Here is a 136605-nt window from a genome sequence, read left to right as displayed (position 1 = left end):
TTTTTCTTCACGAACTAGACTTTCTTGGTCACAGAACAAAAAAACTTTCTAAAAGTTACAGATTTGTGAAATACAACGGTAAGGTTCAAGACACAAAGGGTATGTTTATACTGGCAAGTTGCAGGAAAGATCAGTCTCCTAGAATTAGCAAAGCAGAGGGAGGTGCTTGGCCTACTTCTGCTCATGACCACCAGGACATGGTCTCATGTGAACCCATTTGGGTCAGGAAATAGGGTATCCTGATTGAGCAGGCAGCAGAGAAGAGACAAGGGTGTAAATCCCAGCCTCTGTTGCCAAGTGGGCAGCAGACTTGTTGCAGAACTTCTAGTGTCCACAGCTAGTGGATGTGCCCTTCCATACCCCCTGCCCTTCCCAAGGAGCAAATACAATTTGCTCACAGGAGAAACACCAACTTTCAGTTGCTCCCTCTAATCTGAGATGAGCAAGAACAACACTCCAGGTTTAGAGCATGTTTCACCAAATCATTACAAAGCGGGGAAAAAAAAAACAAACAAGTTTTTCAAGACAGTCAGATTCTTTTCTTTTAGCTGTTGTATGAACTCCCATACAGATGGGAGAGTGACATGCGGCAAGGTAGCACAAAATCTGGATGTTTTTTTATATTGATGGTGAAGACAGCACTTCAGAACAGGTTTCTGTTTCCCCAGCCCAGATGCATTTCTGATGACCCTGCAGAAGAAACAGTGGATTTTAGCACTGCTTCTCCCTTCCTACTCCTGCCCAGTGCTGGCACAGATTGACATGCCACCAAGGCTCTGTTCAAGTGTCTATAACTGATTCTCACAAACAAACCCTGGCAAAGGGATAGAGGGACACATTCCAGGTACATCCTGTCGTCTCTGCAACCATTTACTTGATATCAATGCTTTTATTTATGTTCAGTGTCATTATATTTCTGCACATGAATGCATCTCTAGAAAAGATGTGTCTGCAAGCCCATGCACACATACATACATCTTTGTTTCATGCTTTGTGATGCCAGGAGTATTTAAAGCCATTATTATAACCAAATCAAATATCTCTATAGAAGACAGCGGTTAAGATGCTTGCAATGCACAGTGTGGATTATCCTATGAGCAAATGCTTTGCTAGTTAATATCTGTTTTCGAGTCTCAAGGTAAATTTAAGATAAGCCTAATGTTTGCTTTGCAGCTAGCATGCTGACTTTGCATGCTTCTTCCACCCCCATGCCCTCTTGCTTGATTCTAAACTAGGAGATAAAACTCTGGGTAGACTCCACTGCACAGCTTAGTTTTCTTTTCGGCAGTACTGAAAAAGAGAAGCAGCATTTACATTTCATTAGCGCTTAGGACAAAGTTTTCAGGCTGGCTTCAACTTCTGTTTTTGCAGTCTCATCTGTTTGAGCTCCTTTGCCTTCAGGCTTTCTGTACCATGCTGCAGACTGGCCTGAATACCTGTATCTATCACATTCACTTGAATTAGATGTGCCATTACCAATATATACTGTGGCATGTATAATTAATGAATGAATTTGCCTTTTCTTGAGCAAGGACAGCTGAAGCCACAGCCAGTCCAGGGAAGTAATGAAACTACATCATCAGAAATTTCCTTTTCAAGGAGTCTGCATATGCCATTTCTGGGCAGCACAAGCTGCAGAGCTGTCAGCACAGCTGTACCAGTATAGCCACTCCTATAGAAGGGCTCTCAGTCCCCAGTTCTCACAGCAAGAACTCAAAACCACTGTTAATGGTCTGCACACCTGGGGTAGGAGCTCTTCTGAGTATGGGAGTCACAAACACATAGGAGAAATAACAGTTCCCACTGTAATAGATAGCAGTGGAAGCTGTCAGGTTTGCATGGCATCGCCTGTTGTAGCTTGGTAAAAAAAAAAAAAAACCCACAAGCAATAGCATTGGTTTCTAGTAAAGCATCCTTTTGAAAACCAATTCACTTTCCCATTTCAACTGCATGCACACAATTGAGGCTTAGTTTAAGGCAAGACAGATCCAGAATAGAAGCTATCTGAACAGAAATTTTTGCTCTGGTATAAGACAGCACATCAGTTGAGGAAGTTCAACTAAATTCATTTTTATTCTATTTATTCATGAATGAAAGTCCATACAAGGATTTAGAGTAACAGCATATTTCCATATAGTTCTGTATTTTTTTTTTAAATGTAAGCAGCCCTATATCAGCTAAACATTACTGATGCAATAATGAAACATGTCTACACTAAAGAAACCTGTTTCCTCTCTATTACTGAACTGTCGATGTCTTATAGACTTCTTTCTTCAGATGAAAAACAGTTGGTTCTCTATTTTGTATGTTCTCTATAGTGATTCTGCTGTGTCTGCTAGCAGACTCCTACCTTCTGTATCTTATCATGCTATACATTACCTGGGAAGAACAGTTTGATCTGGTAAATAATTCCAGGAGTATGAATGTCTGAGCTCATGGTCACAAATATGTACAAGTCTAAGGAGGAGTTTAGCCATCATCTGGAGGATATTGGAGCAAACATTGCAAGCTCATTTATCTATACAATCTGATTTGTATAGAACATAGACAAGGAGAAGTATCAGTGAGTCTGGCCTACAACAAACATTGAAGTAGGTTCGGTGTTTACATTCTCACTACAGAAAGGGACTGCAGAACTTTCCTGTGTCCAGATTTAGATCTTCCAATGCTTGTTATGGATATTACGCACCTAAGCTGCAAGATAGGTATGGTCATATAGATATAAGCTTGGGTTAAAGTTGCATGAACAAGAACGCTCACTGTTTTCAATTTCTCTGTTCTCTTAATACAGCTCTTGATTTCATGCTATTACTGCACTGGCATTCACAACAGCACTTGTTCTCCTGTTGGTCACAGAGAGTAAAGACTTGTTAAATATAGTCACCAAGTCAATAAAATATAATTGGAATATCATTTCTCCCTACACGTCTTTTCTAGTAAGCAGAAATGTGGTCAGACTTCTTGTCAGCCAATAAGTCATTTTTTACAGCGACGATGACTGGAACTTGAAGACACCACTGCTCAGTGAAGAATGAGGTGAATGGTAATTTAAGCCTCCTGTCAATGCAAATATCTCCATGCACATTACAATGCCAAAATGAAAAAATGGATACCCCTATGAAATGCAAAGTATACGGAATGAACATGAGATTTCTGCATCATAATCAGCTGTTGACCAAGGTAATAATTCTGTATGGAGGGAGCTTCTGTGGGTTCCAAATATTCATTATACAGGGAACAAAGTAGGTGCTTTGAATAAAAAAAAAAGTTAAGAAGAAATAATCTGAAGACATTATGAGAGACCTTCTGGAAGGTAGGAAGGATGCTGTGGATGTGTTCAATGACTTATTCTGACTGCGATCTGAAGTACTGGAGACACCATTCTCTTTAAAGAAATATATAATACAGGGTATCACTGGCTTTTAAACTCTGTCAAGATTTTCTGCAAATGACTGTAGGAGACTGGGAATCTCCTTGGATTGTGCTGCAAATGTTGCCTATGGCTGAAGCACAGAAAAGCAAGATATACATACTGCTGATTGTTCACAGGGGCCCTGATGGTGAAGATGGTTTACACTGGCCCATAGTCCATGTCCTCCAGGAGCACAACCTTCCACTCCAAATGAGTCAGTGCTCAAAGGGATTGCACTGCCAACAGCAGCAGTGTGGCAAAGTCCTATCACTAGCCAAGGAACAGACCTTTAAAAGCCAGACTTAAGATAGGATGGTTACTATTTATGATCTCAGTTCAGTGAAGTCTTTGCTTCCTGCTACCTTGTCTTACTGTTCTCCTCCCAGCTGTCTTTCACTTCCAGATGTAGATATACAAGAGAAGTTAAAGTAATGCTTTCTTAATTTAACATCAGAGGTAACAAAAGTTGAACCTTTCCAACAACAGTACATTCCATTTTGTTGCTGTGCAACAGATGGTAGAAGACATGCAGTCTGACAAAATGGCATCTGACATGGAAGGACTTTGAAGATCCTCTATTGACTAGCAAAGACAAGCATATACTTCTACAGCCTTCATGACTGGAAGAGATATCTCCGTCGCATAGAAAGTCATTCAGCTTTATGAATTTTGTAGACTTTCATTTGTTTAATCAAGTTAGATGCAGAGCATAATTCTGGGGGGTGATAGAGAAACGGAAAGAAAAAAAAAAAGAGTATAATCTCAGATTACATTCTAAAGCAAACAAATTGAAATATCACTGAGTTACATTCCAAAGCTGGAAGATACTTTAGCCAGAAAATATCAGGAACAGATTAGTAATCAAGTGCTATAGTGCTCTCTCTGATAGAAGCCTCTCAGAAGAATGAAAATTTTCAACTGGATGCCATCACATACACAGCAAAAGATGTTCATGCATAGATTACACAACCCAAGTATTTTTCAATCACATGTTATTCTCACTAGAAATCTATGTGCATCCATAAAGTATTCAATTTCAAAGATAAATAAGGTTGCTAAGTGATATTAGCACTTAAATCAAGGAAATGAATAATCAACACCTCACATCTGGCACTGCCCACGTATTAAATGCAATATTCTTATGAAACAAAGAAAGTCATATTTCAGTCCCTACAACGCTCATAGACAGGGATTGTTGTCCATTTGACTATTCCATTACCTAAATATTTCCCCTCATAGGAATAAAAAGTATGTAGTTACTATTTTTACCCCCCTTAACTGATAGACTTTTAATATACCAATTCTGTTTCTCAAAAGTTAGTATTATGCAAGTGATTGAGTGATAGATACAAACAGTACAATGTCTCTGGTCTGGCATTTGAGGCTGATCACTATAGATATCACATTTGTGTAATGTTTTGTGATTTATTATCCTTCAAGCTCAAACTCCCAAGAACTATGTTACTGCCATATGAAAACATCTTATTTGAAGGAATTTTCACATCATCCTAGGTATTTGTTCTTCCTCCCTTGCCTTATTTTTATTGTTTTCAGATGAATTCAGACATCATCATTAAAAAAAGTCTCAGGAGGAGTGGTCCCAGGATCAGGAAGCAGAAGTGAAGTGCTTTGATACTTGCTCATCTCACTGAAGCTCAGAATTTTAGAGTTCCTAAGCAGTTTGAAAAGACAATATTTCTTGAATGAAAATGAATCCCTGCTTAAATATTTCGTGGAAGCACAGCCAGTGCATTTCCAGGAAGAAAAGTTGCTTTAAATAACCATTCCATGCAGCCTACTGAGAGCCATGAGTACTAGTATCAGAACTGAAGCAGGTTACAGGATTTGATGTCTGTGTTTAAAAGGAAAACAAATAAGTAAGCAGTGCATGTAAGGAACTGTTCTTTGTCACTCTGAGTGGTGTAGCTAACATTAACTACACTTATTTGGTAGTTAGTGAGCCTAAGCATATTTCACAGGTGCAGGAGGGCATCTCTTGCTTGTCTTTTACAGAGGCCAAAGGACAGTGTAATGAAGAAATCTCTAGTTACTTCAGACCAGATAGTCAAAGACTGCAAGTCACAGGATCTCAATGTAATTATTGCAGCTGTAAAGGAGGTATTCACAGCGCACGTAAACATGAAATAGCAGGAAAATACATCATATCCCAAGTTCAGAAGATTGATATCAGTCAATGTCAATATTTTATATGACTTTCCGATGCAATAATGCCTTCTTTTTCTTTTCGCTAAACATGAAACCTGTTAGACCCTTTGTAATTTTCTGCCATTGATCCTTTCAGGAACCCAATGTAGAAAATGTATTTCACATCTCCTGGAGAAACTTTGAGACTACTTCCCAAGAGGACAGAAATACTTTAAAAAGAGAGTTAAGTTCATGGAACTTAAGCAGACAGGAGACACTTCATAATATAGACTTAGTAAGGCACCAAAAAGGATAGGTGTCCCAGTACACAAAATCATAGTTCTTCTGTCAAAGAAAAAAAGGTTCTGATGACATCTGCTGGTCCCATGGGGACTAGGCAAACACCTCCCATCCCTTACCATAGGTCTGATTCTTACATGTAAAAAAACACAAGTCAACTGAACTACTGAGAATAAAAACATTCCTCCTCTGTGAGTTATAGAATGACAGGAAGTTAAGGTAGGAATAACCTTTAGAGACATTAACTCAATCCCTAGAACAAACAGGATTCATGCTACTGCTGATAGTTGTTTGTTTTAACAAATAAAGAAAAATGATTTTACTTCTCTGCACACTATTCTCTCACTTTGTTTTCACATTCCCTATAAAGCTTTTCACAGTAATGTCTGATTTACAAGCAGTTACCATTTTGTGTATTCAAGAATAATTAGACCACATTTAAACATGAAGTTGAAAATATAAAGGAGATACTTTAGTTACAAAATCTTACAGCTTTACTGCTTCACATATCTGGTAATACTAGGCACAGAAACACACCCGGCCTACCCCAAATGTGATGCAGGAATACATACATTTTGAAGATGTTTTTACTACAGCAGTCACCACAATCTCTAGGAAAATGGTCAAGATAGGCTCCACAGGTATGGAGCCATCAGGGTACTCACATCCCACCATTTCAATTATACTGCACATTTAGTGGGGGAAAGCAACAGCCACCTTGATGAGTCATCTAGTTGACGAATTACATTTAGCAGACTGTATGAAGAACTGTTTCATAACTGTTGGAGTATATTAGTTTATGCATTATGAGTAATTTTACTGTGACTCTTCAGAATAAATACAGATCCTTGAAAACCACCACTGTGTTTCTACTACACTACTCCTGGTGTACAGACATTTGTTTACATCAAGAAACATGGTCAGATCACATTTAGCAAATTTAACAAGCTTACCTTAGTTCTTCTAAGAAAACTAAGAAAACTCCAACTCTAGGCTAAACGTCTGACTCACTTCTACCAGCTCCATCAAGACAAAAGAAAGTTTTGTGTACTTACCCCCAGGAAACGAAACCAGCAAATAGTTGAGGACAGAATTTCACAGTGAATGTTTTTACTTAGCTTCTAGCATAAAAGAGCCTTGAATAAGGTAAGAAACGCAGATCTAAAATCTCTTACTAAGACACTGATAAGTATATATTTAATTAAACAAGCAGCTTCCTTTCTGGAGCCTGATCTCTCAGGACTGTGATCAGGCATATTATGACACCATAATGCAATAGTTAAGTACAGCAGTAATAACAGGCACTGCAGCCAGCAAATGAGTACAAACTCAAACACAGCAACCATAGACACAGAAACAAAGAAAGAAAATCTACTTACCTTTGGAACCTTTGGAAGGCCCCAGGCAGGCAGAAGCCTTCAGCAAGAGATGCCCTCACCTCCACTGCCAACCCTTAAATGAGGTCTGGAAAGGTGTGGATCCTGACTCCACCCCTTCTGGTCACTCAGCTGCATTGCCTGCACCTGAGCTCCTCTGGGTTGGCCCTGCCTTCCCACCAGGTGCTCGATTATTGTTTCGAGCCATGACAGCATTTTTTCTACACCCATCATGTGGGCATTTGAGGTTCAGCTGTTGTCAAGTTATGGACCACTGCTGAAATGGAGAATGGCATGTGAAAAATGACACTGCCTAAGCAGGCACAGATGCTGTATCAAAGAGCTAGTAATTGAAAGGACCCAATAGTGAGCACGTGGGACCTAAGCCCAAAATAAAGCACAAAATAGGATGATTAATTTTTTCCCTGTAACCAAAGGTTTCCTAAACCAGACTGAGAACAGTAATATAATAAAGCAGCCACTGAAGAAGAGGAATTGCCAGCACAAGAAGTATTGCAAAGGATGAAAGGGACTTGTAGGACTTGTAAAAGAGATCACCTGCATATTTAGAACAAGCAGGTGAGACTTTTTCTGCAAAATCAGCGTCCAGGTAGCTAGGACAGGTGGGGTTTTTGCCAAATGTATTTGTGAGATCCTAGACTACTTAGCATTGCTGGGTTATACAGAGCTGTATATGCATCCAAGAAACTTGTCAGTTAGAGGAGATGGTCTTCAGCTCTACTGCTGACATCTCAGTTGCCAGCTGCCCTTTCTCAGTGCTGTGGCAGTGTTGTGCTGGACAAAACTCCTGGTAGAAATGCAACTGAGTGACAGTGTATTGCTATTGTTTGTTCTGGTCTCAGGGATGGTTATGTCATAAAACCCAAAAAAGTGGAATTGCAGAAAAGTACAATTTTGCCAGTGCAATACGCTGGCAATGCTCTTGCAGAAAATCACTCTTCAAATATGTATAGTTTGGCTGCTACCCATAAGTTGAGTGCTGTTTTACTGCTCAAAAACTCTGTTGAATCCAAGGGATGACTGACAATATAAATAGTACTTTGTGGGAGGAATATGCTACTCCCAGTTGTGTGTGGAAGATACTCTCAGCAAGGTGTTACACAGCTTGAAAAGCTAGCAATGGCTTCATGAGTAACTAGTGAACAATGCAGCTCTCTCAGAGCTCTGTGCAGAGCAAACACTTCTCATAGCAGTCTCCTTTTTCTTCCATTTAAAATAAGATTTATGACTTTTATGTACATTGCAGTGAAAAGATTTGAGAACTTTATGATCTCTTCATCACAACCACATCATCTATAGACAAGACTTCAGCTTTTGAATATCAGATATCAGATCTGCTATTCTCCAGTCTTAATTCAAGCAAGGCTTTCAGTGTTGACTGTGAATGCCAGGATCCTGGAATAAGGACTAGGAAGGCTTGGTTGCTATTATCATTGCTGATAACTATGCTAATTTTGCTAAGAACAAAAGCTGAGTGTTGTGCATATCAGTTTTTCCTTGTCTTGTCTTTTGCCACGCTAAGACTTATCACCACACTGTGGAAACACAGCCCTTTTTTGGCCATGTCAGATGCAAATTTCTTCCATGCAGAGGGAAGAAATTTGAGTCTTAAATACAACTGAATTAACCACAAATAAATATAGACTACAGAGGCAAAAAAAACATCAGTGCATCAGAGAACTGAAGTAGTAAAGTCACTGTGGCATTCACAGTGGAGATCTTGATGCTAAAGCAATGGGCCGAATGATGTTAACTCATTACTCATTCATGTGTTTTCTAAAACACTGTCTGTACTTCACACATAGTAGTAGAATTGTTTTTAAAAATAAAGCTATTTTAAAAGAACTTTATCATGTGAATAATGTTTACCAGCAACACACAACTCCTTTTTGCACTGAATCCTGCGTGCTCAGTTCCTTTATTGTCTTTCCAAAAAATCATCCTTTTATCTGGCTAAGCTCCCACTTAAACTGCAAGCAGTAGTGGTTTTTCGTTTGTTTGTTTTTCGTTCATTTGTTTCAGTTCAATGGACAAAAGGAAACAAATTCTGTTATGTCGAGTTTTACAGCCAAAATTTATTTTCTACAATCCAAATCAGAATGAAATGTTCTATTTCATTTAAGAGTGTTTTTTAAAAGTAGCTTAGGAGCATGAGGAATTCTGTGCTTACATTTTATTGGGAATTAAGCCACTGAGCAAAACAGGGAAGAGTTTAGATCATGTCTACACTACAGCAGTTAGTTACTGAGTAGAGTACCTGTGCCTTGCCCAATTAACTTGCTCAAGCTCCAAGAGCAACTTGTCAAATCTGTGCAGACAAGATCAAATTGGAAGTTCAAAGAGCACTCTGTACTCTTGTATCTCATAGCTCTGGAGAATTTATGCAGGAACACAGTGATAGTACAAGGGGGAGTGGTTTTAAGTTCAAGATGGGAAGGTTTAGATTGGATGTCAGAGGGAAGTTCTTCACAGAGAAAGCGGTGAGGTGCTAAAACAGGCTGCCCAGAGAGGCAGTGGATGCTTCATCTCTGGAGGTGTTCAAGGCCAGGTTGGATGGGGCCCTGGGCAGTCTGGTCTAATGCCAGATCTGGAGGTTGGTGGCCCTGCCTATGGCAGGGGAGTTGGAACATGATGATCCTTGGAGTCCCTTGCAACCCAAGCCATTCTACAATTCTCTGATTCTATGAATACTAGATTCCCCCATTTGGTCATTTATAGGAGGAAAATCACTTTGTGCTTACCGCTCAATTAATTTTGGCATACTCATAAATACTTTACTGAATAGCTGGTATGCTCTTGAAAAAGGAAGCAAAGCCCTGGCCTCTCCTCTAAAGGAAATGGCCACATTGGAAGGCTAGGGAGCTGCAACACCCCCTCAATGCTCTGCTCCCTCCCTTTCTTTTGTTTGGCTCAGCCCCAGTGAATACTGACGTATCCTTTTATGAAATGGCACATTTTGAACAGGGTTGGATACTGCTTCTGCTGCTGAGTAGCTTAGGTCCTGTCTATAAAATAATTCTCACAGGCAGTCCAATTCTCATTGGACATTTGGGGCCAAATCCCATTGGGCTGCTGACAGAGAGTTTACAGCTCACTTGCTTCCCATGAAAGATATAACATATTTACCGGAATATAACCCTCCCTCTTTATGCCATTTATGGGAAACACGTCACTCAGAGTTTATCAAGCAGTTAATTTATAACAGGCAAAACCAGAAGATCACTCTTTGGAAGAGCAAATATTTGTAGAAAATCTTCTATACGGGACAGTCACCTTCACATGGTTTTTAAACATAGTTGATTAAGTAACAGAGAAACTACCTAATAGGTAAGTCGTGGTTTATCTGAATGAATAGGATTGTAAAGAGGAGGATTATTTTATTACATATGTTAATATTATTAAGTATGTTATATACAGATAATATTTCTCATATATTCTCTAAATAGGATGATTCAAACGGTTCTAGATCTTGATCAGCATTATAATCTATTGGATGTTTCTCTTACTCCTTCTCTTACTATAACATCTTCAAAAGAAAAAAAAACTGAAAAAGTAACTTTTCTCTATCATGTTTTTATTAACTAAATTTCTACTCCTTTTGTAAAGGAAGCTCTCAAAACTAGCAATAATTCACTAATATCACTAGTAACTCTAATTCACTTTAGGAATGTAAAAATGTAAGCTTATAACGTGCAAAAATATCACATTATTGTTACCCAAACTGTTTTTTCCTAGTCCTAGAGGACATATTGTATTTCTAACTGTTACTGAATGACAAAGCTGATGCAATATTTATGGTACATTATTGCAATCTCAGTACTGCAATGACTGTTTAGCGAAATGTTGAGGTTCTTACTCCTGTGATGTGTGTAACACATGGGCATTTACATGCATGAGGAAGCAGGATTCTTTCCTTTAGTGCTGAATGGTTGTGGACATGCCTATACACAAGGGCTGGGTTTGCCCATCTTCTCAGTCTGAAATCCATTTGTGCTGGGACAGCAGAGCAACTTGGATGGCAACTCACGGCATTCCCTATTTGGTTTCCCCATCTCCCTGGGAAGACTTGGTGGCCTTTCTGAGCCAAGTATCAAGCAGTCCTTTCAGAACAAGATACAGCAGTGGCATCTGTCAAGGCCAGCGCTGTCAGGTGTTGCACAGAAATTGCACTGTGCACAGAAGAAAATCACGAATCAGGAGAAAATCACAGAATCGTAGAATAGGTTGGATTGCAAGTGACCTGAAAGCCTTCCCATTTCCAGCCCGCCACCATGGGCTGGTTGCACCCATCCAACCTGGCCCTCAATGCTTCCAGGGATGGGTGGCATCCACAGCTTCACTGGATAGCCTGTGCCAGTGCCTCACTGCCCTCTGTGATGGAATACTACCAGAAGATATGTTTTCCAGTCATTGTGTCAGATCTTGCAGCATCCAGGGTTACCCTTTTGGTGAAGGATTGTTTCCCTGAGGAAGCTTCACATGCTTTCAGGTCCGGAGAGGTCCTTTTTGTTGTCATAGCATTGAGGCAGGAGAAGCACCTTATGCCTATGTAACCTCCCACAGAAGAAGGTGACTACACAATGAATAGAAGTGCTTGGCAATTTAAGAGCTCTTAACAGCTTTGCATTATGTGATAGGTCAGGGAGAGTAAGTGTCCCAAATCTGAAGAAGCAGCTGGTGCACCTTTTGCCAAGGCAGGAGATGAACTCAAGGTAAACCCTTTCCTACATAAAGCTGAGAGCTGGGTTTTCATTTGACTTTTGGAGAAAAGATTAAACACAGATTAAACAAGCATGAAAGCATTCATGATCCGCATCTCACTGAAGATAAAGCAAGAGTTAATAGGAAAGAAAAAGGAAGAAAAAATATTCACAGCCACAGTAAGCTCCATATTTTAGTGTTCCCTGACTGCCATGCACTCAAGAGAAGGCACAAAATTCAAAGATCTCACTGCCTCCCCATTAAGTCATTACAGCCCATCTGTGTCACATCAAGTACAGAACGTGACCTATTATCTCTAAGAAAAATAGCATACCACCTGGCTGCCAAAAACACCCTGTGACTTGGCACCCAAATGTCCCTGTACTCACATCAACGTACCTTTCTGGGATTAACTCCCACAGCCTGAATCAGGCAACTGTGAAATTCAGTTGAACTCTGAATAAATGGCAATCAAATAAAACCAGCTTTCCCATATGCTAAATCACAAATTGTACAATGACTATTATAGACCTTTAAACAGCCATAGTTAATAGTTGCCATGTGTTTTCTAGATTGTTGAATTGCTTTAATGATGGGCCCTACAATCAATATTTTCCTCTCGGGTTGGACTTTAGGAAAAATTTCTTCACAGAAAGAGAGCCAAGATATTGGTACAGGCTGCTCAGTGAGGTGGTAGAGTCACTGTCCCTGGAGGTGATCAAGAAAAGGGTAAAGGTTGCACTGAGGGGTTCATGGGATGGTATTTGGACTAGATGACCTTGGAGGTCTTTCCAACCTTGTTAATTCTATGATTCTATCTCTTTTATCTATGATCATGCCACTGTAACACATGGATTCTGTGCAGGCTTAGTGGTCTTATACACTGTTCAGTCTGCAATGGGAAAATTCACCTCCATTCAAGACTTTTTCCATAAAGAGTAATTCAGTGCCACTTTATGGGAGCTAAATTTGCATATCACTTTAATGGAAAGATGAATGATGAGTGTATTTGCATTTCATGCTTGAAAAGCATATTTGCATGTTTGATACTAACGTTTGCCTGAAGCTTTTCTGGAAAATATGTCCAGATCTCTCCAAACATTTTGTTTGGTTATGAGAGAACCTCTGTTAAATTTGCTCAGAATTACAACATCTATAAATTTGTAACCATTGAACAACTGTTCCATCCTCATGCTATTTGACACTGAAACATGGTACTTTCAGGCAGGAGGCAGCACTGACGAACCTGCTCCAGTATTTGCTGGACAATGAAGCATAGAACAACAGGGAATCCTATGTCAAGTGATCAGGAGATTGATCTGAATGGAACAATAAGCAACCTGTATCGGAAGAGAAGTGAATTGAAATTATGAAATGCAATTATTCCTCGTAATGACATTGTATTTCCAGTGCTGAGCTTCATAATTCTTCTAGGGCTTCGTGACTATAAGCAGTAACACGAAATTTCATGCTGACCTACTAGAAATAACTGTACATACTGGGCTGTCAGCAGTACGTTAGCAGCTATGGCACCTTCCTCTACATGACATAGAGGTTTAGACTTCATCCTTGTTCTCTTGGTGAGATAGAGGTTGGCCTTCCTGATACAGCCACATACTGGAGGTTATCACCAGGGAGTTGAACACTGTAGCCACATTACTTTGAGTGCTGCCCTGTGTATTGCACATAAAGCCTAGAATGTCTTAACAATATTTATTTGGGCTTTCACAGAATTTTGACGTTTCTGATGCTTTTGGCAGTGGAGTGCCAATCATATTCACTGGCAAAAATTTCTTGCATAATTTGTTCCTGCTTCCCCACGGCCACATCAATACACTCCATAGTTACAGAAGTACTTAACCTATTGCTTGTATGTAAAGCTACAAGTGATTTAGTGATGCTGTAAAGGAACTAGATAGAAGCTTTTTAATTCTTGTTAAGAGTGTATCTGAAGCCTAGCTCTCCATGATGTATCCAAGGAAGAGCTGACCAGCAAGAGTTATGATTACAGATACCACTAAAATCTATACTCTCATTTTTAGCCCAAACGAATTTTTCTGCAAGTGAACCAAAGAACACGAGAAAGTAAAAAAGTACTCAACTTTTTTTTAGGATAATAATCTTTCAATAATAGTGTCCCTCAAATAATGTATTTGACAAAGAGCTGCTCGTGCTGCAGTATCATCAGGATCTTTGTTTTATTTCATACATGTGAAAGACAGCTCATCTTGACTACTATTACTGCTTAGTTCCCGACTGAACAATGGATACCTATTTCAAGACCATTTTTTGTACATGGTTAGATGAATGACTGGGTAAAAGTACCATATGCTCAGATTCTGTCTCACCTTAGATCAGCTTTGTGCAATTTATATGTCAGTGGAGTTAATCCTGATTTACTCTGATGAGTTTGGCTTAATATCTTCTCTCTTTTAAAGATATTTTTTTGCCTGATTTTAGTTTTCTACATTACTAGACAAATATATCCTTCCAAAATTTCTCCTGGAAAAACAAGGCATAAGTTAAAGGACAGAAGTCTGATTTTCAAAGTTTGCAAAGGTGAGCAGTGTGGAATTCCAGAATGCTCCAAGTAATTTAAAAAATGTTTAAAATTTACATAAGTATTTTTCTGATTGGTTCTTTGAATTCATCACTTCTGGAACAAAACCTAGTGGCTGTAACATGATTTAAGTGTCTGTTTTAATATAACAACATCTAACTATTAAGGGCATGTTTTCTGAATTGGCTTTTATCAGATCAGATGGTTTTTATGTTTCTCAGATGTTTTTTGTTTTGGTTTGGTTTTTGTTGTTGTTGTTTTGTTTGTTTGTTTGTTTTTGGTTTTCTTTTTCCTAAGGAGTTGAATCTTGTTGATGTAGCATGCCACTGATATAAAACACCTGAGGTAACAAATGAATGAGCAATGGAATGGTAACTCTCAGGTCACTACCAATAGATGGATCTCATAAGAATGGCAACCATGATTAAGACCCATATGTAAAAGGAGATTACAAGTCGCTTGTCAGTGGCAACGAAGAACAGGAAGTTACAGGTCTCATCTTCTCAGTAGATCACCCTTAGTCTTTGTCAGAACCATTCAGGGAAAATGCCATTTCTAACATTTGTTGCCTGGAGAGCTTGTACTCCCAGATGACATCAGTTTCTAAAGGAATTAGAAATTACAAGGGAAAATCAGTGAAATACTTCCAAATTGAACTGCCAATAGCAGATCATAGCATTCTGTCTGAATTCTTTTACTAAATTTAGAAATTTCTCTCTTCCACTGGTCTAAATTTGATCCTTCAGATAGGAACATATTAGGTTTACAGTATGTGCACTGAATATTTAGAAATATCACCTTGCTACATCCATGACCTTTGTGTTGTGAATCAAATAAACTAAAAAATCACTAAGCTGCTCTCTTTTTTCCCCATTCTTTTTTAATAGGGGGAAGAAAGAAAAAGGAGAAAAAAAAGAAAAAAGCTCATTATTGGATACCAACATGAAAATTGGAATTTATCTACTTCTTTTATGTGAAATCTGTTTTGAAATTAGCAAGGCTGACATCAAACCTAAATCTCCAAAGAAGGACAAGAGGCTGAATTTCTCAGGAAAAAATAAAAACCTCAGTATTTCTGAAGAATGGAATCAACATAAAAATGACTCTGAGCCTTTGCAAGAGAAAAGTTTTGAAGAGCTTACTCTTCACAATTTCACTGAAAAGACAGCAAATTTTGGATTTAATCTCTACCGAAAAATTGCAATGAAACTTGATAACAATATAATTATCTCTCCCCTTTCTGTATCAACCCTCATGGCTACATATTTGCTGGCAGCTGAAGGGGAAACACACAGACAAATAGCAAAAGCTCTAAACCTTCATCCTTTGGAGCATAGAGATCGCCATTATTTACCAGCACTGTTTAAGCAACTGAAAGATAACATCTCAATGAATGAAGAACTTCTCTTTGTGCAAGGTATTCTTTCTTTTATCCAAAAGGACTTTGTAGTCAGGGAAGATTTCCTCAACTTATCTAAGCAGTACTTTGATATGGAATTCCTGCGTGTAAACTTTCAAAACATCACACAAGCGAAGTTTGTTATAAATCAAAACATTAAACAAAGGACCAAAGGAAAAATATCAGAGCTTTTTGAAGAAGTTGACAGACATTCTAAACTGCTACTTTTGGATTACATTTTTTTTAAAGGTAACTATAGTTTTCATTCTGGAAAACTGCTATTTATTAGAATGAACAGAACTCTGACTTTACCAACATCAGGGGAAGCTTAAATTAATTAACATTTCCTGCTCTGCCTACATCTCTAAATAGATTTACTATCTTCTAATAAGTTTATTTAACAGGAAATTATTTTTCATGATAGGGAACCACTATTCTTCTATGTTTTCTTTCACACAACAAAGAGTCATAAAGAACAAAAGGCCCTGTATCAATTCCATGAACAATCCTTCTTCGTGATTAAGTTTTAATTTTTTACTCACCACTGAAATGAAATCCTAATCATAACAGCTTGTTAAATATAAGGTACTGGGCATAAAAAACAATTGTCTGACTTTCCATAGTGCACAAGTTAATGAGAACAGAAATTGCTTCTCTATTCCAATCAAGAACCTTTTTCCCTGAGAGAAACCAGAGACAAAGGGCTCCCTGATGGTGACAGAGGCCCACATTTGACTGCAAACAGCCGTATGAATGCCAGAGGTACCAGGTTAGGTAAAGGCAATGTTTTTAGGTAAAACCCATGCTTAAGCTTGCTGCAGTCTAAGGCACTCAGGAAAGAGAAAACCCCACTAAAATAAACATGTATGACAACAAATTAAATTACCTTGCAGCCATAAATCTATTTATTCTCTTAGATTCAAAAGATTGCAGTTTATCCAATGCTGAGTTTACTTTCCCTTGCAGAAAACCAGAGAAAAGAGATAAATGGCTGTGATACAGTTTGAGTGAGAGTGCAGAAATCAGAATCAATTGCCTAAAAGAGGTCACATTCCAAAGCACCTTCTTAGACAATGCACTGCTGAATTCCCATTAAAGAGATCGTATAATTACTTAAAAACAGGATGTTGAACAGCTGGTAGAAATTTTCAGAAAAGATGTCATATTAATAAAAGACAGATGCTCAGATGGCATTCTGAACTTGCTGGTTCTGAACACAGATGGGTTCTGAATTTGACTGGCAATTAAACCATCATAGAATAATATTTCCCTCCTTTCCCTACATCTGAAGCAGTTTATTTGGTGCATTTTCCTGCTGTAAAAATTTTTAAGAACATTCACTAAGTATACTGCAGTTATCATCCAGTTGTCCCAGACACAGATGACACCCACTTTAACTTGCTGCAGAAAGGATTCTACGTTTTTTTAAAAGGCTTCTGAAAATTTTGTTCAACCAGTCTGAATAATTATTTCATTTTTCTTTCTCCAGGAAAGTGGCTATATCCATTTAATTCAAAATTCACAGAAATTGAAACTTTCCACATAAACAAATACAGAAGTGTGCAAGTACCAATGATGTTCAAGTCAGATAAAGTAAATTCAATGTATGATGAGAATTTAAGGTGCAATGTGATAAAACTACCCTACAAAGGCAAAGCCTACATGCTAATTGTCATCCCAGAAAAGGGGGAAGATTATGTTTCACTTGAAGACCATTTGACAATGGAGCTTGTGGAATCCTGGCTTGCAAACATGAAGAGCAGGTACTGCTTTGACACATATCAGCCCTCGTGTTTTTTATTTCCACTGTAGCAAAACAAAAAAGCAGAGCAATGATTATCTGTTCTGAAAAAGCTTCAGCTCTGAGGTGATAAGTCTATTGGTCATCTCAGTTAGAAAAGCCTCTGAGGGCATTGCCAAATTTTGCCATATGCCTTCTCTCTTGAAATTCTGCACAGCCAGGCAATTTGCATCATAAATGTCTGTATTAATATTTATGAAATATATATAAAAATGTGTATATTTATGGAACTTTACTTATCAATGAAAAGAGTAATGGATAAATTTGTGTATGAAAATGTAAAAACAAATTACTCCTATTAAATGTAACTCCTGAAGTGACAGGCCTCTCCAGTGGTCAATAACTGAAAGTGTCATCCCAGCATTAGGGCACTAGAAGTGCTCATGAAAGTGTATAAATACTGAGAAGAAAATGATTTCTAGCATCTTTGACATTCAACAAAGTAAAAAAGATATTCTGGCAGCCTAAATTCCAGCTGAGAATCTTTAACCTTTGCGTCTTGTTTTTACTGTTTGTGTAAAGCTTAATTCCACATCTTTCAGCAATAACTTACTATATTTCTGAAGGTTTTTTTTTTTCTTTTTTTAAACAGAAATATGGATATTTCATTTCCAAAGTTCAAATTAGAACAAAAATATAAAATGAAGAAATGGCTTTATGCTCTTGGAATTAAAAATCTCTTTGCACGTTCAGCAGATCTTAGTCATCTCACAGATCAAAAATACATAACAGTCTCCCAGGTAAGCCTACTAAAATTATTTGCTATTTGAATTGTAGTAACAGAGGGTCCATGTACTATGTCATACAGACCCACTATTAGGAAAGAACCTCACCTGACAAGCATGTGGAATCTGCACATCCTATACAGCATGCATCCCTCTATAGAAGTATACAGCTTGTCATAGAGAAACAGAACCTGAAAGCATCATCACAACACAATTGTATTCCAACCCGTACCAAATGGACTGCTTCATACACTGTAATTTATAAAGATCAATACTGTAAACAGGTAAGTTTAAGTCCCAAAAACTCTAAAACAACAAGTACAGTTTTTCAAAACTGTGCTGGCCATGTCTTAAAAAACAACTGCAACAACAAAAAAGACTCACCTTTCTAAGAAAACCAATCACAGAAAAAATAAACATCCAATGAATAAAACTGCAGTGATGTTCAGTTTCAAATAAACTATTTAACATTTGTGAATTGCAATGGCAATTTGCAGCACTTTTCTCCTTTCCTTTTGATCTATAACTATTCCTTGTTGTTTTCAGCAGTTCACTTTGTGTTACCATGAAGTGATCTTGCTTGAAGAGTACTTGCTGATATTAGAAGCAATATATACATCACCTACAAAGTGCCAGTCAGACTAGCTATCTTCATTAATTAAGGATATTTAGCAGAGAGCTTGACACTAGCGAAGCCTTTCAACTACCTTGACATAAATCATTCCTAGAATTCCTGGACATCAATAATTCCTAGAGTCTGGGAGTTAGGAATGCACAAGTTGCCTAGGCAGGTCACCAATACAGACCCAAATAAAGGAGAAGTTCTCAGAGGTGCATGCAGGCTGAAAAAAAGAAAAGGGAAAAGAATCAGATCCTGCTGGGCTCTGTCTGCAGTCCTAAGACCAATCCAAGACCATAGTTCAGGGCTGTCCATATTTACTCTGTGCTAACAACTGCGAGAATTAGAAATACACAGGAGAAATACAGGACTGGTGCATTTGCCTAACCTCTCACAAAATCAACTGTGGATGACAATTCACAGCCAGCAATTAAGAATTTGCAAGAAATGAAATCACGCCTCCCACTTTTGTGAAAATTTTGTACAGTATCAAAGAGGAGCACTGTACAAATGCATCGGTTGTTTCACGCCACCAGCTTCAAGAACAAGATCTAGAAGTGAAGCCTCAGGATTGTGGAAAAGTGTAATGATCTGAACCCTAATTATTGCAGTCATGATGGCCACACTGACTCCTGTTTCTGAAGAAGACAGCATATGTAGTACCAGTAACACACAGTGCTAGATTGCAGACCTACTTGTTATAACCCTCAGGAGAGACCTATTTCAATTGAATCCCTGGCATTTTGAAATTTATTCTTCATGTTTCCATTTATTTCTGTCATCTATTTTATCTCTGCACTGCATTTCAGGTTGTCCAAAAGGCAGTCATTGAAGTGGATGAAAAAGGCACTGAGGCTGCAGCAGCTACTGGGTCTGAAATAATTGCATTCTCAGCACCTCCTGTCATTAAAGTGGACCGACCATTTCTTTTTATGATTTTTGAAGAAACTTTTAAAACTTTACTTTTCATTGGCAGGGTAGTTGATCCAACAGAAATGTGAATAAAAGTAATGGTTTTTATTGTGCACGTAAGAGGCTTTATTTTTATTTTCTTTAAACTATTATTTACATTAGAATAAAAGGCAAAGTATGAAAATGTGAAAACCTGTTTTGTCTCTCCACCTAGAAGTAGGTCATCCTAGTAATATTTCAATGTCTGTGTGACAAGATCAATGCATAAGGATATAAAATGACAAAAGTATTTCTTGCAAAAGCTATCAGGCAAATTAGAAAGAAACAAACAAAATGTACAGAACTAAACTTTCAAAATTCAAAATTTTAATGACAAATCTGAATGAAAATCAAAGATTCATATGCCAAGGTATTCAGAAAGATCATTCCCAAGCACTGCAGCTTGATATTTCTTAGTGCTATCTTCTGTTGTACTGAAGCGTAAGAGCCTTACATTGGTGTCAGCCATTTTTTGCCACTTATAACAACAGAAGCAGGAACAAGCCTGCTTCTCAAAAAGGATTTACAGCCCCTGTACAGAGATCTTTATTTCTATAGAAATCATCTATCATGAAGTCTGCATTGTCCAGGAGACTGACTTCTTCCAAAACATTTCAAATTACTTCATGATGTGCCTGCTTTTAAAATATTCTTTCTCCAAAAGACAAAATAATTCCGAATATTATTCAGGTATTCGTAACACTAATCTGGATCTCTCCTAAAAGCAGAATTTCTGTGTGTATTATCGTCTAGATATTAGAGAGAATGAGGACATGGCACTCTACACTTAAATGAAGACAGACTTTGGTAGGAAAAAACATACCTCCACAAAACTGGAATAAAACTGTTCACATAGCTTGGAAACACCTTTTGGATTTCAGGGTCAAATATTTCTGAAAACCATTGCAAATCACCTTACTCAAGTAGTGCAGTGACTCCAACAGAGCGTTTACAGAAAGAACAGCCAGATCATGAATATTTAGTAAATTTTAATTGAGTCCTATGTATAACTTTGAAACAATGCAAAAAAAAAAAAGCTACTCCTAACTATGTAACTAAAAGACCTAAGCTTACATATTTCCCAAAAAAAAGCTGTCCAAATCAGTACAAAAGAGTTTGGTGCAGATGACAGGGTAAAAATAGGGTAAAGCTGGCAAACAGCTCTAAAAATAAAAACTCAGAAACAATTAGTTGTCATTTACAGTAACTCAGACATTACTGTAAGCCACTCACAAAAGGAATTGCGGAGGAGACCCTGGTACCTGATTGCACTAATAAGGCATATCTAATCTAACTGCACACAGCGGGATGTATGTACCCAGAAATAAGAATCACTGCTTCCTGCCTCAGAACAATTAGCAGAATGAATGCTGCTATAGTCATCACTACACAGCTGAGCCGTGCTGGTGTTGTGAGCTGCAGGTAAAACAGTGCTGCAGACTGGGAAGTACTGGTGACATCCAACTGAAGTAACACAGGAAGGGCTGATGGAAGGATTTACAGGACACCAGGAGTACTATATAAGGAAGACACACAGTCTGAAAAAAAAGTCTTAAAAGAGCATTGAAATATTACACAGTGGGATTTTAATATGTGGTAGGGTTATTCAGTGGAGAATTAAATAAAGTTGTTAAAAAATGACAGACAAATGACAGTAACAAGAAATAGATGACAGACAAAGACTGTCATCTATTGTACTTATATATATATATACTTATACATATACTTATAGAGGGGAGAAATAGCTTGGGTTCAAATCTAGGAAGTCACTAACTGTTCTGATGTGTTTAATAAAGGTATCTGAGTGCCAAACAGTTACAGACCCTGTTCTACAGCTGAGTACTGCTGATTTGATCGCTGTCAGAAGACAAACTGAGAACACTGAGCAGTCTCTGGTGCCCAAGGATCACAGCTGTTGTGGCAACAAGCACTGGGAAAGTGTCTGTTTGCATCAGGGAAACAGAAGCCAAACCTGAGAAGAGCCAGCACATCTGCATCACCGAATGTCAAAAACATCACCATACTTGAGGCAGCTTTTAAAGGAATCTGATTAGCAGGAGCCTACATCAAGCTGCAGCACAAACTGAAACTTGAGTTTTTCCACAGAATCCAAACCATGTTTATGACCAGAAAAAGAGAAAACACTTAAATCCAACTGTGGACTAAGAGGCTGAAGTATTTAGATAATAAAACGCTGCTAAATAAAGCGTCTTGCACTTCACCCAGGACAGCATAAATCTAGCATTATTACTATGTTAAATAAATATTTTCCATAGGTAAATGCATTTATTTTAGTTATAAAAGATGCCCTGAGAAAAAATATTTATTTCAAGAACATGCATGTACAGCATTGTCCTAGTTTTATTTTGAATAAACTCATCATTCGTATTGTTACATTATAAAAAGTAACCACACACGCATATGCATTCACAAACTGGATCATCTTTATCATACACCAACAGAGTTAAAAAAGCAGTTATTTCTTATATTAATATATTTATGTTGCTTCCATTTTGAAATAGAGAAGCTGACAATAGCTTCATATGCTCTCTCTCAAGTATTACGTAAATAGAACTTTTTAAAATAGAATTGAATGTTTTTCCACAGACATATTTTGATAGAAACATTAGCATTAATGCAGATGACATCACTGAAGCATGATTGCTTGCAATAACAGCTAATTAAAAACTAGATTCATCATTATAAATTATTCAAGTGAAAATACAATTTGAAATACTAAAAATTAAAGCAAGTATTTATACAACAAAAGTTATGAAATAAAACGTTTTTTAAATATCATCTGGAGACATCTCCTTTTAGACTGCTACGAAACTTACACAGAATTTCTATGAACTTTACTTTGTACGTGTAAAAAACTTTACCTTCAAAATCACAGTACAATGCTACTGAAGTTTGTGTTTTATCTATAGAAAACTGATCAATGGGTCTGGATTTTGATCTTAAATTAGGTTTGAAAGATCTTTAAGATGCAGGATTGCTTTTTCATATTCATGACAATCCCTTCTATTTCTTGAATAAAATATGGATGTTAAGAATAAATAATATTGTGAATTGATCTGATTAAGTAATGGATATGTGCATTCTAAATCCAAGAATTTGAACTACAAAGGCATAACTGAAGAAATCAAAATCCTCTCTTTAGCTGCAGCAGTGAAAAGCACATAGCTGAAATTGCATTTCATTACATTTCACTACAACATTAGAAGTCTGCAACCATTACATCACTTATTTTACAACTTGGGATTTTGTTTAAAAGTTAAAAGGTCTTAACACTGCAAGATGCGTTTGGTCACCCCAGGCATTACAGTCCCATGTGCTGCTCCAGCGCTATCACTTGAAATTTCTGCTTCCAGCAGTCACCCATTCTCTTCTTAACCCGTCAGAAGATCTAGGAGTTTGACTTTCTGTTTTTTCTTCAAGCAAAAGAAAAAACACAATAAGTTGTTGCTATATTATAAAGTAAAGCAATACATGTTATTGTGTATTTTATTATAACTAATCAGTGGAAGAACTATGTAATCACATGCTCAACTTCCTGAAGCAATTATGACTGTGTGAAAGACATCACTTAAGGATATTTATGCTTAAAATTGTTATGCACCACTGTGGATGTCTTACAGATGAGTTGTAGAAATCTAATAAAATATTGATATTAGTTTATCATTAAGCAATTTATTTCAATGCAATAATAAATCTACTCCCACCTTTTAAAGGATGGAAAATCCATACTTCTCATTCTCAAAGTTAATTTCCACTGCTTTAATTGGAAGATTAATAAAATCCAAAGACTTACTGCGTGTCTATAGACAAGATGCAAAGTGATACTTATAAAGCTGGATGTTTTTATTGGTAAATCTATAAAGTACTGAAAAATACCAGCTTTTACCAAATGTATATTGAAATCAGTCCTGTAACAGTATTACAATTTCAAGCAGAACATCAGTTCTCATTCATCAACGAAAATATTTGAAAGAAAACAGTAAAGCAAAGCAGTATAACAACAAGAGATTAGAACTCTTTATGGACCTTGGTGCTTGCAAATCTTCTCAATTTCTGCTCCGAAATGACTTGTGTTCTAACTGGACACTCCTTAACAGAAAGTCAAATCAGTATATTGTGATTGCGAATTGGCTTACATAAGGTCTCTTGTGGGACAAAATACTCAACCAATGTCCTTTATGACTCTTTCTATTCCATAAGGTGCTTAAAATCAGGCACTCATCTCTTCTGTGGCTCCACCACTATTGTGTACAGGTATGTCCTTCAGCATAATTCTTTCATTTTCTGTTGCCTGCGTATTACTAAAGGTCTGGCAAACAACACCAAATCTAATGGCCATTTTCCTGCTACCTGCCTGTGAACACTAGAGCAGGCCTTATTAATTTCTTTTTCTTCCAATTATACTATTTTCAAAGAAGAGGGAACATATTAATCTGCATACAATTCTCTGAAGTAGAAGTAATATGGAAAGTAATGACCTCCATTCTGCACCAAATTAACTTTGCATTTTGAAAAGTTCCTATAACAGTATGAACACGTGAAATACAAGAAACGAGAAATTCTTCAACACTACAAGTACACTTGTCAGAAGTGAACCTTTGCAGATATCCGTTAGAACAGTTTCATGGAAAAAATGAAAAATAACGTTTTGCCCGAATATACATCCTTTTTACTAAGAATCACTACTTCTATTTGTTAGTATTTAATTATTCAACAACAGAATGTTGCCTGTTCTTCCATTCTTTACAGACACAAGTAATTAAGTAAAAAAGCACACATATTACAAAGTCCCTTATTCATTCAGAAGAGCCAATAAACTAAAAAATTAGGACTTGTCAGAATAAGATAATCAGTGCAATATTTAACGAGGACATGCGTAAGTTTACATCATGATACAGTATAAATATATGCTCAATTATTTGCACACAAGTTTTTTGCTTTAATAAGTGTATAGATGAGATGACACTCATTTACAAGCACCCCTTCAATTGAAACTCTTACATAATTGTCACATTGTTCTCTCAGTAAGAGTTATTTCTGTCAATAGAATATATATTTTCATATTCATTTCTTTCTTCATTTAACTTAGAAAACATTGAAGCAGACTCTTTTGGTTATTTTTTGGGTTTTTTTGTTTGTTTGTTTGTTCTTGAGGTTATACATATTTCAGAAAAACTTTTCCTAAGCAAAGCACCAGAACTGCTTTTCTGATCAAAAGAAATACAGAGGGACCTGGACAGACTGGATCGATGGGCTAAGGTTAACTATATGAGTTTCAATAGGGCCAAGTGTTGAGTCCTGCATTTTGGTCACAACAACCCCAGGCAACCCTACAGGCTTGGGGAAGAGTGGCTGGAAATCTGCCTGATGGAAAGGGACCTTGGTGTACTGATGGACAGTCAGCTGAATATGAACCAGCAGTGTGCCCAGGTGGCCAAGAAGGCCAATGGCATCCTGGCTTGTACCAGGAATGGAGTGGTGAGCAGGACTAGGGAAGCAATCCTGTCCCTGACTTGGCATTGGTGAGGCCTCACCTTGAGTACGGCGTTCAGTTTTGGGCAGTTCAGTACAGAAAGGACATTGGGGTGATGGAGCAGGTCCAAAGAAGGGCAACAAGGCTTGTGAAGGGCTTGGAGAATATGGCCTATGAGGAGAGACTGAAGGAACTGGGGCTGTTCAGTCTGGGGAAAAGCAGGCTGAGGGGAGACCTTATTGCTCTCTTCCAGTACCTGAAAGGTGTTTACCTTTATACCTGAAAGTAAGAAAGTAGTTGGTCTCTTCTCACTGGTGACAGGTGACAGGATGAAGGGAAATGGCCTCAAATTGCACTAAGGTAAATTTAGGTTGGATATCAGGAAAAACTTCTTTACAGAAAGGGTTGTTAAGCACTGGAATAAGCTCCCCAGGGAGGTGGTTGAGTCACCATCCCTGGATGTGTTTAAAAACCGTTTGGATGTGGTGCTCAGGGACATGATTTAGTGGGGTGTTGTTAGAGTTAGGGTAGTATGATTAGGTTGTAGTTGGACTCGATGATCTTTAAGGTCTTTTCCAACTTGAGTGATTCTATGATTTACCATTAACCACTCCGGAATTTGCACTTTTTACTATTTCCTTGTAGAACTGTCCCAATTTTTTTAATGGAAAGAATTAATTACTCAACCAGATTACAAAAGAGAAACTGACCCTACAGTGCAACAGACACTATGCTAACTTGAGAGATGCATTTTCCCATAAGAACATAGAAATTAACACTCATGTTCAGAACTAATGTAGGTCATCCTAAGCCCTCTCTTCTCTCTCTAAAAACTTTTTTCTTTCCCTGGTATATCCTCTTGCTTTCTGACACTAAGCATTTTTGGAACTTTCTGAATCAAAGAAAGCATTAGATCATTGTGCTTAACGAGATACCAACTTTCAAATAGTCTGTTAAGGTATTCATGTGAGTATAGCACACTGAGACTGGAAGCCAGGTATCCTATTTTTCAGTTTCCTGTCTGAAATCAAAGGAATCGGCTGCTCTCCATTGGCCTTTTTTTTCTTTCCCTTTTTATTCAAACAAAATATATCAGTTTTTATGTCAAGTTACAGATAGAAAAAAAACTTTGAAATAAGTGAGCACCTACTGATGACCTATGAAAAGCAAGTACTGTGGGAAGTATTTCAGAGAGTTCATTAAGCTTTGCCAAGGATGGGGATAGAGCGCAATTTGACTTGGCATTTCTGAAGATACTTTTGCTATGAAAGCAACATATCCTCAACATGCAGTACTCATTTTTATTTACTACTCACTTTCCAACTTTTTCTACAAAGAAAACACAGTTTTAGAAATATTTGGTGACTGCAAGCTTTTTCTTGTACATTTAAGGTGATAAAATTTCAGTTGAGAAAGCATCATAATATAATGCATACAAGTAGATGAACATTTTTGACATTTTTTAAACTTTTGAGGGTTTTATTTTACTACTTTGCAATTTTTTAAGTTCTCATCTGTGAGTAAAGTTAGGAGTATTGTTTTGACTTGTGTTTTTCTAAGGAAAACATTGAACTGAAAAAATATGAGTTCATACAGACGCTTATTTCTTATAATCATAGAATACTAAAGGCTAGAAATGACCTCTAAGATCATCAAGACCAACTATCAAACCATTACCACAACATCCACTAACCATGTCCTTCAGTACCATATCTACACATTCCTTAAGTCACCAGAAAGAGTGATATCACTATTGTTTCCCACTGACACTTGGAAAATGAGGTCTTTCCTCTTCCCTGTCTAGTGTAGCCTCCATATCTCAGCTCCATTATCTTTCCCCAGCAAGTCATAGTCTCAAATTTTGGACATTCCTTTCATTCTCAGTCTCTACTACCCTTCTACTTCTATCCTTCTTCTACTTTTAAGGCCCTTCCTTTTCCACTAGTTTTATTTTCTGTTATACTCAAATCTACTAGTCCCAAATAACTTCTCTTTATGTATCTGGCTCCTACACTTTCTCCACTGTGCTTTGGCAAAGCAAACACTTAGCAAAGAATAATCTCAGTTTGAGTCCAAAATTATAGCTAGTCCAATGACAGTAATACAGAACTACAAGCTATTTTGAAAAAGGAATCTGAAAAAAAGCTAGCTACTACATTCTACAGAGATTTGATTGAGTAAGTACCCAGAGATTTTCTAAGAAAATTGTTGCACTTCTATTACAGGAGCAAACAAATTTACTTTTCATTTTAATCTTGCAAAATGTTGAACTGTTTAGGCTGATGTTTACAGATAACCATCCTGAGAGAGATGCCTAAGATACGTTTTGTTTTTTTTAAATCTAAATGGTTAACATAAGGCAAAAATGGTACCCTTAGTAACAACTAGCATTACCAGTTCATTATAATTCTTAAAAATTCATCATTCAACACTTAGATAGTAATACATAAACACATGTAAACGGACAAAAAGAAGGAAAAGGAAAAATTAAATACACGCATTCTATTTCTCCAACTACAAGCAGCTAAATCACAGTGACTGTAATTATTACAAACCAAATGCATTATCCTTCACTTTGTCCCTTTTCACCTGCCCCATACTTTACCAGCTGAAAGTGGACACATGCAAAGCAAATGACGGGTAATACTAATCAAAAAGGGAAGGTAAAGCAATCTTAAAAGTACTTCTAATTGCATGCATCACATTTCTATCCCATTATTTTGCATTTGAAAACCTTGTTTAAAAAAAATCATAAATATAGGCTTTATTTTACAGCACTCTTCAGAGTCCCCATTGAAGTTGTTACCCATAAGTTTAATCGGACCTCTTGTATACCACTTACATGCTCATCTTTCGGGACTGGCTCTCTTTATTTCCATTGCTCTTTTGGTCAGCTGAGTTAAATGAGTTGCGAGAAGCTATGAGTGAGGAACTGGAAGAGAAGGTAGCATTCCCACTGTTACCAGTGGAACGAGTCCGAAATGAATCATCTGAAATAGAGTTGAAGTTTAGACAAAGGATTTTGTCTGAAAACAAACTAACGAAAAAAATAACAACCAGAGAACGAGCAGAATTAGCTGTTTTCACTATAGCAATAGTGGGATATTTCCTATAGGAATAATCCAAAAGATTAACTTGCTGTATGTGAATAGTTTCCACTTAACTTCTTAAGTAATTTTATGAAAAATCAGTTAATTATCTAATGTCTACTGGTAGTGAATGGAAAAAAGTTCCTCCTGAAAACAATTAATCTCATTCTCATCTCTAATCTAAACTAATCATCCAAACTCTTCAAAAGCAGAGAGAGCTTAAAGGCATTGACAGTGGTCTCTCTCAATTAATTCATTAGAGGTTGTACATGATATGTCTTTTTTTCACGTGAGACAGGCAGAGACAAATTGCAAAATCAGCTTTCTTACTTTAACTAAAATGCCAATCAAGAAATGCCAACTTCATGTCTAATTTTATTCTTTCTAACTATAACTTTAAATAATAGGAAGTAATGAAAAATAAATTAAAAAAAATAGTCCAACTACACTAAAACTTAACTGCTCAATCATGTGGGTACCTATTGTTTTATGTTGTTTAGGAATATAATTTCTGTTTGATGGTACCCACATACTCAACAACCTCACAAAAAATGAACGTATATATAACACAATAACCTACTTACCACTAAAGGATAACATACAACCCTTCCCCATTCCTGATAGTGAAGATGTATATCCTGTAGCAGAGCTTTTACTTAAAAAAACAAACAAAAGAAAATTTGTAATTACTCTTCTTGATATTATAATTTTCCATCCTGCTGTTTGATAATTGAATTTATTTCTAAGTTTACCTGTAAAAAATTAAATGAGAAAGTTATGCTGACATTTCCTAAACAATTTAGATCAAAAAATTAATATTGAAAACAAATTCATATATGATATGGTATACATTAACTTAAAAGGAATTCTGAAGAATTTGTAGTATGCGTTAGGATGCTATTTTCTCCCTCAATTCAAAATTGTATACTTTACCCAATTAAACAGAGAGCTGAAAATTTAGGTCACAATACAGTGAGCAGAACACACTGAGTTCTAGAGATTCAGGTGCATGTATTTCTTAACAGCTTCCTATCAGTTAAGCAATTAATATAAAAAAGATACTTAGAACACTTGTCTATGTTGCTGTATTTTGGATGCAGTGCTTGAGTACTGAAAGACTGGCTTCGAACCAGCTTGGATTTTTTGTCTTCTTTGCCTAAAATTATAAGTAATAAACAATTTTAGTGTAGAAATCATTGCATTTACTCTGTAAATAACACCTTTTATTAACATACTCTGTCAACCTATGTTAGCTGAAGAAACTGATTCAAATACCTTAACAACAGTAAGCAAGCATTATGTTGCCTATGACAGACCAAAGAATAAAATAAAACTAAAAGGCAGTAAATCCATTCCATTCTAAGAATGAATTATTTTCCTGACCCACAAAAATGACAGTTGGGTTTTAACCCCTTTCTAGGAGGATTTTTAAAGGACCCTCACCTGTTGAGGTACCAGAAGAGCTCCCAGAAGAAGAAAGAGTCATACTTTTTGCCAACATTGATGATGTTTTATTATCTCTTCCTAACAAATAAATAAATAAGTAAAAAGCCTAGTATTAATATTCCTCTGTGTTAAATAGCTTTACTTGAAATACAAAAAAAGGTCCACAGCATATTACAAGTACAGCAGTGTGCAGAAATAATGTTTAATCCAGTTCTACTAATATCACTGACAAGCTTTTAAATTATATCGTAAAATGAAAGATATCAGAGAAATGAAAGCTGTCAGATGTTTCATTAATAAACTCAAAAGCTTTCCCTTCTAGCACAACTAGGCCCATTTTCATAAATTTTCATAAATATCTTTAGAAGAATGTAGAAAAAACTTTAGTTTTTCTAAAGTTCTGGTATTAACATAAATAGCATCTCCTCTCTGCCTCCTTTTCTCCTACCTATGTAAAAGTAAGAGTAAAATACGTACAAACAACATGCACACTAATAAACTTACGCTTCTTTTCAAATATTTTATCATTAATATTTGCAGATCTTCCTTCGTTTTGCTGCTTCTCTTTTTCTAATTGTTCCTAAGAAATGAATAACTTACTTTAGTATTACTCATCCAACAATAATAATGGTAGTACTACTACTACTACTATTAAAAATAATTGTTTTACAACTAGGCTGGAAGTTTTCAAAAAAGGGCATGCTTCCATCTCATCAAAAAAAAAAACAATTAATTTCTGCTCTTTCCCACATAAAGGCTCTTTACTACAGAGCCTAATGAATGTCCAGAGAACAAATTAAATAGTACAGAGTGAAATCAGGGTACAATTACTATATAAATCACACCGAAAATGTTGATTTTAATTACAAAGGAGCCTCAGAGATAAAGTTCCCATTCAAAACTTTTCTTTGATAGTCAAACATGCACAAAATACTAGATGTGACTAAAGTATACAGAGATACTAATCCAACTGTAATTGAATATATTATTAATTCAAATATCAGTTAATATTTTTCTCAAACTGTGAAGTGCATCACATACTTTTTAAAGGTCTAAAAGAAACATCCAAAGTTGACATGTCTTTATGTAAAACAAAACTAAGTATTGGAATACTTCATTTTATGGAATATATTTGTTTTTCTGCAATATTACCTAGCCTTAGTATATCTCCCAAAAGCATGTCCACGTACGTATGGCATCAATACAACTCTACACACAATTTCAAGCCAATACTTGTCTCAGGATTCTTGGTCAATGAGTTTCAATCTAATCTCAGAAAGCTACAATATTAACTTATCTTCTTTACTACATTCAGAACAAAAATGCAAAGTGAACCAAAATTATTCTAATGACATTCTCTTTTTTTCACTTTAATTACCATCTAAGTGATTAAAAAAATGAAGTAAATCTCCACATACAAAAATGGGTAAGTAATTTAGGTCAAGGTTGCTGGAATACAGACTTTACTAAGTCACTTTAAAATTAAGGAAACTTATTAATAATCTCATTAAGCACTATTAAAATCTGTGGCTTCTCTTCTATTCAGGACTGTGACATGCCACAGTTCTCTGTGTACGCCACCAATTCTTCAAAAGTATGCCTCTCAGAATATGGCAAGTAAGATCTCTGTGATACAGAAGGTATGCCCATATCTATCTCACACATGACAGAAACACAGGCACTCTTCTGCAGTCTAGCTGTAGAAATAGGGTAAAAAAAAATAATGTTATCAAAGACTAAAGCGCAAAGCTCACTGGAAACTACTTTGCCAAAGCCCTCCAAATGCTTCCAGTATAAGAAACAGTAATTGTATCTGCCTCAAAAGTGCTAAAGCTAAGATCAAGATTTGAATGTGTGTACAGATGAGTATGTATCCTGAGAACAAAAGTTTGAATCTTGAATGCAAGGAGGCAGGATGCATGTGAGACACATATCACAAATTAAGAAAACTAGCATTGCAGAAGAAAGCCTATAGCACCTCTTGATATCAAAGTAGGCCACAAATGCAGGCTTTGTGACAACTCCGCTGAGGAAACACCAACAATTTCTTGACAGTCTTGAACTATTCCGGCTCACTGTAGAAAAGCTGTTCTGCAAGAAGTTAGAAGAACTGTGCTAATGAAACCTGGCCTTTTCTTAAGCCTGTCGGCTTCTTGGCTTCTCACACACTAGACTGCAGAGCAGGGCCACAGTCCTGGCAAGCCATCCAGCTCAGGTTCTGTGAAGATGTATGAAGTGCCTATTGTCTCTTTTGCTTACAGTCATAACTGATGATAATTAGGTTTGTAAGCAGGAGAAGTATTCTGCAGACTTCTCTTCCAAATCCTAAGCCTTTTATGTAAGACCTACACTCAGTCTCTCTCTGGTCAGGTTGCAGATGTCCTTTTCTGGCTAACAGGGAAGTCTTTAACATATACATCACCCCCTCCAGCATCCTTGTAGAAAAAAGATATTATGATTTGCTTATAGAGGCTGTGTATGAATTCTGACATGTTTCATTCGTTATTGAACTTATTACATCATACATACCTGACAAATCAGTAAGCTCCCTGAAGATTTCAAAGGTGCATTGTAGTTCTTGGGACTAAAGAACTACAGAGGCGTAATGTTTGAATATTTATTAAGTAATTCCAATTGACCTTTCTAATTGACATAGTGAAATTTTAGTAGCAAAGAAAAAAAAGTTGTGTGATATTTTGGAGGACTTACCCTTATTTTAAAATGTAAAATGAAATAACACACAGACTGTGAACCTACCGAGTTTCTCTGTAACATGTGCCTTCCCTACCTTAAAATTATTGCCTCAGTAATATTTAGCTACAAACTACTGAAAAAGATAAAGAAAAGACATCGTACTGATAAAATATACCATTTCCAAAAGGAGATGTTCTTGTCTTTCTTTTTCTTGGTCCAATAAATCATTTTCGTAAAATCTTTTCTGAAACTTCAAAATAGAATCAATAAAAATAAAAAATCACTATGTGAAAATGGGAATAAAAAGTAGTTAGTAAATACTAAAACTAGTAAGTACTTACAGCATCTAAAGAGATATCCATTCTGTCCAATTCTAACACTGTCTATAAAGAAAATCAAAATATTATTTATCCTTACTTAACAGCAACCCACACTTCCAACTCAGATCTGTGGAGATGAGAAAGCTTAGAATAGTGGTATTCAAAATTAAGCATGTCCTTTCTTCCTAAACATTTGAAGCTTATGCTTCAATATTTGTGCTACAAATGCTTCATTTCAAGAAATGTCAGAGTATTTTGAGAGCACCGCTAAGCCTCACACTAAAGGACTAATAGACCACCAAAACGCAACTCAAAATACACTGAAGGGGAGCTTGGAGCAGAGGCCTAAGAAGTAAGACTGAAAGAATAACGGAGGCACAGCAGGCAGGTGTTCATCCACTCCCTCCTGCAGACTGGCCCCATGAGAGAACTACTTATTTTAGCTACTCCACATCTTCTTTGAGACTGAGCACAAACATGACTTAATGTTTTGTGAGAATTTTACTTTATAAAGGTATTGTAACATTTGAAAGTCCTGCAAATGCTTTCTCTATTTTTGTAAGATAAAATGACTAGCTCAACACATTTACCATGAAGGCTCTTGATGATTTTTTACTACGTCATCCTAGTCCTGTCTTGAGCCATATCTATTTTTTAACTGACATACAATCTTTAATTCAAGTCACTAGAAAATAACTGCAATGTATGTAACCAAGAAAACACCACCTCTCTTAAATTTGACAGAACGCATTACATCTTCTCTTAATTGTCCAAAATTACAAATAGTCATTAGAGGTCTTTAGTCTCCTGTTCTTACATTAAGAGACAGAAAGGAAAACTTTGATCATCTTTGCCTTTTAACAGTAACCCCAATACAAAATGTTGCTTACTCTTTTTACAATAGTCAGGACATCTTTGTCTTTCTCTTGGCACAAAAGTTTCCGTATACATAACTCCAACTGCTGAAGCAAATGTTTATCAGTGGGAATCTTCAGAGTAGATTTAACTTTTGGCAACAAATAGCACAGCTTGATTCTGACAAAGGAAAAGAAAATCACCTTTTGATACAGATAGTTTAATAAACATTAATTTTTGATTTGCATGCTACCATTTGGCTCTAAAAACCTCAACTCTGAAGACAAGGCATATAATTATTAGGCGTTATTATTCAGAAGCAATTTCTGCTTACACACTCTTCCCAGATATGCTAAAATATTTTCAAAAAACTTGTTCATAGATTGGGACCACAGTCACATATTTGTAGTTGAACAGGTTTTTTTTACTATTTTTTTAAACCTCACAAGATAAGCTGATCTCTAGGTTTTCAAAAGGATCTACATACCCAGTAGAAGTTGTGAGTTGCTATATGGAGTGAAGATGCAATTCTAGAAGGCAGTAAATGCAGGGAGAAAAATTATTTATACAAATTAACCCAGAACAAAATTCAAAGTTAAGAGCCTTTCTGGTCTGACAACCTGGCGGTGCACTTTCATTTGTCATTACTGTGCCTCTGTATAACTCAAGTGTGGGTGCTTTCAAACCAAATTCCATGAGGACTGAAGTAATTGATCCGCCTTAATCCCCAGATACTGCTTCTGAACAGGTTATATGGAAAATGTATGTATTGCTTTTTATAAATATAAAATTGAAAGGCACTGGGAATTAAATAAAAAGAATTTCATACATTTAAGAGAAACAAAATACTCTGCATTTGACCTGACTGCAACTGCATTGCAAACTGTTTTAATCTAGACGAATTAAACGTAAAAAAATGAAAGACAATACGGTGATAATCTCTGCCGTTCTCAGATTGTACTGTCTGTGCTCAGAGACAGTCCTGTGTCAGGGAGGATAGCTTTGTGATGAACAATATTCAAAGATCTTTCTCATACAATTTTTTCCTGTTTTTTATACCTTCAAAATACTTCAACCTTCACAAAGAATTATGGTAGAACACAGGTAAAGGACTATAAGTCAATTAAAGTTTCCATTAGATATTAATAATGTGTCAGTAGAGCTTTCAGCTGAACTGCTTTTAAAAGCCATAAGCTACTTATGATGACAAAAAATTAGGGATTTTTTTGTTTGTTTTGTTTTTTTCTGTTATCTTAACACAAGAACATGAAATTGCATGTAAATAACCAATACTTTTTTTCAACCCTGTTGAATTAAGATGTGGTAGCTATAATAAATACAAGATCTACTTGAACATTAATTGAGTTTAGTGAACTTTACTGAATGCACACATGTATGCTTACATAGGTCATCATTATTAAATATCTAGACATGTTAAGGATGACAACATGAATTACATCAGAAACAAAAGTGCAAAATCACACAAAATACATGACAAAAGAACACCAAAATAAAATTTCCTTCTGGTCTCAGAACTGCCTGGTCTCAAGCTATTTAGGGAACAAAAAACAAAAAACAAAAAAACAAAAAAAAACAAAAAAAAAAAGTCACTATGAAATTAAAGAAAAAATACAGCATAAAAATGAAAAATGTACTAAATCCTCTTATATCTTCCTGTTCTTTTTCAATTAACTTTAACAATGAAGTAGAAAACTTCCACATAAGATAAAGCCTATGTTCACTATTAAACTATGACCACTGAAATAATTCCTTGTGTGTTTATCTTTATATATCAGTATGTTGAAATTGATGGAAATTAATGGAAAATGAAGTTAAGTTTGTTTCCTCAGACCCATGAAATAGTTTATTTTTTTCTTCTTACTTAGTGCTGTCTCCTTTAGCTCAGCACTTTTGATCAGCGCCCCAGACACTCAGACTGACCTGCTTCTGTGGTTTAATGTCATGCCCATACGTTTCTCCACAACTTTAGAACTGGTCACACATAAGGCACTGTACATTCTTATTTAGGCACAGTTATTTAAAACAAGCCATAAAGAAACATAATATTTGTTAATGTATTATTTAGGTTTTTTTTCCTGTACATTGTCACATACTTTTAGTACAGTACCTCACATTTGCCACTGGGTCGTGTGTAAGCTCAAGCACAGGTAGAAAGAAGTATTTACAGAAGAATGATTTTGAAAAGAGTTCCATAATGAATTCACAAGTATCTAAAAAACGAAGTCTGTTCCAATAACTTTTTCCTTGGCCCAGCTCTGAAAAATAACAATCCACAAATATTATCTGTAAAACATTTTTATTGTCAGCTAGAACATGCTTCAAAGGCTAGCATTTGACTCAAAGATGACATTCTTCAATGAAAGCCTAGGCTCTGAACTCAGTAACCATTTCTGCCAGTGAGCAATTTTTTCAGATATCCAATCTGCTCCTTTAATCACTTGAAAAAATGAAAAATAGCAAATGAGCTAGTTTCTTTGTTGAACAAAGCCTGGTATGCCTTTCAGATGATGTCACACACATTAAAATTACCCGACAAACATTAAAAATTGTTAATGAGCATAATTGAACCTTCTAATCTATCTTTAAAACACATAACATTGGCCAGAAATTCCACTTACATCAGCCAGAAATTCCACTTACTCATCTGACCAACCTATTCAAAAATTAATTTCTGGGATGTTTTATTCAGCACTTCTTATGTTGAAGCCTTCAGAGAATTATAATTCTATGGAGAAACTCGGTTATGCACTGCAGTACCCCTTGCAAAAAGATTTGGATTCAAGAGGTAGGGTTGGAGGGGCACTGGTACATTATCAGTTCCCACATTGCCTCTTCCCAGTTCTTTCACGCAAACATACTCCTCACATATCCAAATTTTGTTCTCAGTGGTGAAAGAGTGAGCAACCAAATATCTTCTAAGTGCAATCCCACCAATGATGGCAGGATATTACACTGAAAGCATATAACCATAAACTGATCTTCAGCCAATACTAACTTGCATCTCTAAGCAAACAAGGAAAAATTGTCTTACGTTCAATCAGTTTCTGAATAACCTCATGCCTCTGTTCTTGTTTGCGATTATAACGTAAATAAACGCACAGAGTTCGAGCAGCTGCTTTTTGGACTGGGAGGACATTCTTAAGAGAAATAAAGGAAACACGGTCAAGATTAACAGGCATTCAAAATTTCATGTTTCTTCAGTGCAATTTTAACTACAAATGCAGTCTTTTCAGATTTCTATTACTTTTTATAACCCAAACTCTTCTCAAGTTGAATAGATTTATAGTTGCCATAACAGACTCCTTTGTAAGTGCAACTATTTGCACTTATTTTTTTACTGGGAAATTTGGTCCTGAAATTTTAATCTTCCATATGTTTCAATCAAGTACAATTTATGTTGTACCATTTTATCTTCACTTCCCACAAGGCTTTCTCCCTGAGAATAAAGCCTAGGACTTAGCTAAGAAAAGAGCAGCCTATCAAGGAGAATGGAAGAATAGGAACACAAGCCAACTCAAATACAATTCCTGTGAAGCCTGTCAATATACAGAGTTGTTATGGAAAAACTTAAGTTATTTGGTATCTATTAGCAATCAAGTTATGTTTGTTATGCAAAATCAGATTGGTGAAGATTATGCCAATACAGGTTATTAACTATACATGTTTTAATTCAAATATCAGTAGCAAAACCAAAGAAATAAAAGCTTTATTCATTGATTTTAGTGAAGTTATAATTGATTTACTTGAACTTTCACCTCCTACTTCTGTTGCTAAATAAGAAATCCTGATTCAATCTCCATTTCACCTTTACAAAAATAAATATAAAGCATTTAAGCATTGCAGTAATACAAGGGCTGATCCAAAAGTCTTGCCTCCTATTTTATGATGTTGGACCACAGCACCAGAGGCAGATGGTGGTGGTATGGTAGAAGTTGAACCTTCCCACCAATATTCCATAACATTTTGTTGCCGTGAGACAGATGGCAGCAGAGAGGCACTGTGACAAAATGGCACCTGACATGGGAGTGCGGATAAAGCAAAGGTGCAGAATTCAATTCATCCACATGGAAAGAATGGTACTCACTGACATTTATTGATGCTTGCTGAACATTTATGGAGACCAAACAGTGGATGTGAAAGAAACGAAATAGTGGGTGGTGTGTTTCAGCAGTGGTAGCCATAACCTGAAACACAAACTGCATCTAGCAGGCTGTATACAGCTGTCACACAACAAAATGAACCATAGAATGCTCAGGGTTTGGGATCGTCGAGGTTCCAGTCTCCAAGCAGAGCAACTCAATCAGCTCATCCATGCAAATCAGAGAATTACAACCAGGGAACTGCATATGGAACTGAATATCAGCTTTAATGTCTTAATGTGGGTCCAGTGAAGGCTCATGCAGAAACAGAAAGAACATCATAAGTTTGTCAGGACCCACTGAACCATTAGGAGGCTGCAGGTGGCAGTTTCCTGGACCACATCATTACCAGTGACAAGAACTGGTGTCACCACTGCAAGCTGGAGTCAATACGGCATTCCATGGAGCGATGATGTGAATTCCCCATCAGAGAAGAAGTTCAAGACAAGTGCACTGTCTTTTTGTATAGGAAAGCTGTGATCCTCCTGGATTTCCTGGAACTCAGGACCATCAATTCTGACCACTGCATCACAATACTGACTAAGCTGAAGGAACTCTGGAACTTCCAGCATCAAACCAGAAAAGATAGTCTTTCTCTCGCAGCATAATAACTCCAGACCCCACACCATTTTAAAGACCATGGAGCAGAGGGCCAATCTTGGCTGGAGTATCCTACCACACCCACTGTACAGTCTGGATTTGTCACCTTCTGATTTCCATCTGTTTGGGCTGATGAAAGATGGACTGCATGGACAACATTTTCCTAACAATGACACCACCATAGCAGCTGTAAAAAACTGGGTCACCTCCAATGGTACAGATATTTATGAGCATGGCATGCCAGCTCAGAATGCACAGCTAATGGTGGTAACTATACTGAAAAACAGTGCTTTGTAGCTGAGACTTTGCTCAATCAAAGTGTTATTATTCTCTATGTACCTGTTTGTTGTTCCAACGGATATAAATAGGAGGCATTACTTTTGGAGCAGCCTATATACATCTTAGAATAAAATAGGCATAACATTAGTGAGAAAAAGGAATTTTAGCCAACTTATGAGACATTTCTTTATTCTTTCTAACTTGTTTATTTATCTGATTCTTAAATTATTCCATGTTTGGAAGCCATCTGCTATATTGTGGGCGTTAGAAAACATAACTTACAACATCTCTTAGAACAATTTCACTCTTGAATCAATTCACTACAATTTCAGATCAGTAGCTCTAAATGATTACTCACTTTTAGACTTAAAGTGTTCTTGCTAAGAATGGAACATGATGCAAAGTAATCAGTGAAACTAGGAAAAAGATTTTCAATTTACTAGAAGCAAACTGATAATGAGCACAAAGCAAGGAAAGAAGAGTGTCAGGAAAGGAACACAATAACTTGTCAATACAAATTTTGCTTCTCAAATTAGGGGAAAGAAGTTCTCAGCATTTTTTCAGCTTTATATGAAATAAAACAGTCTGATATCACATATGCAGTGAGAAATATTACTTTAAGATAAATTTAAACATAATGCTAAAAATACCTAGCGGTAAGTGCTCTAAATACTTTAAAAAAATGAAGAACCAGAAAGAGGCAGGCTCACATTTGTCAAAATGATTGTCAACATTCTGTGAAGAAAACGGTAATAAATCTGATCACTTGATATGATTTGAGGGAGACACGCATATTTTTGTAGTAACTTCTCATGAGTTCTCCACTTTAAGGAAGTTGCTGCTCTCTGTTCTGCTGTTGTCAATGCAGGAATCAAGTCAGGAATAGACAGTAACTAGAAATAAAAATATAAACATAATTTTACACCTTCTACCTGCATGGCACATTACTAAGCTTTAAAAACAATGCACAACAATGTAAGGAAGGAAAGATTTTAAGTGGCCAACTACTTCTTCTACTCAGCCAGAATCAGCTACACTGTGACCATTTCCAGTAGGACTCATTTCTTTTAATAAAACCTGACCAGGATTACACAGCCTCTCATACACAGTAAATTCTACTGGTAACTACTCAAAAATCTGTTCTGGCACTTAAATAAACACACCTTCACTTCCAGCCCCTTCATCTCACAAAGAGAAACAACTGATCAGTGCTCCCTTTGAAATATCCTTTACAGCTATGAAGACAAAAACAGTCCTCCTGTCTTCTCATTCTCAAGCCAAATAAATCCCTTTTTTCTCCTCAGCTCTCAAACTTTGCAATTATTCTTCTCAGCTTCTCACTTCATTCTGAAAGGAATTGCACACCTTTTCTCATCAGGAGGCAATGATTTTATAATAGTCAAGATAAATTGTCTTTTGAACTAAGCTAAGTGAAATATGCACTAACACATTTGACATGCACTTGTCACATATATAACATGTTTACAGTTATAATCATCTGACAAATCCACATTTTAAAATACATCTTCAACTTGTGTCCAAATAAGAAAAAAATACATTCAGTTCTTGGTCTGCTGGAATATTTCAGTTTTTCTGTATGTTTGGGAAGTATGTTTAAAACAGCATTTTGAAACAAGACGTGATATTTTATATTCCATTTTACATGTTAGGAGTTCCTGAATAAACCATCATCCAGAACCAAATAAAATTAAATCAGCAAAGTTGAGAACTGAATTCAGATCTCTGAAGTCCTAGTTCAGTACCTTTACCTCAGGAAATATGCCACCTCCTGCCAGCAACTGTGTCTGAAAAGGCAACTGTAGGTAGATGCCACATCAATATGCAAAATAAACAAATAATAACTGGTATTAACAGTCACTCATTTCACGTGAATCCATTCTCTTTAAATATTGCTAATTTTGATTCAACTTAATGACTCTGTTGCAAAATCTGATGTATTTCAGCTAATTTGTGTTTAATTGGAAAAAGAGCATAGATAGGCTGTTCATCATTACACTAAATCCAATCTTTCAAAAAAAAAAATTATATTAAATTTTATAAGAAAAAAATATTTTAAAAAAAAGCTCTGTTTTTCCCCAAAGCAGAAAATGATCAAGAATGATCCTCACACACCTGAAACAACTTTCCTACTACCTTCCATTTACATTTAGAAAGTAAATTATGAAACATGAGAATACCCACCTTGCTTTCTGATCCACTGTTTTCTCCTCCATTAATCATTAGCTCAAGGATTTCAGGAAGGTGACCTACCAGAGCATCTAAAACCTATTTAAAGAAAGGCTGCATGAATGAGGTTTATAAATTAACTTGTGCCAATTTATGTCTCTCACCAGTAATATCCCTGCTGACATCTCCTATGTTATTGCTCTCTTACATCAATGCAGAAGATTTAAAAAAAAAAAAAAGAAAAGATGCAACTTATACCTAGTTGTACTAATGAGGACAGGGATTTAAAATTGATATTTTAATATAGAAATGTAAGTATTATAGGTTTCATATTAGAAAAATAGAATTATAGCTTTGATTCACATCAATACCACACTCAGAGATTTCTGAAACATCCAGAGTACAATACTTAAAAATGAACATTCATGCATTCTAAAAGATCTGTCTTTCACAGATGGTTAAGTAACAGCCTCAACAGCCACGAAGAAATGTATTTTGGATATTTGCCAGCTAAATCTTAAAGGCAATTTTATATTTTTAAAAATATATTTATATTTATATTTATATTTATATTTATATTTATATTTATATTTATATTTATATTTATATTTATATTTATATTTATATTTATATATATAAAGTGCCTATCACCTGATTGATAAACATTCTTTGGAACCATTTTGATGGCAGGGGTAAGAACAAGAGTCAGCCTGTCAGTACCTCAGCATTTCTGTTTCCAACCAATTGAAATAAATAAATAAATAAATAAATAAAAGCCACAAGACTTTGCTGCCAGCCTGGCATGCTGGCGTTTAATACTGCTACTCTATCAGGGTTGGAGGGAGACTTATTGTGAATGGCAACAGTTTGCACTGTGATTTCTCCAGCTGTGCTGCAGAACAGCACAGGCATCACAGCACAAATTCATCGATAAATTAGAACAGAATATTTAGCCTTTATTAGTGATATAGTAATTAGTAATGATCTTACTTTCAAAGACCAGAAACTAGGTTTGAAATTAGACTATAAAAGTATATACTAAATATTACTTGCTACCAGTCTGGATTTCTGTAGCACTGAATATTTTTACTATTTAGATAACTTAGAAATTTTTCAAAACCACCAGCTGCTTCTGAGTCTCAGCTTTCCAGTGCTGGAGTTGAGAAATCTTTTAAAACAGATCAGAATTTCGTAAGCTATAAGTAGATATTCTACAAACATTCTTAATTCCCTTGAGGATGCCTAACAGAAGATACCAAAGTAAAAAGCAGCATGTCAAAGGAAAATTCAATTTGCCATGCCATATCCAAAGATCCTCCAGATAGAAAAACAAATAAATAAAACCAGCATGAAATGCTCAAGTACCGGTATCAGAGGAAAGTCCAACTTTGTCACAAAAAAAAGACCAATCCAAACAATTTTTGCTATACTGTCTGTTAGATATAATTAAGTGATTCATTCTTCACATAGGTTGAAACCAAGGCTCACTAAACTGAACCGTCTCTGGAATGGCCAGAGGTTCTGCACCGAAATCCTTTCTAAAAACGTTGATCTTTGAACCACACACAACTTCATCTCTTCTTCTACTGGAGAAACACAAATAAAAGAAAGTAAAAACCTGGAATGTTGACAAGAAATATTTCAATGCAGTATCAAAAGAAAATATTTCCACATAATCTGTAAGGTAATAAATAATAAAATAATAACACATCTAAAATAAATGTTCTGAAAAGCAAATTAATGCAGTGTGGGTTAACTGAATTCAAACACCTTATTTTCCTCCCTTCTATTCACAAAACGCTTGCATCCTTAGGAAGAGCAGGAAACAGAAAGAGAAGTTGTTCGTGATTGTGAGCAGTTACTGTTTCATCTTCCTGCAGAGTTCCTAAACATCCATTCGATCGCTTCAGTGTAACAAGCAAAATTAAGTTCCAAAGAAAACGTATTACCTCCAGTGACTCATCCTGTAACAGGGTAACCAGTTCTTTTTGAATTGTATACACACCAGAATTTAAAAGCTTAGCAACCTAAAACATACAAGGAAACAAACAAAAAAGACATAAGATAACAAGGTAAACCATACTTTAGTTCCCTGGCACTACAGCGATTACCCTACATGTGCTTACTTGTCAGCAGAACAATTTTTTACTATCAACCCTCTAAAGTCATATACTTCCCTGCTGATCACACTAAAAATATGCTTATACAGACAATATGGAACAAGAAACAGACTTGTTACCTAACTGACAAATATGGTTTTAGTCTTAATGCTATGTCACACTTTAAAAAGAAAAAAATTAACATTTAACTGCTTGAAGTTTTCACTCCTAAATTATTTGTTCTGTTTTTCTTTTGATTCCTAAATCACATATAAACTTCTAAAAAATACTACAAGTCCATCTCCAAATTGCAAAAAATGGTTTTACAGTGAATATGAGAAAAACTTCAGGAATGAGATTTTGCTATAGTGTATACTTAGCTTATGACTTTTAATGGTTTTCCTTGTTTATATGAGCCAATTGAAGATAATATCTTCTATAATCAAGATTAAACTTCAAGGAAACAGCTACAGGCAGTTATTGAAAAGCATACCCAGCCATCAATGAATGCCATAAGTTACTGACATCTGGCTGTCATGAAGTTGCTTAGTTATGGTTTTAAAAATACACTGACTGGCACTAAATGTACATTCAGATTAAAGTATAATTTTGCATGTTTTTTTTTAATGAGCTAGAATATTTTATATATGTTCAGACAGAACCATAAATGTGCTATACATCAGATAAAAAGTTATGTAGAATGATATGCTAACAGTATGATCTTGATAATTAGCTTGGATTGTCATTTATTAAGAGAAGGCATCAACATGCACAGAGAAATGGAAACCTATCCAGATTTCTTAAGATGACAGAAATAAGGTCGCCTCAGAATGGGCTGCCCAGGAAGGTGGTTGAGTCACTCTCCCTAGAGGTATTCAAGAAATATTTAGCTGTTGCACTAAGAGGCATGGTTTAGTGGTGAAATATTGGTGGTAGGTGAACCATTGGACTGGGTCATCTTGGAAAGTCTTTTCCAATCTTGGTGATTCTATGATTCATTTATTTCTCTACTCTTGATTCAAATACTTTCAGTGAGCTGCTTAATTTACAATTTTCTTCAGCTACAAACTTGCATAAAAGGCTAGTTTGAGGATTTCATTACTAAGATTCTTTGTAAAACGCGATGAAAACCTTGATGATCTCTGATATGGATTGGAACATTCAGAAGAGTGTATATTCATTTCTGCAATTCATACCGTATTGCTAATAATATATACGCAAAGATTTTTTTGAACTTTTATGAGAATAATAAAGTGGAACTTATGTAAACTGAGTGGAATAATAAGAATATACGTGCTTTTAGATCTGCATAGTTTTCCAAGTATTTTCATATCAAATTTTAACTTAGACTTAGTGTTTAACTTAGACTTAATACAAGCAAATAGTCTTCAGATAATACAGTATAGTTGCAGACTGTCTAGATCTAAAGATTTTCAGGACAGAAGTGACAAGCTCCTTTTCTCCTGTCTGTCTCATTATTTTATAATAGCATTCAAAACCTTCAAATAATCTAATTACTACAGTCGCTTTTGTTAGTGGTACTAGACCATCTTTAGTTTCTTTCAGCTTTTGCTTCTTAACCTCACAGTACCATTTTGTAGACAATGTTGCGCAACAGGCTAAAGTATTTATGGGCTATAATTACATAATAGAAGACACTGAACACTTCTGATGAAATAAATCATTTTAGCAGGTTTTTACAAGTCTTCTTCTATAGGTTGAACAGTCACAAACATGAACTTAAAGAACAAAACATAAAATAGAAACACTTCAGAACCAACAAAGAATTTTTGTAGACATACTTCATAGAAGCTTATGGCCATGGTATATCTGATTGGAACTTCAGGATCATGACAAAGGCAGAAGAATATAGAATACAGTTCTAAATGGAAGTTCTTTGGATCCACAAAAACTATCATGGCCTGTGGAAAGATAAAGTCTTCTATTAACTGTATTGCTAATCAGAGATTATCAGAAAAAAATACTGAGTTACAATGAGTGAGATACTTGGGAGTTAACAAGTTGTGATTTTAAAGACAAAGTGTGATATTTTTGATGGCCGTGTCAAAACAAGGCATCAGATAAGTTAAAGAATTAAGGACTAAATTGGTTGTACAGATCTTCCAGACTGCAATCTTTGTTTCTGTAGACAGATTAAAACCACAAGCAATAAAAGCTTTTTTATAAATAACGTTTCAGTAAACAAGCAGAAGCTGCAATTGAAGACCAGAGCAACACAATGTTTTAGTAAACACTAAAATATCTGAATCTCAACATAACTGTGTGTGTACATCACTTGCTTTTGCTCAACTAAACCAACAGATTTCTACTACATAGTTGGTTTTATCTTTAAAAGGTAGAGTAAAAATAACCCATTTATTGGCTCTTGGTACAGATTTAGTTTCTTTAAATATAAACATCGTATGTCAAAATACAAAATAGATATGCAAAAGCATGAGTGGTAGATTTAACAGCCTCATATAAACTTGGCTACCCTGTTTCACAGGTATATTCTCAAGGACTTTGTGCTAATTGCTTGGAGAAAACAGATAGGAATCCTGTCTCTGGGGAGACCTTATTGCTCTCTTCCAATATCTGAAAGGTGCTTACCTTTATACCTGAAAGAGAGAGTGGAGTTGGTGACAGGATGAAGGGAAATTGCCTTAAATTGCACCAGGGTAAATTTAGGTTGAGTATCAGGAAAAACTTCTTTACAGAAAGGGTTGTTAAGCACTGGAATAAGCTCCCCAGGCAGGTGGTTGAGTCACCATCCCTGGGTGTGTTTAAAAACCGTTTGGATGTAATGCTCAGGGACATGATTTAGTGGGGGTTGTTAGTTAGGGTAGTATGGGTAGTATGGTTAGGTTGTGGTTGGACTCAATGATCTTTAAGGTCTTTTCCAACCTGAGCAATTCTATGGTTCTATGAAAGAATGAAATCAGTTATCTCTTGAAATAGTAATCTCTCAGTCAAAACTTTCCAATAGTTTTTTGAGTCTCCAAAGATGAATCTTTCCTGGAAACTCTTTTGTTCAACCTCTAATTCAAGATGTTAACTTGAATTTTCCAGGGAAGAGCTAGAATCTAGCTAATAACAAATTGTTGTCAATACTTTCTCTGTCCTTCTTGCAGTCCTATTTAGTGAATTATATGCACAACACAGCTTAGTTAATCTGAAATTAATGTTACTTACTGGAAAATTGTAAGCACAGTTCTTCCTCACTGAAATATACTTCTTTTCCTGTTCCAGAGTTTGCAGTTGTAGTTGATTATCATTGTGTCCATTTTCCTGCTGTAAGCCCAGTGTACAAAGCTTCTTATAAAATTCCAAAAACCGTAAGTGCTGCTCAGGAGTAAAAATGCCTCCAAAATTAAAATAAGAATAAGATTACTCTTCTCATTAGAAATGCTACTACTAATGCTCAAGAAACAAATATCATTTGCAAATCTATCAAGTTTGCCATGTTGTGTTCCCTGCATCATCAGTACAAATTATACAGGAAAGATGATTAAAGAAAAATGACAGCTACCTATAATGGAGTGAATCTTTATTTCTGTTTATGTAATTCTTGGAATAATCAAGAATTTAGCAGCAGGACTGCAAATATAATTTTTTGTTCAACTAACAGAATTTTCATCTTTACTCCATTTTCAGAGTATGAAAACTACTAGCTGATGAAATCATTGAGTGCCATAACAGACTGGAAAAAGGCAGAAGTGATGCTGGCATTTAACGGCTGGAGAGGGGAAGAGCAAGCCATGTAATTTTAGATTATTCAGATTAACTTCATGGTTTAAAAAAAAAAAATAAAAAAAATCACAAAATCTACTTGTAAACACCAAAAATGAAACAAGAAAACAAGTAACAGTCAACACAGCAAAAGCAAAACCTCTTGAACAGATTCCCTTTCCTTCTAGTACTGGTTAACAGGACCTGCAAATAGCAGAAGATGCGGTAAAAGGGCATGCCTGCTGAGATTTTCATAACCAAAGAGATATCTGTAAAGTTGCTTCAAAATTGCTTGAAGAACAGATAAGAGGCAACAGCAGGGTACCATGCTTATTCAGATACATCAGGAAAGACTAAATAGGCACCAGTCTTTTTAAAGAAAAGAAACAAAACCCCAACTTTAGAGTTACTTCTGTTCATAGCCTGTATTTGAACAAATAACATTAAACTACTGCAGACTACTGGACTACTGGGAAAAAAAAAAAAAGAGAAAAAAAAAAAAAAAAAAAAAGGCTTTTTCAAAGTGAACAATATAAGCAGCAATTTGGCTTGCACGACATGTGAATGTCTTGCCCCTTCATTTTGTTCAGTTCTCCTAAGGCGTAACAATTCAACAAAATGTGAATTAGTTAGACAGAGGTGTAGAGAGAGATCAGCAATTAAAGTCAGTCAACCTGAAGAAGATTGCGAATAAATGATAAAAACAGGATGGACTCTTCTAACTCTGGGGTTCTGTAAACAACACTTTGGCACTACAGAATAGCCCTTTCAGGCTATTTGTAGTGAAGCAGCTGATAGCTTAGCTTGAGAGTCTCAAACCTGATCAAAAAATGAACTTTTCCAAGATCTGCAAGAAATATCAAAGGGCTTAAGAGTCCAGGAGGAAATTCTCTACAGCTTAAATGTATGTGCTGCTCCTTCCCAGGTAAGTTCTGGACAAAGGATAAAAGTGGGCAGAATTAAAACAGAAAGATCTTCCATGCACAAAGTGCTGAGGTACAGAAAACTATGGGTACATAATGGGTCACAACTTTAGCTGGGAACCCACATGCTGTTAGATCTCCATTCTCCCCTGAAGTTCGTTATGGGCTGCACTTTTTCTTTCATGCCTCAAAAAGAAAAAAAAAAATCAAGCGCAGGAGTGAATATACAAAATTAACATCATACTGCACTGTCAAAGACTACTAGTTACAAAAATTCAGTCATCCAACTCAGATGAACCAGAATAACCAACAAGGTATCAAAATAAATCAGTCAAACCAATAAACAAAAGCCATCACGCTTCCAGTTCTGTCCCTGTTTAAACATAAAAGAGCAATAAACCAACAGATAGCTTAGGTGCAAATTCACAAAATCCAATATGTACTGGATAGATGATTTCAGATTTGTAGTTCTATATTTTCTCTCTGAGCTCATCCAATTAACTGAGTTCTGGATACCTTTCCAAGTGCTTCAAATTTTCTGACCTTCCCTCATTTTCATTTTTTATTTTTAAAGAACATTATATCATACCATATAATCCATTGCACAGTTTTCCCAAATGGAAAGATAAGGAAACTAGGATGGATTCATCAGCTTTGAAGGACTTTTCACAGAATGATTTCACTAAGGGGAGCACAGTTTGCCTCCTATCATCTGAAAGACAAAAGAGACTTTTAAAGTTAATCACTTGTTATGAAACATCCTAAAAGACCACACAGAGAGTTGCAAAAAATATTGTTTAATATGCTCAGGAGTCTTTTTGGCACGCACTCATTGAAGGCAGAAAACAGGAGGCAGAGTGATGAACATTACCACAGTAGAAGTCCAGATTTTTAATACCATACCTGTTCTAAATCTAAATACCTGTTCTAAATGGGGCAGAGAATAAATGAACAGCTACTAACTTCTCTGTTCACCAAGAATATAGGGAGTTAAAGAATATAGCAGTATTCTAGCAACAATAATTCCTACAACAGTATGAAGACAGTGGGGTTATGATCAAACATAACCATGATGGTGAAAAGAAGAATCTGGCTCTGACAGAACTGAATTTTTGCAACCTACTGAGGAAACGGCAAATCTTCTGGCAAACAATAAACAGAGAAACAAAAAAATTAAGGGCAACAGAAATAATTAATGTCAAATGCAGCAAAGAGTGCTAAGCACTCTGTTCCCACATAAAGAGCAAATATTCAAAGAAATTGATGTTTGGAATTATTTTAAATAAAAGCAATGTATTTTAAGATATTCAAATTTTAAATAGATTTGGATTTTTTTTTTAATGATAATTTAACTCTAATATTCAGCAAATACAAATGGATGAACAAAGTATTTATGCTGACATGAAGAAACACTGTGATATTGCCAGAGAAATCCCTAGGATACAACATTGAGTCATCTACCTTGATAAGTTTGCTTTGTATTTCGGCCATGAAACAAAAGCCTATGCAAACCAAACACCTGCAGGCACGTTCCTTGCAAACCTGTTAAGAAGTCTTAATCTATTTTTCTTAATTTTTCCTTTTTCATACCTTTTTCATAGAAGCAGTAGCAATTGGAAAGGTGGGGGAAAGATGGGCAGGAACAAAAAGAAGCAAAAACATGACAGTATAAACGGAATGGCTCAAGAATTTGAAAGTTAACCTACCAGCTTACTTGCTAATTTAAGCACTAACTGCTAAAAAGTCCATTGATGACATTCTCCCCCAAATCTTATTTCTTTATGTATTTCTCCATATGGCTTATAAGCAGTCATGTATTTTAGTAATTCATCACCATGTTCCTGTAAAGTAAATATTTGCTCCTCACTTCTCTATCAGGACGTACAGTCAGTAACACGAGAGTGGGAGGGGGAAATACAGTGCAAAATACAGTTACTAATGAAGATAAACAACTGAAGAGGTTGGAAAATGCATAAAGAAGAAATTGGCAATTAATGAACAATGATCATCAACCACTCGTGGAGCTTATAATATACTTTTCTTCATATACATTATAAACAGGATCTTTCATGTACTTCACTTCCTTACCCCTTGTTCAGTTTGTACAAAAGCAGCAGAGAATACAACTGACATTGAGCCAGAAAATCTGCCTACCACTGTCTTACACATAGCCCTGAAAAATTTGGTACAGAATGCAGAACAAGGCACTGCATTTACCCAGAACGTTCCCTTATGGGAGAGTAGCCAGCAACTCTTCTTAAAATTTGCTCAATCATTGCTGAACTGAATTGTGATAGGAACTCCAGCACCATGAATGTGGACACCTCACCATCACTAAGAGTACCAAAGACAACAAAGAGGCACCCCTACATGCTGAGAAGCATGAAATATTCATGTTGTTTAGAGGAAAGACATTGAGCACCTGAAAAATTACAAGAATTTACATTTTCCACTTTAAATACAATGAAAAGCTTTATATAACACACATACTTCCTTGCTGCAAAGAAGAAAGCTTTCATTACCACATACCCACAAGTTTACTGTGCTTTAAACAGCAATTGCTAATTCTTAGATCTGCTAAATAGATCAGTTGTGCACACTTCAATTTATTGGACATGAAGAATTATTTTTTGACCCCAAATTTATGAATGTGTTCAACATGTAGCATTGTTAAAAACTGCAAAGTTTATCGACACACACATAAATTTTACATCATTGCATCAGCCTGGCTTCAGGAGCTGCAGTCTGTAGTTATGACAAACTTTACTTCAATTAAGAGGCAAAAAAACAGTTAATAGCAAAATAAACCCAAAAACAAACAAACAGAAAACAGCCAAACCCAACAACAAAATAAACCCACAAATATCTGCATATGTTGAAATAACACTTTGTGTTATGCTATGTATAATAGCATCAAGTAAATACTAGCAACCCAATACTCCTATCACTTGTACACTAGTTTTACTAATTTCGCTTCATTTCATTATATTAGAAACTTCTAAGAAGAAGATAAGAAGAAGATAATAAGTTAGAATACTTCTAACTTATTCTAAGAAAATAACAGCTTTTGTGGACACCTGGTTCACTTTTCTTAAAAAACTAAAGCACTGCAAAACACAAAATACATCAAGGATAAAAGAGAAAAAATAAAATCAGAAATGTGTTAAAAATGCAGATAGAACAAAGATTCAATTACATTTATAAGATGCATTGAAGAGTTAAAAACTGGGCTACTAGGTCCAAATGAAGTCCTTACCTGAGTCAAACATATCAAGCAGATTCACTAATGTCTCAAAAGCTGCAAGGCGTACACTGCTGCCCTCATCTCTTGCCAGCTCTACTAATTCAGGAAGCACTACAGTTTTGGTTAGTTCTGTCCTGCAGATTGAGGCAAGCATTTAAAGAGAAAACATATAATAAATTAAAGCTGCAATCACAAAACAGAATTCTGAAACTATCCTGAAATATTGAGTTAGTTATTTTTAGGGTGTTCAGGAAGGAAAAATTGACCAAGTTGTAAGAAAATGAAAATTAAATAGAAATATACATTTCATCTCAGGACTTAAAATACAAACTTCATCACTAAAAAAAATACATCACTAAGAAAAGCATTCAAATTAACTTTAAAAAGATCAGAGAAAATGCAACCTGAAAAAATTCAAAGGATTCCAGCTATTTCACTATGTCACTAAGAAAACTTCTGATCAAATATTCAGGAACTCCTCAATGAAATTCTAAATGAGTCAATTCCAAAGTCAAAATGATTAAATACATGTCCAGTGGGACTGAAGCATCTAGAAATCTTACGCTTTGAAGACCAAAGAAGAGCCTTCTTTGCAAAGGGTAAGCAAATGCTGCTCAGAGAACATGAAGCTTCCTCACTCACCCTTAAAAATACTGGCTTTTAGGCTTGTTTTAACGTTGTAATGAAAGGGTTTCATCACAAGAAGGAATGAAAGAGTTTCAATATAGAAACTTATCTTTCTTTTTTTTTTAAATAGAAGTCAAGATTTTCAAGTGTTTGAATTTGTATGTATTCGAATTAAGAAGTCCACTTTGTTGTGCTCTCATGAATGAGCTCTTGGTCTGCCCAGCCATTGGTGAAAACTGTTGTAAGCATCACAATGGGACTTCAGCAATTTAAAATAGCCACAAATACGGCCCTCAGTGTTTATAATACTGTCCAAAATATAAAACTGCAGAGAAACATGATAAAACTATATACACGGACATTAACCAAAATGGCAAAATTTAAGCTATGTTCTACTCTTTGAGCAACTATATGCAGAGAATTAAGACTCTGTTATTTCAGTCACAGTTTTTAATATAAAACTAATTGCAGTCTCTAGGCTGACACATTTTAACAAATAAGAACACCCAATCAGACCATTCCTTGCTTTGTAAGTGAATAGAAACATTTTCAAATTTTACAAGTAATTAGCACCAGCTAATTTGTGCCTTGTAGAGTTTATTACTTAAATAGCATTCTTCCAAACAGACGATTAATCATTTTTTTTAGATTTTGTTTATATTGTATTACAAGAAAATTACGTGACACAATTTAGTAATAACATCATTAAACAGTAACAACAGGTCTTGAATCTGCTGTCACACTGTGCCTTCATCATATACAAGAAAACATGCTCATTTCCATTATTTTGTCTTTATTTCCCTACTACCTATTCATCCTCAACGTAAAACACAGCAACAGTTTACACATTGAAAATACAGTTTGCCATCTCCATGAGATTAAAGTATCTAAATCATTATGATGACATCAGGCATAAAAATGACAGAGAAAGCAGTGTATAAAGATACATAAATAGTAAAAACAGACAGTGGAGAGGAAAGAATTAAGGAAAATCATTCACAATGGACCCCTAATTGATAGCTATGCATTTAGCTCTATTAAGTCACTACATTAACGTTGGGTAAATTGCTAGTAATACTGCCATTTGCCACTGGACAATACCTATGTTGTTTTTAGTCTTTCCTCACCCAAGTATAAGACATTCAATTTGATTAACTTTAAAGACACTCAACAGCATGCAGAAAATGTTATTTCCCTTCCAAAAAGGTCATTTATTGGTATGATGTATTGCCTTCTTGTTACGTACAAAAACAATTTTTTGTTTCTTCTTTCTTGGTCTTAGAATATCTTGAAATTAAACAGCATTTGGAGGAGGAATGAGGAAAACAACACAAACACAACACATTGCATTCTTATTTCAGCACTTGTGTGCTTATGTATCTATCTTATAACAAAACAGCAGAACAAATACACAGATTCATAAAAGTGCTGCCTGAAAGCTACTACTGAAAACCATTTTCTTCTCGACAGACTGAGTCACAGGTCAAGAAAATCCGTGCAGCTATGATCTTTTTAAAACGCTAAAAATTGTCCAGTCATATGTGAAAGCAATGCTCTGTAACCATACCCATATTCTAGATAAGAGTTATTTTATTCAAAATAGCCCTTACATCATTTAAAAATATATACTTTGCTTTGCAATTGGTCACAAAACATTTTCAAAGACAGATTCATATGATTACCTCCCAGCTCCTGACTATAGCAGAGGTTAACAGAGGAATCCATGGACATGTAGACTGCATCTCATAAGGAAACAGCAAAAACAAACAAACAAACAAAACCATATATATGTGTGTATATACATACACACACACACACATATATATAGTGGTATCAAACAAACAAGAAAAAAGGAAGGAAGACGAGTGGAGAAGATCATACAACATAGGGAGAGCCAGAGGTCAAACGTAAAGGACCATATCCCAGATGAAGGCACAGTGGAGAGGGAGGGGAAAAAAAAAAAAAGAAAAAAAAAAAAGACGTTCTGAAAACTAATTTTTATGTCTTTATTTTGGTGACATTGAAAGATTTCTAATATGACAGTTGGGACAACAACTCCCTACAAAACTACAGTTCTGGAATAAGAAAAACCATGATCAGCTCCTGAAAATACACAGAACCCTCTCCTTTTACACATCTTTAGTCTCCTATGAAACAGAACTCAGTCTTAAGATACAGAATGGTACATGAGATACATACATGCAATAAAAATAAATGTGATATCAAATTAGTTGGAACCTCAGTTCAGTAAAGTGTGTGTTAAATTTTAAGTTCAAAATTATCAACCAATTCAGCCGTTCTTTTCTTCTATCATACGTTCTTTCAAATCCAAGGCTGTTCAGTATGGAAAAATGTTACAATGATTTACCATTATAAAACAAATTAAATATAAAAGCAAATTAATAATACTACTTAGTTATGAATAAAAATGAATAATATTCTTTTGAAATTAATTCACAATATTTGACCTTTTGAAGGGCAACGATCTTGCAGTAGAGCTGCTTAAAGCACAAATATAAAATCATTCCATACATGATGAAGAAAAGTTTTTTACCTGAGAGCCTAGAAATTACTGTTCTGCATGACTTCACCTAAACAATGTGAAATTAAGTGCAGTACCACAATGCTTTGGTCTTGCTGTGAATATCCACTCCTATATCCGAGTGCACTAAAACACAGCCTAAACATGCGCTTTTCTGATATTTCATGGCTGAGAGGTAAATAGCATTGTTTGCAAGTTTTCTGGTGCTTTTGTGGTTTTCTGTTCGTAGTGCTGGTTTGGGCTTTTTTTGTTTGTTTATAGTTCAGCATCTAAATCACAACATACTTCATAATTTAAAAAAAAATATTCTACAGGCACAGAAATAATTTCCACAAGCATGAGTGCTAACAAACGGAAGTGCTTTCTTACAGTAGCTCTCAAATTACATTTCAGTTTCAGCCTCATCCCTGAATCTGCTCATAAATTCATAGCTGGAAAGGCCAGAGGACTACTGAGATTTGATCTATCCACCTTTGCAACATGGCACAAAGAAACTCACTTCATTATTTCTTCAAGTCTGTAAAACCACGTACTGCTTTTTTTTAACTCCTGGCACAGGAAGCATTCTTTGTATGGTTCTGCAGTTCTACTATCACAAAGAAACTACAACCTGAAAATATAAAACAGCCAACCACAATCTCTAAGAAAAAAGTTGTACATTCCAAATACCTTACTGAGAATGCATGAATTAAGTTAGAAATCTTAAAATGAATTTTTAGATTACCATTACTATTTTCGATTTTGCAATTAGAAGTATGCAAATTGTACTTACCCTATTCCTTGAGCTATATATTCTAGTTGCCGACACATGCAAGTTCTTACTTCATATTCTACATCCTGGCACAGTGATTTTACCAATGGAAGAATCTCTCTTTTAACTCTAAAAACACAAACAATTTTGATTAATATATAGAACAAAAATATATAGAATCCATAGCATTCACATTTTATTTATATATGACTTCTAACACCAATTCTATTTTTTACTAATTTATCGTGGGTGGCAAATGATTTTTTGAAAACTTGAAATTGTAAACTATACATCAGACACAAATATATACTAACAGAAAAAGGATTATTTACAATCACTGTAATTTGCTCATATTTCACCTACTGTAGTCTACACTATGGAAATAGGAGGTAGGCTGTCCTCATTTCCAGCTGTCCTCATTTAATAACTATCTTCAGAACAGTTTTTGAACACACTGTAAGAATACCACAAATTATATAAATGGAAGTGCAAATCCTAATTAATCTTGTCCTTTTTTGAAAGCAGAAAGTACAGAATAAAAGAGAAAGCTAATAAAAGGTTGCTTATTGAGTCAGAAATCATGCTGAAAAATAGGACAGCTCTACTGATTTGGACATGAGTTAATCTTTTCCCATGTAAACCAAGGACATTCCAAATCAGCATTCACACAATGCAATGGGTCCACGGATTGGAAACACATTTGGTGAAAATATTTTACTATCATAAGACTGAATAAACCCTTCAAAAATGTGCTGTACCAACCACTTGGGGCAGATAAGAGGTTCAAGTTTACTTTCCCTATTTTGCACCACTGTCCAAACCCACAGACACTGAATCTAGGAACTGGATATTACTAGGCAAAAATAGTGGCTCTTAATGCATCTCCACATGCATAGATTGAAATACATATATATATATATATATATATATATATATATATATATATATATATATATATATCTACATATGAAGTTTGGGAAGACAAGATGCTAGGAAGAATTCTGAGGAGGCTTTCTCCTCATGAAAGGCAATTGTGTTTTGTCTCCACAAGTTGCAGAGACATCCACTGTCTTATTTTCTAGCAATAAGAACAATAAACAAGAGTGACATGAAAATGGTACCCACATCAATCTGTGGAAGAACATACAAGCTGCAGTGAACATTTTGTTATTACTTATTACTATCTTGACAAAGAAATCTGTAAGAAAAACATGTGATTTTTGCAATAGTTTTCTCTCGGTAACTTTTGTCCACAAACAAATACTGATTCACATTATGCAATGAAGATGCATATACAATCTACTCACATGTGAGCTTCAAATTTGTTAGCTAATTTTCCCATGATTTTACAACTAACTAAGCGTGACTGAAGTGTTTGAGAAATCTGTGCCTTGGAAACAAGTGGATTCAGGATCTACACAAGGGAAAAAGAAGAAATGTCACAGGTAAATTATGCATTCCCCTTCCTTAAAAATATATTTTAAAAATATAGAAAAACATATATACCAGATGTCATCTACTCCTCTCATGAAATTAATTAGTACTAAAAATAATAATGCATTTTTACATTAATAGTCTACTGAAAACCTGCTTTTATTATTCAGTTAATTATAGCACATTAAACTGATATCTTGGCCCTAATTGCAGTTCACGACTGATATCACAGCCAGAGTTTTACATCTGTCTACTTGTGTTTTATTTTGAGACTAAGTTTGTATATGAATATTTATAGCTATTAGCTGTTAATTTTCATAACAGCTGTTAAATATGTCCTGCTAACAACAACAAAAAAGTAGGTAGAGAATGGAAAAGTAATGCTGAGGTTCTTTTTCATGAGTTTTCCTCAGGAAACATCAGCTTTAATGTGAAGCTGTGAAGCAAGAATTTCCCTTGCTTATGCATAACTAAGGAAAGGTTTCATTCCTACGTAGATTCAGAAAACCTCTATGTTTAACTGGAGCTGTGCTGTCATTTGTTGGATCACCTCTATGGTGCCACAAACTAAGATGTGCAGAACTCCACATTAAGATATATTGTTTTTGGCCCAGAAATAACCATGGAAATACAGGCCATGCCAGGGAAAGCATTACAGAGTCTGTAGTCCTGCAGTCTGCCAGAGTTCCTTACTCAGTCTCATGGCATAGCTCCACAAAAGGATAACATATACACAGGGCAGCAAATGCTTTAACAATATTGTTAAAGCATTTCTCTCCTTACTAGCTGAAATTCTCAGGTGAGAAAAGTTAGGTTCACTGTAATACTTCATAAACAAATATTTCATAAGTTATATGGAAAACAGTTTATTACTCATCTGATCTTTGAATATGAAAGCAAACACACTACATTAGTAACTCTAACTAGGTTTTGGAGCTGACTGTAACTTCTTTTTACCTTTAGAAGCTTATTTTTCAACAGTCTCAGATTCTAATTACTAATTTTAATGAGTATTTTTAAACCACAGAAATGATCACATATTTACAACTCTATATAGTTCTAAATACAGTAAAATTATCAGTCTCAAAGCTTTTAACCTTAACAATAAAATACAAATTCTCAAAATAAAACTAAATAAATTAGTTGACTAAAGGGGAAACATGATCTATTTCCTTCTGCTTCCTAAAGATACACAAATGACAAATTAAGCGCTTGTAGGGCTTTAGGTTTTTGGTACATCAAGAATAACTGAAGCACACGATGAAATGCATCTCTAGCATTCAGTTCCATTCAGAAGAATGATCCAGAATTTCTGTTCACCACACATAATGTAATACTATCCCATAAATCAGAACAGGATACATGAAAATATGTTACTAAAAATACTAAGTGTAAAGGAAGTGTTACAAAACACACAAACTTTATCCTCTGAAGAATACTAAAACTTTTCAAGGTGATCTTCCTGTATTGCTTCAGCACATTCCCCTTTTGTATGTTCTGCAAGCACTACTGTTTTCACAGGCACAAAACTGCCACAAATCTTACCAGTGTGAATGAGATGGCAGGGAACTACAATCTTTTATTTGCAGTTAGCATAAATGGGGAGAAAATTTTTCACTGAGAAGGTGGTGAGGTGCTGGCACAGGCTGCCCAGAGAAGTTGTGGATGCCATCCTGGAGGTGTTCAGAACCAGGTTGGATGGAGACCCAGGAAGTCTGATCTGGTGCCTGATTTAGCATCTGGCAACCCTGTCAGTGGCAGGGGGATTGGAACTAGATGATCTTTAAGGTCTCTTCCATCCCAAACAATTCAACGTTGCTACAATATTATTACCTCATGTCTGATAGTCTCCTTGGGTAAAGCTTCTATTACAGCAAGAAGAGTTTCTAGCCATGCGTTGCTGACACCTGTCAGAAAGAAATGAGCTATACTTTATGCTGTACATATAATGAATATAAGAATACACCCATCCATTTTACAAAATTACTTCTTGAAGAGATGATTGGAAAAGAAAAAAAAAAAGTTTCTGGGGAGACCTCATTGTGACTTTCCAGTATCTAAAGGGGCCAACAGGAAAGCTGCAGAAGGACTGCAGAAGGACGGGACAAGGAGTAACAGTTTTAAAATAAAACTGGGTAGATTTAGATATGTGTGAAGGTGGTGAGGCACTGGAGTAGGTTGCTCAGAGGGATTGCGGATGCCCCATCCCTAGAGATGTTCAAGCCCAGATCAGGTGGGGCTTTGGGCCACCTGGTCTAGTGGAAGTGTCACTGCCCATGGCAGGGGGTTGGAATCAGATGGTATTTAAGGATCCTACCTACCCATGCCATTCCTTGACTCTATGATTAAGAAGCAAGATAGCTAAGAAGCAAATTCTGTTTGTATTCCTCTGCGTTTTTAATTCTTAGAAGGGAAAATAATTACTCTGTTTTGAAAAGAAAATCCTCCTCATTCAGAAGCATAATCTTTTCTTATAAATCTTTCTAGTTTTATAAAAGGCCTTTTTTCTTTTGAATCCCAAAAATAGTGTCAAAGAAATTAAGAGAAATGTAATCATCACAGAAGAAACATCAACCCTTCTCTCACAATTGTCTCCTCCACAGAATTCTGCTACTTAGTAGAAGTTTGGACTCTGTAACAACTTTTAGATTTAGTCTTTCAAGTAAACTGTTTCTGATCATTTCAATCAGTAGCAACAATTACTTTTAAATATCAGTGTGTACATGGTCAGCACGCATAAGTATTTCATTTCATGCAAGTCTAGATATAAAGTTGCTTACTGCTTTACACAGTATTGTACTGTCACTAAGGAAACGAAACACACAAAAGTAATCAGTCACCATAAGCACAGCTACACAGCCCTGACCTGCATCCCTGTGTTCCAAGTTCTGGAGAATGATGTGTAGGAAGGAGTGGGAGTATGTATGAATGGACACCGATTCATCTTGCAGTACAGTTAAAAATGAAACAGCAGCTGTTAACTGCATTTCCACTCCTGCAACATGCAGCACCTCCTGCATAATTAGAAATTATATCAATTTAGAACACAAGGCAGAATGCACTGAAAGAACACTAGAACTGAAAAACATTCATTTTAAGAATCAGTATGCAAGAACCTGAGTAAACTACAAAATTGGCTAGAAATTATTTTCTCTTAACAACAATTACTTGGAGATATTATAATATCTGATACTACAAGAACCTTTTAAGAAAAATAAAGTTAATTAAAATATATTTTCTAACTTTCAATTTCATCAATACATAATAGTGGATTTTTCTACAACATAAACTGAGATGTAAGAACAGACCAGACAACAACCTCACTTCTGCTATTTGTGCATATGAATTATAAGAGATATTTCATTCATCCAGTGAGTAATACTAACATAACAGAATGTAATTCAAATTTCATTCCTTGCCAGGCAACATGGAACACAAATTACTGTGTATGCATATATTACACACACACACACACATATATACACGTATACACATATATATATATATATGCACACACATATACATACCCACATACATATACACAGATAATAACATAGAGCAGGATGTACCAGAATATTTATGCAGGTAGCTTGGCACTACTAGCACTCAGCTTTAACATATGAGAAATAAGAAAACTATTGGGTTGTCTTTAAAAGCGTCAGTTCCAAAGTCAAACACAGATAATATGAAAATATTATTAAATTTGCAGAATGAAACAAAAAGCAAATTTAAATTTAACATTTGTTTGCAAAGAGCTCGCAGGATTCATTCTAGGACATAGCATTCATTGCAAGTATGAAGACATCTATTAGTTTCATGAAAACTCCATCTATTTACTTCTCTTACTGTATCCTTCTGCCTCACAAGAAAATTAAATGCATTACTCTACTACTACAACATTACAACCATTTTACAAGTGATTTCAAGCTCAAGATTGCAACTTAAAAGCCTGTATTTTCTATTCAGTACTCTATATAAGGTTTTTTCTCATTTTTAATGTGCTAGAAATAAAGTGCTTTCTCAGGTCACATATTAAAAAATACTGATAATCTTAGCTAAAGGTTCAAGAAAACATCCACTATGCACCTAAGCATTACACAGGTGAATTATGCTGAGAACATACAGCTTGCAGAGATAATCTGAGAAATGATTAGTTGCTTGCTTACTTCAGAGTAGAACAAGAAAGTTTTCATTACACAAATGTCAACCATTGTGCATGTGCAAATGTACAGCAAATGTGTAGCTCATAGTTCATTACTTCTCAACAGCTTTGTTTATTTCTGCAGGAAAAAAAGCAAAAACAACAACAACAAAAAACCCAACAGCCAAACACAAAACACAGCATTGTGGATCATCCTGATCTAAGTATGATAAAATATTTGCATTCAATAACCTTGGGAACCACCCTCTTTTCTCCACAAACTCTCTGTCTTTGCTTCTCCATTGCTGCTACGTCCACAGCCAAGAATAAGGAACTATGGATTTTGTAATACAAATGTTGCTGAGCATACAATTTTGGTTTTCACTTGTTCAAAAACACTTCCAAAATGATCAAAAGAGCTACATGCATACTGTCGATGATAAGACTTCACTGCACATATATAACCAGATTATACAAATACTATTTGTAAGGTTTAAAGCTAAAAGGAGCACTCCGATTTAGACCTTTTATATTAAAGGAGCCATTATATTTCACTTCTCTCCCTCTGCCTAGAGACCACTAACTTAAGATTCATTTCATTTACCATCTAGAAAGGCATTCAGTTTAGATTTAAGACACTGCATGATGAAGAACACATTGCTTTTCACAGTTAGTTGATTAAAGATTGATTATAGTTATTATTAACAGTGACTCCTTCATTCACCATTTTTCTGTCTTCGGTTTCTAAATCTTATTTCTTCACACAGTGCTCTCAATAAAGTGTCCTTTATGGAGGAAGACACTTTTTAAAAGTAATTAAGTACCTCCTGATCTGTATGCACAAAGATCTAATTCCCAGCATGCTGTTAGATATTCTCCAGGCCTCAGGCCCTGATCATACTAATGACCATATTTGGATTTTTTCCTCCATTCTTATATAGAAAACTATGAACTGAAAATTGTATTTCCATAATAGATATTTTATTAAAGAAAGAGGCAAAGACTACCATGGTTCCACATTGTTATTTTCTGTTCATATATGCAAGAATTATTTTGTTGCAGAATTGAACCAGAATTTTCATTTTCAACAGCTTTTTTTTTTTAATCTCAACACTGATATTAATATTTTTCCTTTATATAAATGCATAAAAACAACAGTTTATTAACACTAAGGAAGCATAGCCTGAAAATGTCCTTGATGGAAAAACGCAATATCTGACACAGTAAAAACAATAACACGCACTTTCTTCTGTTTCTTGTTACTGACACTGTCCGTAATATTATGAACACAGTGCTTTGAAAACAATTTCTACAAGCAATCCATGTGATTTTCTACCTATTTTCCCCACATAGAGCGCACATTCACCCAAATAGCTTCACACAAGCACAATGGTCTTTTGGCTGCCAATCTATATAAATTAGAAACAGGCTTAAATCAAAATGGTCAGTTGTGTGAGACCTGGCCAGAGACTGCTCTAAAACAAAATGTTAACAGTACAAGTAGAAGACTGACAATACCCTGACAAAAGGAAAAGGATAAAGATAAATCAGCAATTTGCTGTTATCAAAATAAGCTTTCAGATATTTTGATAGCCAAAAGTAATATACAGTCTTAGAATCACTGAAAAACACTCTAAAAAACACGCTAACATATTCAAAGTCTTAACTGCTAACACTGCCTTGTATAGCTATATATAGCAAATAGGAATTAACATCTGCTTCAGTAATGCAGTCTCATTTGATTGAAGCTGCTCCTAAAACCACATCTTAAATGCACTTTTTCATGTCTTCCATGCTACAGTAGAGACAGAGGAGAAACAGAGATCATTTTTTTCTTAAAATATCCCTTATACAAATAAATAGGTGTATGGAATTACTGTTTAACATTATATGGACAGCATGCATTTACCACAGCCAACAGTAGCTTACTAAAAATGTGGAGAGCAGCACATGAATCTTAGGGCAACTAAAAGCGAAGCATACTTTTCTGGATAGCAGGATGTTGGATGGAATGAGGTTGAGAACATAAAGTTGAACCAGTGCAACTGGCTGGGCCTCAGAAAGAGCTCTCAAAAAGCTGTCAAAGCATTGATAAATCTTCAGAACACATAAACAGTATTATTTCTGCTTTCTTTTCCTGTACTAACACTTTTCAAAACAGATACTACTATCTGCAATACTACTTCAGTTCAGTCAATTAATAGGGAAGATCTGATAGGCACAGCTCTCCGAGCAAGTTTGCAATATAAGTACTAAGGACTTTTTTTTTTTGCCTCTTTGAAGTACTGTTGGAAAAAGATACATTCAAGCCTCATTATACACAAACTTACTCGGATTTTTGGTAAAACTCGACGGAGTGTTTCTGCAGGATTCTGTCGCATCAGGACTGGAAGATTTGCCACCACACTTGTTCCTTGGACATCCTGGCCAGAACTTACAAAAATACGTATACAGATTACTTTCTAAGACTATTGCAAGTTCACAACTTTTATTTAAAAAGAGAAAACAGCCCTCTGCCACCCTCCTTAGGTTATTCATATAATACATCAATTATTATCAAGCATTATCTTTTTTAGATAAATAGTAGAAAACAGCACTAAAAGCATCTCAATCACAAAAGCTGTAATGTATAATTTCTAATATGGAATGTAATAATTTTTAGGGTAGCTTTGGAAAAAAAAAGCATACAAAAACCTTGAAGATGTTTTTTTTAAAACTGGATGGTCGAGGCAGTGATTTTATGGAGCTTCTCTTTTATACAGGTGACAAAGCATACGAAGAAAGAATCATAGAGTCATAGAATCACCAAGGTTGGAAAAGACCTTCAAGATCATCCAGTCCAACCGTTCACCTATTCCCAGTAGCTCCCACTAAACCATGTCCCTCAGCACAACATCCAGCCTTTCCTTGAACACTCCCAGGGTCGGTGACTCCACCACCTCCCTGGGCAGTCCATTCCAGTGCCTGACCACCCTTTCTGAAAAGTAATACTTCCTAATGTCCAGCCTGAATCTCCCCTGCTGTAGCTTGAAGCCATTCCCTCTGGTCCTATCACTAATGACACGAGAGAAGAGAGAGAAGAAGAGAGAGAAGAGAGAGAAGAAGAGAGAGAAGAAGATACATGTTGTAACAGAAACCTACCCCTTTTGCATTTTTAAGGGAAATCAGATGTATGTTATCAAACTTGATTAAAGAAGCATGCAAAAGCTTGACTAGATTACAGATCTTTTACATTTTTCCTTAACCTATGTCTCTGGATGATATCCCACAGTTTAAACAGGAACAAAAAGAGGAAAAAAGAGAGAAGAAAAAAAACAACCACAACAACATAAGACAGATGGGAAGGAAACGGTAGGTAATGGTAGGTATAGGTATCAATGAAGAAAATGCACAAGATGAGAACAAAAACTACCCAAGCTGATAAATTTCCAAAATGGAATCCAAAAGAAACATGTTCAAATATAACTGGATACCAAAATTAACAATAAAACTTGATATCAGTACATACTTTCCTCTGCTTCAAGCGATAAAATCTGCTTTTCTAAACAAATTCAAATTTGTTCCAGCAGCTAAGAAGCTCTATTTTAAATATGCACACTACGCTCAACCATGCACACATGAGCATTTTTCTTACAATGTAACATTACAATTAAGTGTACAATACAATTATACATACATTTTTAAAAAGGAAGTCATAGTAAAGCTTCTTAAGAATATTTCTATATTCTTAGTATAGTACTCCCCATCTGATAGTCATTGCAGTTGTCTTACTTGAACACATGAGCTTATCACTAGGTCTAAGCACACCAATTCATCACAATAAAGTAGATTTACACAATAGTCTATTAGAGCTAAAAATTTAAAAATGGTTTTACACGTTGCACTCACGCTAAATAATCCTGAACATTTATATATTTCAAAAAACTGAGGGGAAATGATAGTTATTTATAGATACATTCAAGAAGGCCGATTTAAATCTGTTTTCTTAAGTGCATACAAACACGCTTTAAAAAACAAGGATGTTTGTATAACAAGCAAGAAGCAAATATAAAAGCTCTGCTTAAAATCAATCCAGACTAGCATACCCTAACAGAAGTATTTTATTCTCATTCAATCTCTGCAAGCTGGAAAGTAACATACACAACAGGCCCACTTCTGTGCTCGGTTACCATCCTGCAGACAGGAGTAACTATTGAACTCATCAACTCATCAACTGCAAACCATCACTGTGCGTAAGGAACCTAACCTTTGAAAACCTCGGGCCCCAATAAAGACTTTCCATTCCAGATAGTGGGAATCATGCTATTGTCTTTAGGTCTCTCTCTCTTTCTTTTTTTTTTTTTTTTTTTTTTTAATGAAGTCTGTAAGTTAAAAACTTATGATGAAATCATGCAAACTTCAGATTGTGGGACAATTTTTCTGTGAAGTCTGTGACCACGTATGTTACCACAAAATATTAAGAACCATGCTTTTTTGTCAACAGAAATTCAAAAACGTTCCTTTCTGGTAAATCCACCTTTTTCACATTTTTATACATAATTCATCCCTCTTAGTTTATCAGAGAGAATGTGATCAGAAGAAAAGCTAACAAAGTTAAGGTCAGCAGATTCTGAGTTCCATGCCACTGATTTATCATGTGGTCTTAAAACCACCTTAACTCCAATACCTCAGTCTTGACCAGTTTCTCTTCCTTCGCTTTCCATTTTCTTCACAGCAGTAGCAGTCAATTTAAAAAATCGTTTTCTACAACTTAGTATCATGTGAAATTCCTCACTCTTCTCAACTATCATAAAGTTTTAGTAAAATATTTAAGAGGTACACTTAAATCCACAATTCCAGAACCCAGTCACAAAACTTTAATAAACAAAGTTCAATTGCTTGCAAATAGGACTTCAGGTATATAACTTCAGGTACATAATATATATTATATATATATATATGTATGTATATGTATATATATATATACATAATATAACTTCAGGTACATAATTTCAAGGTTCACATTTCACAGAGAACAAAAACAACTAACATTTCCTATATTTCTGGATATAGGTTCTTTTCCTCTTTCAATGTACCTCTTTTTGCTGTTGCTGCTGTTGTTTATAAATATCTATTCCGAAGATATCTATATCTATCAGAATATCTATTCTGATATCTATAAGTATCTATTCTAACTGAAAAAGAAGTTATCAGCACTTTTGTTATTTTTTTAATCTTCTGTTAAGACTACTATTGATTAATCAAAATTAAGCTAAGGGGTAAGGGGGTTTCCTTGAAAAAGTCTGAGGAGCCAATTTTATGGCTTTATTTTTTTAAGTGTTGTCTGTAAACACAAAATGGTTGACAAATTCTGTCAGAGCAAAGTTAAAACAAAACCCTTATTAGCACCATTCAAAATCATTGATAATGAATAAAAGTACAGATTTTCAGACTGATTATAATGTTAGCATCCCTACAATTTTATTAGGAAACATGTGCAAGGTCTCTCAATAAAAACATGTTTCTTGGTATCATCTAAACTCAGTGATAGAACAGTGTTATGTCAGCCACTGAAAAGGGATTTAAATTAATAAATAATCTATTCACAGCTTTCATTATTGTTGTATTATTCAAAATTATGTTATTAGATATTTTAATTAAATGAATATTAAAGTCTTTCATATGCATGGCAGATTTCTCTGTATACTACACGCTAATTCCAGCTAAGTTTTAAAGCAAAACTGGGAAAGCCAGGGCCCCCAAAGTGGAAAAGGGTCATGGGAGAGGAGGCCCACATCCTTCACTGCAGCTTGCAGTCTCAGCAAGGAAAAGATGCATACCTTTATATTATCCAGTAATAATATAAAAGGTCAAGATAACTTGATAATTTTCTGAATACTTCATTCAGTCTGTATCAAGGTAGAAGAAAATCCTAACCACTAAAAAAATACAACCAGTTTCATCAGTCAGAAATACAAAGAAAAGGGCAGTGTTCCCCTTTAAAACAGAAATGCTGAGCACTTGGTCTGCTGCCAATTAACAATGTGAAGCAGGAGGCATTTCAACACCTACACAGCCTGTAATTTTCCAACTGTGGAAGATTTTTCTTCTATTCCTACCAAAAAAGCTGCACCATAGATTCCTTCTCCTTTAAGTGTTAAAGCATTTAGGATTAAAGAACTATTGCTAAACATTCAGATTAAGATATTTTTCTAATAATAAATACTAAACAGTTATTCTCTTCAGTCAAATACTATTATGCGGGTGCTATTCCTTCATTAACTGTGCTAATTATAGAACATTAACAGAGCCCTATACTTAGTAGCAATTTAGCTCAATCTTTTTTGTGCAAGGAAAAACCTTACAGATAATACAATTTAAATATGAAACTTCAGGAGTCATCTTCTGAGCTCATCCATCAGGAGATCCCAGTGAATGTACAATGCTGGGAATTGTCATCCTGGGATGACAACTCTCACACCTGAACACTCCCATCCTATCTCTCACTATCTCTGCAATGCCAGCTGACCACTGCAAGCCAGCAATATAAGAGCAACTCAACAAGGTTCATTAAAAACCTGGTATTTCTCAAGGGCAAAAGTAGCAGTGGCCCATCTCCCCTCAGCTCCTCCACTCATTCTTGCTTGTTTTTCTCCACCTACTTGCATATGATGATGTCTACATCATCACCTTACAATTGGAGACCACTTTACAATTGGAATAAAATCCACTTAGAAATCCATTTTCAAACATACAAGGGACAAAAAGATGATTGAGAGAACCAACATGGCTTCATGAAAGGGAAATCATGCCTGACCAACCTGACAGCTTCTACAACGAGACAACTGGCCCAGATGTTGGATGTCATTTTAGCAAAACTTTTGACACCAGCTCTCATGGACATATTCATGGACAAACTGAGAGAAGTACAAGCAAGATAAATGGAAAATGCTGCAGGCTGAAAACTGGATGAACTATTGACCTGGCAAAGCAGCCAGCTGGAAGCCAGTCAGTGGAGGCTTACCCTGGGGGTACATGCTAGAGGCATTACTGGTTAGCATTTTTAGTAATGACCTGGATGATGCCACTGTGTGCACCCTCAGTTAGTATGCAGATGATATAAAACCAGGAGTGGCCAATATCCTGGAGAAATAGACCAACAAGGAACTCACAGAGTTCAACACTAGGAAAAGCAAGGCCAGCAGCTATGTAGGAACAACTCCATGATCAGTTCAGGCTAGGTCCTAGGCCTAGGAAAGACCCTGATGTCTGATGGATGCCACATTGATCACGACCCAGTAACTACACTTGTGGCAAAGAAAGCTTCAGCATCCTGGATGTATTATAAAGAACATTACCAACAGGCCAAGGGAAAAGATAATTGCTCTGAGTCTCATAGACAGACCGAAGCTGGTCCAGTGAAGGTCCACTAAAACAATTCAGAGATTACAACATTTTATTGTTCTCAGTAATAAGTTCTCAGCCTAGTGACAGGACAAAAGGCAATGGGCCTGAAATACAGAAAAATCCACTTCAACCTTAATACTAAAACATATATTAAAAAAAAAGGCCTTTAACATCAGAGTTCTTTAAACATTGGAATGAGTTGCCAGGGCATACAGTGGAGTCTATCCTTAGATATGTTCAAACCTGGAGGTCATGACAATACCTTGAAAATATTACCCTAGTTCACCCTGCTTTGAGCTCCCCAAAGCTCTCTTCCAATCACAGAGAAAGGGCCTATGATTCTATTGATTCTACGACTATATACAGGTTACTTTTTTCCATCCATACAAGCAAATTTTCAGATTAGCTCCCAGTCAACAATAAGATTTCTTATCTTTCCAGTAAATACTTAAAGGCTTCAAATTTTCAACTTCAGCTTAATTTTAAAAACTGATTCTTTAAAATGAGAAAAAAAAAATTAAAGAGTTTATGGATACTTAATTAGAAATACTTGTATCTGGAAAGGTAAAAAAAGACTACAGCTCCTTCTACAGCATGAACAAAAATTAGCCACTGAATGATCCCCAGGAGAATGTTACAGCAAGGGACCTTGAGAAAGAGAAAGATTTGCATCTTACTCCTTTGCTGGCTCTAGCCTGCAAAAACATACTGACTGGAGCAGAACACAACATTGTAGAGAGGACTGAAGTACAGCACTTGAACAGATTTTGTTTAGTGCTATTGCTTTGTAGTTCAGCAAAAATGACTTGCTAAATAGAGTTGAATCAAGCACTAAAATCTGTGCTTTGCATAATTTAGTTTTATAAAACTAGAAATTCTGATGCATAACTGCATGGGAATAATGCACTAACTCATCATGACATCATTTTCAGTGCAAAATTCCAAAAAGTTGTGTTGGTCCAAATCTACATTGGTTGGGGAAAAAAAAAGTTTACCTACTTTGATGAGTGAGGCATTCAAATAACATGAAAACATTTTTCAGTCTTACTCTTAGTTTTCACAAAATGCATATACTTTAGGTGACTTTGAAAATATAAATCCAGTGCCTTCAATTTACTCACAGAACTTAGGTACCTAGTAATTCTGTTTTTTAAATTCAACCTGATATGGATCAGTACTACACAATTTCTTCCTTGCCCCATACAGTAAAATTTAGAACCCAACCAGAAAAAATAAACAGACAAGATGCATTATCAGTCATTTGAAATAGAATGCCCAGAAGTTGGAGAGTAGTTAGAGACATTCAAAACTCATCCAGACAAAGCCCTGAGCAACCTAATCTAACAATAAATTAGATTCAATTGGGAAGCTGGCACTGCTTTGAGCAAGCCATTTGAACAGATGACTTGCAGAGGTCCCTATCTCTATGCTGTGACTGATTGATTCACAGATAACCTCCTCCTCATATAAAAGCTCAGTATCTGACGTGATTTTGCCCTTTTCAAAATCCTTCAATAGCAATTGTACTTCCAGGATTTCTGTTCTCCAGTTCGGTGGTTGCCAAGGCAAACTAGAAATCCTGATAAATGTCTGTCAGTAATGTAAAAGGTGCTTGACACATAAGACTTTCTTAGAGAATCTTCTTTGCATTTATTGCGAGGATTTTTATAGAGAAGATTTTCTTATGCAAAAAAGGAGACACGGGCTTAAAACTGACTAAATTGCTTTTTAAGGAATACTCTTGCTAAGTAAACTAATGTTTACACAAGTTTGTTTTTTGTTTTTTTTGTTTGTTTGTTTGTTTTGTTTTGTTTTTTTCCTAAATTTAAGGTTAATTTAAGACTTTGTTTCATTTTAAAGAAAAAAAAAAGAAAAAAAAATCCTGGGAACTAGAAAAAATGTCCTGAAATTACAAATTCTCACAAGTGATTGTCTTTCAAGGTGAATCCTCTTCGGATAAAAGATAATCTAACATTTTCTTGAAGAATGCAATCCTTTCCTAACACTGCGCCAAGGCATATCTGAAATGCAGTAATTTTCCCCTTATTCCATGCTATCTACGCTTACATTTCAAGCATACTTCTGTAAGCATAAATTATATGAGTGTCTAAACATCTTTTTTTTGACATATTTAAGTGTATAATAAGCAGACCCAAGGAAGGATTTGTCATTTTATTAAAATAACTCCCTTTAATAGCCTTAATTGAACAAAAGTTTAGAAGAATGAGTTGTAGAAATATTAACAGCTTTGAAATTACATACACATTTCAAGAGAAGTTTTATAGACAATATAAGGGCTGTATATTATCATCTAACATGCTGTAAGTGACAAATAAAAGTAACTGGAATCAAAACAAAAGTTTTATCTGATCACTGGAAATGTGAAGATATTTGGGATATATCTGATAACTATCTTTAAGAATATCATAGAATGGGCTAGGTTGGAGGGACCTTAAATATCATCTAGTTTTAACCCCCCTGCTGTGGGTTGGCTGCCCCCCACCAGGTCAGGCTGCCCAAGATCCCATTTAGCCTAGCCTTGAATACCTCCAGGAATGGGGTATCCACAGCTTCTCTAGGCATCCAGTGCCAGTGCCTCACTACCCCCTGAGTAAAGAATCTCCTCCTAACATCTAACCCAAAACTCCTCTTTTTCAGTTGAAAGTCATACCCCATTGTCCTATCACTGTCTACTCTCATAAAAAGTTGGTCTCCCTCCTGTTTTTAAGCTCCCTTTAAGTACTGGAAAGTCAAAATGAGGTCTCCTTGGAATTTTCTCCAAGGCAAACAAGCCCAACTCCCTCAACCTATCTTCATAGGACATTCTCTCATCATCGTGGCCCTCCTCTGGATCCACTCCAACAACTTCACATTTTCCTTATGTTGGGGGCCCCAGGCCTGGACATTGTACTCCAGATGGAACCTCACATGGACAGAGCAGAGTGGGAGAGTTACCCCTCTCTCTGTGCTGGCCACCCATACTTTGATGCAGTTGGCCTTCAAAGGTAAAAGCCTTTGGTGGATCCTTTTCAAAAAATAGTGTAAGAACTAAAAAAAAAACACTTCTAATTCATACACATATTTGCATAATTACAAATCTTTGCATTGTATCAGCTATTCTATGTGTCTTACGTGTTAAAATCTGATAGTGGAGCTCCTAAGTCACGTTGCTGTGGGAAGCATGTAACAACCTCAGAACTAATTTAAATTGTTCTAGAAGCAAGTGGCCTTTTTCTGTAGAAGGCATGTTAACATTTGTGTACACCAGCCTTCACATTGAAGAAAACTAGGGATTATCCTACTTGCAAGACTCTGGAAGAAAGATACAAACCAGACTGAACTACGCTCAACACTCTCCAAATGACACTGTGCAAAGCAGCATCAAGAAGCTTTGCCCATCACCCACTCCGACCTTATGGCCAAATCAAACACAGAAGAAACTCGTATTATTAGGTTTCTATAAATTTGCTAAAAGTAAGATGAATCTGAGAATATAACATTTAACTAATGCTCATTTTAAATGAAAATCAGAAGTCCTAGTAATATCCCAGTATGACCATCTCGTTACAACTGGCATCCTAACACTTTTCTATTAAAAAATACAGTTTAAACAAAAAACATTGCATTTTCCAAAATCACCTTCTCAGTCTTCTACTTAGTAACTATGTGCCCAGCATAATTTTAGAGCAAATATGAATAAATTCTACATGCATGAAAAGAAATAAAAGAAGAAGAAATTAATCCAATCATACTACGTTATCCAAATATGCACCACTTCAGTTTATTCATTGCATCACCCATAGAGATAGCTATGTATTTATGGCATGGAAGAAATAAATGCCTCAAATGACCTATCAAGTATTTAAGTCTACTTAGAGTCTTCTTCAACTTATGAGTCATTTTATTGTGAGGCATCGTACACATCAGACCCAAAAGCTCCCACTTTTATCACTGTGTGTCTGTTTACCATGTATACTCATCCCTCCTCAACATAACACATTTCATATTTTATCACTTCTACATTGTTTTTTCATAGCAGCACTAATCTGACTCTTGTGGAAGTAGATAAGAATCTTGTCATAAATATTTAAATGTACAAACAATGTAGTGACTGATCTAACAGAAGATATCACTTCCCTTAACCTCATCCCTCACTGTAAATCTCTTTGAACTTTATTTAAAAATCTAACTATGCTATACTAACTCTGTCAGCATACCATTAGGAAAAGCATATCACAGGTTAGGAAAGCTAATGCTAATGGTCTGTTTATCTGCATTGCTTCATTAAAAAGCAGAGTAAGAATAAGCCAGAATAACAAACTAAGTTGACACATCAGATGCTTTAACTTAGATAAATTGAATGTGAAATGTATTTTGTATGCAAGTTGACTATCTAATTCTGAAATGGCACAGTAAATTGAACCAAAAAGGAAATGAAGGAGACAAGAAGGAGACAAAGCTGAAAGAGTCAGTGAATGAATGTAAAGTCACAAGAAAAAAAAATGAAAATGATACAGTCCTACTGAATTCAAGGGTTTGAAGCTATTTCTTACAGCATTTTCACATGTAACCAAGACAGATATATACAAAGAAATATTATAGGTAGAGGTACATATAATAAGCAGAGTTTCTGTTTCAGTTAGAAAAATGTGGTAGTAAAATTGCGAGCACTGAAAAAAAAAAAAAAAGCATGTGAAATTTTAGAAACTCTTCTGAAGCTTCAGCTATAGAGGCAGTTCTTTTTTCTCACAGCCAAACAGCTCAGAATGACTGAACTCAGAATGACTGAATGACGTCAAACTGATAACACTAAATTTTTACCAACTTATTGATATCATAGTCAAAGAGTCTAGTGACCCTTAAAAAAAAAATCATTAGAAAACAAAACACAGAACAACAAACTGAACCCTGACATAAGCTATAAGCTAGCTTGTAAAATGCTGGTAAGACTTGCTTTTTCTGTCTCTATTATTCAAATATTTCAAATAGTACTGGACATCTATTGCAGACCGAAACAGCTATGTACATAAGCAATAGAAGTCAAACAGCTGACTGACTGTAACACTGTTCCCTCATCCTTCAGCAGCAACCACAGATCAAAGGCAACTTCCAAGAGGAACATGCAAATACCTAAAAATCACTTCAATTTAAGCTGTTGCCAATTCACATCCAGTCAAACAAAGAAGTGGTCTACTTGATTCATGTTCTCTGAGAAAAGTAGGGCAAAATTCACCTTCTTAATTAAAATGAAGAAAGAATCATGTCTCTTAGAAACATAAAAGATTTCTTCCACTGATGGCATACAGCTTGGACTTGGACAGATAACCAAAGCATATAACCCAGGAAACATGATAAACAAAATGAAGAGATTATAGGTCCTGCAAATTTCCATGTCTTTTGCAGAATAATTTCAAACAGTAAATTCAAATATATATTATTATATACACACAGATAATTCATCTGTATTTACATTCTTCTTAAAAATCATTAAGTGCACAGCATCAGAATATCCTTCCCTCTACTCAAGCAGGTTTTGGTAATTATAATCCCAGGCCTGTCTTAATAATGTTCTCTACCTTCAAAATCACTACAACAATTTTAAATAGATTCTTGTTAAACTATTTTTCCCCCTTCAGATGATTATATTTAAAATTATTTCTAATAGTACAATTATCCCAAAAAGTGTTTGACATTCTGCAATGGAATGAATAAATAAAGCATTTTCCAGTAATTCCACCCACATTTCCTAAAATTAGCTCAGAATCATCTCTGAAGAAAATAATGTATTTCCCTTTCAATGCATTTCAAATATACTGAACTGCAAAGATCCTTCAAAGTATATCAGTTTTAACCACCAGAATGCCTAGCATATCTATATACTATGCTATCATCAGTATCCTTCCATGGAAGTAAAAGTAAAGCAGAAAAGGAAAATTACAGTAAAAGGCAAGCACTGATGCAATACATTTTTTCCTCCTTTGATTGGATGATGGCAAAGAAAAAGAAAAATGAGATGCATGAAATTGCAAAGAAAGGAATGGCACTGGGGGGGGAAGGATGAGAGGTGGGGGCAGAAATCAGTTTTCTGTATGTTGGACTCAAAAAGAAGGAGCAACAGAATGAAAAAGTACTTATTATTAGAGTCCTTTGCTAAAATTACACAAAGCAAGAAATAATTTTTAAAAAGGCATCCTCCTCCTCATTTAATCAAGAAGATAAGGTACTGGAAAAGGAACTACTTAAAGTCTTCAGAATTAGCAATAAAATAAATAAGATTCAAAGATCTTGGTATCTATTTTATTTATCTTACTTCTCTATAACATTGATTTAAAATAGGTGAGACAGTTTCAGTGATCAAAGTGAAAGCATAGAATCACAGAGTGGCTTGGGCTGGAAGGGACCTGAAAGCCCACTCAGTCCCAACCTGCTGCTGGGGGCTGGTTGCCCCCCACCAGACCAGGCTGCCCAGTGCTCCATCCAACCTACCCTTGAATGCCACCAGGGATGGGCATCCACAGCTTCTCTGGGCAGCGGTGCCCGTGCCTCACCACCCTATGAGTAAAAAACTTCCTCCTAAGATCTAATCCAAATGTCCTCTCTTTTAGTTTAAAACCATTTCTCCTTGTTCTAACACCATCAGATGATGTAAGTTAGTCTCCCTCCTGTTTATTTTCTATGCCGGTATGCATCTGATCTTTTGTAACAAACTCACAGCACAAATAATTTATCTGCATATAATACAACAGGCACGTAAGGTTCAGAATTTATAAGCAACCCTTAAAATGCACCTGCAATTGGCTTTACATAGTAATTAAAATAAGAGGAAATATACATCCTCTTGGGTTAATAACTATACTAAATGAGCAGGTTAATTTGTAGTTATTGCTCTCCTCCTCAACAGTTTAGTGGTTCGCACTTGATGCAGTTGTAAAAGGCAAGAGTAAAAAATAAATCTTGACCTGAAAAATATATTCTAAACAATGTCTAGCTCCCAAAATGGCAGAAAAATAGGTACTCTCTTCTTGAACTTTTAAATGAAATTACATAAAGGAGATTAACTGTAACAGAAGCATTTTGGTGCAAACAGCAGTGAAGCAATGACTCATGTTTTGCTATTTAATATGGACATAAATCCTCCTCCTCAAAAAGCTCAGTTACAATTTCAGCAGTGAAAACTGTATCTTTTCTGCTTCTCCCTCTAAAGCCAGCATTTTTTTTTTTTTTTTTTATCTTCAGGCCTGCAAAATAGCATAAGTAATATTACCATGTAGACATGAATACTAAAGCAAAAGCTCTTCACATTTCTCTTCTACATAGTTACTCTATCAGAGACAATACACTTCATACTCAGAGCAAAAACATAGTTAGGCTTTTTTTAAGTATTTATTTATTGTCCCTAACCTAGCTTTTCCAATGTAATTTAAAAATACCAATGTCTTAAATTTGAGTAGTTTCATATTCATTTGATATGTGAGGAAACTGTAACGTAGACATCACCCTGCACTTTCATAAGAGTATATCCTACTTTGGAAAGTCACCCCACAAGCCGGTCAGCTGTACTTCTCATGCAGTACAAGCCAACAGTAAAGCACCCCACTCTGGGGACATGACTCCTTGCAAGCAAAATGTAGCGGTTTTACCGAGTGCAACGAGACTCCTACTTTGCAGCTCTGTGTCAGTGGAGTTATCAACACTCTGACCCAGCTTGAATCCAACTTCTTGCTCCTATCCAACTGCTAAAGCGAGCAGTTATATGGCAGCTTTGAAGGATTACCATTTTATCTCAGAATAAACAGATGGCTCCAGTGTTGTCTTCATTGTTCAGCAAGAGTTTTCTGAAGGTAGGAGAGAAGGGAGGGCAGAACTGATACCTACCAAAATTAATTCACTGTTTTTACTTCAAGCTGTGGATTCAAACCTCCAAGGATTTCTGCTCATGCTCTTCTCATGCCCCTGGACTGCCACAGAAAATCCTGTATTGATCCATTTGCAAAGCCAGAAGAATTCTCTTAAACTGGATGATTATTGAAAAAAGGATAAGGACAAGCAGGATGGATAAACAACTTTTTTCCTCATTAGGAACATGTAAGACTGTGCTCTTTGATGTTGCGATCTTTCATTACACATTATTACTACTCATTGGTGCTGGGAACATTTATTTACATAAGCTTAAAGAATATGTACATTTATTAAAAACATCTCATGTGCCACAAATACTTTCCTAATCCCTCTAACTAACTAAAGTCCATAAGAGCAATACCCCTAGTTTTTGCAGTCAGCCTGGATTCACACACACGTAACACTATCATGTTGCAATTCTATTCCTATCAGTTAATTTATCCCAGCTGACACAAAGTCTGAATATAAGTTTTTTATGCTATAGTAAAGCAATGGAAAAATATAAACAAAACAGAAATTACAGAGAAGACTATTGGGTCTAAAGATCACATTTTACCATGATTTTTGTAAACAAAAAATGTGTAATTTGGAAGATATACAATGACTAAGAAAGAAATACTGTTTGTCCATAGGATGTGTTGCTAAAGTGGCAAGTATCTAAAAATCCTTTAATACATATGGGGTGAATGGGTAAGATATTTTCAACTGCAGTCAACAGGTTCAAGAAAGCACAGCAATTCCAATCAGTCCTGCTGGGAATTGACACAACTGACAAGAAATGACTCAGCTCATCTGTACATTAGAGTTGTACACATTCACAGAACCTACAGCCACATGACAGCACTGAACAAAGAAAGCTGCTCCTGAAATAACCATTATCAAGATACTGGGGAACATACCCACAGCTTGATTGCTTTGTTCCTTAACATTAAACCCTGCAAAAAGTAGTATCCAGAAATATTGATTTGAATGCAAAAGAAACAAAAAATGTAGAATTTAAATACAAATACCTGTATCATCAAGAGTCCATTCAAACAGTAAGATGGATATGAAATATCTGGTACCTTGTCCTGCTCATATAAAAGTATCAGCCCAAAGCAATAAGGCCTGGTCTCAGATAGACATTTCTAAGAGATCTAGCAGAAGTTTCCAAATGGTTCTTTTTTCTCATTCTGTTTTATTATGACTCAAAGCAGAGAGCCGTCTTTCTTCCATAGACAGTGGCATCCATCTGGTAGCAGTGGGGAGTGAATGTTCAATAGGAAATACTATTTCAAGAAGTGCCTCCATGAACCAGCAAGGTTAGGGAGTGAGGAGCAACTTTAGAAACTGCAGTGAATGTGATAGCTATGTAAAACTAGTTTGAGCAGATTGACAGACAGAGTTTGCAGTGCTCTTATTTCCAAAGAGTGTGAAGGATACTGGTATTGTTCAGTCTGCCAAGACCTGTACACAAGCTGATCTTGGAAGATATTTATACAAGGTGAAGGAAAACAAGGCAAAAGAATGCCCATGATGTTAACTTTCACAGCATAAATATCATCATCACATTCCAGTGAAATAATTCTTGCTACTTATGAATCACTAGCCTATCTTTAAAAACCTTTCCTTGAGCATTGGCTTTGGCTAAAGATGCAAGTTCCAGCACAGCACAGGGCCATTCAGTTTCAGAATCTGAAGGAACCTTTATATTAAGGCACAGAATTATGTAATTGTATATAATTTAGACAGCTGGTTCTTCAGCCATTACGTTCTATTCCAGACTTTGTCAATACTGTAGAAATTGTTTCCAATTTTCTCTTCAATTTGCATTCAAGACCTAAAGAGAAGTAGTCTTGCACAAAAATTTGCCTCTTCAAAATAAAACAACACATCCCTTCCCAAAGCATTAGAAATTCTAAATGATAACAGGAGATTTCCTTGAATTCCTCAGTCTCAAGAACTATCTACATTCCCATCATGCTTATTCCAGTGTGAAAATCTCTGCTTAAATGATGAAATAATCCTGGTTTATCTTTTGAAAAATAAAGCTTCAGGCTCTGAGGCTTGATAGAGTCAGTATAACCTTAGCAGTGGTTAGTTAGTGGTTAGTTGACACCTCAACCAGCAGCTGGTGGAACAAAGACAAAACTCAAAAAATAGCTAAAAATAGTTACACAAGTATACCCCAGATAGCAGGATTAATTTTAAATCTTGATGGAACTATTTCTTTTTACATTCCAAATTATTCCTGTCACAGCATATCAACTGAGGCACAGATTCAAGCCTGCAGTCCTAGTTCCTGAAGCCCTGAAATTACAACCAGAATTTCATCCCAGTAAAGCAAGCTCCCCTTCACAAACTGTGGAAATGTGAACCAATGCATAGTGGAGTTTTTATCCACCTTAGTTTGTGGAAATCAGGGAGCATCTCCAAGAGCTATGAATTTAAAAACAGATGAAGCAATATATCAGCACCAAGTATCATTACTCAAAAGAGTCTAAAAGTACTTACACAAAAGACAAGCATTTGTCAAGTCCCAGCCCCCTATCACTAACAGCGCATGCTACTATTTTGATACTCTCAAAACTGAAATGTACTAGTCTTAGGAAGAATTGCTGGACAACTGCTAAATGCTGCCAGCAGAAACTGAAGCTGAGTCAGAGCACAGGGCTACGGAAGCATCACACCATAGCACACGGAGGGCTCTCAAGCCTAAAGTAAAGTAGTCCTCAAAACAACAGAAGTTGGCAATAAAATCTCCTAGTTACTAGTTCCAGTCACTGTCATATTACAGTCATCACACTATGGGGCACCATCTTGTGAAAATGTTCTCAGACTTACATAAATGAATAGATCGACCTACTCTTTCAGGAGCCTGCAATTTGTGCACACAAAACATTGTTTTTCACCCATCTGCATCCTCCTGCCATTTCTACTGGATGCATCATCAGGTTCTGAAAAACTTGTGCAATGCTATTACCCATTGCCAAATCAGGCAAAGGATACAAAAATAAACGTGTAATGTTGAGCAAGCATAACGACAAAGGCTCCTTACAAGTACACAGTGTTGTTATGAACAGTTGAAGCTTTCTAAGAAAGGTAACACAAAGGAGAATTGTTACACTTGCACATTAATTGTGCCATTTCAAAATGAATTGTGCAGCTGTTATAGTTATTTATTAAGTGATCATGCTTATCTAAACAAAAAAAAAGCAAACTTAGTCTCCTGCTGAGTAACATGTTATTCCTACACGGCGTTCCTCATGTAGAAACAAAGAAGTACTATAAATACATTCTTGGATATTCCATATCTTCTCTAGGGGAGAACAGTAAGGTTTTCTGAGGTCAATAGAACAGTTTTTAGATGTTGAAAAACCCCACCATTCTTTCGACTGTGTTTACTATGAAAAACCACAAATGCACACTAAGTTCTTCCTTATTATGTTGTGCCCAAAGATGCTCTGAAACAAACTGAATTAGCACCTCCAAAGGAGAATGCATCAACGTATAAGGAAGGGCTACCACTGCCCCAGCACATCACCTGTAGACTTCTGGAACTCCAACTTAATGCCAAAGAGCTTATTAAACACTCTGCAGCTGATACGCTGTACTCTCCAATCTTTTCAATTTGTACGGAAGTCCAAAGACTTTTGAGTGTAAATTTGAGATTAGCACAACCTAATTTAAATCTGCTCTGCTATTGATGGGAAAGTGATCTGTCAGCTGTGACTTGCTCTCCACTCACGCTCCCCCTCCTACTAGCTTGAATAGTTGTGCAGTTGCACATTTTTTTTGGAAGTGAGTACTTGAAAAATTTGTTACCATGACTATCAGTTCGTTAATCAGACCGAGACTGCATGGCCGCAATCCCATTATGCTAGCACACACAAAGCACTGAAACACCTGGTCATGCAAGGAAAGGAAAGAACTGCTCTGTCTGATACAGCAAGAGCTTCATTCAGCTTGATGTTGAAACTATACCAGAAAACCTCAGCTTCATGCACACCATAAGCCAGCCAAGTCTAATTGTGCCCAAAGCCATTTTACCCATTCCAGAGTCCTGTTCCCATGCTGCTACCCATTTCTCTCATGCTGTCACAGGTCTTTTCTCAGGTGATCTATTTTCAAACTAACCATTATTTTAACCATTATTCCCAGGTTAAACGGGGCCCTGAGCAGTCTGGTGGCAACCAGCCCATGGCAGGGCAGTTGGAACTTGGTGATCTTTAAGGTCCCTTCCAACCTAAGCCATTCAATGATTCTATAATTATTTTCATGGTTTGGCTCAGACCAATTCCCCAGTGTGCCTCTGAGGCAGAGCACAAAGCCTGGAACAGTGAAACAACTGGCACTGCCATCTTCCTGAGAGAAGCAAGAAAATTGAAATGGAGATTTTTCTCTCTCCATTGTGTTCTGAGGTTTCTCAGAGCATTATATTAAGCTATGCTATGTACATTTACCATTGGTTCCTCAGATGTCATTTCAAATCAGCAAATATGACCAACAAAAGTATTTTCATGAGTCTAAATTTTAATAAAAGCATGTGATTTTGTATTGTTTCAGAAAAACACAGGTATACCTTTCACTTTGAGGAAGCAAAAATATCTATTTCATATACATGTATGTGTAACAGCATCAAGGTCAATCAATTTATCCACCCAATTAAATGAGTGCAACTTTTACATAATATAAATTGTAATTAAAAACAGACATTATTATCTTGGGCATATGTAATAAATAAAGACTATATAAATATAAACAAATATAATCAATAAAGACTGAAGTAGTATTTTTTATGACAGCATTTACAGCTTAAAGATCTAGCTGGAAGTATTATTTTCTGACACATTTGATGTGACAGCTGGATCCTTCAGCATCCTACCTAGGCACCAGGACCATAAATACATAAGATGCATAATCTCTTTATTTTAGATAATGTTTATAATCTGTTACATTACACAGTGTTTAATTCAAAATGTGAGTTGCTTGCATCTATAGAGAAAAAAAAATCTGAGAAATCAGTATCATAAAGACTGAAAAAAACAATAACAATTCTTGAAGTAGTAGCTGGTGGTTATGATGCTTGCATTTAACAACATATACTGCATAAAGAGACATTCCAAATTTGAGAATACTCTTGCTAAGCAAAGAGGGCTACAATAAGGCACACTAATTATTTTTACTAGGTTTATACATGCTAGGTTTTACATGCTAGGTTTATAAGCACTGGATTCTTTCTAATCTAGAGCTATTCTGTCTTCAAAATCCATACTAAATGTTTTGGAGGGGAGTTGAGTTGCTTTCTAAACAGACAGAACCACTCCAAAAAACAAAGTACAGCGTGTTCCCAAAAGAGTGAATAATTCAATCTTCCATCTTGATAACTCACTATTACCCTGGTATTTTGAGTACAACAGAAATGTCAAGGCCTGGAAGGTTTAACACTAAGCAGGCACAAATTAACCCAAAGTAACTGAATACAAAATAATACAATGCACAAAAACATTATAAAAACCTCTAGGGAAACCTATCAGAAAAGCTTTCGGAAAAAAACAAGCCACTGTACAGACTGTGTTCTAGTAAATATCCCTGTATGCAAACCAGATTTGCATCAGACAAACAATACATACTTTACTATTGACTTTTTGCCACTAAAGGGTTAGTTCCAGTATGACAACGAAGAGCAAGTACTCCCATTAAACATGAGAAATCATGGAAATAAAGACTGCAGACAAAAGTTGCTGTAAGAACAAAAATTGCTGTCCCCGAGCTGCTTCACTGCTCTTCACTTTCCTGGCAGAGGTTATGATGTCCTGAAGAGTCATGGAGTTAAAGCATTTGGTCATTTCAGCCATAAGTCTTGTCTTAATCCGCTGGTGGATTCAATGATAAGCGATCATCTTGTCACAGACACAGATGAGATAAACATTGCTATTCTGCTCTCCTGGTTCTTCTCTAGGGTCAGCAATATCCAAAACACATTCAGAATACAGCTTCTAGGTAATTCCACTTAGACTCACCAGAAAACCCAAGACATTCAGGTTAAGCTCTGAAACCTAAATCCCGGATGCTAAGGTGAATCCCTTGTATGGGGCACCAAAATCCATTAGATTTCAACAAAAAATTCACAAGCTTTCCTGAAAACCAAGTCTAAAGAAGCCCAGTTTCTCAGTCGGAATATTAAGGTCAATCGAGATTACAACTGACAGTCTGATTTTCCAGCACATTCCTATTAAGTTAGAACTTGATCAGTTTAATTGAAGAATACTATCTAATTAAAATTGAGTACTCTCATCAGTCTAAAGCTACCATTCACCCATGCTTCCATCATATTGAAGAGACTCTGGCCACTGAGGGAGCTACTGAGCCTTTCATTTTGCTTGCACAACTGTCTCTGAACAGTTCTGATGAGCCAAATCAAGGAGCTCATTTGATGAAGACAATGCCCATGGCAGGGAGGTTGGAACTAGATGATCTTTAAGGTCCCCTCCAATCTAAGCCATTCTATGATTTATATACCTAGAAAACAATGAACAGAAATCGATAAAGTATATGACAAGACACTGTGGCTAGATACAGATAGATGACATTTAGAAATGAAAGAAAGATTATGAGATGGATATGAATATGTGCTGCACAGGCAAAACAAATAGCTTTATAAAGAATGACACTAATAAGTAAAAGAGCACGCCAGAAACTTTGTAGCATTACTGTCAAATGAGAAGTAACACAAGAAATGAAAAAAGAATGAATTCATGAGACTGGTAGGAGAGCTGGGAAAGAAATCTCATATATACAGTAGCAGGAACCAGACAGACACGTGTAAGAAAAAAAAAGAATAAGAAGAAAAAGAAGAAACATGTACATGCTATTCAGGTACTAAAAACCTCAGAGAGCAAAAGACTGTAATTCTCTCCAAATAGGATGTCAATGCATCTGTTTTCAGACTACGCTGTTCAGGTTTTGGAAGCAGAAATCTAGAGGGGGTGTTGTGGGGAAGGAGTTTCTACTAAAAAACACAACAGCTCTGCATATAATCAGACCAGAGGATCTGAGTTTCAGGGTGGTGAGAAGAGGGGGGAGGTGGGTTCTGGAGGGAAAGAAGGCCAGATAATGAGAAGAAAGTGACTGATATTTGTTTGTTTGTTTAGAATGAAAGCCATTACAAAATGAGGGCTCTTTTTGTATTTGCACAGAAATTAATTACTAAACGTCATCTTTGTTGGATCATACAAAGGCTTCACTCAGTATTACTCAGCTCCATTGTGCTGAATGTGTACAAGCAACACTACTTTATATACCCCCCTTAGTAAACTAAATTTTCTATCTAGAAGACTCAAGTTATGTATATAAATGACAATATAAAAACCAATGTGACACAATGTTAAGCATTTCAATACTACTTGTAGGTACCAAAGGTAAGATGCATACTTTTTATTACTGCTCTTGCTTTTTTATTATTATTATTATTATTAAATGAAGGGACAACCTGAAGGAAGTCAAACAATGCATCAGCATGAGAAAACGAGGCATGAAAAGTCCAAGTTGACATCATTGTCCAACAGGAACAGGCAGGGATACTGTTATAATAGATGAAAAATAGCAGACAAGCCAAAAATATATACCTCTGTGCATTACATAAAAGATACCATTTGTGTTACAAGCAGCTTTTCAACTCTGCTTACATCTTACTTGGTGCAAGGAAAGCAGCACAGAGCAAAAACTTCCCCTGGATGAGTGTCTTAACATACCTGGACAATCACAGCAAGTGTATTGCTTTACAGAAAGCTTACCAAGCAGAGATGAAGCTACCTTTCAGTACAAATGCCTATGAAGAGGCAAACAATGAAAATTTCAGCACAAGGAAATGAATGTTATGTTCTCAGAACAGCTGTTCATGTAGAGAGAAAGCAGATGAATATACCAAGAGAAGTTCAAGGCCAAGTTCAAAAGTAATTAGTAACACGAAAGATATGATGTAGAACTTTCACCCTTTAACCAGGCAACGATTCAGTAATGACATACTGCTTGAAACACCATTTTTATCGAGAAAAGAGCAAAAAAAAAAAGAACAAAGAAATTTGTGGCTACAGGGAGGGGACTTGATAAAGGGAATGGGAGGAAGCCAGCCCTGCTGATTGCTGTGAGGTACAAAATGAAACTGATGTGATTTTCTCCAGTGATATGCAGAGCATGCAAACTGTTTTCTCCGATCTGCCCCAGAGTCAACAGATTGCTTTCATATTATTTTGATTACAGGAACTATTTTCAATACAAAAGTTTCTAAATCAGTATTTAATAAAGCTTAGCATCAAAAGAAACTCACTACTAAGAGTAATAACAGTGGACAAAAATGCTTACCTAAATAAAATGCCACACATCCCAGAAAGGGAAAACTAAAGCATCAGGGTTATATACTATAAATACTGAGGGCAGTGATAGCCCAGAAGAGCACTTAGAACAGCAGAATAAGCAGACTGAGAGGGAGCTGCAGCTGATTCTCCAATTACCATGTATTGTGTAAAAACAAATACTCAAATCAAAATCCATCAGAACATTTGTAATCCCAAAGATGGCATGCAATTGCTGAAAGTGATCTATATTTTAGAATATCAGCATTTAAGTTGTCCAGTAATTGCAAGTAAAATTCTTTCAAGAACATGAAGAGGGAGGTACAATGAAAAGCCACAGGGAAGCATTAACAGAGCATCTTCCACAGTATTGCATAAGGACTACAAAACTAATCCCTCAGGTTTTCTCTTCAGAAAGCCCAGATGTATTCAAGCAGCTCTGTCATCAGCTTGTGTAACCACTCATGCTTCAGAGTGAACATGAAGGCATTGAATAAAGGGCATTACTAATGTTAACACTCAAGGTTCTTGCAAAACCATCTGCTGGGGAAAAGAAGATTAAGTACAACTCAACGTTGATGAGGGCCATATTAGAAACTCAAATGTTGGCACATCTGCAAAGGCATCAGAGGCTTTGCAACTTCAAAAAATACTACCACAGTACCTATCTTTACTTCACTTAGACATCCAATATAGCAGAAGGTAAAAGCCAACAACTACTGTGAGACAGAAAACAAAGAGTGAAGAGTAACAGCACTAAAAAAGCTATATGTAAACACAGAGGTAAGTAACGTTTCACAGTAAAGCTATAGGAAATACCTGAGCAGGTAAAGAGCCCTTTCAATGTCATTGAGTTCTTCATCAACTGTCAATCGTTCTATTTCTTCTGGTGTCTATCAAGTATGAAATAGAAATTATGAGTTCACAATGCCTTCCCATTGCCTTATTTTAATCTTCTTTTACCCATCCCCCTCCTCCCCACACGCAGGGATGCTCCAAGAGTGATCTGAATGTCCCTGAGCCAACATCCCACATTCAGTCCCATTGATTCCTCACTGGGGGAAAGAGGAGCAAGAATTGAAGCACAGCCCCACGTCAGACACTACCGCTATTCATCACTTGAAAGAAAGTATAAATCAGTCACATGTACATTAACCTAAAAGCCAAAGCAAGTCTGGTTTTGGTCTTTTGTTGGTTTTCTTTTTTCTTTTTTTCCTTTTCGGCATAGCAGTCTCATGACGAAAATATTAGAAACGTAGAGTTCCATATGTTTCACTCCAAAATGACCAAAAACAATCTCTGATACCCCCGGTGCTGTAAAACAGACCGCCTATCCGCACAGCTGCCCACAAACACAAACACAACCAGCAACAATCTCACACGGACTGCAAAGCACCGTTCTATTTCCGAGCACATACCTTCAGACTCCTGCGCACCGGCCGCTCTATAATAGTTAGTTCCTGCAGGTCTTCTATGTACCCGAACAGATTGCTCTGCCCAAAATCCATGTCGCTGGAGCACGGTACGGGGCGCATGGACTCACAGCAGCCCCCGGCAGCCGCCGCTCCGCCCGCGGCTCACATCGCGCTGCCGGCACCGCGCAACGCCCCCTCCGTGCCTACCGCCACCGGGAGCCCAGCACACTGCGGCACGGCTCCGCCGAGCTCCCGCCGCCAAACTTTGTGCGGCCGCTTCCCCGGCCAGGCAGAGAGCGGGATGTGCCCCTCCCGGTACCCCGCAGGTGGGGGTGTTACGAGCCAACTTTCCCCTTCTCGCCGCTCAGTGCCGGGCCGCGGGTCCCACCGCTCGCCGCCGGGGCACGGAGCGGAGCAGCCTCGCCGCACAGCCCGGGTGCCGCCCCCCCGCCCCGGGGGGAGGGACGGTCGCCGTGGCGCAGTGACGCTCCCCGCCTCCGTCCCGCTCCGGCAGCGCAGCCCCCGAGGCGGACGCGCTGCACAGCGCAGCAGGCAGAGCGGGGGCAAGAGCTGCGGACCGGGCCGGGGCAGCCCCGCACGCCGGCAGCCTCCGCAGCGGGGCCGCCCCAGCAGCACGAGCCGGTCGCCGGGGCAACGCGGCGCTACAGCGGCCTCCGCGGGGCAGAAGGGCTGCGAGCGCGGCGAGATCCGAATGCGGGGTGGGGGGGGTCCGCCCCCTCGCGGCCCCTCAGCCCGCGTTCTCCCGGCACGGCTGTGGCCACGCAGACCTCTCTCCGGGTGTTTCTGACTCATCGGTGCCGTCCGAAGCAGCTCCTTCCCCCCCGACCCGGTGCTTTGTAGCACCTCAGCCGTACCCTCGCCCTATTCCCCAAACTATTTCGAAGCAAACATAGAATGAAGCTGGAAACGTTGAGAATTTAGTGAAAAGCCCAAAGCAGGTTCCTCCGCCGATTAATGCTTTCAAACTCATTTTCAATTAATAAGCAAGATAACCGACAAACATGGCAGTGATTTTTGATCCTCCAGCGATGACATCACTCACGCTTTTCCTAACCTCACGTTCTTCTTACTGCCCTTTACCTCCCCTCTGGCACGGGGACTCTTTCTGAGGCACCTACTTACACCTTGGCAGCTGTAGGATTTATTCTGCCTCACAGGGTACACTGGACATACGAGGAGAGTGTTTAAAAAATGAAAGAGCCAATTTTTAAAGCCAATTTTTAAAGCCAATTTTTGCCCTTTTAAGGATGGCCAAATAACATGGAAAACGCTCTCTTTCTGAAGAATTCAGTATGACAGCACCTTTGGGAGTGGACAGGAGTCCACAACGGCACCCAGCATGCAAGTAGTCAAGGAGTTCTCTGGGCTTCAGGACAGTGGCAATTATCGCAGTGAAAACAATCAGAATAAATAAATAAAACAACATATCTGTAAATATTCTATAAGAGTTTATTTGAGAGCTTAGCAACATTTCACTGCTACATTGATACATGTGTATGACTCAGTAAGTTCGGTTGGAAAATGTAATTCCAGAGATTGCTAATGCTATAAAGCCTATTGCTGAGAATTTGATCAACTTTTATTTTATAATCAGTATCCCAGCTTTTAGTTAGTAAGAAATGAACACAGTGTGTTGTCTGTGTACTGTATAGATCAAATCCCACACTCATTTAAATCACTGGGAAGGTAAAACTAAAAAAAAATAAATTCTCCGTTATTTCAAAATAATAACACCAAAACTGCCAGCAGAAAAAAAAAGAAAAAGAAAAAAAAGAAAAAACAAACCTGATCCAAAGTACAAATGAATACTTAATGTTCTGTTATGTAATAGAAAGCCCAAACAGTCCATGGTTTCAAGAATGGTGATGACATACAGTGAAACATTGTTTTAAAAATCTCCTTTGCAACAGGGAAATTTGTAAATAGATTTGTAAATAGGGAAAGTGACCAGACAGCAAATTGAAAAGTTGTAACTGAATTTATCTCAAAGCAGTCAACTAACTACCTCCAGGAGATGGAAAATAACAAATATATATATATAAAAGAAGAAGACTTTTATAAAATGTTCTCAAATTCAGAGTCCTGGCTCCAGAGACATCTGGCATCTTCAAATCTTAATCAAGAAAATCCTTTTATAAGCTCTTTCACACCTCATTTCTGGTTATTTCATCTTGCAAATGGCTCTCATGAATCTTGAAGGTCTTAGGAGACCAAAGAAGTTTTCTTTTGTGTTCTTTAAGTCAGAAACTTACTGCAGTTTTCAAGTCAGATATTGGAAAAGTCAGTCTTAAAGAATGAAGTATGTTAAGATTTACAACTAGGATGGTTTTTCATATTTCATTTTATATTAATTTTACAAGCCACAAAATAACAGGCTGTTGTTATATCTATCTCTATCTATCTATCTATCTATCTATCTAGATAAGATGCAGACAACTCCCTTAATGCCTTTAAAAGTCAGTGCTTATGATTCAGCCCAGGCCACGCTGTGCAGAAACGACTCCGGTAAATTTTAAAGTCAGTATGTATGTGAAATATTTTTGTAGTAGAATTTTATAACATCTTGAAAATGCAAAAAGCAGAAGAAAACTACAAGAAGTTTCTTGTTAATTAAATACCAGTCCAGAAGGAGCATCACAGGAGGAATTAAGTTGCCTGAATTCAATACAAACTTATTCCCTTTTGACGCACACATCTGCCAGACAGAAAGAAAAAAACGCACACTTTGTTCCAAAACCACATATATATATGTTAATCCCCCAGCAGTAAATCTACTCTTTCCCAACGGTCTGTCATCCTCATTTGTGATGAAAGTCACATGACTTCCCTTACACTGTTGCTGCTTTCAGCACTCCACTTTTCCACTACTCTCTTCTTGCAAATAAAGCTCTACTTTCAGCTTCATTTTCAACCTTGTCACAGCTATTACAATGGTATGAAGAGCTACTTCATAGTGCCTTTGTGAAATTCAGAGTGAACTAGAACCCTCATTTTAACACAGGAGCTGTGTAATCTTGTGAAAGTCAAAACAGAGCTGATTTTAAATAATCCTTCATTGATGGAGAAAATTGCAGAGTACCTGGGAAAATGATATGCATACCCAGTGGAAGGAGAAAAACAGTGTTATTCACGAGTTCTAAAGAAACAAACTATGAATGCAGTATGCATCACAAATGAAAAAATACAAGATGGAGAGGAGGACTTTGCTATCAGTACGCTCAGCCCATGGACTCTGGGTGAGGGGATTTGCCATGTAGCACAGATACACAGTTCTTTGCTGCCCACCATCAGGTGCTTTCTAGAAATGGCTTTCAAAGGGCTGTGATTCTTTGATCTGCTTGTTACGCCTTCCCAAGAATTAACCTGCAAACTGAATTATTCACAGAGAAATTGAAAATTCAGGAAGTCTCAATGTGTATTGCAATGTCTGAGTCAGCTAGAATATAAAATAACTGGTTTGGAGGGTGCAGAAGGACATGCCAGTAAATGCTTTCAGACACTGCAAACACTCCAGATTTTTTTTTTTTTTTTTTTATTTTTTGGCTTAATGTTTTGGGTTTTTTCTTTACATATTTCTAATTTACACTATGCTTTTAGCTGAATACTTCCTTTTGAAATGAAAAATTTCCTTAAAGGTCAAAATTAAATTAAATGTTTCATTCTGTCACTTCCCCTCCCCTCTCCCCCCAGTCCCTCCCCTTTTTTTTTCTGTTACTTCAACATTCCAAGAAAATATCAGTGCTCTTTCATGCAGTACACTTTGTAGATTATGCACAATCCTGCTCAGAACTCAGCAGCTAAACTGAGCATGCAGAAGTTTGATTGTCTGTTCACCAGCAACAAGAGACAACCGGAGCTGCTTCAGCTGTAGCTCACCATTCCCAAATAAGCAACCTCTGACTGGAATGTTTTGGGGGTTTTCATTAGTCTATTTTCAGCAAACCCTTCAAAATGCAGCTTTAACATTTAATCTACTGTCTTGGCCTTGCAAAGAGAGGTTTCCTATTCCATTCTTACTCCAGGTAAGAATGTGTGCACAAACAGCTGTTTATCAGATAACCTCCAAGCCAAGGCAAATCTGTAAGAATATTCATCTAAAAGACCCACACACAAAAATCTGTGTCTGCTTCAGAACAACGCCTGGAACATAGCATACAAAGCCTCAACAGGAAAAAAAGATATACTATTTAGCATATTTTCCACTTTGTTGCTAAGAAACTGTTGCTTCATTTTCCTATTGTCATTTGCAGAAAAAATCTGATTGTTCATTTGCTAGGTTGGTCAACTCAACAGCTATGTAATTAAAAGGGGTATAAGGGAAAACACTGGAAAGTACTCATTGTGTTGTCATCACATGTAAAGCGGCCTCTCCTATCCTCTCCTACAATATAGTGCCTTCCAATAAAATAAAAAAAAATAAATGGGTGTACACAGAAAAGATCTTTAAACTTGTTTTTACGTAATGTTTAATGTTTGTAACAGACCAAGCTGCATTCCATCTCCTTCCTTAACAACTAGCAGTGTTCTCCTACAGTGCCTAATCTGCTAGCTACTGTCCAAGAACAGTTAATTGCACTTGCGCAAAGACAGAATAACAACACCAAAAAAAAGACATTTCTCTTTCTTCTTATACTCTACAGGTATTTATAAGATATCTGATGTGAGAGTAGAATCTACTAGCAAATTACTTTATGAAGTTTATTTGTATTTTAAAAAAGAATAGGGTTTTTGTTGCTGTTGTTATTTTGTTTGCCCAGGTTTACTAATTATTCATACACATAAGGCAGAATTTATTTACATTTTAAAAGTAGGAATAATAATGTCAAAAATCTCAATGACATCAGCTCCTCAACAGGGAGTTCTTCTACACAACATTCTATCAGGAATTTTCTCAACCGTTTTTAATGAGCAAGGAACTGGAAAACATCTCCAGAAGTATTTGTACACCTCTGGAGTACGTCGTAACATGGATCAAATGATATTGGGCACGGTACAGAGGCTGGAGCTCAGTGTAGCCCCAGCATTTCCCCATAGGCAGGAAGGATGCATGTGCGCCAGTTCAGGAGGTGAAGGAGTTTGCTTGCATTGACCTGGTGAAGCCACATCAGTTACCATACCTCAGAGCCAGATGGACACTGTTACACTCCTAACAAAGAAAGCCAGTGAGTCTAGCTCCTTGCTATGACAACCATGAACAAGATCTGCCATAAATATGTCAAATCTTATATTAAAACTAACAAGTTTTTGTCTTCGAGTAATCTTTACTCACTGGTTGCCATAGAAACTTCACATTTCCTACCTAAAATTACTGTTGGCCAGTTTACTGAATTTCTTTTTGTGCCAGTGTTGTCCTGTACTTTAATTCATTCATTCTTTCCTAAAAGTCAAAGACTGTATTCACACCTACACAAATCCTAGGTTAAACTGAGCACTTAGACATCACCACTAGAGTAGGCTCTCCATCTACCTCATCACCCTTACAGCCCTCTCTGCATCTGCTGCAGCTTTACTTCATCTTTCCAGAACAACAGTGACCAGAACGATATCTAGTATTACATAGTGAAATATCAGAGAAGTCACACCTTCCGTGAAGAAGGTATTAGTTTAGCAAACATACCACATTGGCAGGTCATAGTTATCTTGTAATCAGTTGATACACAAGGTCCACAATCATCTAAAACTAATTAACTCCTGCCTTAATAGTCTAAATTCTGAGTATTAGCCTTAGCTGAATGGTGCTGCATTTCACAGGAGTAAAACCATCCCATTATTCTGGTCCTCCAAGTCCGTTCAATCTTTCTAGCAGATAATTTAATTCCCTTCTGTATTAGTAACATTGTGACATCAGCAAATTTAATATTGTATCACAGTTATTAATGAAATAAGATTCGTCCGCAAGACTTAAGAAACTCCTTAAGTAAGCTCCCTACATCTGATAGGTTAATCTATCAATCTACACACCAGTGTGCTCCCTCAAGTGCATTTCATTCCCTCTTTAGCTTATTCTTTCCATCTCAAAATTCTCATCTTTTCCTTGTTATTAACCATTTTTCTTACAAAAATATTTTGACTGTGTCCAGATATATTAGATAAACTATATTTTTCTGTCCAGAAAACAATCTATCCTACCTCCTTTCTTCCCTCCCTCAAAAATAAGAGGTCAAGTACAACAGCCTAATTCCGCATTTCCACTTTGTTAAGCAGTACAGAATTTTATTTCATTCCTTATCTTCATTATTTCCTTTATTACTCTTTCCTTCAAAATGCATTCTCAAGTACCTATTGCATCTGACTTTATTTGCAACAACTGCAGATATTTCCCCTCATCTTAAATGAAGACTCCTCTGCTATTCTTTAGTCACTAAGAAAAATCTTAACCTTGATATCTGTACTTGAAAAAGTGTTTTTCTATTGTAACTACTGTTAAATCTGCCAGTGCTCTTAAAACTCATGCCTGGAGATTATCTTCTCCTGTTTCTCTGAGTCCATCAGCTGAAGAAAAAGCACTATGTCTTTGGCAAAGTGTATTCTACACCAAAAATACTTCAGGTAAATAAGCAAATGAGCTGCTTATATTCAGAATACTGTAGAAGACAGAAAGAAAAATCCAACATAAAATTATCCCCCAGTTCACATTCTCTCTCTCAGAGCTATTACTTTTATGGTGCTATGTCTTAATGGATCTTCTCAGTTCTAGAAAGAAATTCTAGAACTTTTAAATATGGAAGCAAAGGCCTTGAGTGCAAGAAAACCAAAATTTTACATTCCCACCTCAGGACCGGGGCAACAGCCTCATCTGGCATTCCAGAAAAGACAGAAGATCTGATTCTACAGCCTGCAAATCAAAAGAGACTCCAAGTACCCCACAGGCCAAAGGCTACATTTTTGTCATGCAAAATGTGCCATAAGGTCAGTATCCATATAAATCACAATATGGTGACATTCTTTTATAAGCTGTAGTGGCTAATAAGACCAGCTGTTAAGCAGATACTGATCTCAGCACCTGCTTAATTACTGATCTTCCTGCAAGAGAAAGAGAAAAATCAAAAAATACACTAAGGCAGTACAGATTTGATTACTGACTGAAAACCTACAGCAGTTGCTCAGATGCAGATTCAGCTGTACCTCACCCTGAATTTGGCTACCATATCACTGATCCCAGAATTAAAGGTACTGGTAGAAGACATCTCTGGCTTGACCTACTCCAGGAGAACTGTTAGGAGTCTTACAAACATAAAAGGGGCATGGTTCATAACTGTTACTAATACTAGCTATTATGTCCAATTAACAATTTCCTGGTACTTATGTAACTGCTGATCTAAAGAAGTCCTGAGATGAAAAGCAGATCTGCAGAAGCTTTGTTTCTCATTGACATTTTAATCAACAGCTCACTCTGCATTGTAAGTAACAGAACTGTATTTACCAACTGTGTAACAGCTAACTTTCCTGCATGAAACAAATGTGCATGTCTTGTAGAGAAACCCTTGCCACAAAATACCAAAGCTGTGTCACTCTGAGGTTATACTCAGAAAGATTAATGTTACTGTAAAACTAAGCAAACATTTAGTTTCCCCAGTTATGCCTTTTCAAAAGGACTTAGAACCTTAATGCCACTTATACAACAAGTTGATACCATGGTAGTAAGGGGAGTCGCTACCTCTTTTGTAAACAGACCATTCTGAACTTCAGTGCTCATATAAATAGTAATCTGCCTTCTTTCAAACTAGGATTTAGGGACTGTCCCTCTGTCTACAAATAGAACATAGAAATCAGCTTCACCAACAAACAGATTTTTGAGGGAAAAAATCTCAAAAACTCCTGCGCTCTGTAAAGATATATCCATAATTAAATTAAAAAGCATAATTCAACATAGTTTGGCAAGTCATTATTCTGCTAAATCTTTCCTTCAAGACAGAGGTACAAACTCTGAAACTATTTAAGGACAGATAAATTACCAAGTATCCTACTGTCCGCATTTTATCTAACTCTTTATTCAGAAGTCAGCTGCATCTACATTTGAGAGTAATCAGTTTCTTTTGTTTCTGCAAATTTATTTTTGCTCATATCCAGTAAAATAAAGAGAAATAAAGCAGTAAAACTCTAAACATGGAAAAATTTAAGTGCTAAGATTGAATCTACACAATCTGGAGAGAAAGATACTTCGAATGAAGAAATGCTTAATAAAGACTGCCAAAACCTCTCATTAAGGTTGGCTGGGAAGCTCCAAAGTTTCTACCAGCTCACTAGCACCAGCAGTCATCAACATCTCCAGTTCACTATACATAAATAAGGTATGCAGGTTTAACTATATCAAATTCTGCTTCCTGAACTTGCGGATTCTCACTGGTTTTAACTCAGCTTCTACCTAACATGAGGACACAGCACCAAATTTCAATTGCTCTTAGGAGTATGTGAATTGGAAGCAACTCCTTGTGTTATGAATTAGCAGATCTGCGTTAATGAGGATTATCTGGAACTGAAACTATCCTTCAAATGACTCAACGTTCCTATTTCTGTCCTTGGTCTTAACAGATTTTGAAAAAAGCTTTCAATTTTCCTATCTTCTCACAGAACCAAAAACACCTGCAGATACCAGCGAGAAGAAATAATTGTAATTGCTGCTGAAATTGCACCTAAATCTAATGCCCTAGTCTTTCCAACCTCAAAATATGTGGCTTTTTTTTTTTTTTTTCCTCTCTCTCTCACTCTCCCTCATGTCTCATATAAAATAAAGCCTCTCAGGACAACTGCCAATCTTTTAGCAGAAATAAAATCTCCCATGATCACAGTAAACAATGCATGATGCCACCTCCCCTCACCAAGCTCAAGCTGCAAACAGCATTTGATCACATCAGAAAAAAGGCCCACGCTGTGACCTTGGCGGTACATTTGCTTCTACAGCTGCTGGCAGCTGCTCTCCAAATCACATTACTTCACCTCAATGCTACTCAAAACAGGGAATAATGAAGAACACAGCAACACATAAGCAAAACAGAATGACAACATTCCTAATGAAAGCGGTAACGACATGCAACCTGAGCTGCTAATTTTAGAGTTGAAATTTAAGATGTGCATTTTCACTTGAATGAGACCTGTTGTGCACACAACGATACGGAAATCATCTATGGGGATGCTGACTGTATTTCGAAAGAAAAATTTCATTTGCAGGAAGGCAAATTTTCCCATTCTTCCTTTGTCAAGCTCCTTAGAGTCGGAACCAACCTTTCAAGGTCATCTAGTCCAACTCTGGCACTAGCCGGTCTGATGCATGCTTTAGTATAATTTATGCAAACAGCACCATAGCTACCGGTGGACTCGTAAAGGACGGAAGAGGTGCGTGGGTAGCGACACGCAGATCCTACCCTACGCTGCAGGCAGCGCGCCGCCGGCCCACGCTGGACCCAGGAGCGCATGCGCACTACGCTCCACCTCCCGCCGTCCCCTGGGCGCACGGCGGGCGCTGCGCAGTGACGTCACTTTGTAATGGCGGCTCCCACAGGGAGTGCACGCGGCGGGTGGCGGCGTTAACGGCGGCCGAGGCCGAGCCTTGGTCACGCCCTGACCCCGTGATCGTGGTGAGCGCTGGGCTCAGGGGGTGGTGGTGGCACCTCGAGCCTCCTGCGGGTGTCGTGCGTTGATCTCAGGGGGCTGGAGCGCCTGGCGGCGTGCGCGATTTGGTGCCGGTACGTCCCGGTGGGTTTCCGGGCAGGGCTGCGTCTCTTCCCCCGGACTCCGAGAGCGCTCTGCGGGGCTCTGCCTGCCCGTCCGCTAAGCCACGCACGGCGCTGCCAGAGGGTTAATTTCCATGCGGATATAATGTGAAACGGGATTTAGGGCGCTCAGTGTTGGTGATTTGTCACGTAGCTCTTGTGGTGTGCACGCTGTGGTTATTCTTAATTCTGATGAGCTTCACCAAGGGCAAGTGTCGTATCCTATAGCTGGCGAGGAGGAATCAGTACAGGTTAGGGGCTGAGCTGCTGAAACGTAGATCCTCTGAGAAGGTCCTGGGGTCCTGGTGGACGATGGAGGATGATCATGAGCCAGCAGTGTGCCCTTATGGCCAAAAAGGACAGTGTCATTCTGGGGACGTTAAGAAGAGCCAGTAGCTCGAGGTTACCAGATGGTGATGGAAGCTCTGTCCCCAGAGACATTCAAGGCCAGGCTGGATGGGGCTTTGAGCAACCTGATCTAGTTGTGGGTGTCCATGTTCCAGTGCAGGGGAGTTGGACTAGATGACCTTTAAAGGTTGGTTCCAACTCTAAGGATTCTGTGATTTTATCCTCTCCCCTCTCCTCTGCCCTGGTAAGGCCACATCTGGAGCACCATGCCCAGTTCTGGGCTCCCCAGCCCAAAAATACCAGGGATCTCCAGCAGAAGGCCATAGAGATGATAAGAGGGGCTTGGAGCTAAGATACGTGGGACTATTTAGCCCAGAGAAGACTAAGAGGGGAATCTCCTCACTGTTTATAAATCTAAAGTCAATAAATCTAAAAAGTCAAATGGATGGGGCCCTATATTTCTGAATAAGTAAGTATTGAAAGCAGAGGATGAAAAGGAAGATGTTCAGTACTTATGGTGCTGAAACAAGAGCAAGTTTTAGGTTTGGTTTTTTTTAATTATGTTCAAGGCTTTTCATAGTCATAAGTTCTTTTAAAAAGGAAAATAATTATTCTTTGTGTTTCCACTTCTTTTTAATTTTCTCAGTGTAATCCTTATTCTTTTGATCTGATGCCCTGTTTTGTTTTTACTCCCTCCCAGTGTCTTTTCAGGTAAAAATGAAGTTCAGAAGAGGAGGGAGATTTACGCCTTCTGCTAAACTGAGGCGAAAGGGTATTGAAGTATTGGGAAAATGGAAAACTGTGGAAATTGACCCCAATCTATTTGTTGATGAGCAGTTTAAAGATGTAGTGTGCTTGGAGGAGCTTACAGAGTACAAGCTAGTAAGTTCTGACAAAGTGGGGAAAGGAAACAAGCAGAAGAGAAAGTCTGAGGATCTTTCAGAAGATGGGAGCGAGGAGGAGGAAGAAGCTGTCGTCCCTCCCAAAAAGAAAAAGAAGTGCAAAGATTTGAGAACCAGAGCAGATAAAAGCAATGATACTGGTGCAACAGAAGTTGACATGCCAGTTGATGAGGAGAAAAGATGTGAAGAAATAGTCAAAGAGGCAAATCATAGGGACTGTGCACATATAGCTGAGAGCACTTCAAGCACAAAAAATGCTGCAAAGAAAAAGAAAAAGAAAGAGAAGGTAGTTAAAAATAAGACTTCTCAAACTCAGGATGCTTTTCTGCCAGTAAGTACATCTAAGAAAGTAAAAAATTGGACAACAGAAGTTTTGTCTACCTCAACTGATCACAAAGCTGATGTGTCTGCATGGAAAGGCCTGTTTGTGCCTCAGCCAGTGTTGAAGGCCTTGAGTTCCCTGGGGTTTAGTGCTCCAACTCCTATTCAGGCGTTAACTTTGCCTTCTGCCATCAGGGATAACATGGATGTTCTTGGTGCTGCAGAAACAGGTATGAATCTGTTAGCCTGGTAGAACATGTTTCTATTTCCCATCCTCAGATGCAGCTTGTTAACAGTTCCTGTATACAAACAAGCTTAAGGGCTTGTAGATTCTGCTTGTCCGATAAATTAGTAGTGGTTCATTGTAAAGATAGACTATTACATGCTTGTAAATTGTAAAAGTTACGAAATTTTAATAGTGTGCTTTGTAGACTGTGCAAAGCTTTGAATTTCCAATGAGTTCTTATGCTTTTGACAGAAGTCTCTTTTTTTATTTCTCAAATTACCTCTTATTTTAAGAACTGCAAAGTGATATGCTACAAAGCACAGAATTAAGCAAACAGGGTCATGTTTTAACAGTACAATTTTATGGATGTCTCTGTGTCAAGGCAAAGCAAAGAACCAGGCTTCTCTGGGTATGATTTAATACTGGCTCGAAGCAGCAAATAGGAAGGACCACGTGCAGAGCATTAGGCATTGTAAGTATAGCCTGTGATATCATAATATTATTGTAGCAAAACAGGCTCACCAGGTGCCCTGCGTTTGGACTTGGGCTGTAAGTTGTTATCAGCTTGCATTTCTCTTAGCTTGTGTTTGAAGCGTTGCATTATTCACCGACTGTAGAGCTACAATTTCATGTCCAAATGGCCATCTGGTGCCTTTTTTCTGTGACCACTGTTAGTTTTGTTTGCAATTTGTTATAGCTTCTGTTTTACCTAACAGTACTGTGAAGTCTCTGAGCTGCTAACTTTTTTGCTGCTTGCACCTTAGTTTTGTCTACTTTTACATTGCAACCCATTGTTTTCCCCATAAAAAATTAAGAATAGGAAGCACACGTGCAAGGTGTGTTGCTTAAAGGTTTCTTTCACGTTCTTCTCATCTATTACAGTTGCCTTGTTTCACTGCTTGTCTTGTAAAGCCATTTACTGTTCTTAAGCATAGGAGTGCAGTTACTAATTTAATATGATATGCAGTCATTTGCATTTTTATTTTAACTGGGAGGCAAGCTGGTCTTATTAGGTTTTAATAAGATTGGAAAGCTCCACAGGGAGTGTTTTTGAAAATGAAACTGAAAAATTAAATGGTGTTTTTGTGCTGTAAAAAGGTGCCATTTTGGCAGTGCAGGAAAACAAATCCCTCTCATCTCTAGCTACAGAATAGAAAGCACAGTTAGTGGTCAGCTGTGCTCTTACTGTCCTAATGTTGCATAACCCTGAGCTGGCTTGCTCGTTTCTTTTGCTCTTTTATGAGAGAAAGTCTGGTTCCCTCCTGAGAGCCCAATGGGTTATCAGCTTTTCCTGCAGAAACTTGAGAGATGTGAGCAATTGTCAAAGTGTTGCAGATGGGAGGAACTGAAACACTCCTTTCCCACATCCTGCAGCTTCCCTCTGTATTGGGCCTGAGGGAGGACACTGATGAAAGAACTGTTCTTCACTTTTTGGTAGCACCATAGGAGACGATAGCAAGATCTTGATATGGTGGTGGATCCCTATGGGGATCAGGCATAGAAAAAAAATCAAGGTTTCTTTCTTTTTGCAGTGAAGCTAACTAGTTCTGTTCATTACCATGTATTTATGGTGAAGATTTTGAGTTAAGAAACCAGATTTTATCTGTAAAATCTTAGAATCTAAAATCATGAAAGAGGACGTGCATTAGTTTATATTCTCAGGTAGACTGTTCTGGTTTTGCAGATCTGGCTATGGTGTGTGATCTGTGTATTGTGAAGATAACACTTTCTGTGCAGTGATTAATTTGTGAGTGAATCTAGAATCTGCAGAATGGTTCAGATTATCACTGCCATCATCTGTTTGGGTGCCACACTGACATTAGCCCCACATTGATTGCTTTGCATTTGATTCAGGATCACTAATATCAGGGTAGCGGTACTGACATGAGTGCTTTTCTCTCAATAGACAAAATATTGCACTGCTGTGTTTGGCAGGCAACTGTGGGTTTGTAATATGGACAAATGCTGCCCAAGAAATTGAGATTTCCAGGGGACTGCTCTCCAGCAGCGGCATACTGCCAGGAATAGCGTAATCGTGTCTTTAGCTCTGCATGCTTCTTTTATGACTAATGAACTGACATTTATGAGAAGCTTAGCTGAGGTTACTGTGTTATCAAGATTCTCCTAACATCTCTGTTAGTGGTAGATAGTTCAGGAAGGAATACATATCAGGGATGTGACTCATAGTTTGGTGCAGTGAACCCTGGAAATTATAGTTGAGATCACTGTTTGTTGTTTTTCTTTTCCTGACGACCTTCTCTCTAGACTGGCTTATCTATTTTAAATCAAATTTGTGCGTTTTGACTATAAAAATGTGAGCTGGTGATAGATCAAGAAGTTATAGGCTGGAATATGTCAAAATACAGTCTTAGAAAGTGGTACACGCTACTGTGAATTAAAGGTGGAAGCGAATTCATTAAGTACTTTCCAGTTTGTCCTTGGCCTCATTTGTTTTCCTTTACGGGGAGGGCATAGATCAGAACTGTGGATTAGGGCATAGTGTTCTCCTTACAGGCATACGGTTCTTTAAAAAGGTCTTGATTATAACTGCAGCTTTTTAAAACTACTTTGATAGTAAATGAATCTGCCTGGCCTGCTAGAGATAGGAAAAATACCTGTTCCGTAGGAGATACATTGTTATTGACCTGAAGGGGATGTATCCAGAGAACAGGAGACAAGTTACAATTGTTGCAAGTTTCAGATTTTCTCAAGAAGGAGAGTTTGTGCCCATTACAGCTGCGTGTTTTAAGAACAGCCTGTGATTGGCTCTTGCTTTTTTCATCTTTTCAAGTAACCTTCATGTTTTGTCAGACTGCTGTACTCTGTTTGTTTGTTTCTTAGGAAGTGGCAAAACGCTTGCATTTGCAATTCCTATGATTCACTCTGTGCTGGAATGGCAAAAATCAAATAGCTCAGTGAGCATAAATTACAGTGTTTCTAAAAAGCCCTCTCAGCATCATGATGAAATGAGATGGGAAAATGATGGCGAAGCAGAAGAACCAAACCATCAGGAGGTTGAAGACAGTGGAGATGAAGATGTTGCATCTTTTGCAACAGGCTGTGTGAAGGTGCAGGAAAACACTGAATTTGATTCCAGTGACAAAGAACATACCGTTGGCCTCCATAAAAATAGACCTCTTTTAGGACTGGTCCTTACTCCTACAAGAGAATTAGCTGTGCAAGTGAAGCACCACATCGACGCAATTGCAAAGTTTACAGGTATGCAGACTTCAAGGGTTTTATTCCAGGTAACATCAAGTTTGGGTCTCGGCACTGGTGTTGAGCCAGAACGCATAACATACTGCTATGGTGCTATAACATGATGGAAAGTACAGCAATAATAGTGGGGTGGTACAATCCTAAGCTGCAGCAAATGAAAGCAGCACCAATACAGTAGCTGTAGACACAGAAACAAAGGAAGAAAATCTGCTTACCTTTGGAAGGCTTCCAGTAGACAGGGATTTTCAGCAAGATAGCCTCCACTGCCAACCCTTAAATGAGGTTTGGGAAGGGATGGATCCTGGCTCCACCCCTTTTGGTCACTCAGCTGCATTGCATGCACCTGAGTTCACCTGGGTTGGCCCTGCCTTCCCACCAGGTGCTCAATCACTGGTTCAAGCCCTGACTTAGCATTTCCACTGTACGTACTTTCTTCAACATCATAAAGTTGGCATGGTGTTTGAAGGCTTAAGGTTCCCAGTTGCTAACATTTGAGAGGTGCATTAAGATTTTTCAGAGAAATGCATGTGGAAGTTAACAGTGTGAGACATTCTGCTTTAAAATATTTTTTTGTACAAATAATTACTGACTTGTGCTTTAGAAATAGAATCAGTACTAGATAATCAGCCACAGCTACATGTGTGCCTGTATGTATGATAATGATAATAAAACCATAAATTTTAAGGTAGATTGGTAGATTATCTGATTTACCTCCAACAGTAGTTAGGCATGTTGCTGGGTAACATATCTGATGAAATCAGATTCGTCCTGCTTCTTTCTTTTCCTAATCGAAGGTTAGCACATCTGTTAAGTGAATGAGTGAGGATGTGGAAGTACTAAAGATAGAATTGGGAATTAACTCCCCCGTTCTCCAACAGCAACAATTATTTATTGAAAAGGGTATGCAGTGCAGTGAACTGTTTAAGCACATCTTCCTTTGGTGTCTATGCAACCTGCTGTGCTCATCAGTCTGCAGCTGATTACAAGGCTAATTTTAACTCATAGCCTGAAACAATCAATTTCTGTCGGTACAGTTCTGACAAAGTGGTACTATTTGTATACACAAATCTACTGCCCAAGAGATTATATGTTTGCCGTAGCCTGAGAGAAACAGTTTTGATGTGTGCCTGCTTTGTCTATAATGAACTCGGAACAAATCCTCACCTAAAAGCATGGAGTTATACAATAAGTAGGGAAGAGAGACGTGAGGTAGCACAGATACTGAAAGAACCTTGCACAGAAGCATTGAGTTCACCACATGGGTCAGTATATCCTCTGAAGAAGCAGAAGGAAATAAGCCATGTGCGTGCTATGCACTTCCAGAGCTAAACTCCTTCTGTATCTGAAAATTGCTTAATTTTGCTAATTTGAGGTTTCTGTCCAGAGAATCATTAATTGGGGACTGATGTTCTTATTAAAACTAGTCCATAATAAATGAGCAGTTGTTAGCAAGACAGACATTTCTCAGTCCTATTCTTAGAGGAATCTGCTGGTTATTCTTAACAGTAACATGCTTATAGAATCATAAAATCATAGAATCACAAGGTTGGAAAACACCTACAAGATTATCTAGTCCAACCGTCCTGCCATTACCATTGCTACCACAAGCACTAAATCAAATCTTGCAGCTCCTCATCCAGACACCTCTTGAACACTGCCAGGGACAGCGACTCCACCACCTCCCTGGGCAGCCATTCCAATGCCTGACCACTCTCTGAGAGAAAAAGTTCTTCCTTGTGTCTAATCTAAACCTCCTCTGGTACAACTTGTAATTTCCTCAGGTCCTGTTTGTTGCCTGGGAGAAGAGGCCAAAACCTTCCTCATCACAACCTCCCTTCAGGAAGTTATAGAGTGCAGTAAGGTTTCCCCTGAGCCTCCTCTTTTCTGGGCTAAACAATCCCAGCTCCCTCAGCCGCTCCTCATAAGCCTTATGCTCCAGACCCCTCACCAGTTTCCTTGCTCTTCTCTGGACATGCTCCAGGGCCTCAATGTCTTTTTTTGTAGTGAGGGGCCCAAAACTGAACACAGTACTCAAGGTGCAGCCTCAGCAGTGCTGAGTAACAGGGGCATGACCACCTCCCTGCTCCTTCTGACCGCATTATTTCTAATGCAGACTTGTTCATGTAGGTACAGTTGACAAAATTCTGAAGTACAGTTAATCAAAACTAACAGCTGTGGAGGTCATATATGAGTCTTGTTGCTTTTGGGAGACAGGTGTGCAAAAAAAAAGGTTACTGTATGTGCTAGAAAAAGGAATGTTGTTTTTGGTTTGGGTATTTTGGGGCATCTTCTTACAATAAAAATTGCTTTGTAAAGTTGACAGCATTGCCATCAAGTTTTTCAGTGGTATATAAAACTTCCCCAGTTTCTTGGCTGAGAAACTTAATGCTAATTGCGATATAGACTATTGTGAGTGGATATATGTAAAGATGCTGATAAATTAAACAAAGACTATTATCTATATCTCCTAGGCATTAAGACTGCTATTCTAGTTGGAGGCATGGCAGCGCAGAAGCAAGAACGTGTACTGAATCGCAAGCCAGAAATTGTAATAGCAACCCCAGGCCGTCTGTGGGAGCTAATTAAAGAAAGACACCCACATCTCTCAAATCTTCGTCAGCTCAGGTAAAGTTGCCTTTTAAACTAACTGCTAAATGCTGAGCTGGGTTTCACTGCGTTGTATGATTAACTGATGAAGCAACTTAAGCTTTGTAAGGTAACTTATTTCTTTGCCAGAGTATTTTAGTGCAGTGCACAGTGGTTATGTTAAGAGAGGGAAATGTTAAAAAAGTTTGACTTATTCTTTTTGATATAACAGGTTTCTAAAAGAAATGTGAGAGTAACTGAAGCTACGCTAGCACATCTAGAGTTCCTTTGGGTTTTATTTGCACAAATTTCCCTATGTTTAGCAGCAAACGTTCTTTAGAAGTATATCAGATTTGTTTTTATCTACACAACTCTATTTATACTGTGTGTTCTGTTTGACAGGTGCCTTGTGATTGATGAGGCAGACCGAATGGTTGAAAGAGGTCATTTCTTGGAGCTGTCTCAGTTGCTAGAAGTCTTAAATGATTCACAATACAATCCTAAACGACAGACTTTTGTTTTTTCTGCCACTCTGACATTAGTCCATCAGACTCCCACAAGAATTTTACAGAAAAAGAATGCTAAAAAGATAGACAAGAAGACCAAACTTGAAATGTTAATGGAAAAAGTAGGAATAAAGGGCAAACCCAAAGTGATAGACTTAACAAGGAAAGAGGCTACTGTTGAGACTCTGATGGAGACCAGAATCCATTGTGATACAAATGAGAAAGACTATTACCTTTATTACTTTCTTCTCCAGTATCCAGGAAGAACTATGGTCTTTGCAAACAGCATAGACTGTATAAAACGCCTCAGTTCTCTCCTCACAATCTTAAATTGTGATCCTCTTCCTTTGCATGCCAACATGCACCAGAAGCAAAGGTTAAAAAACTTGGAACGGTTTGCTGAGCGCGAGAGGTAAGTTGTTTTAATGTTCTACTAGAAAAGAAAAAGAAATCGTGTAAAGAAACACGGGGGAATAGACAAAAACAGCTCTGTTAGAAGAGGAGTGAATCAGGGAGTCACTTTGGAGTCTGAATTACTCTGCAACCTGTCAGATCATTATTGCTGAAGGATCTGCTACTTGCCCCATTCTTAGTCATATGCTTTTGTAACCATCCTGCTCTGGCCCTCAGCCTTGGCTCTGCAACACCTCCATCTCACAAAGCATCAAAAAATAAAACAGTTTTTGTTGGCTTAGGCTTCAGATTTGCTTAGATGAGTTAGTTTCTTGAGGGTCAAGGTAGCCTAGAGCAGTGTGATGAAAGAAGATGATCCAATTTACCCTGGTTTGCCTAACTTGGCATTTTAAGAATCTTTAGTTCCTTCTGGCTTTGGATTAGCCTTTGAGAGTCAGGTTGGTGGACTCAATGTTTCAGTAAACCAGCTGGCTGATAATACTGGAAATTGTACCTTGGTAGCAGACTTGGGCAGGAGAAAAGAGATTGTATTGTCATGACAGATCTGCAGTATCCCTTTGCAAAATATAATATGCCTTGGCAGAGGCAGACTGAGCATTTTCAGAGTACACTGATTTTCATGGCAAGGGGAAATCTGTGAAACCATCTATAACAGCTGCCTGCAGAATGTATGCCACAGAATTTTTTATTTATTTCTGCTTTGATCCTTGGAGCCATAGGGCATGCAGTCAGATGCCATAAAATCTTAACAAATTCCTGCTGTCTACAGCTAACTCTTTTCAGCTGCTGGGTGATGTATTTATTGTTTTTAAACAGGTTGTTCCATACCCTAGGCAGACTTCTGTCTGTGCAACAGACCCTATGTAAAACAATGACTTTGAGAGAAGCCCTCCATTTCTAAGAGCGAGGGAAAAATTATCAGAAAGAATTAGCCACTTGAAATTTCTACTTTTCAGTTTACTTATTTGAGTGCAGCTTGGTACTTCAGCCCCCAAAGTGTTAATTAAATCTTTAATGTTAATAATAATGTGATTTCTTCAACTAGTGAAACGTAATAGTCTTTCTGTCCTGCCAAAGGACCAACTATATCATTAATGGTATGATCATATTAAACTAATTATACTTCTAAACACAACCTGGGCAGAGCACTGAAAAATGTACTGAAGGAGAGCTTTTACCCCCCTACCAAGTAGTCAGATTTTTTTTGTTGAATAGTGATTTGTGCTAGCTGCTATGAATTGGGAGAGAATAAAAGCACAGGAAATCAGGATCCAGCAAAGTAGGGAATTTCACTATTGGAAACAGAATGAACCCATTGAAGGTAACATTTGCATTATTTTTGTTACTTCAAGACTGCCTGTGAGGTAATATTTGATATTGTTTTCCTGTAGTGGCAAATGCATAGTATAGTCCCAGCAGATGAGACAGTACAAATTTGTTTCTTAAATTGCTGTGGTAGAATTCTGGCTCATGTATTTTATGTTTCTTAGCAGATGGTTTACTCTTCAGTTTTATGTTCATTAAATGTTATCTCTTCCTCAGCTGTGTCCTCCTGACAACAGATGTTGCAGCTCGTGGTCTTGATATTCCCAATGTGCAGCATGTCATCCACTACCAGGTTAAATATCTTTGATGTTTTTACTTTTACTGTTTTGGTTTTGAAGTAAGCTTTTTTGATAGCAGTCCCAAAACTACAAAGCTGTGATTCTTAGTCCTGTGTTAAGAGTACAGGGATTTCATCATCTTTAATTTAACTATCTTGTAATACTTTGTACTGTTGCTACAGTGACTGTCAGTGATATGTAATACTTCATGAATGTGTGATCATATATAAGAAATGACATAACATACAAGATTCTCCTTGCTTTTTGCTCAATTTCAAGATAAAAAAAGTGTCACATGGCTCAGCCCTGTAATATTTTCGCAGTTTTTTTCCTGCTTTCCAAATGAAATGGCAGAGGGCTAGAAGGCACATAAGAGGTTATACCAGGAAGAGTACTAGACCAGGAAACACAAATTGTCTCTAGACAACATCTTTCTTGCTTTAGCTGTGTTACATGCAATGTGCCAGGGGTATATAGAAAGCAATTTATCATAAGATCTGAAACTATCTGACAAAAGTCAGATTTGACCTGAAATGGTCAAAGTATGACAAACTGTTGCTAACCTCCTGTGACCAGCTTCATGACTGATTTGTCTGAATTTTTGCAGGTCCCTCGTACTTCTGAGTTGTATGTACACAGAAGTGGTAGAACAGCGCGAGCTGCCAACGAAGGCCTTAGCCTACTGTTGATTGGGCCTGATGACTTGATCAATTTTAAGAAAATTTATAAAACCTTGGAGAAGAGTGAAGAGCTGCCACTTTTCCCAGTTGAAACAAAGTATATGACTGCTATTAAGGTAAAGAAAAAAAAATCTCTTTGCATCCTAAGTAACTGCTTGCTTATTTACATTACTGCATTGCAAATCATGTTCTTTTCAAGTTTCAGATGACATTTACTCTTCAGGACCTGGATTTGAAAATGAAGTTAATCACACTTGTCTTTTTTTCACCAATATTTGTGGTTTCTCCTCAATAACTAGCCCAAGAAAGGTGTCCAGATGTAAACATCACTTACATTCTTTCTTACTTGTTACATAGAGCTGCTTATTACTAGATTCCCAAAAACAATACAGGGCATGGATGTATTCTTTTACTGAAAAGCTAGGATGGCTCTGTTGAGTTATTTAAAGTCTATGTGTTGGGAATAGACTAGAACAGGACCCTCCATGGTCTTTGTCAGTCTCTTCTCAGCTAAAGTATTGAGCTGTCTGCTTTTCCTGAACCTTTCCTATGCTGTGAGGCCTCAGCTGCCTCTGAAACTTGTCAGAAAAAGGTATCATTACTTTTTTTTCTTTTTCAGCCTGTTGACTGTTTTAAGGAACACTTAGTCATTCTGTCACTCACAGGATGTTTTGTAAATCCTAACAGTTATACAGTAGATATTAGAAATGTTTCTGGTTACTTAAAAAAAATTCTGGTTGGTATCTGAATTATGATTTGTTCCTGATGTCTCTGATGTAAAAACGAGGAACTAGCATTTAGATGTTTAGCAGTTGAAATGTTTTAGGAGTCCAATTCCATCATGGACATCTGAAGAAGCCATCTTCTTCAGTCACAGATACCTGGTATCACTTTGGCAAATGATGACATCTGTATTATGTAAGGTGTCTACTAGAACAGCAGTACAGAACTGCAAGACTGACATTTCAGGTGCATTGTAATGCACACTCTCAAACATTGATTCTGCAAGAGTACTCCGTGTTTAAACTTGATTAGAATACTTGAAATGCATCTTTGTTGCAGGAGCGGGTGAATTTGGCACGGCAGATTGAGAAGGCAGAATTTTTCAATGGTCGAGCAAAGCAACATGACTCTTGGCTCCAGCAGGCTGCAGAGGCTCTTGAAGTTGATCTCGATGATGACCTTTTTATGGGCAAGTAGAAAACCTTGTAGTGGGAATAATCAATTACAACTGTAGTGCTAGTGTGCAGGAGTGCAACTATGGCACAGAAGCTGTTAAACCTTGCAGGGCAGAAGGAGAGGCAAAAGTGCCACTATTAAGTATGCAGTGTTGCTGGTGTTTTCAGAATGACTGTATCGTAGGTAGTGCTGCAGTCAGTGGGGAAGAGAGGTGTGACAATTGTGGAAATTCGCAGCCAAGTCTACACAGCTCAGGAAAAGAACTGTTTAACTTCTAGTAACTGTCTTGGGATAATCTAACAATGTGGTGTGTGCTGTTTGAGTCCTTTCTCTGTGTGTCAAAGAAGCAGCTGTTTATCCACTCCTGCATATTGCTCCCTCCACTTATAGTCTGGCAGTGTGTCAGGAGCCTGGAAGTACAACAGCTCTATCTGAATTTTTTAGGAGTATTCGTGTAATTAACACTGTTTCAACACAATCCAAATATTCTGTACTTTGAGATGAATTTCAAAACAGCCTATCTAATTCAAATTACTTGCAACTCTTGAGTGAAACACTTTGTAATTGCCACCCAGAATCTTGCCAGTTATTCAGTCTCTATTTCTTGCATAGCATGTTGGAGACAAATTCAAGTCTCAGTCATGCCTCCCATAAAAAAGATTTCTCTCAGTGTTACAAAGGCTTTATTAACGTCCCTTCAATTTACGTTACAGATAACCTTGATTTTATTTGTTCTGCAGTTTAGGCTGCTGATCCTGTTGACAACTTTGATTCTCTTTTGTGCCCTTGCTTTTATGCTGTTAAGTACAGAGGAAGTTTCTGCTAGAGCTAGAAGTCTCCTTTCCTTTTGTTCCTGCAAGTCTGTTCTGGCTTGAGAGCCAAGTGAATGCTTTAGCAGAATGATAACCTGGAAACCTCAGTAGTGAAGTTTCTTCTTGACCTTGTTTTGTTGGTGAACAACCTAGGAGATCTAGAAATGTCATTCGTGACTGGAAGATTACATTGGAGCTCAGTGATCTTAGTAAGATTAGATTAGTATCTGCCCCTAACACTGCAAGAGGCCAATGAAACAGGCCAGTGTAAGTTCTTTGTGTTATAACATTGTCTCTGATTTTCTTCCCAAAGGAAAAAAAATTAGTGAGCAAGAAGAAAGCCAGAAGCAAAAGATGCTGAAAGGAATGAAAAAACAACTGAAACACATGCTGTCTCAACCACTGTTTAAAGTCCTTATGAAAACAAAGTACCCAACACAGTCGGGGAAACTACTCCTGCCTCAGACTTCAGCTGGCAATTCAGAAACTGCTCTGAGTATTATTTCAAAAAAACAAGCCAAGAAAAAGAAATCAGTAAAACTGAATTAGATTGAGCAAGTTCACTTGTTGCAATGGAATCAAGAACTATCCTTATCAAGGCTGACAGGATATTCTGCCAGAAAACACACAGTATCAGGATGGTGCTTTTGTCTTAGGAGAGCAGGCACACAGCAAAATGTTTATCTAAAAGGCATTGTTAGCATGGAGTTAGTTACTCTTGAATCTTGTCTTTGACTTTATTTTCTTACGTTCTTTTTCTTACTCTATATTATTAGAACTTAATTAGTTTTGGAATAGTTCTGTTCACTGCTTCTCTTTATAAGACACATAAAAGTTACTGGATAAAACTGACTGTGAACAGACTTAATTTTAATTTTATTTTAAAGGAAAGGCACACATAGGCTCTGTACAGGTAACAGGACAGTCTGAGCTGCTGACACTGCAGATCTGGCTTGTACTGCAGTTCAATAAGAAAGGCAGCAGATACAGGTGGTGTTACCAACAAGCCTATAGTTCCAGTAATGGGAGTATTTCCCAGTTTTCTTCCTCTGCTGACCTGATTTCTCAATTCTGTTACACACTGTCTAATTACTTTAGTCCTTTGTTAATATGTTTCAGAATGTGGTCCAGGCAGTGGTCCAGGACTAATCTTGGGAGATTTGCAATCAGCCAGATTTCTCAGGAATGATTATTCCTATAAACATTTTATTAATTAGTATCTAGGGTTGTCTGTGTTTGAAAGCCTATTTGAATCATAACCTTTCTTTTAATGGAAATGATGCGAAATGTCACTTTTGAAGAGTGTATCTTCATAATTGTACTTTTAAATCACTTTATCTTTTCAGGGCAAATAATTTCTAAGAGGTTTTTTTTTTTTACATAGCTTAAAAAATATGTATTTTGAATTTTTTGTTAAATTGCACCTACTATAAAACCCAAAGCCTGTATCTTCTTTCAATTACTTGAGATTTCTAAGTTTTTCTTAGCTCATGCTCTTCACACTTAGCAGAGAAGATGAGAATTCAGGAGAGAACCACCCAAAAGGTAAGATACAGCAGAGACATCTGTACTGGTGGGAGCACAGAGAATCTCCACTTGCTAGCACTAGATTGAGCAAAGCATTTGTGTCTCAGATATGGAACCAATATCACTACCCTGCTAGGAAGCACACCACTTGACTCAACTAATCCAAGAGTAATTTGTGTGTGGAATTGTGTCCCCTCCTATCACTTGCTGATTCTGGAAAAAGTTTTTGCTCCTTTGTAAATAATTGAATGCTCCCTTGTTCCTCTATCTCTGGGAGGACTTCTCTCTCACTTGGCTCCTTGCATTATGGAAGAAGATCAGTGACAATATTTAAGATAAGCATACAGAGCTTATCAATTCTATATGAAGCTTTTCTTGCAACACACTGTTCATCTGATGTCCTTCAGAGCAGAAGGGGGATTTTTGGGGGGAGAGAGAGAAAGGAAGAAATTGTAAGGTTCTGTATTCTCACCTACATGAAAAGATGAAACAGCTTTGGAGTCACTTTGACATCTGAAAAACTACACAGTTAAAAGAATATTCCTTGCATGGAAAGCTGGAAAAAGGAACTGAGCAAAGCCATGCACGCCTTGTCTCTCCCCTGTCCCACCTTTGTAACATTAAAATCACATTCTCATGCTATGAAAAGAAAACTTGGTTGGCTTTTGCATCTGTGAAGGCCTGAAGACCAGATGGGCCTTCCCTGTACCTTGTGATATATTTTTACTTGTGATTCATTGGACAAAATTAAGTCAAGATCCTGACACCAGAGCTTCCTTGTCTGAAAATCTGCATGAGGTAGGACAGTTTTGGCAATTTATAATTCCACATGATAGCAACATGAACTGACCTGGAAGATAGGGAGAGTATTATTTCTTCTCAGAGATCATTGCTGTGAAGTTTTTCCAGCTCTTCTGTTTCCTTGTACTTAACAGCCTAGTTATCACACTCCCACCCCTCCGTCTGGCCCTCAACCCACTGTCTTGCTGAGTCTTCCTAAGATGGAGCATGACACTTCTGCACTCCTCCTCACCTTCTTCATGCTTGCCTATGCCACGCTCTGCTGTTGGCTCTCTCCCACACTCTACTGAAGCATTTAACATGAGTTTTGTTCTTAATCTACTGATGCTGCTCCCCTACAGGAGCCCAAGCCATACTTGGACCCTAAAATATCTGTCGTAAAAAGAATATTTGTCTAGCACCAGCAAGCTCTCTTTTGATTGCCTGCTTTCCCTTGTCAGCCTCTTACCAGGATACCCTAAAACTTCTACCTATAGGAAGAACCCTTTTCATGCCTTAACAAATTTAAACACACTGTTAAACTGGAAGATAGTATTGCTTAACTGCTCTCCTCCAGTGTGGCGTAGGTTGCTGCAGGAGAGGAGGGCAGAGAAATTGTTTTCTCCAGCTCTGATTATTTGCTGATGTTTTACTAGCGCAAATTAGACTTGAATAATTTTATATCAAGTGCCTATGAGGAATTTAATTTCAATACTTAATAAAATCTGTAGTAATGAGTTACTTCTGTAATGCTCTGCTGGCACAACAGTTATGCTGAGGCTTCAAGCAAGTAATGTTGTGTTTTGTGGCAGTTTATGTCTACTAAAATAACCATTAATTAATAGAATACCTAGGTCTGTTTAGGCTGCAAGATCCATCTCCAAATAGGTTAAGACACAAACGCAGTGGGGTATTACAGGTGGCCAATCTGGTACAGAGCCACCAGGACTGCAAGGACTGCATAACAGAAAATTGCAACCCAAGTAACTTCTGAGCCTTTCATTCCCTTTTATGTTGTGAATATGGGAGGCCAGTCAACTTCGCACACATATCAGAAGAAGGAAGAGTCCCTGTGGTTTGACATCTGCCAAGGAGTGTGTTTGGAAAGGATCTCATGCATTGGACAGTTAAGTTTCCTGAACTTTGTAGTGTTCCTCTCTCTTCCTCTGCGTGTTAACGAAACAGCAAAGCAGAAACTGGAGAGCTGCCTTACCACATGCTAGAGCCCTGGCACGCATCTCCCACATGGCATGTGGGAAATAATTTGCACCTCACTGAGAACAGGCCAGACACCACACAGTCACCATGCTCACCGTAGGGAGAGGGCATGTGTGGGGGAGATAGCAATTAAGCAGCTGATTAGGGCAAGTGCCTGTCCTTGCTCAGCTCTCCAAAACCAGCTTGCAAATTCACATCTGTGAGGAGGGAAGAAGGAAGCAAAGCACATTCACGATGATTTGCAGCTTGTGGTCTCTGATGCCAGGAGAAAAAGGTGGTAAGAAAAAGTATTTTAACACTCAAGAAAGCACAATACACCCTGTGCTAGCAGGGTCCCTTTGGGGTGCCTAATTCCAGGCTGTCTAGTAAATGGTTTGATGAAAGAAGGAGCTCAGAAGACCATAAAGTGAAGCAGTTAGCAAAGGACTGGTAATGCAGCAAGCACTATTGAAGTGATATCCAGTTATCTTTGCAGAAAAGCAGGATGATGTAGGATTGGAGTAGAAGAAGGAGACAATGGAGAGAAGGCTTTCCTGCTGCAGGAAATGGTGCTAGTTTTGTAACCCTCTGTAGATACTTCCCCTCTGATACTAAGGCAATTGTTTGGTATTTTTCTTGCCCATGTGAGGTTACATGTTCCAGATTACTTTTGTGAATGATATTTAAGGGCATCAGTGTTTCATCAATTCAGTCAAAAGCTCTTCATGGGGTAAGCTTCACCAGAATGGATAAGAAAGAGGAAAAGTAGTAATCCATTACTCCTGAGGCAAATTTATTGGCCTCTGAAAGCAAAGGAAGAGGGCTGTTACACTTGTTTGTCTTGGAGTTCAACAGCTCGTGCTGTTAAGCTGGAAGAAATGGAGGCCTGTTTCCAGAGCAACCAACCTGATGGCACAAATTGCCAAATTTCTGTAGGGAATGGCTACAGTTTGAGAACATTACTCCAAATCCTAGATTCAAAAATGAGAGAGAGCACTGCAAAGTACATGTGGTCTTTGGTATGCGCGGTTTAATTAGAGGTATGATGTCCTTTTATTACTGGTTTAATTATAGGAGTCTAATTGATACTGTGGATACTCCCACATGAGCAGAATTTATTTTCTTCATGGGAATACCTTCCCCAGTACAAGCAATTTTAGTACTGACAGGAATAGATTAGATTTCTGCACCTGTATTGGCAGTGACAGTGCTGTGAGGGGCAAGGTGTAAGGAGGCTGCAGCTGCCAATCTATTTTCCATCTACTTTGTGCTTGTTTACTGCAATGTTGTTTTTAAGCCGGCTCAAGTGAAGTCATTTCCATGCTCACAGCTCTCAGATGACCTCACAGCATGATTTTCTTGGCAAGTTTAAAAATCTGTGAAAATTAAGTTCACTGAAATGTTTCATAGTTTCTTTCAACTTGATTTCCCAGGTTCTTAAAGTCTCCAAAATTGCAGCTGGGAACGAAGGTTATTCTTGCATGTATTCCCAAACATGTTGATGATGTGTAATGTGCCTTTTCTTAAAAGTTTTCAAAAGTCCATTTTCTAAGATCATTCAATCATACACGTGTGTACACATACACGCAACATAACCTAGCTTTTAGCTAACAAAAACAAACAAACAGGAAGTTTTCTTTACTCGAAGAGAAGTATGTGCGTTCCAAATAAAAAAAAAAAGCTAACTGGAAAGTGTCAGTGTGTTCAAAAATCCAGTCCCAGATAAATCTTGAAGAAAGAAGAACTGCCTTTAAGCCTTTGAAGCAGAACATACCTGATACCAATTTTCCTTCTTCCCAATTTCACACACGAAGACAAGAAAAAAAAAAAATGACATATTCATTGGCCGAAAAGATTAAGAACTGAATCAAGACCTGAAACTGGAGTGTAAAAAGCTTTAGCTTGGTGAAATTTCATGTCGTTTTTTGTTTAAAACACTATCAATGACAGAACCAAATAAATACTAATGTTTATCAGGAGCTGTTTAATTAGAAACTAGTACTATCATTATCCCTGTGCTTTTCTGTACACAAGAGTCTGAATGTCACAAGTAGCCAGGGCAGTTCTGCTTATTAAGTTGCATTTTTCATTTTCCTGCAACGCTTCATTTTAAAAAGAAAACAAAAAAGACAACTGACACTTGCAGGGCACTGATCTGACAGAGAGGTTTGCGTTGCATATGGCAGTGGCAGCTATCCTCATTGTTGTTGCATTTTAACAAAACCCTTTCTCACACACACGGGCAGAGGCCAGAATTCAGCTTGCAGTGAATACCTTTTGCCACTATAGGGTGAAGTTGCAAGAATAGCCAACTGTGCAGCACTGATTCCCTGGTGGTGCAAGCAATGCTGTAAACAAACATTCCTGCTCTTTACCTTACTTGCATTTATAACTGTGCTGTGTTCCCTGAAAAAACAAGTCATTCTCTTGAATACATGGCACCATTTCCCAGTGCACAGGTAGGCACAGGGATGGTGAATGTGCCCCACCACAAATGGCGGAAGTGGAGGTGGTAGGGAGGAAATTGAAGGAAGACAAATCTTTCTGTAACATGGTAATGGTCAGAACCATGTGTTCTCCCATCCCACATAACTCTTCAGGGTACTCTACAGGGGACTCTATGTGAAAAGTAAACACTCAAAAGTGGATGAAATACTTTTGGGTGCTGTGGAGGGACTGGGTTGCAGTGACAGCTTGATGAGTGGTAGCTGCCTGTCTGTGCCAGCTCTCATTATGCTGTGGCACACATGTGGCCAGGGCTGCAGCTCCTGCCTGCTCCCTGCACTATAGGCACTGAGCAGAAGGTGGGCTGGACCCTGCAGGGCTGTGCCCATTGGGGTGTTAGATCAATAAGCAGGTCTCCTCTCTGCTTTGTTAATTGGCTGTACATGTCCCAGTAAACCTGGCAGTACATTTTTCCTTACCAGCACTGAATTTTAAGTACACAAATTCACTTTGCTATCAGATTATAAAATGCACCGCGCATTGAAACAGCCAACAGATCAGGAGATCACAGCAACGGGCTCTGTTTTTGTGTTTCATAGAGGCCTTAGAGGAGGTCCAGTTCTGTTATACTTTCAGAACCTGGAACATTGGGCCTGTATGAGCAAGTGTTTTGGTGGAGCCCTGTCTGCTTCCTGTAAAAAAAAAAAACAAAAAAAAAAACCACACAACACACACCATGACAAGAAGAGAGGAAGAGCCTCTCAGTCCTCTGAGTCTTATCTCAGTATCTTATTTCCACCAAGTCCCCTGCCTTGCTGTGCCACCTCTCCAGGCATTATCACAGCAACGTAGTATGAGGTGTTATTCTGTCTCTGGCTGATACTCATCATGGTTGATAATAAAAATATTAATTTAAGTCCCTACTGCTTCTCCTGTTCCTTTTTTATCTGCACATTTCCCCACATTTATTCAGCTATTACACCAGAACAACTCTTGCCAGCTGTATTTGCATTCCAGCTATTTAGGAACTTTCTTTTCACTATTAAGATAAATACAGTGGTTATGCTCCTGGCAATTCCTTACATAAAAATCATATCCAAGCCAACATTTAAGTTAAAATGTCTTGTGTTATTTTTATTTTTAATTCAAAATAGTACAATAGTGTTTAATTAAGCCCCTTGAACTTTCTATTTGGGGTGCTGTGTTTCCCTTCAGTGTTCTCTACCAAAGTCCACAGCATCTAGATGTAAGTTCCACCATAGAGAAGATATATCAACATTCCTGAGAAGTTGGATAGTGCCCCCAGTAACACACTTTAACCATCAGCCCAGAAAAGCAGTTAGGCAGGATGATCTGTTCAGGTCCCTTCCACATAAGCAGTACTGTTCCAGGCCCCTCAGCAGACCTTTTCCCAAGCATTAAAGTACACAAAAAGTAGGCTAGCAGAGGCTCTAAACTTGGCCTTTGCAGCAGGACTAGAATGGGAAAAGGCTTAGAAAAAGCAAACAAACAAACAAAGCAACATGCTAGAAAAAACCCACAGCCCTGCTGTAATACAACAGAAAGAACAAAACAAGAAGGCAAGGAGATTCTAGGCTGCAACAAGTGAAAATCCACTCAGATGCAACATCAGTAGACACAAAAATAAGAAAAAGAAGTTGCTTACCTTTGGAAGACCCAAAAAGTCCTCAGACAGGCTGAGATCTCTAAATGGGACACCTCCACTGCCATCCTTTAAATGAGGTCTGGGAAGGAGTGGATGCTGGCTCCACCCCTTCTGGTCACTCAGCTGCATTGCATGCACCTGAGCTCCCCTGGGTTGACCCTGCCTTCCCACCAGGTGCTCAAGCACTGGTTCAAGCCCTGACTTAGCATTTCTGCTGTACCTGAGAAAAAAAGATCTGGTGGTACCAGTGGATGGCTGTTCAGCCTGGAGCAGAGGAGTGCGAAGTACAAAGTGACCTGATAGCAGCCTTTCAGTATCTAGAGGAGAGCTAAAGAAAACAAGGAAATGTTCTTTAGCAGGGTCTGTGGTGATAGAACAGCAGGAAATGGTTTCAAACTTAAAGAGGGTAGATTTAGGAAAAAGTCTTTTACAGTGAGAGTGGTGAGGCACTGGAACAGGTTTCCTAGAGATGTGACGGATGCCCCAACTCTGGAAATTTTCAAGGCCAGGCTGGATCAGGACCTGTGCAATGTAATCTAGCTGTGGTGTCCCTGTTCATTCCAGGGAAATTGTACTAGATGACCATTAGAAGTCCCTTGCAACTCTGAGGATTCTATGATTCTATGAAAATAAACTGTTCTAGAAAAGCCCCAGCTCTTTCATTTTCTTTCAGCTTAACATGCTCAGCCAGCCACATTTGTAGTACAAGCAGGAAAGCTTCTTGGGTTCTTACTGCTTTCTCAGACCATTAACATTGCCAATATTTTGTCCCATTCTCTGCAAGAGGGTGTTACCCATGGGGTTGTTTCTTTCACAATGAAGCTGGGATGAGCTGTGGGTTTTTGGTGGGAGAATGGCAGCCAGCAGGCGCTCTGCGGCATCACCTGCAGTTAAATAAAGCAGGAGCGTTCAGTGCCCAGCTGCATGTCTGCTCACCACATCCAAGGTGCATCCATTTGCTCTCCCCAACCCAGCAGCCTGGCTGTGCTGCCCAGTAGCTTTCAGCCATACTAAGGTGACACATTGCATTAAAGCTATTTCAGGCTATTGCAGCTAGGAGCTTTGATAGGCTTGTTAATTTACCATTAAAATATTTGAGCCATTTCCAGGATTTTTTTTTTTCCTCAGTGAGTGATTCTTGCAATCCTGTGCACTGCATCTATTACACAGAGTTCAAATACAGCTCATATGGCCAGGAAAATACTTCTTTTAATTTGTGTGTGTGTGTGTGTGTGTGTGTGGAGCTGTACAGATGTGATGTTAGGTAAACTGCTCCATTATTTCCATTGGCCTGGTGAAAAAAGTAATCAGGACTCAGTGTCTTGCTTAAACACTTATACCAAAATTCAGGTTAATCAGAATTGGGTTTGAGGTAAAAGCGTCTTCCCCTTTTTCCTGTTCTGTGGACCACAGCAACTTTTTAGATGAAAACATCCAAGTGATCTACACAGAATTGCCTGCTACAGCAGGACACAACATGGAAAATACCTGTTTTGATTTGCTCTCCTTTGGTCAAATACAGTTTTGGCATCTTGCACTGAAGATCTCAAGTTTGCTGTAAAAGTGTGAGTAAGGGTTTTGTGGCCTCTGATAAGCAGAGACCATCCTGCTTTATGCAGACCCGTCTGAATAGAGGCTTACAAAAGCAGCGATTATACAGGAACAGAAACAAAGATGGGCAGAAGGAATAACGTAGCTGTGTTTGTCTCTCCCTTGTGTTTAGTGACTGATAATGGTGTGCCTGGGGAAGGCTACAGAGGCTGTCTCTCTCCCTCTCGAGTATCTTTCTACCCAGCCAAAGTATCCAGCAATTCGCCGCTTAATCCCTTTGCAGGATGGATCAGACCGGAGACGCCTGGCAGTAGCGCGGAGCAGACGCTGGGTGGCAGGGATGCTCCGGTAAACGCGGCTGCCGGTGCCATGGACTCTGCTTCAAGGGCCTTGACAGTGTGTGTACCTTTAAGGGTTCCTCCCGGGTGAAAGTATGAACAAAACAAAGGAAATGCAGTATGGATGAGCTCTCCAGCCAAGTCCTTGCACCCTTTGGTGCTCTGGCACAGCCATGAAAGGCAGCAGGGGATGCTCTCCTCAGCGGTTCCATTCTCTTGTCTTTGGTTTCTTGCTCTAAATACTGATGGTAGGTGAAACTGAGCCCATGAGCCAAGCAAAATGAAGTGTAACAAATAGAGGCAATGGAGCGTGTCCAGAGAAGGGCAACAGAACTGATGAGGGGTCTTGAGTAAAAGTCTTAGGAGGAGTGGCTGAGGGATCTGGAATGGCTTAATATGGAGAAGACAAGGTTCAGGGTTGACTTTAATGCTCTCTACAACTACCTGAAAGGATGTTGTGGCAAGGTGGGGGTTGGCCTCTTTCCCCACATAACTAGGACTAGAGGGAATGGCCTCAAATTGTACCAGGGTTCAGGTCAGATATTAGGAAAAATTTCTTCTCCAAAGGAGTGGTCAAGCACTAGAACAGGCTGCTCAGAGAGGTGGTTGAGTCTCTGGAGGTATTCAGGAAACATTTGGAAGTTGTACGGAGGGACGTGGGAAGCACATAGTGGGGAAATTTTGGCAGTAGATAGACGGTTGAACTGGATGATCTTGAAAGTCTTTTCCAACCTTGGTGATTCTATGAATTTGTGAATCTATGATTCTATGAATTCTATGTTTACCTCTTTCTTGGCTCTTGAATTTGGTATCCCAAATGTCATAGTATGTCTTTAACCTCTACCCAGGAAAGGCACACTGTTGCATGAAGAGCTATGCATACAGGTAATGAGCAGAGATAACCACAAACTGAAAGATCGAGGAAAATTTGGGGATTTTTTAAAAGTCTGATTTTGATTCAAAATGGGTAGAAACTGGCATTTTTCAGAATTTCCAGCAAACCAGAACCTCCACAGACCTGGTGTGGCTAACTATACACTTGTCACTTCCAATGCTAACAGCAACTGCACCATCCTAAGAAACTGCAAGAACTCCCCAAATCCCTGTGCTGGGGCAGCCCTGCACCCAAGGTCTATCAGCCCCACAGCTGATTTTGCTATATGGATACCTATGTGACACGGGGTGCATTTTATTGGTGACGTAGCCCCTCTGTTCTTCTGCATTATGCACTTTTATCTCAGTGTTTTCCAAGTCACCAATATATGGTAAGCTGAACCATGCAACCTGTTGTTCTTATGGAGGGGAAAACCGCATCTTAGGTTGTAACTGTCCTCTTGATTTCTGTCAGAAAAAAACAGTTCAAAGCATCCACCCCACTGTAAATCCAGCTGTAATGGTTCAGAGCCCTGATTACACCTCCATTTCACTCAGCTGGTAAAGCCAGCGCTCAGTGATTTCTTAATAGCATCGTTAAATACATCTTTGATTCAGAAGCATATTGATTCCTGTGTATCAACTTGATTTGTAGCTACAACTCATTGTAAAATGTGGTTAATTCTAGAAGCAGGCTCTGTGGCAGGAGGGTGGGAGGGAACCTACATAACATTATCACAAGCTGTCTACAAATAGCCCTGCCATCCTCCTAAGACTCATACTATAAACAAACAGCTTTGCTAGAGCCTGGAAAAGTTTGATTTTTCATTTAACTTGTTTCTTTTCATGTCATAAAGCAGTCTGGAGATTCAGGCCTACTAACTTCTGCCAATCATCTGTTAAAGGATTTGAGTCCTGTTTGGTTTGGTTGTACTGTATACACTGCACAGGCTACAATACAGGGATGCAAAGAGTAGAAATGAAAGGCTTCTGAATTTTGGTCATAACACTGTCTGGACTCTTGATTTATGCTAGTGGAACCAAGTGTAGCATTGGCACTGCTCTGCTGTAGTAGCACTGCCACAGAAACAAAGAGTGATGCCAAGCATTTGTTTTTCTCATGGAAAAAGGGACTTTGAGTGGCCTAAAGAAAACAATAATGAAATAAAAATGATAGGCAGAAGCTTGCAGTTTTGGTTGAAATCCTTTGAAGCATTTAAGTAGAGGGGGGGAAGCAAAGGAAATTATTGCTGAAATTGAACTGTTTCAGTCAGTGAAAAATTCTGACTTATTCTCAAGAAACATGAAAGACCATGGTCAAAGACAGAAATGCATTGCCTCTTAACAGTTGTGCTTCTCATTTGCAGCTGTCATTCTCCCACGTCCCTGGTCCTGGGATCCCCGGGTAACCCCTCAGCCTCCTCGCCCTGGGAGGCCCTGGCCTCACTCCATGTGGGCTGGGCAGTGCAGTGCCCTGCCCTCTAGGATGGAGGCAGAGAGCAAACTGCAACTCTAAAAGCCATGCAAATTTCATTTTTCACCCAGCTTACAAATGCTGTTGACTTGAGCCCACACACCACTTGAGGACAGAAGAGAAATATCACATCAGTTTATAAGTGCAGAAATGTAGGATGAGCTGATTTAACTCATGCCCTTCAAGAAGAACAAAGAATCCAGGTCTTGTTTTTGTGCCTTGACCATGAGACTAACTGCTGCTTATTTTCGAGAGAAATTCGACGAACTCATGTACGTCAATCCAGGTTGGGATAAGGACCAAGAATAAGATGAGGAGAGTGCCCTGTGAAATTTGGAGGAAAATCTCAGTCCTTCTCCAAATAACTGTGAGCACAAATGTTTATTAGTATTATTATTATTGTTGTTGTTGCTGTTGTTTTATGTCTGTAAACCCCACAGGGATAGGTTGTTGTAGCAAGGTGCGGTTTGGCTTCTTCTCGCAGGTAACAACAATAAGGCAAGAGGTAATTGCCTTAAGTTGTGCAAGAGAAGGTTCAGGTTAGGTCTTAGGAAAAACTTCCTCTCAGAAAGAGTGGTGAGGCCTTGGCAGAGGCTGCCTGGGAGGTGGTGAAGTCACTATTTCTGGAGGTGCTCAAAAAGAGTAGATGAGGCACCAAGTAACATGGTCTAGAGTGATCACAGCCAAGGGTTGCTGGTTGGTCTAGATGATGTTATTGATCTTTCCAACCTTAATGATTCTATGATTCTACAGTATTGGTTCATTCTGGGTCTTTAACTATACAGCAGCAGTATAAGAGGTAACTGTGGTATCAGAAAATCATTAAAAAATCTGAAATGTGGAACTTGGAAGAATCAGGAGGACTGAGCTGCTACATCATATTTTTCTGGAAGAGGAGAAGCCATTGCTGATGGTCTCCCAGCTGTGTTAGCAGCTGTAGGAAAGAAAATTCTTTCATGTTCTGTGAAGTTGGAAGGCAATTGTCATACTAAGTGTCATCTTGGGCAGTCTGAGCCTGCCAGCCTGCCTAGCCCTCTGTCCTGTGCTTTGGCAAAGAGCATGAGCAGTATTCATATGCTATCCTATGTTTTTCCTTTTTTTACTAGCTGGGTAATTGGTGAGTCAAGGAGGGCTGATTTTGAGGAGTGGCTGGAGCTAATAAAACTGATGCTACCCTACCCTTGGACTGGGAAAAAAGGAAAAGTTATAAGCTAGATCTGAATGAACTTAATGCTGCCTGCAATGAGTGCCTTTTGTTTCATCAACCAGTGACTCACTTAGGAGTGTCTAATTCAGTGAGTCTTCATAAACAAAACTTTAGCATAAACAGCTCTTCTGCTTAGATTGGTATGAGGAAGAAATCAAGGGTTTGGTTCATTACCCTCCAGTGTAAAGTACTGTGAAAGCATTCCTATCCCATTTGGTTGTGTTTTCCAGCAACCTTGCTTTCATACAGGGACTTGGCCACATGCAGGACTGTGAACTGAATGTGCTGTTATGACATTGTAAATCTTGGGCAAGGTGTTCACCAGCCAGCTATCAGCAGATCTGCCATGTTTCATATAGTCATTAAGGTTGGAAGAGGCCGCTAAAATCCTGTAGTCCAACCACCATGTTTTGTAGGTAAGAAGTGACTTCCCACGCAGGGTTATGGATGCTGAGATAACACAGTGCAGGGATCCTACAGCATGAGGAGATCTGTGCAGAGCTGCTCACAAATGGCTGTTTTTGTAACATCTTGGTAACGTTTTGCTTTGAATTTGGTCACCAAAACCAGATTGCAGTTGCTCAGGTTCTGTACAATTCTATTCTGGAAACGAAAAGAAGAGGATTCTTCTACAGGATACTACTACTACTTGCCTCCAGTTCCCTCAGAAGCTGTAAGATTTGCGTCCTTCCCTGTAGCCTACTCCATTCAGTGGGTGTGAGGCTATCCCTGCTGGCACACTGTAACCAGGAATCCAGGGAGGGTGGGTCAGAGAAAGTGCAAAAGGGATCTGACTCTGTATCCCATTAACTATACAGTACTGGGGTAATTTATTGTTATCATTATTGTTATACTATAGGGTTTCTTGCCCTCACTACAAAACTCACAGATATGCAGACTAGGTCTCCATGATCTGGGCTTTGAGACTATAAGGTGAACTGATTTCCTCTTTCCTTTTCACTCCTGCAAGGTAAATTATTTTGTCCTGCTTCAGTATTTCAGGATTTTTCTTTATGACTGAAAGAGTGGAGATAAGGTGCAGAGCTGGGCCCAAGGCTGTAGCAGCCTGGGAAAAATGTTTTTGAACTCTTTGTGACCCTTCCCCTGACCGCCTCTGACCAAGTATTTCTCTGTGTCTGCTATCTCCTTGGTAAGATATTTACCCTGCCAAACTGCTTTGAGACAGGCTGAAAAGAGCCCTTGAAATACTAATGGAAAAAATCATAGCAATTCTCACTTTCTAGAAATGTCAATTTATAGCTAAACTTAGGCAGTATCTGACTGTAGTTATTCATTCTAGCAGCCTGTGTGCTCTGTGGCTTTCTGCAGTGGTACTCCACAGGTTTACGTTCCCAGGCTGACTCCTGAAAAGATCTGTTTTGAAAAACATGTTGTGACATATCTCAGCCAAGAACAGTTTTTACACCCTATCTAGTGCCAGATTAACTAAAAGGAGCCTAATCTTCCACTGTTCATGTTAGAGACTTGCAACAAGATGAGATTAGCAATGCTTTGTGCAGTGTGCATGCTGCACATGTAGATGTACGTATGGTGATGGCTTATTCCCCCTATGGTGAGATGGGGTTGAGAACAAGAAAAAAGATAAAATGCATGAGTTAAGATAAATAGAGTTTAATAGAAAGAAAATTAAGGAAAAATAATAATCATAATGATAAAAGAATGTACAGAATGAGTGATGTACAACTCAATTGCTCGCAAACTGCTGACTACTGTCTAGGCAGCTCCTGAGCAGCATCTGCACCACATCCTGCCAGCCAACTTCACTCAGTTTTGTAGTTCCTTGTGATGTCATATGGTATGAGATATCCCTTTGGACAGTTAGGGTCAGCTGTCTTGGTTCTGTCCCTTCCCAGCTCCTTGTACTCCCCCAGCCTCCCCTTGCTGGCAGGACAGTAAGAGAAGCTGAAATGTCTTTGGTGTACTGTAAGCACTGCTCAGCAACAACAAAAACATCAGTGTGCTATCAACATTGTTCTTATCCTAAATCCTAGACACAGTACCATACCAGGTACCAGGAAAAAAGTTAACTCTATCCTATCTGACACAAGGAATACAAATCCCATTTGGGGATCCAGTTTTTTCTTTTGGGAGCTTCCTAATTCTTCTGCTGCTGCTCTCCCTGTCCTTGTTCCCTCTCCATGATCTGGCTGGTCTCTAGGCAGCCTGCTCACTTGAAGTGGACTTTTTCAAGGGTGATGTGTAGCTCCAGTTTGTTATATAGTTGCCATCTATCTAAAGCTGAGAAATCTCACTCACTATGTCTGGAGGAAGAAATGAGAAAGCTTGCCTGAAGCTACATTTCTTGCTCACAGACGGAAGGCCACCTATGATGGCTTCCAGTTACAAAATAGCTTCCATGTGATGCCAAGAATCTCTGCGTGTTTACCAAGCTTCCTCTGAGGCTGATCCAGCACAAGTGTAGGCTGGGCCTCCGCAAGCCTTGGGGCTCTTTAAAGGGCTGTTGCATTTTTGCATCGGCAGGACCACCTTCTTTTCCCATCAATGCCAAGGTGAACCTCAAGCAGCACAACATGAGCATTCAGCCACTGGCAAGCAGGAGGGAAAGCTCCAGAGCAGTGCCAGCAGGCCTTGCAGGTGCCACCTTTTTGGGTGCTATCCTGGAATATCAGATCCAGGGAGAGCTCAGGATGCGGATTTTGTGGGACGGCTTTCTTTTTTCATCTGGGACAAGTTTTCTCTTTTTATCCAAATTAAAATAATGAATAACAAGGACTAATTTAACCAAAATATTGGGAGAAATATTTTGACTGTAGAAATCAGCTTCAGTAGGAAAATTTTATAAACATGGCTCAAAATTAGGCTTCAGACACCCTATGTATCGCCATGGCCAGGATTGCGCTTGGCCACTCTCCAGGAACTCATTTGATACCCATGAGAGATTTCAATCTGGGAGGGAGTCCAGGCTGAGCAGTGGCCACTGACACCACTCATTTGACAAGAGTAATTTTTTCTAGCATGTTCACATAAGGGGAATATATTTTACATTTGCAATCAGAAAAATTGAAGAAACATTCTCCTCTTCAGCTGTTATATACTATTCTGGGCTCTAAGGCTATCTTGCAAAAGCAGGACATTCAGCATCACAAAAAAAACTTGTATTTTAGATAGAGTGACTCTGTTGGCTCAATAAACCATACACAATATGCTTAATATCACTGCAATTTTTCTGGCTTTTTATTCCCATAGCAAGGCTTCAAGGTCATCTGCCTTTTTTTTTGTAATCATCTGACAGGATGACAGGCTACATTCTTTATCAGGTTCTGGTTTGTAGCTGAGAGAGCATCATGCTTCCCGATGACAGCTCTTGCCATGAAGCCTCACCATATTCCGGGTAATCAGTAAAAAGACATGAGGGAAATGGACAACAAACTGAGTATAGGTACAACCTACCATGTATCACCTATACTTTACTGTGCTTTCTCTGCATGATAAAGAGCCTGCACCTTTGAATACGCATAAAGGACCAGGGTATCTGCATAGCAATCTAATCTCACTGCTGGGGAATGTCTAGCAGTGGGAATTGCTTCAAGATAACCAGCTAGGAACAGTCAGAAGCCAGTACTCAGCTCTCCCCTCTACCACATCTTGAGGTCAATCACAAATTCTGAAAATAGAAGTTGGTACTGCTTTGCAATTGCCAGTTTTTAAATGTGGGAACTTTGCATTTTCAAGATCTTTCCCTGCAGCTTTGAAGAGGATTAAAACAGGCTGCTCAGAAAAAAGAAAAATAAAATACCCACTGTTCTCTTCCCCGCAGCCCCTGTCTGAACAGTGGAGATTGCTGCCCAGTCTGCTGAGTCCAAACCACCAGTTAGTCTGAGGTGTATGTATGTTATGTAAAGCGCTTCTGCTGGAAGAGCTCTCACAATAGGAAACAACTTCATTCTTCTCAAAGAGAGATAAGAAAATAAGGTGGCTGAAGTGACTGCATTTCGGGGTTTAGTTAAGGAAATGCATTGGACTTCATACCTCTGCTGTTGAGGGCTTTAAGCTTCTGATCTCAGGGAATCTAATTTCTAGCAAACAGAGTGACAAAAAGGAAAAGAGGAAACTCTTCACCTATTAAGGTATTTTTTGTTACTTTAAAGTAGTGAATGGAGAATTAATGGAGACTGTCTGCAGTGATCCAACAAGGAAATTAATCTAGTGTGATATTTCACACCAATTATGTAAATGGATTTTAAAGAGAATCTGTTTAAAAAAAGGAAGGAAGGAAGGAAGGGAAGGAGGGAGGAAGGAAAAGGGAGCTGGTATAGAGACTACTGTGTCCTTGGAACAGGCTATTCCTTCAAAATAGATTTGATCTCATTGTGAAAGAAAGCCAGTGACTTTTCATGGCTCAAGGTCTAAATGTTGCCAATAGCTAAACTATTTATAGGCTTAACACCTGACTAGGTGTTAAATAACTGTTAGTGGTAAACATTGTGGTGCAGAATTATCACTTCAGACTGAAACCGGAATAAAATATGCAAAACTTGGAATGAATAAAAGGATTCATGTAGGATTTAGGATATATTTAAGAAGGTGCATTTAATGAATCTTCTTTAAGTTGTATACAACCCAGCAGGATTAAAGAGTTTGAAAATACTAGGTCATTTTTTACATATATGTAAATAACGTATCTATGAATTTTCACCTAAATGTTAAAATACAGTACTAGAAAGCAGATGGGTCAAGCTACAGCAAATGCACCGAAAGTTTTACAGCATTCACTGCATGGTGGACCCCCTCTTGCTAACACAAATATTCCTTTGACCCTAGTATGTTTGTTATAAAAGCAAGAGAAGAAAGTATCAAAGCTCGTTGGGTCAACTTGCTTGTTTGGAGAAGCTGACAGAGCATAGCTGACCTTAGACATGTTGGGGAGGGCCAAGGAGCAGAACTTAGTTTATTTTATGGTGTAATAAATATTTCAACATATCACAGCCCTCTTGGTTGCCTTGCATGGTGCTATAGGGGTCACAACAAATTTGTTGAAAAATACTGAGCTATAAAACAGTACGGAGCCTCTTCTACTGCAACTCTAATTCTCTGATAAATGGAAATGGAAGATGCACAGATTTGGAGATGTCTCCCACCATACTGCTCTGATGCAAGCATGTGCCCCGAAAACACTTTAGGGCAAGTCACAGTTGTCTGGAGGGAGAGGAGACAAATATCCAAAACCTGAGGGCCAAGGATGTTTCTGTGTGTTCTGAGAAAAGTCCTAAGAAAGGTCAGTGGGCTCTAGCTTGTCTATGTAGATTCTCAGGGTTGACTCTATCCAAATGCTGTAGGGCTGTATAGAGCCAGGAGAACCAACCAGTGACAGAAATGGGAAGAACAGGATCAGGATGCCCAGGGTGCTCATAACTACTTTGCTTGCAGTGGTGGTGTGGTAGAGCCATCCAAGCTCACTGCATCCTCCTCATGCACAGCATCTCTTCTGACCAATTTACATGGTTGGAGTTTGCAGATCAAAGAGCTCTGTGCAAGAGCTTTCAATAGCGACAAGAACAGCAAGGTAGAAATTAAACAAATATTTTGTGAATCCCTTCAGCAACTTAATGCTATCTTGGCCTAAATCAATTCCTGAGCAGACATCACAAAAACACTGCTGCAGTGCCTGGCAGCTACATAATGCAGTCCTGACTTAGTGCTTCCAAGTATAGCTGTAGTGCTACAAGTATCCTTGTCTTTTGCAATGATGTTGACTAGAAAAGCAAGTGCTCCTAGCTCACACCATGAAGCTACACAATTCAGTTTCCGAATGGCCTCCTGAAATAATTGCTATGATAATAATCATAATACTTAATAACGGTAAGTACTAATGTCCTGTGGCACTAGACACTAATGAGATCTGCTCCCAGATATTGTATGTAATGCTCAGGAAAGGCCAACTTTAACCAGACAGGTGCAGGCAGAGAGAGCTGAGCAGAGCGGGCAAACTAAGATCTCCTCTGGGACAAGGGGAATTTGGCTTAGTGCTAGTAAGAACATGTCCCAGGGTGGATACCACTGCTTTCTATAAATAAAGCAAGAGAATAGCACCAGAGAGAAAAAAGAGCCAGTTAATCTAAACAGCAGAGTCGGCAGCAAAAGAAATTAAGGGCCATGAATCAGTTAGAAGAAAGTTTCTAGTAAGAAGCGAGAGACCCTGGATGATGTATTTATTGTCCAAGGTCTCTCTCTTCTTACTAGATGGTAGCTGGGGCTAGGGATAACGTGTGCCACCAACGGTTCCTTTGTGCACCATCATTGCTGGGTACACCCTTCTGACTGCCCTCCAAGACTGGAGGTGCCTACATCACAGTCCACAGGCACTGAGAGTCTTCTGGGCACTGCAAGCTCTGCAACTCCATGTGTCCAGCACTGCTCAGGCTGAGCAATTTTTGAAGCTGTATTATAGTTTATTCCTCTCTCCCTCTATCATTTCATTCAATTCTACTTCTGTCTGGTACTTTGGATTGCTTGTCTTCTCTTCACGTCACCATTCTTAAAAAACTTCTCAAACTTAAAAGCTCAGTTTCTGATCTGGCACAAGAGAAAAGAAATCATCAATTTAAAAGGTGAATAAGGCACCGTGTTCAGGGACTTGGGTGAAGTGTTGCCAAATTATCTAATATCCTGGAGAGTCTTATTAGCTTTCAGCAAATGACCAAGTCTGAAACAACTGACATGCCTACATTGAAAATGGAGCAAAGGGGGAGAGGCTCATGTGAGGACTGTCCCCAGGGTCACAGCTGAACCCAATAAAAGCACTTTGCAGTACAGGAAAAGACATAAGCTTCAGTCTGTGGAGGCTGCAGCAGTGACTGATCATGGTAAAATATGAAAGTCACTCATACTGCTGTATTCAGAGTGTGCACTTGTGAGAAAGAAACAAAAAGAGAGAACACTCAGGGTCCAAACCAGGACCAAACTCTGATACTGGAGCTCCTCTCCTAGCACAGAGTGGGAGAAGATGTTCACATCTTAGTGCTTGGCGGCCAGCTCTGTTCTCTGTTGGGACACAGCACCCTCTCTTTCATTTCTTGCCTCTTGGCAATAAGCTCTGCTGTGACACCATCGGCTTTGAGCTCACTGTTTAGAAACAGCCTTCTGAAACGTGTTTGTACTGCTGTTCAGTATCTCACTGGGAGCCTACCAAGAAGGCTGGCTTTCAAGTCAGAAAAATCACATGGCAAACTCCCTTGGACTTGCAAAGAGCCAAGTTGGTGTACAATGACCTTTTCTTAAAGCTGACCAAAATCTACCCAAATCTAACCCCTCCCAGTACAGGCATTCACTTATGTGGTGACCTCAAACAAGAACAGAAGTGTAATAGATTTAAGAAGTTTCCATTTAGTCAAATTAAACCACGAGACATCGTTGGGCCACGCTAGGATTCACCATGACCTGGACACTCATCTTGCCACAGCCTTCAAGAAGCATAAAGTGTGGAGAAACCCTTCAACTCAGTCAGAGAGCAGCAAAGAGGTGGTGCTGGGATGCATAGGACCATCATAACCAGTGGGACTCTGGGACACTGCCACGTGGGTCTGAGCTGCTCTGAGAGTCTCTGACATCCGTGGAGCTGGCAAGCATCCAAAATACAATCAGATGTCTTTCCAGGCTTCTTTGTGGTGCAGTTGATGCACATTGACTGATATGAACAGTGAATTATCACATGCTGGCTCACATAGGACTGACAAGATGGATGCAGGCCCAATCTCCAGAAAGATCTAAGTTTATGTGGGGTTTTCGATGTACATAGAGCATCCTGGTAAGCTCTAGATATTTAAAAGAGATGCTAGAATTACAGGATTAATCAACTTGAATGAACAAAAATAAATACCCTGAGAGATCAGTGAGGTCTACTCAAGCTCTGCACTGCCAAAGAAGTTATCATTTCTCTCTCATGATTTAGGGAGTGCAAGGCAATAAGATCATGAAGGTCAATACCTTTTCATGTGAGGGAAAGCAAGGCAGGCACCAAGGTGCATCCCATTTTGGTCCTGAGGTAGGACCAGAAACATGCCATAGAACAAACAGGAGTGGTCCATAGCTGGTAATGTTACTACTGAAATTTGAAACTATGCTTTAGTTCCTCAACACAGTATATTTTTCTTTTCTGATTTTATTACTAGGTTGCTACCTTACTCTCATAATCAATAACTGCTCTTGAATCACTGTGTATAAAAACAATTTATAAAAACAAAATATCTTGATGTACAATTTTCTCAGAAGGAAGTCCCCAGATAGAAATGAGACTTGTTCCAACTTTGATCAAGCACTTTTAATCTACTGTATCCTTGGATTCCTGCCAATACACCATGCTGAGGTAATTTTCCTGATGAACAGAATGACACACATTCACCTCTCTAGGGGCCTGAACATGGAGCCAAATAACAACAGGCAAATAGATGGGAATGTCTGGGTGACCTTGGCCAGCACATGTACCATGCACTGAGAAGGCAGCATTTGATTTAAGAGTTAAAAGTTGCTTTGATTTAAGGAGATAATGCAGTTTGCTGAGGTTCTCTTACATACGAATAGGATGAAAGATTTATCCAACTTCATGGATGATGGGGATGTGAGTGATGCATTTGTTCTCTTCTTCCCTGGGAAAATACACAACAATCAATCAAATCAACCATAGCTTTATCCAGATCATTAATTTCTTACTCACTGTTTATTTATCTGCATGTTGTGAAATGGCTCTGCTTCAAGAGGCATTTTGCCCTTAAGACAGACTTCATAACAGACCATCTCTATAAAACTGAAAAAGCATAGCATCACCCAAGAGCATGCAGAAAAGTCTGAACATCATACAGGGCTGCCAGGCTTTCTGGCCTCATACCCCAGTATGTGAGTAAAGAAAGAAGGACCTAGCCTTCTTTCCTCAAAGCACGCAGGCTGAGAGTGACCATTTCTCTTTCCTTTCCCTGGAGACCAGAGCAGAGGACAGAGCAGGTGTCAATACTCTTAATGTTATCACTCAGCCATCGTAAGTAGCCTTGGTTTTATCTTCATTCCAGACTTGGACTGTCTTTACTGGCAAGTAACACCATATCTGCATGGGACAAGATGTTTGTACCAACCAGGAGAAATCACTGAACTTCGGTTTAAAAAAAAAAAAAAAAAAAAAATTACCATCACTTATTTGCCAGAGACTGATCAAGCAACAGATTACATCAACTTTTGTTGGATAATATTTCCAGTTAATGAATTTCTGTTAGAATACAATTATTTTCTTCTTTGCCCAAGTCATAAGCTCAGTGATGCTGATGTAAATTAAAAGAGAACCCATGATGTTCATTGGTGCTAATGTAAGTTAGAGGAGCTGAGGACAGAGGCAATGAGATGCATCCTAATAGATTTGACATCAAAAGACAAAATTCAGCAGTTTTATAATATGGTTTATAAACAGCTTATTAAAAAATATGAATTGCTGACAAGTGAAGTTTAATATTGTGATTTCTATAATGCTTGGTTGGTTTCAAAAGCAATTGCAGTACCTGAAAAATTTTACTTTATGATGCAAGGTCATTTCAGTGGGCTTTTATATTCCAGCTTTTCTTTTAGATTTAAGATCAAGTTAAGTGGAAATGCAACAAGAAATCTGGTGTATTTTATTAGATTTTGTTGTCGCATTTTTTTATTAAAACAAGTTTATACTGCGTGTTTAAAAACACATCAAGAATTTGCTCCTGGAATCAAACCTTGTATGAGAAATATCAGCTTGTAGAGATGACTTTCATAATACTTGGCTTAACCCTGGTAAGAGTAATTACATGCCATGGCACATGTTTGTTCTTTGTTGTGCATGATAGTAAGAATGGAAAAGGGCTGTACAGAGGCAAAGAAAAGAGAATGCCTGGAGACTTTTAAGGCGAGGCTGCATCAGGCCCTGGGAAACCTAATCTAGCTGTGGTGTCCCTGTTCATTGCAAGGGAGTTGGATTAGACAGCTTTCAGAGGTCCTTTACAACTTCAATGAGTCTATGATTTTACTATTCTTTAAATGACAAAGGGATTTTAAGCCTCAATGTATACAGAGATTACTGTACTCTGAATATAAAACAGATCTGTGCAACTTCTTGAAAATTTGGCACCAAAGTTATATTTTAATACTGCACAGAGGGGTCAGGAAGCAAACAAATTGTACAATATTGCACAATGAAGAAAGACACTCAGGAGTTAAACAGATTTTCCAATAGAAAGGTTGAACAATCAAACTACCAGCAGGGCAACACTTCTAAGTTTAAAATCTTTTTTTAAATCTGACAACTTAAATTGTTATAAATCCAGAAGCCTAAGTGATGACAGACAAGAGTCATGTATATTTACCAGTTTAATTCAGTGTCTGATGCTGTCTCAAATCCTTCTCTGTTAGAGGTGCTAAAGACTTCTGAGGATTTCCTTCAGGTGAAATATTCATCTTGCCACCTGTTACAATTGGAAAGATTAACATGGTGGAAGGGTGATACAGGAATGTAACAGCAAAGGGACCAGCACAGTAGGATAGTATTTTGTAGGAAAAGTAAAGGTGCTTACCTATCTCCAAAGGCCTAGGCTCCCAGAAACAACTCCACAAAGGAGAGATCTCTAACCAGAGATCCTTCCCCAGTGGCAGTCAGCCCTTAAATGAGGTCTAAGAGAGATACAGCCAGGCTCCAACCCTTATGGTCATGCAGCTGAATTGCCTTCACCTGTGCTCCCAGGGCTGTCCCGGTCCTTTCCCCAGGTGCTCAATCAGTGGTTCAGGCCGATTCAACAGTTCCCATATACCACCTCTGCAGAGATTAATACATTGGTCACAACTGCTGGAGTCTCTGAGAAAGTACCTGGATGGTTTGGGGGGTTCTACAAATGAAAAAATGAGACATGGTCCTAGGTTCTAATTTTCTACTGGCCATAGAGTAAGCCTGGCATATATGAAATGAAAAAATGAGGCTTCTGGTAAAGATCTAGTCTCATTCAAAATGCCTTAAGTACTCTTTCGATTTGTTTATGATTACAATTCTTGGAAGTCTGGAATCTTTTACTATTGGGGATGGGGTCTCTGAGGGCAAGCTGCAAGAGAATGGTCTTGAAATGTGTAAAATGTACATATCTGATATGTTCCTAATTCTTTTGAAGAGAGATTCTGTTGAAAAAAAAATGCCGCCAAAACACACTGGGAGGACAGTACCTCATGGATTTATATATATATATATATATTTGCCATGTTAAGAAGTTCCACGAACAAGTCACATAGATGTAAGGTCAGTTGGGCAAGTAGGTTTAGACTGTAATTCAGATCGAGCAGGTCAATGCATGTATGTGTTGGAGCCTGAGGTGTGTAAACAGATAGTACAGTGGTCGGCATGTTACAGCTAAGAAGCGGATTAGGAGGATCCACACATGAGTAGTAGCTGCACACACAGAGTTTCCCAGACCTCTCCTAAGCTTTTCTGGGGCTGAATCAACCAGTCGTGCACATATATCATATTGTGCATGGTGTTGGTCTGTCCTTTTATTTATATTGATTCCATATTATCTGCTATAAATTTTGAGTTTGAAATGATTAATCATCTCACTGCCTTCTGCAGTGTCCTTTCTATTTTGCAAGACAGATGTAAATTCAGTTAGCATGAATATGTATAGAAATGTAACAAACTCCTAATAAACAGTGGATGCCTGCTGACATCCCAGTTTGGTTTTACTTTCTGAAATGCCACTCTGAAATGCACAGCACTAATTTTACTGAGGGAGTTCCTGCACATGTATACATACAGGAAAGCTACTTCTCAGTCATTCCTATTTGTCCTAAACTCTTTGAAAATGCTTCTGCTTCTGAGAATCCCCAGCTAGCATATTCCCCATAAAGATTCCTTCCAATTTCAGGGGTATGTCAGGGTTTGAAATGAAGACACCTACTTGTATTTACCCAACTGCATCAGCAAAACGTTTCTTTTGCTGTTCAGCAGCTGCAGCAAATGCTTAATGACAGACTAATGGTGACTCCCAGTTGTGCACAATGCACTGGGAGTGCAGCCTTTCCTGACTCATATTGCTTTATGCATCAAGAAATGTGTATTTGGATAACTTCTGACTTTTCTCTCAATGAGAAGAGTTTGTAATGGCTTCTGCCTGCATTAAAACAAGCCAATCCACTTTGTTTTAGTTATAGCAAAATACAATTTGGTGCAAAAGAAATCCAAGATGGATGCAAATCTCCAGTCTAACTGTCTGCATAATGCACACCTATGTTTTGTATTTCACTGATGCTCTCCTCAGAGTAGTAAGCTCTATGTGTAAGCATATCCTCAGGTCTTTCCCTGTGGCTGTCATTCTGTTTTAGCAAATTACCCTAAACCATATGGAACTGTTAGAGAGCCTTTCACTCATCTCCAAAGACCCTGAAATCTCATTGTCTTCTTCTTAACAGATGTAGATATCACTCTGAAGCTTGAAAGGAAGGTCTAAATTGTTGTGAGAACTTCACATGGCAAGTCAGTGAATGCCGTTTGCATGCCATATTATTTCACAGACCTGAGGTGCTCTTTTAAAAATCTCTGGATGGAAGCAACACAACTATCCCTGAAGTGTTGCTTGTTCTCCTTCATCTAAGGTGTGTCTTGCTTAGGAGCAAAACAAGCATGGTTCCAATAAAATAAACAGGCTCATACTGATCACTACTAGGAAAAGATCTGCTCATTTTTTAACATAAATGCAAAAGGCTAACATTCCTGGGCAGGTCTTTCCAATTTGCAGCATATAGTGAGGAACGTAAAAGATAGATGGAAAATATCTGAAAGCAGAGTTTGTGAAGGAATTTTTAATTAGAAAAAAAGCTGGGTGAAAGTTCACACCTTCTGCAATATTTAAGCCAACTACTCTCTTGCTACAGTAATTGTTACCTGTGATTAGTATCTCAAGAAAGAGATTTCACCCAAGCATAGCAGATTTCTAGTAAATATGTTTAAGATGCACATACATATGTGAAGAGAGAGAATGAGTTCTTATTCGAGCATGAGTGATAGGAGAGTCAGACAAGGTTATAATAATTTGTTATAAAAAATAAAGTATAACTATACTGAGGAAAGAAAAGTCTGGTGATACCTGGTTGATCCATTCTTTCTTTCTGTGAGACCTCAGTGAGATTTGACTGTTTGCTGTGTCCTCACTTACTATACAGTAACACTATCTGTTTCTCTGGTCCTAGAACAGCTTACCTGAGCATACCACTAGACGAGCATTGGCTCTCATACTTTGTTATAGAGATGTGATGCAGAGAAGGAAAAATGTGAACAGGAGGCCAAATATTTGCTATAGATTGTGGCTGCAGAGATCAGTAATCAGGACAGTCCCATCCAACTGCTATTGCTCTAGCAATTTCTAGTCAATCTTTTTCTCCTTTTCTTTTTTAGTAGGTTAAAAGCAAATAAAATGATTATGAGCAGTAAATGAATAGCCAGAGACATTTCTTAACACTGGTGAAAATTTACACTGACTTTTGATTGCCTTTTTATGATGCAAGTATTTAGACTCTGGGCAAACACGGATATCCTGTGGTGTTCCGTGCTGCACACCCTGATGAGTGTGCCTTCAAATTAACCAAGGGCTGCAGTCTGCAAAAATCAAGTTTTGATTCATGTATAAGGCTGTTTTTTTTTTTTTTTTTAAGCTTTCCACAAAGTTTGCTGTGCAACTTGAGCTTGATGTTCAAAACATGCCTCAGTGTCATTTCTGTTCCCCAATGTGTCAAAAGCTAACATAGTGTATGCAGCCCTGCTTCCTCTAATGTCTGGTCATGGCATCAGCATCCATCAGAAATGGAGGACCCTGCTCCTGGTGTTTAAAGTCATGTGCAGGTCTCTGCTGGTACAAAGTAAGAGGTTGTCACAAGTTTTATAGCCCTAGTGCTATTTGGGTCTCTGGGTCATCACTTCACAATATCATGGAGACAAAGTATTAAGCAAAATTCAGTTTTGGGCTCAGTGCTACATGAAAACAGAGTTGCTCAGAACTAAATAATAAAATAAAAATTAAAAAAAAAAAAACATTTGGAAAGGCTGCAGAGTTCCAAGTTTTGAAGATTTAAACCAGTCTCTGTGAGTCTTCTCTGAGAGAAACAAAGTTTTTTGCAAATGTTCCTAAACTGCCACTGTCAGTCAGGCCATTGGGTCTAGTTAAGCAGACCACTAGCCAGATTGATGTTTAGGTACTGAGCACAAGAAAATATTATTAAGTCAGATATTTATCTATGGCATGTAACTGTGAAAATAACAAAAGTGACAGACATGATGTACAGTTACAGCAGAGAAAACAAAGCCATTGTCATGAAAAATAGGAAGTGCCAAGTAAGAAATGACTCAGTCCTTGCAGTATTTCAATAAAATTGTCTTTAACACCATGCTGTACCTACATACACAGATACAGAGCATGAGGATAAGATGTCTGAATTTGTCTCACAATCTCAGGGCAAAAGAAAATCACTAGTTAAGGGAAAAAATAATAAACATGGTTTAAGCACTTCTAAAAGGTGCTGTGCTGGCATGCCCTGAATAGCAAAGTGCTGGAGATTAAGCACAAAGTGAATAGACAGACATTCCTACACCAGCATGGTAATATGCCTCACTCTGGTCCCAAGAAACTGTTCCACCTGGGGATGAGAGCTTTTGGCTGAGAAGAGTGGACAACATCTTCTGCAGCCCATCACAGAATCAAAGAATGACTGAGTTCAGAAGGGACCTCTGGGTCCACCGAGTCCAACCCCCAGCTCAAGTAGGGCCACCCAGAGCATGCTGCCCAGGACCACATCCACGCAGCCCAGAAGTCCACACATGCACATCAACTACTGGGCAACTGCTGGGCATAAATCTCTTCTGGCTGGGCTGGACCAGCTTTGGCCTAGTGACCCGGGGAGCTGCTTGTATCCCATTTCTAATCCCTTGAAACTAAATCCTCTCCATTTTCAGCTCCCACAGGAGCACACCATTTCCCTGCTTGCTGGGCAGCAGTGCAAGCTGCCCTTGGCACTCCCAGTGCATATTGGTAAAGGTCATTTGTGGCCATCACCCATAGACAGCAATGCCTGCAACCCCGACACTCAGAAAAAAACACCTTAACCTGACATTATTGGTGGGGTGGGACTACATAAATGCCCAAGGACCGAAGCACAACAGCAGCTTGAGTGGAGAAAATGCATCCTACATGTCTTCACAGCTCTTATCAACAACAAGGCAACTCGGCTGAAATTCAGCTCCGTACTCCAGCATTCTTCTCTGCTGTCATGCTTGCTCTCATCTTATCTGAAAAGGTATTAAACAGATTTTCCACAGTTTATTTTTATCACATGCTCAGGTTTTCCCT

General features: G+C 37.9%; 3 protein-coding genes across 3 annotated transcripts; 2 read left to right on the top strand and 1 right to left on the bottom strand.

Annotated features, from left to right (window-relative positions):
- Positions 1–15439: 15439 nt before the first annotated feature.
- SERPINA10 (serpin family A member 10) lies at positions 15440–20060 on the top strand (the record flags this gene model as incomplete). The annotated part of the gene is made up of 4 exons (XM_079537254.1): positions 15440–16163; positions 17404–17677; positions 18308–18455; positions 19869–20060. Exons 1-4 carry the CDS (start codon positions 15458–15460, stop codon positions 20058–20060), a joined length of 1320 nt encoding a protein of 439 aa, XP_079393380.1. The 5' UTR covers positions 15440–15457.
- Positions 20061–23419: 3359 nt separating this feature from the next.
- Positions 23420–85777, bottom strand: PPP4R4 (protein phosphatase 4 regulatory subunit 4; the record flags this gene model as incomplete). The annotated part of the gene is made up of 25 exons (XM_079536741.1): positions 23420–23444; positions 28347–28494; positions 29178–29248; positions 29656–29749; positions 30037–30117; positions 30544–30619; positions 32909–32983; positions 33075–33116; positions 33944–34088; positions 36037–36184; positions 36961–37066; positions 39658–39840; positions 41150–41233; positions 43084–43161; positions 45036–45155; positions 46426–46595; positions 48475–48597; positions 51142–51263; positions 55071–55178; positions 56357–56463; positions 58317–58390; positions 59350–59497; positions 62955–63057; positions 85062–85135; positions 85661–85777. The coding sequence occupies 25 exons, from the start codon at positions 85775–85777 to the stop codon at positions 23420–23422; spliced, it is 2622 nt and encodes an 873-aa protein (XP_079392867.1).
- Positions 85778–96453: 10676 nt separating this feature from the next.
- DDX24 (DEAD-box helicase 24) lies at positions 96454–108734 on the top strand (the record flags this gene model as incomplete). The annotated part of the gene is made up of 8 exons (XM_079536617.1): positions 96454–97189; positions 100027–100404; positions 102876–103029; positions 103393–103908; positions 105453–105528; positions 106122–106310; positions 107257–107390; positions 108512–108734. The coding sequence occupies 8 exons, from the start codon at positions 96454–96456 to the stop codon at positions 108732–108734; spliced, it is 2406 nt and encodes an 801-aa protein (XP_079392743.1).
- Between the last annotated feature and the right edge of the window lie 27871 nt (positions 108735–136605).

The sequence above is a fragment of the Tetrao urogallus genome (genome assembly GCF_951394365.1).
Source record: "Tetrao urogallus genome assembly, chromosome: 6".
Classification (NCBI taxonomy): Eukaryota; Metazoa; Chordata; class Aves; order Galliformes; family Phasianidae; genus Tetrao; species Tetrao urogallus.
Note: the sequence above shows the minus strand (reverse complement) of the source record. Positions and strands in the feature narration are given on the sequence as shown.